This window comes from Salvelinus fontinalis, chromosome 8 (genome assembly GCF_029448725.1).
Source record: "Salvelinus fontinalis isolate EN_2023a chromosome 8, ASM2944872v1, whole genome shotgun sequence".
NCBI classification, from domain to species: domain Eukaryota; kingdom Metazoa; phylum Chordata; class Actinopteri; order Salmoniformes; family Salmonidae; genus Salvelinus; species Salvelinus fontinalis.
Genome location: NC_074672.1, coordinates 4093787 through 4237965, shown reverse-complemented (window position 1 = coordinate 4237965; position 144179 = coordinate 4093787). Strand labels below are relative to the sequence as shown.

Below are 144179 nucleotides of genomic sequence, written 5' to 3'. Positions count from 1 at the left end.
TCAGTCTTGCCTTCATCGCTCTTCAGTGAGATGAGGAGGTGGTACTGGGGGGTTGCTTTCTCTCGGTCTCATTCATCCAAGGCATGCCTCTCCAGAGGAACATTGAGGGGGGAGAGAGGGATAGATGGGAAGGAGACAAAAATTGACATGGTCTTATCAGTAAGGAATAGCAGTATAAATACATGTATTCTGGTTGTAAATGGGGTACTTGTCGAGGCAAATCATGCATTACTAAACCCTCTAAAAAGACATTGAAGAGCAGTTGAAGAAGTGAGGGGAGAATACTCACGTGTACATGGAGAGGAAACAATAGGTGGACTTGACTCCGTATGTCTCCTAGTTGAACATCTCACTGGAATCGCAGCCATTAGACAAACATCAGCCATTAGACTAACGGAGAGATTCAAGGGAATGGTGGTTAGTGTGTGTATCACTAGAGTGGTGTACTACTCAGGCTTTTATAAAGCTAGCTAGCTTCAGTTAGCTTCACATTCCAGGTCAGGCTTCATCCGTACTACGACGGTGGATAATGGTCGCCGCCTGCCGCTAACTCTGGCAGGCTTGTAACTGTGTGTGCATGTCGCACATGGCTAGTCGAATTCAAATCAACATCTAATTGTATTGGTCACATACACATGGTTAGCAGATGTTAATGCGAGTGCAGCGATATGCTTGTGCTTCTGGTTCTGACAGTGCAGTAATATCTAACAATTCCCCAACAACCACCTAATACACACAAATCTAAAAGGGGTGAATGAGAATATGTGGATGAGTGGATGAGCGATGGCTGAGCGGCATAGGCAAGGTGCAATAGATGGTATAAAATACAGTATACGCATATGATATGAGTAATGTAAGATATGTAAACATATTAAATTGGCATTAATTAAAGTGCCATTGTTTAAAGTGACTAGTGATCCATATGTTAAAGTAGCCAGTGATTGGGTCTCCATGTAGGCAGCAGCCTCTATGAGTTAGTGATTGCTGTTTAGCAGTCTGATGGCCTTGAGATACAAGCTGTTCTTCAGTCTCTCGTCCCCAGCTTTGAAGCACCTGTACCTTCTGGATGGTAGCGGTGTGAACAGGCAGTGGCACGGGTGGTTGTTGTCTTTGATGATCTTTTTAGCCTTCCTGTGACATCGCTGTGTATAGACTTTTCTATTGTGTTATTGACTGTACGTTTGTATCCCATGTGTAACTGTGTTGTTTGTGTCGCACTGCTCTGCTTTATCTTGGCCAGGTTGCAGTTGTAAATGAGAACTTGTTCTCAACTGGCCTACCTGGTTAAATAAAGGTGAAATAAATAAATATATATAGGTGTCATGGAGGGCATGTAGTTTGACCTCGGTGATGCGTTATTTAGTGCAGAAGATCTGGATTCTCACGTGAGCGTTGCTCCACACTTCTGTATGCCTGAACCACTCATCAACCGCAGGAGCGTCGGTCTGGCCCAGGGTCCAGGAACCAGGACAGGCTGAAAACTCAGAACACACTGGAAGGTGGTCAACCCAGTGGAGGAGTGACGTAGCGAGTTCTGGGCGTACGCCGCCCATGGAAGGAATTGAGCCCAATCTCCCTGCCGGTCCTGACAGTGACGCCTCAGGAACCTCCCCAACTCCTGGATCATCCTCTTCACCTGCCTGTTAGACTGAGGATTATATCCGGAAGTGAGGCTGACCGTGACCCCGAGCTTCTCCATAAAGGCTCTCCATACCCGTGATGTGAATTGGGGGCCATGGTCAGAGACGATGTCCTCCGGAAGGCCATAATGCCAGAAGACCTGCTGGAATTGTGCTTCAGTGACCTGGAGAGCAGTAGGGATACCAGAAAGAGCGATTAAACAGGATTTTGTAAATCTATCCACAACCACCAAAATGGTGGTGAAACCGTCAGAGGGGAGATCAGTAACAAAGTCAATGGATAGATGAGACCAGGGACGCTGAGGCATGGGAAGGAGTTTCCCTGCTGGAGCGTTACAGGGGGGGGATTTGGTTTGGGCACATAGGGAACAAGAGTTGACATAGCGAGTGACATCCTGCGCCAAGGTGGGCCACCAGTACTTCTCAGAGATGGATTGGGTAGTGCGAGAAATACCTGTCCAGGTAATGGTGTCCAGATGTGCTTGCACATCATGATGACATGCAGGTGCGCGTAATGATTGCTACCAGGTGTGCGTAATGAAGGAGCCTGGTTAGTATGCCGGCGACATCAAACGCCAGAGTGGAGGAGCGGGAGTAGACGTGACAACTACTGCTAGAGTACTGTAGCCTTATTGATCTACTGTACTTCAACAACAGATGTACTCACATTGGATGGGTTGATTAGGACACAAACTTTCTCTCAAACAGCCTAATACATACTCTTGGAGTAGGTTTACCCCATTGATGTACTTGCTAATGTAAAGATGTTTTTTCATGTAAGACACTCATGCAATCTGCCATCTGGGAATATGTTATGTTCCTAATCCTGATATATACCCATTGGTTTTTAAAGGGGCAGTATGCAGTTCAAAAAACAACACTGTTTTGGTAAAAAGCTGAATAATTGGGGGTAGAGAAATGTAACCACTCTCAAATTCATTGCTAGAGTTATGGATACAAAATGACAATTTTATCCATATGGGACCGACCGCCTCGATTCAGTCTTATGTTGAAAAATTTGAAATTGTGTTTTTTACATTGGATAAAAGTAGAGACTCAGAGCTACAAAATGTTATCATACACTGCAGTTGAGGAACAATGAGGCCACTTTTGAGGAAATGGCCCTTGAATGTTTTTTGTACACCTACTGGAGAGCTCTTGTTTATCTATACCTATTCAGCATCATTCACACCATCTTAAGCCTTTGCCCCACCCATCTCTTTAAGGATTCACATGTGAGGCCATGTGCTAAACAGAGTGAGTAAGGTAGTGCAGTAAACATCCAAAGATTTCAAGAATAAAAGTGGTGAAAATAGTAGCCTACAATGAGGAAAAACTCCACGTACAAATACACTTGATCTAGTCCTTGGCCTAAATCCAAATCGGACTTTGGTGCAGGTCATGTTGTTCTCCACATTACCGTCTCTGGTAAACACACTATATCAAATAAAATATGTTTATTTGTCACATGCACAGGATACCGAAGGTGTAAACGGTACAGTGAAATGTTTACTTGTATATTTACATAGTAGCAATATCAAAAATAGAAAGTGTCCAGATAAAAAATATTGTATAAATATTTCATAATTATTAGATGATGCTTACCCAGACACACTTGTATAAATCGGTGGGTCATGTGAAAGAAATGCGATGACCACCCCCCAGCCACATCTATCTAAGTGGATGGGTCACTATTGTCTGAACATGTACACATGTTCATGAAATACAATAGATGGCCGTAATCAGGCCCAGACACACTGGCTAACTTGATGGGTCATCAATCATCTGGCGAAGTAGAGACATGAACCATAATCCCAACACATAGCTACAATACAAATAGAATAGAAAAATAGAATGTTAGCTAGCTAGCTAACAGTGTGCTTTAACTCACAATGAAAAAAAGCTTTCTGACAATATTTGAAACGTATATTATCTGAAAATGTAGCTAGACTCTTACCAGTATACATGGATGAACGCTTTATGGCAGCGTGTCCATTTTCCTGATTATAGCTAGCTACAGCTTGTTTGGCCCGTTGTGTCAAGTCACTCCAGTTTACACTGACCATGTGCAGAAAGTAGTCAATCAGAACTTTTTGCCACAGATTTTTGTCCATAGCGCCTGCTAAATTCAGGGGAGCAATGTTGTTGAGAGCAGTAGCAACACTTTTGCAGTTCTCCATGGCTAATGTTATATTTGACAGAAAAGCTGCCGTAGCAAGGATAATCTACCCATACTGAGCAGCTCATGTTATAGACAGACGCGTGCTAAATGGCAGATCAACTCATCTCTCGGCATGTCCAGCCCATCCATTATCTTAGCTAATCATGGCCAGCGGGAAGGTTCCTGTCTTTTTACCGTGGCTAAACCAGCTAGGCTCGTAATTAAACAAATTGTATTCGTATTTACAGATGTCATACAAGTTTGTTATTAAAAGGCACATGAAAAAAACAACTTTTTGATAAAACATTTTAAAATGATGTTCAAATGCCTCTCCTGTGAAGTAGTGATATGCGACATGTGCCTAGCTTCTTGAAACGAGTCACATATTCAGAGGCTAAACAGTGTTTGTTAAAAAATTACAGTTGAGTTGAACAAATAAATATGTGGGGATCTGATGGTAAGTTATATATAAGTTATATTCTTCAAGAATCAATGGGTGTTTTATTTAAATAATTTAAAAGTAAAACATTTTATGAAGCAATCACAGATGGACCCTTTCAATCAGAGCCGCCGGAAACATGTGGCAAGACCGCATTTGCCCAATACTTCTCATTCAATGAAAGCAAGCAGCACCAACCGGGCCAGTTCTCAGTGCAGTTTTGCTTTCCAGTTCAACATTTACATTTTTTTTTGTATTTGAGCAATATGACTGGCTGTTTATTCAAGCACCACTACACCCCCACGAGTGACTTCTCGAGTTGATACGTTCACACAGCACATGCAAGCTGTCCTGAGCAAAAATAAGTGCCCATCAATCTGCTCATTGAGCTTTTTATTTTTATTTTGGGGAAAGTAATTTACAAAAGTAAACCTTCAATAGTGAACATACTAGCAATGTGCTGGCTACTGTTCATAGTCTACAAAAAGAAAGCCACAACAATACACTGTAGCATTTGTCTTGTCTAGCATACCGTAGCCAGGTCAAATTCTCTTAAAGGGGCAGCGTCCTATTTTGAGATGTAAAAAAAAATAATCTCTAAATGACATAATTTAGAAACAAAAATAAATGCAATTAATAAAATGCAATTCTAAAGAATAGAGTAATGACTTACATTGCTAAATTATATTAAACAGCTTCATAATATCCAAAGGTGGCAGCAGGTTAGAGCATTGGGCCAGTAACCGAAAGGTTACTTGTTTGAATCCACTAGCCAACAAGGTGAAAACTCTGTTGATGTACTCTTGAGCAAGGCACTAACTCTAATTACTCCAGGGTTGCCGTTAATAATGGCAGACACGGGCTGTGACCCCACTCTCCGTTGGTGTCTCAGGGAGAGTTGTGATATGCAAAAAACACATTTACAATTCACACATGCGTATTAATGCACACTTGTACATGTGTGAAGTAGGACAAATATAAGCACCCACCAAATGATTTGTATTTATTCATTATAAATGTAGCCTATTAATAGCTGCATATAGAGAGAAAGCATGCCAACTTATAGGCCTTGCATGACCCCAATGCATTAAAAACTACACCAAGTTCTTGCCAGTAGAAATTCTGTCCAACTGGTCCAGTTATGACAGTAAGAAAAAAAAATTGCGTTGGACCCTGTCTTAGCCTACGAATAGGACCCAAAGTTTTACCCGACCAGGTGACGAAATCAGGAAAAACTCCAGGCCCCAGAAAGACATGTACAACTTTTGCCAGACCACTTTTGAACCTGTGGTGCCACCTCTGCTTTAAGTACTAGAACTTATAAATGTCTCTAGCATAACTGTCTTACCCTATCATAACTCAAAATAAAAGGTTGCATTACTCCCTTCTTTATAACAGAAACATGAAAAATGTATAGCTTCAAAATAAGTTAAAACGCTGTCCACTACCTTGTCCATTTCCCAATGTGTGAACATCTGTTAGTGAAGTACAGTAGATCAATAAAGCTGCAGTACTCTAGCAGTAGTCAAGCTGCTGATGATGAAAAGCCTTTGTTGGTGCATAGGTCAAATTAGCTCTTACATTTCCTGTCATTTTCAGTTTCAGACAAGAGCTAATATTTTACTTAAAACACATTTTTTTGGTATTATTATAATACATAAGGAAAGAATGTGTGGCAGCAGTGGGCTGAAAGACTTTTTGCTATATTTAAAATTCTGAAATCTATGTCTGACAATAATAACTAAGTTTCTGCTTGATTTAGGTCAATACAATGGCATCCATGACACTTGCTTTAACCGTGCTTGTTGCAGTATTCTGTGGTGAGTTGAAAGTGATCCATGAAAACATTCTACATATTATTCTAGATTGGTTGTAGTAGAATAGCATTGCTATTGGGAATCGGGCAACTGATATCAGAGCAATCAGTACACTTTCGACTGCATCTTTAACATGAATGTGCTATATAAATGTTATACTTTAAGATCGTACCTCTCTTAAAAACCTCATAACTAATTACCTTTGTTAAAGAATTATTTCTGTTCATTCCATGTTGGCAGCATCACACAAAACAATTCAGTTCAGGATTACCAGAGACACAAATGTCTCACCTTTTAACAATGTCTCTCTTTATGACCTGTGTTGTTCTCTACTTGAATATGTACTGTATTTCCTCAGGGGCAGGGACTCGATAAATCTAGCCCATAAAGATTTCATAGAACAAAAGCTAATCATATTTTTCACAAATACAGAAAATAACATTCACATTGTTTCTCCAACTCAGCTACTGTGGCACTGAAGTGTCACAAATGTACTACCATCGATCCAGACCATCCAACCTGCACCCAGACTGACATAACCGAGGTGGAGTGTGGTGTCAGTTTCACCCACTGTGGAAGAATTGTTTTCCACAAACCAGCCTGTAAGTGAACAAATTATTAGGACGCAAGAAAACAAATTGTTTTTTGATGGAATTCTTCTTTCGTTCTTTCTTTCTTGTTATTCTTCCACCTTTGTCGCAATATATCAGTGCACAACTGATCAAATAAATTATACTTTGCTGAAATCAAAGTATATCAACACCGCTACCCAGACACCAAAAACAACACAGATTGGCCAATAGTTGGGGCTGTAATAAACATTCAAAGTCTAAGGCTCAGCCCCGCCGCCTCATTTGACTGATAGTGCATTCGGAAAGAACTCAGACCCCTTGACGTTTTCCATATTTTGTTACATTACAGCTTTATTCTAAAATTGATTAAATAAACACTTTTCTTCATTAATCTACACACAATACCCCATAATGACTAAGCAAAAACAGGTTTAAAAAACAGAAAATAAAAAGACCTTATTTACATAAGTATTCAGACCCTTTGCTATGAGACTCGAAACAGGTGCATCCCGTTTCCATTGATCAGACTTGAGATGTTTCTACAACTTGATTGAAGTCCACCTGTGATAAATTCAATTGATTGGACATGATTTGGAAAGGCACACACCTGTCTATATAAGGTTAAACAGTTGACCGTGCATCTCAGAGCAAAAACCAAGAAATGACATCGAAGGAATTGTCCGTAGACCTCAGAGACAGGATTGTGTCGAAGCACAGATCTGGGGAAGGGTACCAATACATTTCTGCAGCATTGAAGGTCCCCAAGAACAGTGGCCTCCATCATTCTTAAATGGAAGAACTTTGGAACCACCAAGACTCTTCTTACAGCTGGCCGCCTGGCCAAACTGAGCAATTGGGGGAGAAGGGCCTTGGTCAGGGAGGTGACCAAGAACCCAATGGCTACTCTGATAGAGCTCCAGACTTCCTCTGTGGAGATGGAAGAACCTTAAAGAAGGACAAACATCTCTGCAGCACTCCAAAATTCAGGCCTTTAGGGTAGAGTGGCCAGACGGAAGCCACTCCTGAGTAAAAGACACATGACAGCCCGCTTGGAGTTTGCCAAAAGGCACATAAAGGATTCTCAGACCATGAGAAACAAGATTCTCTGGTCTGATGAATCCAATATTGAACTCTTTGGCCTGAATGCAAAGCGTCACGTCTGGAGGAAACCTGGCACCATCCCTATGGCGAAGCATGGTGGTGGTAGCATCACGCTGTGGGGATGCTATTCTGCGGCAAGGACTGGGAGACTAGTCAGGATTGAGGCAAAGATGAACGGAGCAAAGTACAGAGATTCTTGATGAAATCCTGCTCCAGAGTGCTCAGGACCTCAGAGTGGGGCAGAGGATCACCTTCTAACAGGACAACGACCCTAAGCACACAGCCAAGACAATGCAGGAGTGGCTTCGGGACAAGTCTCAGAATGTCCTTGAGTGGCCCAGCCAGAGCCCAGACTTGAACCCGATCGAACATCTCTGGAGAGACCTGAAAATAGTTGTGCAGCAACACGCTCCCCATCCAACCTGACAGAGGTTGAGAGGATCTGCAAGAAGAATGGGAGAAACTCCCCAAATACAGCTGTACCAACCTTATAGCGTCATACCCAAGAAGACTTGATGCTGTAATCGCTGCCAAAGGTGCTTCGCCAAAGAACTGAGTAAAGGATCTGAATACTTATGTATTTGTGATATATATATTTTTATACATTCGAACAAAATTCTAAAAACCTGTTTTTGCTTTGTTATTATGGGGAACTGTGTGTAGATTGATGAGGGGAAAAAAACGATTTCATAAATTTTAGAATCAGGTTGTAACAACATAATGTGGAAAATGTCAAAGGGTAATGAGTGATTTCTGAATGCACTGTATAACACTTTTTACATTAACAACGAGATTTTAACACACGTTTGCTGTGTAGGAAGGTATATGCCTTCTGAAGCAAGTCTTGATATCTTTAAAAAAGAAACATGGAAACAGCAAGCAATTCAGTTGTGAACCTCAAAACTGTTAGCTTTTTAGCATTCAAATAAATGCTATCTAAGGGTCAGCCCCGCCGCCCCGTTACACATACAACAACAAAACTTAATATATGAGTGTTTTAGCTTAAGGAACACATCTGCATCATATACCTATGTTTTCCATTGTTTTCGATTTTCCTTCATATTAGATTTTTTTAATCAAATCTCCCAAAAAATGGTATTCTCATGAACAGTACATCTGATTGACTTGAAACTCAGAAAGTATGTCCATCATGTCAGCCTCTACTAAGTCAAAATGTGGAAGAGAAAATGGTATCCCTGTAAAAAATATATATTGCATCCTCAATCAAACTGCAATAGCTTCTCTTCACTTTATCAACTTCAAACTGACGTGTAGTGTTTTGAATTGTTACGAGTACACAAGGGAGGAGGATGTATGATGCGTCCATGCAGCTGTTTATTTCAGCCGGCTCATAAGCCAGCACCCCGTTCGTAGCTATATTTCATCTTGCTTTAGTAATTCTAGCACATTACACTGCATCTATCGGTAGTCAAAATACTACATGATGCCACAAATGTAAAAATCGAAACACAACTGGAGCCAGTTTGGAGTCAGGAAGTAACTGTACATTTATGTACATAGCTCTGCTAACTGTGGGGAATAATAATTATCTTATTTGAAGTTTTTTTTCTCAATTGTTTATCAATTACTTAAAGGGGCAATCTGCAGTTGCTACATCCATTTTTGGACTTACACATTAATGATATGTACCCATTTAATCTCGAAGAATATCATTTATAAATGCCTCATGAGCTTAGTTTAACTGTTGTACCCCATCAAAACTAAAAATATAAGCTTATTTTTACTCCAATGATTGTAAACAAAGCAAATGTAAACAAACACTATAAAGCCTCAAAACATGGTTAATAATTTGAACATCATGGATGGTCAGTCCTTGCATCCATAACTCTGTCTATGAATTTGAGAGTGGTTAGATTTCTCCGGCCCCATCTCTCAGCTTTTTACTGAAACAGGAGAGTAGAGAACGCTTTGTTATTGTTTCAACTGCTGATTTCTGCTTTAACCAACTACTGTCTTTCCTATCAACAACTTCCCCCCTATTATTTAGTATTTTTGATTGTGTATGTATTTGCTATGACATTGTACAGAACGCTTGGGAATTTGTATATTTCTCCGCTAGGGCCCCCATTAACGTGTGTGCCTTCAATTTCAGATGGTGAGGTGAGAAAATGTGCTACTGAAAAAGAATGTAATGTCAAGTCGCAAAAGAGTGTGGTGACGGAATGCTGCACAACAGATCTCTGCAACTGACCCACGCTGGGAGAACCTGACTCACACCTGCAAATGGAGTAATATCAGCAAGGAACACTTTTGTAATTGAATCAACATACTGAAAACAATTTTGTTTTCAATTGATAGCTAATAATTATTACGTTATCACATTTCGTACCTTCCCCTGTAGTCAAATGAAAATAAAATCCAATTTCTGAAATGCTGTTAGAATATTATTTTCATATCATAAGCTTGGTGGACTGATTATTATAGGAATGTCTGGTAGGGCCTGTTGTCAACGTTGAAGATGAGTGAAAATAATTGTAGACAATTTTCATACACCTCCTGACATCATTTCCCAAGCCTTCACCCAAAAGGACCAATGCAAAGAAAAGCCCTCCTTTCATGTGTGTTTTCACTAGCGCCCCATTGTGTACATTTTATAATGGTGCAGAACTGTAATTTTCTTATTTGCTATATTTAGGAGCGGCAGAAGAAAATTCCCACACAGCTCCTGACATCATTACCCTTCAACCAAAAGGATCAAAGCAACAACAAAAAAATATATAAGGGCCATTTTTAACCAGCACCCCATTGCACAACCACCCACCCACTCCAGAATCAGAAACAGGGTATATATTTTATAATCATATGTGATGCCTTTACGTTGAAACCCACTATTCCAACCCATCATTTTTTTTATTGTCACATACACCAGATAGGTGCAGTGAAATGTGTTGTTTTACAGGCTTAGCCATAGTAGTACAGTGCCACTGTAGTAAATTAGGGTTAAGTGCCTTGCTCACGGGCACATCAACAGACTTTTCACGTTGTCGGCTCAGGTTTTCAAACCAGTAACTTTTCAGTTACTGGCCCAACACTCTAACCGCTAGGCTACCTGCCACCCTTAGTAGGGCCCTATAAAATGTATTATGCAGAAAACGGGGGCGGAATCACAGAATCCAGACATTAAAATAGAATTAAACAATATAAACTTGTATTGAACATGTATTAAATGTATTGAAGTTAAGTTTCTCGTAATTCATAATAATGCATCAAGGAGAAATATTTCTTGCAAAGTAATGATATGGAAATGCCAGTTAGCCAGTTAGCCAGTTAGCATGCCGAAATAGTCATTTCTTTCTCAAAAAATCTTCCCAATTAAATGTTGAGCTATATCCCTCCCCCAGGGCTAATTTAGGGCCCTTCAAAATCTGAAGGGCCCTAAACTAAACTCCATTTAAACTAAACAAACTCCATTTAGTTTTTTCAGGTTTCTGGTTTTTCCCACTTTATTAAAGTTTCACCCTCAAAATCACACATTTTTATTAAAAAAAACAACTAAATGGGATGTTCTTAGTCCAAATCAAAGCCTAAAACACACAAGGAGACCACTTTTGAGGTCTGGGAAAAATATAAATATTTTCATGATTTGGAGGGTGTAGTTGCCCTTTAATTCAAGTGCGCACCAATTAAGAGACCGTTGTGTTTAGCTAGCTGTGTTTCTGTACTGCACATGTGATGGCAGAGTTTTCTAAACAAATGCCCAATCGATTGATACAAATCATCATGATATAACTCTGCCAGGTAGGCCTACTTTGCAGTCATTAGCACACCATCACAATGTTGTGTCAAAGTGCACAAATATTCAGTGGCGATTTTAACATGTACATCTTGGTAGGGCAAAGTCTTTTTTTTTTTTTTAGATGCATGCCATTGAAGACACTACACAACACTACACATTTATTAATGCACAATAACGGTGACATAAGCTGACCATGGAGTTAATCATGACCACAGCTACACCTGGTCATCAGGAAGCCGCCTCCGGCAGCCTAGCTGATATGGCTGACTTGCTTAAAGGTCCCGAACAGTAAAAATGATGATTTTCATGAAATTGGATGATATTTGGATGAAACCATTATTTCTCTCACCCATCTACACACATAATGACAAGGTGAAAACTTGTTTTTAGAAATATTTGCCAATGTATTGAAAATGAAATAAAGAAATATCTATTTTGCATAGGTCTACCCCGGGGTTTGGTGATAGAGGGGAGGTATGTGCCGCGACGTTGGCTCCCTCTGCTGGGAATACTTGGGCTGGGCACCCCGACTGCTCCAAGTAGAGGTAATTAGGGGAGAGTGCCAACCAGCCGTGCAGGCCACATAAAGGGATCACCGTGGCACACCGCGAGGAGGAACAGAGAGACAGACACGGCCAAACCTATGTTATTTTGTTGCCTAGTAAAGTTGTGTTTTCTGACTAGAACCTCCCTGTCTCTGTGTTAATATCTGCGTGCTCAACCCAACACCCAATGGTTTACCACACACCTTTGGCAGTGATTGCAGCTGTGAGTCTTTCTGAGTAAGTATCTAAGAGCTTTCCACACCTGGATTGTGCAACATTTGTCTATTTATTCTTTTTAAAATTCTTCAAAGTCTGCAAAATGGTTGCTGGTCATTATAGGCAACCATTTTCAGGTCTTGCCATAGATTTTCAAGTATATTTAAGTCAAAACTGTATCTCGACCACTCTGGAACATTCACTGTCTTCTTTGTAAGCAACTCCAGTCTAGATTTTACCTTGTGTTTCAGGCTATTGTCCTGCTGAAAGGTGAGTTAATCTTCTAGTCTCTGGTGGAAAGCAGACTGAACCAGGACTGAAAAACTCCCGTCCTTAAAGAAAAACTAACAGGTCTGTGAGAGACGGAATTCTTACTGGTTGGTAGGTGATCAAATACTTATGTCATGCAATAAAATGCAAATGAATGACTTAAAAATCATACAATGTGATTTTCAGGATTTTTGTTTTAGATTCCGTCTCTCACAGTTGAAGTGTACCTATGATAAGAATTACAGACCTCTACATGCTTTAAGTAGGAAAACCTGCAAAATCGGCAGTCAAATACTTGTTCTCCCCACTGTATATATACAAATGTGGACACCCTTCAAATTGATGGGTTCGGCTATTTCAGCCACACCCATTGCTGACAGGTGTATACACTTGAGCACACAGCAATGTAATCTCCATAGACAAATGTTGGCAGTAGACTGGCCTTACTGAAGAACGTGGCACGTTCATGCGATACCACCTTTTCAACAAGTCAGTTGATAAAATGTCGGCCCTGCTGAGCTGCCCCAGTCTAGGAGCAACAACGGCTCAGCCGCAAAGTGGTAGGCCACACAAGCTCACAGGATGGAAGCGCGTCGCACGTAAAAAATCGTCTGTCCGCGGCTGCAACACTCACTACCGAGTTCCAAGCTGCCTCTGAAAGCAATGTCAGCACAAGAACTGTTCGTGAGGGAGCGTCATGAAATGGGTTTCCATTGCCAAGCAGCTGCACACAAGTCTACGATCGCAATGCCAAGCGTCGGCTGGACTGGTGTAAAGCTCATCGCCATTGGACTCTGGAGCAGGGGAAATGTTTGGTGGAGGAGGAATAATGATCTGGGGCTGTTTTTCATGGTTCAGGCTAGGCCCCTTAGTTCCAGTGAAGAGAAATCTTAATGCTACAGCATACAATGACATTCTAGACGATTCTGTGTTTCCAACTTTGTGGCAACAGTTTGGGGAACACCCTTTCCTGTTTCAGCATGACAATGGCCCCGTGCACAAAGTGAGATCCATACAGAAAAGGTTTGTCGAGATCGGTGTATAGGAACTTGACTGGCCTGCACGGAGCCCTAATGTGATTTAGAATTACTCCTACTCTGAGACGCTTGATCCACCCTGAATTTTTGATACTTTCAATACAGATTGTATTGGAAAAACTCACAAAGAAATAAACTATATAATACTCAAATAAGGCTTACAAAGCACATGTTGGTGGTAAGAGCAGAGGCTGGTGCAAAGAGTAACACACAGAAAGACACACACTACAGCCTCGATTGCCAAAAGCATTTTGCACATACATGACAGAGGGGGGTTGTGGTAATGGCTATAGAACAACACTAAACAAGCAGGCTAGAGTACACAATACCAACAGCTCACTCTAGTAGTCATGAACAGAACCCACAGAGGGAAATGATCCCCATCATTACTGATAATGGAAGCCTGGTGCCAAAGTGCCCCATCACACCTGTCGGCCCATAAACACATTAACCCCCCCCCCCCCAACATGGGTAATGACCTCGCTCCTCACCCCCTTTGTGGCAGACAGGCGGGGTGTCCTCAGTTCTCACCTCCACTTCCCTTCCATCCCACTGGCTGCCTTTCATCCCTCTCTCCAACCCCCCACAAATGGACAAGAAAAACATCAACAGCATTCAGCCTCTCCCTCCATTTTCCCTCTCCCCTCTCCATCTGTTACTTTGGCCTGTGACTAGATTTAATTACTATTTATTTATCTATTTGCTTTTTATTTGACTTTTGTCATCGGCATCTGCGTTTACTGTTACATTCAGAGTTGGCACATTCAGGGTGAACACAGATGGCAAAAATCTGATTTGATTAAAAGCCAATAAAGATGTAAAACTGAATTCATTTTAGTCATAACGGGGATATATGCACTTAGCAGACGCTTTTATCCAGTGACTGACTTGAGTGAATATACTTTGTCATGCAGGAATAAAACACACAACGTACCAACTGAACCACATTCGTTTGGCTTTTACCTATATTTGTGCTTAATTTGAGCCAGATCCTGCCAGCACCTTTTTGTTTCGGACAATTTTTCCACAGATATTTGGCCAGATCCGGTATCTATCATTGCATGATTTTTTCCCCCTTCACTTTTTGCAATTTAAAAATTACAATAAAAGTGATCGAAGTTCAAGCACTGATTTGAGCACGTTAGATGATGAGGAAATTTATACTGGGGAAAAAAACATATCAATCCAACCTGTAACGTGTTGGTCCTATGTTTAATGAGTTGAAATAAAAGATCACAGAAATTATCCATAGGCACAAAAAGCTTATTTCTCTCACATGTTGTGCACAAATGTGTTTACATTCCTGTCGGTGAGCGTTTCTCCTTTGCCAAGATATGCCACACCTGTCAGGTGGATGGGTTATCAAGAAGCTGATGAAACAGCAGTATCATTACACAGGTGTACCTTGTGCTGGGGGCAATAAAAGGCCACTCTAAAATGTGCAGTTTTGACACCAACACAATGCCACAGATGTCTCAAGTTGAGGGAGCATGCAAATCACATGCTGACTGCAGGAATGTCCACCAGAGCTGTTGCCAGAGAATTGAATGTTCTTCTCTCTACCATAAGTTGCCTCCGACATCCTTTTAGAGAATTTGGCAGTATGTCCAACTGCAGACCATGTGTAACCACGCTAGCCCAGGACCTTCACATCCGGCTTCTTCACCTGCTGGATTGTATGAGACCAGCCACCCAGACAGCGGATGAAACTAAGGAGTATTTCTTTCTGTAATAAAGCCCTTTTGTAAAAAAAAAATCATTCTGATTGGCTGAGCCTGGCTCCCCAATGGGTGGGCCTATACCCTCCCAGGCCCACCAATGGCTGCGTCCCTGCCCAGTTATGTGAAATCCATAGATTAGGGCCTAATTCATTTATTTCAATTGACTGATATCCTTATATAAACTGTAACTCATTAAAATCGTTAATTGTTGCATGTTGCGTTTATATTTTTGTCAGTATATATTCAACGAATCATGGATAAATCAGCATGGATGAATGTTGACAAGAAGTCACATTGTTGTAAAATTGAGGATCATATTGAAAATAGATTTCGGTCCAAAATTGCCATGGAATGCAAAACTGTTATGATGACAGTTCAACACCTCCTGTCTAACCAGAACTCACTGAACTTAACTCTGAGGAATGTGCTGTGATTCTGAAAAATCAGCATGTCGAACTGCATCTATGGAAATGTATGGACTGTAATTCTGAGCATAACTGATATTACTTCCATTGTTATTACAGCCATTAATAACCTAGAATTAATTAACCATTAATTGAACTAGCAAATAAATGCTTTCAATTTAGTTCTGATGAAGACAATCGGGTCAAACCGTTCAGCTGAAACATTCATTAGTGTGCGGGTATTGATTATTTCACAAATTTCAATTCTTACACCATGCTTCTTTTTAGAATTCTAGATCATTCTAGACATCCTTGTTTATGTAAAGACCAAACTGGCAGCCCAGGACCAAACTGCGTCTGTTCAAGTCTTCCACCTGCATACGACCCCTGGCCTCCTACTGGGAGAGGGTGACAGGGAGTCCCAGAGAGGAAGACTAAAGCAATCAAATGACCACAGGGAACCCGCCATTAGCCCCCCCCCCCCCCCCCCCCCCCCCCCCCCCCCCCCCCCCCCCCCCCCCCAATATAGGCGTGTGTGATGGGAGGGGGTGTGTTGACAGTGATGGGCAGTGTATTATAGATCATTTTTATTATAGTTGTCATTGTTTTTATTTAACTTGGTCCCCACACCCCCCAATGGTCATGCTACTCCTCCTATGGTCATTCCCTCCCCATCAACAGCCTGTACTCTGCCTCCACCCCAATGGACATTTATTTATTAAACACCGCTACAGTTATGATGTGTATATAATGCTATTTATACATTTATTTTTATTTGATTTTTTTCATTATTTTATTTTGCTTAGTCCTGCATGTTGGAGCTTGGAGCCTAAGCTATTCGCTGTACCCTGCAATTACACCTGCACCTCTATCCATGTGACTATTAAACACTCTGAATCTGAAAACAGTGTTATACTTATTTTCCACCATAATTTGCAAATAAATTCATTAAAAAATCTAGAATGTGATCTTCTGCATTTTTTTTATCATTTTGTCTGTCATAGTTGAAGTGTACATATGATGAACATTACAGGCCTCATCTTTTTAAGTAGGAGAACTTGCACAATTGGTGGCTGACTAAATACTTTTTTGCCCCACTGTATATACACTATATACACCAAAATACAGTTGAAGTAGGAAGTTACATTCACTTAGGTTGGTTGTCCATGACACAAGTCATTTTTCCAACAATTGTTTACAGACAGATTATTTCACTTATAATTCACTGTATCACAATTCCAGTGGGTAAGAAGTTTACATACACTAAGTTGACTGTACCTTTAAACCGCTTGGGATATTCCAGAAAATGATGTCATGGCTTTAGAAGCTTCTGATAGGTTAATTGACATCATTTGAGTCAATTGGAGGTGTACATGTGGATGTATTACAAGGCCTACCTTCAAACTCAGTGCATCGTTGCTTGACATCATGGGAAAATCAAAAGAAATCAGCCAATACCTCAGAAAAAGATTTTAGACCTCCACAAGTCTAGTTCATCTTTGGGAGCCATTTCCAAACACCTGAAGGTACCATGTTCATCTGTACAAACAATAGAATGCAAGTATAAACACCATGGGACCACGTAGCTGTCATACCGCTCAGGAAGGAGACACGTTCTGTCTCCTAGAGATGAATGTACTTTGGTGTTAAAAGTGCAAATCAATCCCAGAACAACAGCAAAGGACCTTGTGAAGATGCTGGAGGAAACAGGTTCAAAAGTATCTATATCCACAGTAAAACGAGTCCTTTATCGACATAACCTGAAAGGCCTCTCAGCAAGGAAGAAGCCACTGCTCCAAAACCGCCATTAAAAAAAGCCAGACTACGGTTTGCAACTGCACATGGGGACAAAGATCATACTTTTTGGAGAAATGTCCTCTGGTCTGATGAAACAAAAATAGAACTGTTTGGCCATAATGACCATTGTTATGTTTGGAGAAAAAAGGGGGAGGCTTGCAAGCCAAAGATCAACGTCCCAACCGTGAAGCACAGGGGTGGCAGCATCATGTTGTGGGGGTGCTCTGCTGTAGGAGGGACTGGTGCACTTCACAAAATAGATGGCATCATGAAGATGGAAAATTATATGGATATATTGAAGCAACGTTTCAAGACATCAGTCAGGAAGTTAAAGCTTGGTCGCAAATGGGTCTTCCAAATGGACAATGACCCCAAGCATTTTTCATGGTTCGGGCTAGGCCCCTTGGTTTCAGTGAGGGGAAATCTTAACACTACAGCATACAATGACATTCTTGACGATTCTGTGTTTCCAACTTTGTGGCAACAGGTTGGGGAACACCCTTTCCTGTTTCAGCATGACAATGCCCCCTTGCAGAAAGCAAGGTCCCTACAGTAATGGTTTGTGGAGATAATTGAATCGCCCAACATCAGTGCCCGATCTTACTAATGCTCTTGTGGCTGAATGGAAGCAAATCTGCAAAGCAATGTTCTAAACAACTAGTGGAAAACCTTCCCAGAAGAGGAGTCTGTCATAGCAGCAAAGGGGGGACCAACTCCATATTAATGCCCATGATTTTGGAATGACACATTTGACAAGCAGGTGTCCACATTCTTTTGGTCATGTAGTGTATATATACAGTGCCTTCTGAAAGTATTCAGACCCCTTGACTTTTTCCACATTTTGTTAGGCCTTTTTTCCCCTCATCAAACTATACACAATACCCCATAGTGACAAAGCAAAAACTGTTTTTTAGAATTAAAAAAAAAACACAAAACAAAAATATGACATTTACACAAGTATTCAGACCCTTTACTCAGTACTTTGTTGAAGCACTGTTGGCAGCAATTACAGCATTGAGTCTTCTTGGGTATGATGCTACAAGCTTGGCACACCTGTATTTGGGGAGTTTCTCCCATTCAGAGACTTGTACCAAAGCTACTCCTGTGTTTTCTTTTCTAGGCTGTGTGCTTAGGTTAATAGTTGTCCTATTGGAAGGTGAACCTTCGCCCCAGTCTGAGGTCCTGAGGGCTGTTGAGCAGGTTTTCATCAAGGATCTCTCTGTACTTTTCTCCATTTATCTTTGCCTTGATACTGACTAGTCTCCCAGTCCCTGCTGCTGAAAAACACATCCACAGCATGATACTGCCACCACCATGCTTCACCGTAGGGATGGTGCCAGGTTTCCTCCAGACGTGACGCTTGGCATTCAGGCCAAAGAGTTCAATCTTGGTTTCATCAGACCAGATAATCTTGTTTCTCATGGTCTGTGAGTCTTTAGGTTCCTTTTGACAAACTCCAAGCGGGCTGTCATGTGCCTTTTATTGAGGAGTGGCTTCCGTCTGGGCACTCTACCATAAAGGCCTGATTGGTGGAGTGCAGCAGAGATGGTTCTCCATCTGGAAGGTTCTCCCATCTCCACAGAGGAACTGTAGAGCTCTGCCAGAGTGACCATCGAGTTCTTGGTCACCTCCTTGACCAAGGCCCTTCTCCCCCGATTGCTCAGTTTGGCCGGGCGGCCAGCTCTAGGAAAGTCTTGGTGGTTCCAAACTTTTTCCATTTAAGAATGATGGAGGTCATGCTGTTCTTGGGGACCTTCAATGCGGCAGAAATGTTTTGGTACACTTCCCCAGATCTGTGCCTTGACACAATCCTGTCTCGGAGCTCTACGAACAATTCCTTCAACCTCATGGCTTGGTTTTTGCTCTGACACGCAGTCAACTGTGGGACCTTATATAGACAGATCTGTACATTTACATTTAAGTCATTTAGCAGACGCTCTTATCCAGAGCGACTTACAAATTGTACCTTTCGAAATCATGTCCAATCAATTGAATTTACCACAGGTGGACTCCAATCTAGTTGAAGAAACATCTCAAGGATGATCAATGGAAACAGGATGCACCTAAGCTCAATTTCGAGTCTCAAAGCAAAGGGTCTGAATACTTATGTAAATAAGGTATTACTGTTTTACTAAATTTGCTAAAAATCGTGACTTGAATTCTAAATAAATCACTGACAGTGTCACTAGCAAAGCACCTCCACACCCTCATACCTCCATGTTTCACGATGGGAACCACACGTGCAGGGATCATCCGTCTCACAAAGACACAGCGTTTGGAACCAAAAATCGCAAATTTGGACTCATCAGACCAAAGGACAGATTTCCACCTGTCTAATGTCCATTTTTCGTGTTTCTTGGCCCTAGCAAGTCTATTCTTATTGGTGTCCTTTAGTAGTGGTTTCTTTGCAGCAATTCGACCATGAAGGCCTGATTTCACGCAGTCTCCTCTGAACAGTTGATGTTGAGATGTCTGTTACTTGAATTCTGAAGCATTTATTTGGGCTGCAATCTGAGGTGCAGTTAACTAATGAACTTATCCTCTGCAGCAGAGGTAACTCTGGGTCTTCCTTTCCTGTGGCGGTCCTCATGAGAGCCAGTTTCATCATAGCGCTTGATGGTTTTTGTGACTGCACATGAAGAAACTTTCAAAGTTCTTGACATTTTCCGGATTGACTGACATTCATGTTGTTTCTCTTTACTTATTTGAGATGTTCTTGCCATAATATGGACTTGGTCTTTTACCAAATAGGGCTATCTACTGTATACCACCCCTACCTTGTCACAACACAACTGATTGGCTCAAACGCATTAAGAAGGAAGTTAATTCCAAGGCACACCTGTTAATTGAAATGCATTCCAGGTGGTTGAGAGAATGCGCCAGGAGTGTGCAAAGCTGTCATCAAGGCAAAGGGTGGCTACTTTGAAGAATATAAATTATATTTTGATTTGTTGAACACTTTTTTGCTTACTACTTGTTTCATAGTTTTGATGTCTTCACTATCATTCTACAATTTCGAAAATAGTAAAAATAAAGAAAAACCCTTGAATGAGTAGGTGTCTAAACTTTTGACTGGTACTGTGTGTGTGTATATATATAACTGGCCTTATTTCTTGATGTAACTCATTGGACGCTGCTCTGTGCTGTTTTTGTATTAGTCAGCTGTCTGTTTAGAGAATGAGAACAGAGAGGGGGCCTGCAGCCTGCAGGTTGGTCCTAGGGAGAGTTAAAAAGAAGGGAGTGTGAAAACTGCCCATTTGGCCCGATGTGTGAAGCCTCACTCACCTATATAACACATCGGCCCTGAGCCAGAGGGACATTTAAAGAAGAGAAAGAGAGAGCGACAAGACAGACAGAGGGGAAATTAAGAAGAAATACCATAGCCAAAAACTCAAAGAGAATACTACAAGGACAAGATCGAAACATCAAGGACAAATTGCACTGGAGAACAAACAAACTGATTGGCAGTAAATGGACAGAGAGAAAGAGCTAAATAGAGTGAGTTACTGAGCAAGGGAGAGGAAAAGGAGAGGTATAGCGAGAACGAAGAGATGCTGAGTGTGGAGATGTACCCCAGTTTGGCCCTTGGGCACCAAAGAGTGGGAGACTGCTGCTATAGAGGCGAGTGTGTGCTTGTGTGCGTCTGTCTGTCTGTGTCAATGTGTATTTGAGAGAAAGCATCAGTGTGTATGCATGTCATGTGGTGCTTTACAATTTATGGTTAATCCTTTGAAATACTGTCATAATTACCCAGTCCAATTCAGATCATGGTTAAAGTTGACCTTGTCAATCATTACCATTGTTTATTGATAAGATCAGCTCAAATGAATTAGTATGAATATCAGAGTATTAATAGTATGTGGTAATGCTTATCTCAATGCCAAAATGGGCATTGATCAACACCAAATTCAGGAATGGAATTGCTTATTTACTTATCGGGGTGTCATTTCTCATGAAGATGCTACAAATTGAAATGGGGATACCCTGGCTTATTAAAGGAAAATTTCACCCAAAAATGTTCTTTTGGTTGGTATTTGTTTCATTAGCCCAATGTTGATATAGCCCCAAAATATTTTGCATGTCAGCAATCAAGTTTTAAAGACATAAAACTTTCAAATCCAGAAATAGGGCCAGTATGATGCATTTTGCATCATACCGGTGGTATTTCTGGTTTTGGGTGGAAATTTCCTTTAATTTACATGTTAGGTTGCACAGCACTCCCATGCTTACTTGAACCCTAACTGAAGCTAATTAATTATAATTATATGCCCCCCTACCAGAGAGGGAACCTCCTGCCCACATGCCCCTCTACCCCTCCTCCTATGACATGGCTGCCGGGGCCATGCCCTCTCACCCTCTGGCCCCACCCCCCACCCCCAGCGAGCCAACCTGTAAAGGCCAGCAGGACAGCGTCAAGATGGAGCTGGAGAACGCTTCACTGTGGAAACATTTCTGCTCCGTGGGCACAGAGATGATCATCACCAAGAAGGGCAGGTGAGTGCTGTCCATCTGTGACCCATGTTGACATTTTTTTCAATAAAGTTTGATTTAAATGTATCTCCACTGCTAAAAGGTCAAAGGTTAATAAAGGAAATTCATTTACTGGGAAATGCCTTGTCATAGGTGTTAATGGTTGAAAATTATTATATTTATCAATCTCTCTCCCACTTCTTTTTCTCTCTCTCTCTCTCACCCTTCTGTTTATTTTTCTCTATATCCTTTCCTTATATTCCTCTCTATTTCTTTCTTCCCCCCTTTGTCTCCTTCTCCCACGCAACCTCTCTCTCCCTTTCTTCCCTTTTCTTCTTTCTCTCTCCATCTTTTCCTCTCTTCCTATGTAATGTGTAAATTGTATCAAATAATTCAGCCTAGCTGCCATTGATACTTGGTAATGCTTCTAAAATTGTGTAATAAAACCATTATCTTTCCCTCTCTTTCTCCCCCTCCTTATTTATCTGTCTCCCTTCATCCACTCTTTCCTCCCTCCAAGGCGGATGTTCCCCCAGCTGAGGGTAAAGCTGTCAGGCCTGAACCCGGCGCTGCGCTACATCCTGCTGCTGGATGTGGTGGCCATGGACACCTCTCGCTACCGCTTTCAGGGCGACACCTGGCAGGTGGTGGGTGGCGCTGAGGCCCGCTTACCCGACCGGGTGTTTATTCACCCAGACTCACCAGCCACGGGTGCCCACTGGCAGAGCAGGAGCATCTCCTTCCACCACGCCAAGCTCACCAACAACACGCTGGACACACAGGGATATGTGAGTATAGTGGGAGAAAGAAAGTATGTGTGTGTTTATAGGTGTGAATCTAGGCCTATCTATTTCTTAAAAACAAAAATGGTCATGTCATACCCAACTTTCTATAATAACAATAATGACTTTCTTCCTTCCTCGCTCTCTTCTTTCTCGTAGATCATCCTCCACTCCCTCCACCGTTACCAGCCACGGGTACACGTGATCGAGGCCAGGGACGTGCTGAGGTGGGGGGGAGGGCAACACTCCTTCATCTTCCCAGAGACCCAGTTTCTCACCGTCACCGCCTACCAGAACAATAAAGTAAGGAGGATAGGGAAGGAAGGTGTGTGTGTGTGTGTGTGTGTGTGTGAGAGAACTAGTGACAGTATATATGCATAAAAGATCAAATGGGTCAAATATAATATAGTTTCTCAGCGAATGTTTTTATACACTTCTAATATACAATACTTTCTATTCTTCTTATGATGGTTACTGACTGTGTGACTGATTGGCAGATCACTGAACTGAAGATCCAATCCAATCCCTTCGCGAAGGGCTTTAGAGAGGATGGCATGAATAGCAAAAGGTATAGCACACACACACACATGCACGCACACACACATTTTTTCAGATACACTCACCCATCTATATATATATATATTTTCTTCCAGACAGAGGGACGTGAGGCAAAAGCGGAAGCTAAATGAACCTCTAGATATTGGTGAGTTTAATATTACTCAAATTTCTCTCAACTTGTTGATTCCTCTTTCATCCTACAATCATTCATTGCAATGGAGATGCTTTTCTGACCATTTTCTGTGTCCTCCTCAATGATTTGATTTATGCATATGCTTTGTTTATTGTTTTTAACATGGTCAACTAAAATCCTATTTTACTCGTTTTTCTGTCCCTCTATTCATCCCTCTATTTTCTATCTACTTCCTCTATCCTCTCTCTCAGTGAGCTGTGACCCGTGCGACTCCACTGAGCTCCTGTCTCAGTACTCCTCTTCCTCCTCCGACCTCCAGAGCCTGGCCCTGGTATCTCTCCCCTCCCTTCCCGCTCTCCCTGAGTCTGTGTGTGGGTATGGCTCCAACGAAACCCCTTTCCAGGAGAGCCCTGTTCCAGAGCAGCAGCAGGCTCTAGACCTGGTGGGCCAAACCTTCATTGCCTCCCAGATGACTGACATCACAGCTAACATCACGGCCGATATGACCAAGGGGCCACAAGATGCATCAGGCAACAAAGTCACCGATGGAATGATGGACAGGTGAGTTTCGGGTTTATAAACATTTAAGTTCAAAATGGGTGCATGTTGATTGTCTAAAGTAAGGATCTGCGGCCAAGGTTAGCTCTTTGGGGCGGCAGGTAGCCTAGTGGTTAGAGCGTTGGGCCAGTAGCAAAGGTTGCTGGATCAAATCCCCGAGCTGACAAGGTAAAAATCTGTCATTCTGCTCCTGAAAAAGGCAGTTAACCCACTGTTCCCCGGTAGGCCATCATTGTAAATCATCATTTATTCTTAACTGACTTGCCTAGTTAAATAAAGGTTACATTTAAAAATATATATGCTTCATCTGCACTGATATGAAAATCCTGGCTATATAAAAGCAATGTGGAGATCGAGGATGCCTACCTGGACTTTGCTGGATTTCACCTGCCACCTCCTTTAATGTCAGGGAGTGCAGATGGATACAAGGAGACAAATACACGTTAGAGTATTGAGATGTACCCCATCCATATCTTTAAATAACTTACAAGTCATTGGCACAACACCTTTGGTCAGCTGTCATGTGTCAGTTACATTCACAGCAGGTTACAATAATGAGAATTTTTTTTACCTTGCAGGTCCGTCACTATGAGTCTTTCCACTTACAATGGGACATATCCAGCCACTCCTCTTGCTTCTTCCTCTTTTGCCACTGCTCCTCATCCTCAGTCTTCGTCCTCCTACTGCTCAGATCCCTCCATCCCCCAACCCTCCCCCACCTCTACTTTTAATTATCCACCCATGGCCACCACTGACTATCCCTCTATTCTCTCCTCTTCTCCTACCCTTCCTTCCTCCACCACATCTCCCTCGCTTCAGCAAACTAGTTTCACCTACCCCACCTTGTCTATTTCCACTTCATCCTCCCCCAAGCCTCTGCTGTCCTCCACCTCTACTCACTCCACCCTTCCATCCAACCCACAGCAAGGCCTGCTCAGTCCTCATACACCCACAAATACCTCTTTTCCATCACTCCCTCCTCCCTCCTGTCAACCCATCCAGCAGAATGGGGTGACCACCCATTCCATGCTCCCTCCCCCGAACCAGGCACTACAAGCTGTCCCCATCTCCAACCAGGCCCCCCCTCTGTTGGTCTTTAACCCCACAGCATACCCCTACCCAAACCTACCTCTCTCCAACGTCATCCAAACCACCCCTCCGTCTCTCTTCAACCTCTCAAGTCACTCAACTTCTCAATCCCACCCCGTTCCCTCTCTCCCTTACTCTCTTTCTTCCCATCCCGCACCTCTATCTTATCCCTTTCCCTCTCTCCCTTCATCCCTCTCTTCTTGCTCTTCTTCAGTTCAAAATTGGACTCTTCCGAATGTTTCCTCCGGCTCCGTCCACTCCGCTGTGTCTATTCCCATCCCGACTCAGATCCAAGCTTCATCTGTCGGGTCGTCCTTTCTTCCTTCCTCCTTCACTCACCCCCCATCCTCCCTTCCTAATCCAGTTTACCAACCCTCTTCCTGTTCCGCCATTCCCTCTGTGTCCGTCGCCTCTTTCCAGCCTTCTGCCTCTTCTCACATCCCGCCTTTCTCCCTGACCAACCACTCCCTCCCTCCAACGACATGTCCCCAGAACCAGACCACCACGCCCTCCTCCTACCCCCCGATAGCGCCCACCGAGATTGGCACCTTCTCCCAGTTCAACTCTGGCGCACCCTATCTTCCAGAAATGGTACTTCACCATCCCTCACTCCTGCCTCCACTGGATCCCTCTCTTTCATCCTGTGTCTCCTCCTCCTCCACACCCCCCGCCCTCTATCCCCCCTTCTCTTCCTATCCTCTGCGCCTGTGTCAGGACCCCCGCTCGTCCTTCCCCATACCTCTCAGGCACATGTACAGGCAGCACCAGCATGGCCACACCCACCCTCAGGGGTCCTACCTGGATACGAGTGGGAGGGCTGTATTCTGAGATAGAAGGTAATGGTCGAGTTCCAGCCAAACTTGATGTGCAGGCGTTCCATTGCATCAACCAATGGTTGTGTGCCAAGTCATCGACTGTGTAGTTGGCCATCAGATTGCTATATCATATGATGTGGTTAGCTGATATGTTAAATACCTATCCAGGCATTGTACAGTAAGATCTGGAATGCGTCTGCAATGTTGTTCGGTCAGGAACTCAACCGGTGTCATTGGAAATGTAATGGCCGTGTTTGAGAGCATCAAAACCGCGTTGTATTTTGACTGACTGTCTGATCACAAATACTATTGAGTAGTTATGTATGCCGCAAGGTGCTTTGTAGATCAGTCCGTCTCGGCTCGCCTTTAAAGTCGGCTGCAATGTTTTCCTTTATGAAGATGACATGCATCAGAAAATGGTGTACTGTGTATGGAGAGGAAGAGAGTGGATCAACAGAGAAGAGCTACAGTGGTCAAAATAGTTCATTTGAAATGTGGCCTTTTGCTAAACTGTTTTGTGATAGCAAGTGTGTTCATTACAAATAAATAAAAATGTATAGATTTTATAACGCTTTTAAGGATCCAATGTGTAGTATTAGTTGAAGTTGTTGGGAAATAATTTGATTTCTTTTTTTACTTTGTCCGTGTGAAAGTTTGTTGACCGACTGTGCATCAAATTATGTTTTCAAGTTCCATGTTTTGTTTTTTCTAACTACAAAAAACTGTTGAATTGGACTTTATCTTGTAAATAGTTTTTTAATCTGTTCTTTTTCAAATCCATTCCAGTATTAAAACAATGAAGTGCGTTCTTGACCATGCTTTTGTGAATCGATTACAGTGAAATGATTAGTCATTTTGTATTTATTTAACCTTTAATTTCACAGGAAAGACATATTGAAACCTAGGTCTCTTTTACAAATGCACTCTATATATACACCATAAATATACACATTATACCAAAACTATACAGTACCAGTCAAAGTTTGGACACACCTACTCATTCAAGGTTTTTTTCTTTATGTTGACTATTTTCTACATTGTAGAATAATAGTGAAGACATCAAAACTATGGAATAACACATATGGAATCATGTAGTAACCAAAAATGTGTTGAACAAATCAAAATATATTTTGAATTTAGATTCTTCAAAGTAGCCACCCATTCTCTCAACCAGCTTCACCTGGAATGCTTCAACAGTGAAGAGGCGACTCCGGGATGCTGGCCTTCTAGGCAGAGTTCCTCTGTCCAGTGTCTGTGTTCTTTTGCACATCTTAATCTTTCATTTTTATTGGCCAGTCTGAGATATGGCTTTTTCTTTGCAACTCTGCCTAGAAGGCCAGCATCCCGGAGTAACCTCTTCACTGTTGACGTGATGTATTGTGGGTATTATTTAATGAAGCTGCCAGTTGAGGACTTTTGAGGTGTCTGTCTCAAACGAGATTGTGTTAAATGATCTACAACAAAGCTTTCTTAGTGTCCAACAAGCTTTCTCTACCCTTAACCTTGTTCTGAACACCCCCCAAACAAAGGTCATGTGGTTTAATAAGAAGAATGCCCCTCTCCCCACAGGTGTGATTACCACCTTTTGAGGGTTTAGAGCTTGAGGTAGTCACCCCATACAAGTACTTGGGAGTATGGCTAGACAGTGCACTGTCATTCTTTCAGCACATATCAAAGCTGCAGGCTAAAGTTAAATCTAGACTTGGTTTCCTCTATCGTAATCGCTCCTCTTTTACCCCAACTGCCAAACTAACCCTGATTCAGATGACCATCCTATCCATGCTAGATTACGGAGACATAATTTATAGATCGGCAGGTAAGGGTGCTCTCGAACAGCTAGATGTTCTTTATCATTCGGCCATCAGATCAGCCACCAATGCTCCTTATAGGACACATCACTGCACTCTACACTCCTCTGTAAACTGGTCATCTCTGTATATCCGTCGTAAGACCCACTGGTTGATGCTTATTTATAAAACCCTCTTAGGCCTACCTGAGATACCTACTGCAGCCCTCATCCTCTACCCGTTCTGCCAGTCACATTCTGTTAAAGGTCCCTAAAAAACACACATCCCTGGGTCGCTCATCTTTTCAGTTCGCTCCAGCTAGCGACTGGAACGAGCTGCAACAAACACTCAAACTGGACAGTTTTATCTCAATCTCTTCATTTAAAGACTCAATCATGGACACTTGCATGACAGTAGTGGCTGCTTTGCGTGATGTATTGTTGTCTCTACCTTCTTGCCCTTTGCGCTGTTGTCTGTGTCAATAATGTTTGCACCATGTTTTGTGCTATAGCGATACGTGGGAGATGATTTCCTTTACCTCTCGCTTTCAGTTATTTGAAATCTGAATAAAGGGAAAAAGGCCTTTCTTGAACATAGGGTGAGACATTCTTAATCATTTGCTTGAGAACCAGTTTGGATTTAAGTACAACTTTTGTAAAACTGAAGCCTTTAGTGAGAAGTCTAATGCTTTAATATTTAATCATTTCTGCCCTCCAAATTCATATTCATTATATAAATATGCCCGTTTAATTTTGTCTGGCTTGTCGTTCCAAATAAAATGGAATCTTTTTTTCTCATATCATTTAAAAAACAGTTCGCTAGGTGTAGGCAAGACCATAAGCAAATAGGTAAACTGGGATATGACTAAATATGACTTTTTTCTCACAAATAGACAGGTATTTTCCTTTCCATGGTAGCAAGATCTTATCTGTTTTTGCTAACTTTCTATCAAAATGTATCCTTCATATGAAGGATTGAAAAGGATTTTCCAGTAAATTGTCAACATGATTCATGATGATGACTGCTTATCTAGCTTCCTAGCTAAGATTCTGAAAGTATGATGTTGTCATGATCAGTACAATCAAAGCTAGATATAACGTGATTGTACATCATTTCATCTGTGGCCAATGACCATGAGCATTCTTGGATGGGCACTTATGTAATTCTATGGTAGCACCCATGGGGCTTGAGTTTTCGAGCTCTGCCCGTAGATTTTGCGGTGACGTAGTATCCCCATGAGTGACAGAACACTGAGCAAATCACAGCGCAAATAGAGAACATTACCAACCCCTACTCGTCGTATTTTCTGCTGGCATTGCCAGCACCACAGAAAGCACTGAGCTAGGATGAAAATTGGTGCCAGGTTGCACCAGTGGCGACCTGGCTTCATTAACTCATTATTTTTTTTTACATTGTTTGCAAACTGCCCTGGTGCGGGGGTACAGGTTAGTCGAGGTAATTTGTATATGTAGGTAGGGGTGAATTGCATAATTAAACAGCGAGTAGCAGCAGTGTACAAAACAAATGGAAGGGGGTGACGGGAGGCAGTCTTATGGCTTGGGGGAGAAGCTGTTAAGGAGCCTTTTGGTCCTAGACTTGGCACCCCAGTGACACTTGCCGTGCGGTAGCAGAGAAGACAGTCTATGACTTGGGTGGCTGGAGTCATTGACAATTTTTAGTGCCTTCCTCTGACACCGCCTGGTGTAGAGGTCCTGGATGGCAGGAAGCTTGGCCCCAGTGATGTATTGAGCCGTACGCACTACCCTCTAGTGCCTTGCGGTCGGAGGCCGAGCAGTTGTCATACCAGGCAGTGATGCAACCCTTTAGGATGCTTTCGATGGTGCAGCTGTAGAACCTTTTGAGGATCTGAGAACACATGGCAAATATTTTCAGTCTCCTGAGGGGGAATAGGTTTTGTCGTGCCCTCTTCACGACTGTCTTGGTGTGCTTGGACCATGTTAGTTTGTTGGTGATGTGGACGCCAAGGAACTTGAAGCTATCAACCTGCCCCACTACAGCCCCGTCGATGAGAATGGGGGTGTGCTCGGTCCTCCTTTTCCTGTAGTCCACAATCATCTCCTTTGTCTTGATCAAGTTGAGGGAGAAGTTGTTGTCCTTGCACCACAGGTCTCTGACCTCCTCCCTATAGGCTGTCTCGTCATTGTCGGTGATCAGGCCTACCACCGTTGTTTCACCGGTAAACTTAATGATGGTGTTGGAGTTGAGCAGCCATTACTGAACAGGGAGTACATTGAGGTATTTAAAACAGTATTATAATATCCCACAATAATAACAGAGTCTTGTATTGCTTGCAGGGTTGATCATTTATTATATATATTTTCAAAGAAGCATGGATCATCATTATTTGGTCCGTAAAGTTTAATGATCCATATCTGTTTTACGGTCCAATAAAATATTTATAATCATCCACTACCTTGTGGATCTGTTTGGACAATTTGCACATTCGGAACAAAATTACTGTCAATTAAGAACATCACCCCTTTTGAGTTTCTTTGCCCATGGGAGAAGTATATTTCACCCCCCCAGTCCATTTTCCACTCACCCTCATCTAAAATTGTTGAATGAGTTTCCTGTATATTATATTCCTTCTCTTTGAGCCAGGTAAATATTTTTCTTATTATCTGCTAAGCCATTACAATTATAAATGGCTATACTTATTTCACCATAATGAGATACAAGTTTCAAATCTATTCATCATGGTGAGTGTCCATATAGCTGTACCATATTTGCATTTTTTTTTTAAACCAGGTAGGCTAGGTGAGAACAAGCTCTCATTTACAACTGCGACCTGGCCAAGATAAAGCAAATCAGTTCGACACATAAAACAACACAGAGTTACACATGGAATAAACAAACATACAGTCAATACTACAGTAGAAAAAAAAGTCTATATACATTGTGTGCAAGTGAGGTAAGATAAGGGAGGTAAGGCAATAAATAAGCCATGGTGGCGAAGTAATTACAATATAGCAATTAAACACTGGAATGGTAGATGTGCAGAAGATGAATGTGCAAGTAGAGATACTGGGGTGCAAAGGAGCAAGATAAATAAATACAGTATGGGGATGAGGTAGTTGGGTGGGCTATTTACAGATGGGCTATGTACAGGTGCAGTGATCTGTGAGCTGCTCTGACAGCTAGTGCTTAAAGCTAGTGAGGGGGATATGTGTCTCCAGCTTCAGTGATTTTTGCAGTTCGTTCCAGTCATTGGCAGCAGAGCTCTGGAAGGAAAGGCGGCAAAATGAAGAATTGGCTTAAGCGGTGACCAGTGAGATATACCTGCTGGAGCGCGTGCTACGGTTGGTTGCTGCTATGGTGACCAGTGAGCTGAGATAAGGCGGGGCTTTACCTAGCAAAGACTTGTAGATGACCTGGAGCCAGTGGGTTTGGCGATGAGTATGAAGCGAGGTCCAAAACAGATGGCACTGCGATAGACTGCATCCAATTTGTTGAGTAGAGTGCTGGAGGCTATTTTTTAAATGACATCGCCGAAGTCGAGGATTGGTAGGATAGTCAGTTTTACGAGGGTATATTTGGCAGCATGAGTGAAGGATGCTTTGTTGCGAAATAGGAAGCTGATTCTAGATTTAATTTTGGATTGGAGATCTTATGGCTGGGATCCCGTTAAAGGGATCGATATGACAACAGCCAGTGAAAGTGCAGGGCGCCAAATTCAAAACAACAGAAATCTCACAATTAAAATTCCTCAGACATACAAATATTTTACACCATTTTAAAGATAAACTTGTTGTTAATCCCACCACAGTGTCCGATTTCAAAAAGGCTTTACGACGAAAGCACAACATATCATTATGTTAGGTCAGCACCTATTCACAGAAAAACACAGCCATTTTTCCAGCCAAAGAGAGTCAGAAAAAAACAGAAATAGAGATCAAATGAATCACTAACCTTTGATGATCTTCATCAGATGACACTCATAGGACTTCATGTTACACAATACATGTATGTTTTGTTCGAAAAAGTTCAAATTTATATCCAAAAATCTCAGTTTACATTGGCGCGTTATGTTCAGTAATGTTTTGCCTCCAAAACATCTGATGATTTTCAATTTACAGAAATACTCATAATAAACGTTGATAAAATATAAAAGTATTACACATGGAACTTTAGATAAACCTCTCCTTAATGCAACCGCTGTTTCAGATTTTAAAAAAACATTTACGGAAAAAGCACACCATGCTATAATCTGAGTACAGGGCTCAGAGCCCAAACAAGCCATAAAGATATCCGCCATGTTGTGGAGTCAACAGATCTCAGAATAGCATTATAAATATTCCCTTACCTTTGATGATCTTCATCAGAATGCTCTCCCAGGAATCCCAGTTCCTCAATAAATGTTTGATTTGTTCCATAAAGTCCATCATTTATGTCCAAATACCTCCTTTTTTTGCGGGCAAGTCCATGCGAAAGTTCAGACAAAGTCATATTACAGTTCGTAGAAACATGTCAAACAAAGTATAGAATCAATCTTTAGGATGTTTTTAACATAAATCTTCAATAATGTTTCAACCGGAGAATTACTTTGTCTGTAGAAATGCGATGGAACGCAGGTCTAACTATCACGTGAACGTGCGTGGTCAGCTCATGGCACTCTGCCAGAGCCCTGACTCAAAGAGCCCTCATTAACCCCTACTTCACAGTAGAAGCATCAAACAAGGTTCTAAAGACTGTTGACATCTAGTGGAAGCCTTGGGAAGTGCAATATGACCAATATCACACATAGGCGATGAGTTGAAAAACTACAAACCTCAGATTTCCCACTTCCGGGTTGGATTTTTTCTCAGGTTTTTGCCTGCCATATGAGTTCTGTTATACTCACAGACATCATTCAAACAGTTTTAGAAACTTCAGAGTGTTTTCTATCCAAATCTACTAATATGCATATATTAGCAACTGGGCCTGAGTAGCAGGCAGTTTACTCTGGGCACCTTATTCATCCAAGCTACTCAATACTGCCCCCAGCCATAAGAAGTTATTGTGAGTCTGAAAGGAGAGTTTACAGTCTAACCAGACACCTAGGTATTAGTAGTTGTCTACATATTCCAAGTCAGAACCATCCAGATTAGTGATGCTGGATAGGCGTGCAGGTGCGGGCAGCGATCGGTTGAAGAGCATGCATTTAGTTTTACTTGCATTTAAGAGCAGTTGGAGGCCACGGAAGGAGAGTTGTGTGGCATTGAAGCTCGTCTGGAGGTTAGTTAACACAGTGTATAAAGAGGGGCCAGAAGTATACAGAATGATGTCGTCTGCGTAGAGGTGGATCAGAGAATCACCAGCAGCAGGAGCGACATCATTGATGTATAGAGAGAAGAGAGTCGGCCCGAGAATTGAACCCTGTAGCACCCCCATAGAGACTGCCAGAGGTCCAGACAACAGGCCCTCCTATTTTATACACTGAACTCTATCAGATAAGTAGTTGGTGAACCAGGCGAGGCAATCATTTGAGAAACCAAGGCTGTTGAGTCTGCCGATAAGAATGTGGTGATTGACAGAGTCAAAAGCCTTGGCCAGGTCGATGAATACGGCTGCACAGTATTGTCTCATCGATGGCGGTTATGATATCGTTTAGGACCTTGAGCGTGGCTGAGGTGCACCCATGACCAGCTCTGAAACCAGATTGCATAGCGGAGAAGGTACGGTGGGATTCGAAATGTTCGGTAATCTGTTTATTAGCTGGGCTTTCGAACACCTCAAAAAAGCAGGGTAGGATAGATATAGGTCTGTAGCAGTTTGGGTCTAGAGTGTCTCCCCCTTTGAAGAGGGGGATGGCTGCCGCTGCTTTCCAATCTTTGGGAATCTCAGACGATACGAAAGAGGTTGAACAGGCTAGTAATAGGGGTTGCAACATTTTCGGCAGATAATTTTAGAAAGATAGGGTCCAGATTGTCTAGCCCGGTTGATTTGTAGGGGTCCAGATTTTGCAGCTCTTTCAGAACATCAGCTATCTGGATTTGGGTGAAGGAGAAATGGGGGAGGCTTGGGCGATTTGCTGTGGGGGGTGCAGGGCTGTTGACCGGGGTAGGAGTAGCCAGGTGGAAAGCATGGCCAGCCGTAGAAAAATGCTTGTTGAAATTCTCAATTATAGTGAATTTATCAGTGGTGACAGTGTTTCCTAGCCTCAGTGCAGTGGACAGCTGGGAGGAGGTGCTCTTTTCTCCATGGACTTTACAGTGCCCAATAACTTTTTTGAGTTTGTGCTGCAGGATGCAAATTTGTGCTTGAAAAAGCCTTAGCTTTCCTAACTCCCTGTGTATATTGGTTCCTAACTTCCCTGAAAGAATTGCATGTCACGGGGGCTATTTGATGCAAATGCAGAACGCCACAGGATGTTTTTGTGCTGGTCAACGGCAGTCAGGTCTGGAGAGAACCAAGGGCTATATCTGTTCCTGTTTCTACATTTTTTGAATGGGGCATGCTTATTTAACATGGTGAGGAAGGCACTTTTAAAGAATAACCAGTCATCCTCTACTGACGGGATGAGGTCAATATCCTTCCAGGATACCCGGGCCAGGTTGATTAGAAAGGCCTGCATGCTGAAGGGTTTTAGGGAGCGTTTGACAGTGATGAGGGGTGGTCGTTTGACTGCAGACCCATTACGTATGCAGGCAATGAGGCAGTGATCGCTGAGATCTTGGTTGAAAACAGCAGAGGTGTATTTGGAGGGCAAGTTGGTTAGGATGATAACTATGAGGGTGCCCGTGTTTACAGCTTTGGGGTTGTACCTGGTAGGTTTATTGATAATTTGTGTGAGATTGAGGGCATCAAGCTTAGATTGTAGGAAGGCCGGGGTGTTAAGCATGTCCCAGTTTAGGTCACCTAGCAGCACGAACCATGGAATGAGTAGGTGTGTCTAAACGTTGACTGGTACTGTATATTATGAGGACATTTTGTGACGGTTTTCTTTCGTTTAGGAATTCGGTAAGGGTTTTTCGGTTGTTCGGGCACAACATTTTTTCTTGAGGCTGAAGTCGGTAGCCAAAGTCTGCTTCCCTTAGTTGGAAATTGGTCAACAGTAGGGATTCTTCAGTAAAGTTTTGTCATTCAAGGAGAGACGACTCGTTTTCATGCACATTTTTTCATTTAGAAATACTGCACCAAACATCTTAGTTAGATGTAAAATTGCATGACTAAGATCTCTGTAAAAACGTCAAAATCAATGACATATTTCTTGAGTTATCTTAGATTAATTCGGACTATTTTGAGGAAGCATATACTGGCTACAGCTTCTCGAAATGGACAGTACTATTTCCACTTTTTTGAAGCGAATGTCTTTTAAGGGAGTATGCCAGCACCCTAGTTCGGTTCGCCTAGCCGACTTCGGCTAGCCGCGAACTGAAGTATGTTGAGGCCTTCAACTGCTTGTCTGTGTCCTGTAATAGCGACTGTTACAATAGACTAGGAAGTTTGTTGCACAACATGTTGATTACGTTGTTTGTACAACATGTCAAAGTTTTTAGGCTACAGCAGACAAAGACGTGTTTTTATCGCTGTGGGGAGCAAAACAACATGTTGAAGTTTTTAGGCTGCACCAGAAAAAGATGTGTCATCATCGCTGTGGGGAGGAAAAAGAGGTCCAGATGGAGTTGGATTGTAGGGACGGCAACCTTTCCTTGGACACGATAGCTATCATAACCTTCTTCGAGAGTGAGACCCGCGCCACTTGTCTCCCTCGTCGCCCCTGGTAGTGAGCCATCGACCTGCTTGCAGGCTCTCCGGAAAGTACTGGTGGCCCACCTTGGCGCAGGAACTCACTCGCTATGTCCTGCTCCGTATGTGCCCAAACTAAATCTCTCCAGCACGCTCCAGCAGGGAAACTCCTTCTCCTTCCCGTGCCTCAGCAGCCTTGGTCTCATCTGTCCATTGATTTCGTCACTGATCTCCCCTCTTCTGAGAGTTTCACTACTATTATGATTGTTGTGGACAGATTCTCTAAATTTTACCGTTTTATCCCTCTCTCTGGTCTCCCTACCGCTCTCCAGGTCGCTGAGGCACTGTTCCAGTTGGTCTTCCGGTACTATGGCCTTCCGGAGGACATCTCTAGGAGACAGAATCTCCTTCCTGAGCGGTATGACAGCTGCGTGGTCCCATGGTGTTTATACTTGTGTACTATTTTCCGTATAGATGAACGTGGTACCTTAATGGGTTTGGAAATTGCTCCCAAGGATGAACCAGACTTGTGGAGGTCTACAATTCCTTTTCTGAGGTCTTGGCTGATTTCTTTTGATTTTACCATGATGTCAAGCAAAGATGCACTGATTTTGAAGGTAGGCCTTGAAATACATCCACAGGTACACTTCCTATTGACTGAAATGATGTCAATTAGCCTATCAGAAGCTTCTAAAGCCATGACATAATTTCCCGGAATTTCCCAAGCTGTTTAAAGGCACAATCAACTTAGTGTATGTAAACTTCTGACCCACTGGAATTGTGATACAGTGAATTATAATTTAAATAATCTGTCTAAACACACAAGTGTGATGATAATGATAGTTTGTCGACACTTATGGTTTGTCAGGACTTGTGGCTAGATGGCGTGGGCCTACATCTCTATCTAGTTGTCGCGTCAGGGACTACAGTTGTTGAACTGTACCATTTTAGCTAAGCCTAACCCTAACCCTTTTCCTAACACTAACTTCATTCTCCTAACCTGTTACATTAGTTCTCCTAACCTGCTGCGTTAGTTCTCCTAACCTGCCGCGTTAGTTCACCTAACCTGCCACGTTAGTTCACCTAACCTGCTGCGTTAGTTCCCCTAACCTGCTACGTTAGTTCCCCTAACCTGCTACGTTAGTTCTCCTAACCTGCTACGTTAGTTCCCCTAACCTGCTGCGTTAGTTCCCCTAACCTGCTACGTTAGTTTTCCTAACCTGCTGCGTTAGTTCCCCTAACCTGCTACGTTAGTTCCCCTAACCTGCTACGTTAGTTCTCCTAACCTGCTACGTTAGTTCCCCTAACCTGCTGTGTTAGTTCTCCTAACCTGCTGCGTTAGTTCTCCTAACCTACTGCATTAGTTCTCCTAACCTGCTGCGTTAGTTCTCCTAACCTTCTATGTAAACAAACCATCAGGTTCAACAAACCATCAGTATCACCACACCGGATACTGTTCCACAAGTTCCTCATTAGTCGACGCATCCCACAGTCAGATGCTATGGTACCATTTATGTTACGTACGTCTGTCCACGAAAGATTATGTATAGGCTGGTAGTGGTTATGAAAAACGGTTTAGAAATGCATGAACGGGGGCCTCCCCTGTGCCGGGTGGCACTGCTAGCTGACTCTGTCGCAGCCGGCCGCGACCGGGAGGTCCGTGGGGCGACGCACAATTGGCATAGCGTCGTCCGGGTTAGGGAGGGTTTGGCCGGTAGGGATATCCTTGTCTCATCGCGCTCCAGTGACTCCTGTGGCGGGCCAGGCGCAGTGCGCGCCCACCAAGGGGGCCAGGTACACAGTGTTTCCTCCGACACATTGGTGCGGCTGGCTTCCGGGTTGGAGGCGCGCTGTGTTAAGAAGCAGTGCGGCTTGGTTGGGTTGTGCTTCGGAGGACACATGGCTTTCGACCTTCGTCTCTCCCGAGCCCGTACGGGAGTTGTAGCGATGAGACAATTTAGTAATTACTAGCGATTGGATACCACGAAAATTGGGGAGAAAATGGGATAAAATGTAAAAATATATATATATATATATAAAAATGCATGAACGCAGCAACATTCTACATTTATCAACTGGATTGGGTTTCGGAATTATGTATCACGTTGTCAATATAATTTGTCGACAGTATCATTATTGTTGATTACAGCCAACTGTCAGTTCAAACAAAGTGCATGGTTATTAACGGTTTGAATGAATCAAATCTGGTCTAGAGATTAAGTGGGTTTGTAGAAAGGGAATTGGAGAAATTGCTATCATCTGACTTACTTTACTAAGCAAATTTGTATAGTTAAAAAATATATTGGGCTGCAGCCTAACCAGGTTCTGGTTTATCTGACAAATAAGCAACCTATTTGAAAACAATGCAACAGCCTACCTGTGTTGATTCAATCATGTGCGTATAGACTATGCAATGGCTGGAAATCTTGAGAAATGAGGTAAAGTTTTAAATAAAATAAAATTGAAAAAATGTAAAAACTTGACATAATTTGCTTATCCTTTATTGAGAAATCAGTAAAAGTAGATGGCCTTTTTAAAATGATTGAATAAGAGTTTCAGTTTACTTCCTGAATTGACTGTCTTTAATGCAAATTTAGCCCACACCATCCCCGCTTCCCCATCCTCCCTACCCCTAGCTTCCCTGTCTGAGCCCCTGCCGCAGCCTCCTGAGGAGCTCCAGTCTCAGGAGGTCTCTCTCCTTGCGGATGCCCTGCAGCACGGTACGGTTCTCCTGGGCACGGCGCACCAGGTAGGGCAGGGTGCTGTCCACCGAGCCATATGGCACCGACTTGTACACTAAGTAACCCTGCTGGGCTAGGGGGAGGATATAGGGTAAAAAAAAAAGGGGGAGAGGTGGAGAAAAAGAGACACAGAAGCAAAGGACAGAGAAAGACAGAGGGAAAGGACAAGGAGATAAAGAGAGGGCGTTGAGGGGACAGAGGGAGGACAGGAGAGAGAGAGAGAGAGACAAAGGCAGGAGAGAGGGACAGAGAAAGGACAAGGAAGTAAAGAGGGAGAGGTTAGAGAGGATGGGTGGGGGAGAGGAGACAGAGAGAGGAGAGGAAGAGGGAAGTATAGAGAGAGGCAGAGAAACAAGGAAAGATGGATATGGGAAGAAAAAAGTAAATAGTATGCACAACACTATCTTAAATCTATGTAGCTAAGCAAGGAAAGGCAGAATAGGGACTTGAGTTTCCTTGACGATACACTTGAATAGAAGTTGGATTTGAAGGGAGAAAGGAACCTTACCGAGAGTGAGAGACACATGGTCACACATCCCCAACAGTTGACCAAAACACACAGATCCACCATCTTTGTCTATTCCCAGCTCTCCCATCCTTAGGACAGATGTCACAATACCAATTCAATGTCATGTAATGGATGTGCTGCATTCGAGGCTTTACATAACTTTTACCTCTGGGGGTGCTCTTGAGCCAAAAGAGGTTCCCCGAAATGGACAGGAATATTTCTACATTTGAGGTGAAACGTGTGTGAATCTTACCGTTGAACTGCACGCCTGACGGACTCCTCGTTGTGCGTGGCGACTATGATCCGGTAGCGCTGAGGGTCCCGGGAGATGAGTTCCAGCAGGACGTCCAACGATCCGTTATAACTGCAGGAGCACGACGACATTATGGAGATACACAATGGCATGTTGTGACATAGCATTACCATATCAATGATATTTATAAATGAACATATCGTAACAAAACCATTAATGGTTAAAAACATTCCCGATAATCAATCTTTTTCTCGCAAAATGTGCACTTGTTCACTCCTGTTTCATGGATTTCAAATGAAACAACTGTTATAAGAGATATGGTGGAAACTCCCTCTAGTCCGGGCTAACACCAATCCAGTGCTTAATTTGATGATTGAGTCCAGGTGAGTCCAATGAGTGCAGATGCGCGTGACGGGGAAAGGCAGGTGTGCATACTGATGGTGGCAGGAGTGCGCAATGCTGGGGAGCCTGCGCCAAGGAGGGAGAGCGTTGACAGTACCCCACCCTCTAGAAGCGCCACCCGGCGTCCCACCTGGGCGAGCCTGACGGGACGGCCGAGGCACGGGTGCTGAGCAAGCCGGCTGGGCGTAAACTCCCGACGAACCGACAAAGGCATGGGAGCCTGGTGAGCCAGCTGAGGCATAGGAGCCTGACAATCCGGCCGAGGCGAGAAACGCCTGTCGATCCCGCTGCTGCGTGGGAGCCCGATGATCCGGCTGAGGCATTGCAGCCTGACGAACCGTCTGGGCGTAAAAACCTGACGATCTGGCTGAGGTCCAACGTGGGATGGGCGCTTTCCGAGCCAACCGGGGCAAGAACCTATCGAGCCAGCTAGGGTTTGACAGCCCGACGCAGGAGTGGCTTTGGGATAAGTCTCTGAATGTCCTTGAGTGGCCCAGCCAGAGCATTTACTCTCCCCATCCAACCTTACAGAGCTTGAGAGGATCTGCAGAGAAGAATGGGAGAAACTCCCCAAATACAGGTGTGCCAAGCTTGTAGCGTCATACCCAAGAAGACACAAGGCTGTAATCGCTGCCAAAAGTGCTTCAACAAAGTATTGAGTAAAGGGTCTGAATAGTTATGGAAATTATGTAATTTGCAAAAACAAATTGTCCAGGCTAACACCAATCCAGTGCTTAATTTGAGCCAGATCCTGCCAGGAATTTGACGTCAGTCTGATTTGACTTTGTTTGTCCCGGCACCCATTTGCCTTGATCCGGTAGCTCTCAAGGCATGATTTATAAATTGTTTCACTGTTCGCACTGTAGACATTCTAATAAAATTCTAATCAAGTTACCTCCTCGTTATTTCTCCCGCCCCAGAGAAAGACCATAATGTAAAAGCAAGGTGACAATTCTGTGTAATCATCCTATCCTGCCACACTGATTCCAGACCTGCTCTCTTATTTGTATATAGAGGTTATGGGGAGGGCCGGTGGGCTAAGTAACTTATCTTGACACAGGTCTTGGTAGTGGTGGTCAGCTGGTGAAGAGGTCCCTACGTAATCACGTCACGTAGCCTAGGCTAGTCGTCTCCCTACTGGATTTGAATTGTAGGAAAGCCAGATTAAAAATGGATAAGACAAGGCAATCGAACTTGATGACATCTTTCAAGTCCAGAAATTCAGAGAAATGTGTTGAATCGAACCCAAAACGAGCCAGAGATCAGTCAGTGCCAGAGGAGAGGAGTGAGGGGCAAACTGCTCCTGATGGCGATGCCTTGGCTAGCAAAGATGCTAATCCCTCCAGTTCAGCATCACCACCGGAACCTCCACTAGCTAGTAGGCCTACTAGCGAGTCAGACTCAGTGGGAGAGGGAGGTGGGGACTTGGGGGGGATGGGGGCAGTGCATCCACTGACAAAGTGCTCGGAGTAGATGCAATTTGCAGTTCAAGAACAAGCAAACGTCCAGTACCAGTCAAAAGTTTGGACACACCTAATGATTCAAGGGTTTTTCTGTATTTGTACTATTTCCTACATTGTAGAAAAATAGTGATGACAACAAAACTATGAAATAACACATATGGAATCATGTAGTAACCAAAAAAGTGTTAAACAAATCAAAATATATTTTATCTTTGAGATTCTTCATAGTAGCTACCCTTTGCCTTGATGACAGCTTTGCACACTCTTGGCATTCTCTCAACCAGCTTCATGAGGTAGTCACCTGGAAAGCATTTCAATTAACAGGTGTGCCTTGTTAAAAGTTCATTTGTGGCATTTCTTTCCTTTGAGACATTCAGTTTTGTTGTGACAAGGTAGGGGTGATATACAGAAGATAGCCCTATTTGGTAAAAGACCAAGTCCATATTATGGCAAGAACATCTCAAATAAGCAAAGAGAAATGACAGTCCATCATTACTTTAAGAAATGAAGGTTAGTCAAGCTGGAAAATGTCAAGAACTTTGAAAGTTTCTTCAAGTGCAGTCGCAAAAACCATCAAGCACTATGATGAAACTGTCTCTCATGAGGACCGCCACAGGAAAGGAAGACCCAGAGTTACCTCTACTGCAGAGGATAAGTTCATTATAGTTAACTACACCTCAGATTGCAGCCCAAATAAATGCTTCACAGAGTTCAAGTAACAGACACATCTCAACATCAACTGTTCAAAGGAGACTACGTGAATCAGGCCTTCATGGTCGAATTTCTGCAAAGAAACCACTACTAAAGGACACCAATAATAAGGAGAGACTTGCTTGGGCCAAGAAACACGAGCAATGGACATTAGACGGGTGGAAATCTGTCCAAATTTGAGATTTTTGGTACCAACCGCCATGTCTTTGTGAGACATAGGTGAATGGATGATCTCTGCATGTGTGGTTCCCACCGTGAAGCATGGAGGAAGAGGTGTTATGGTGTGGGGGTGCTTTGCTGGTGACACTGTCAGTGATATATTTAGAATTCAAGGCACACTTAACCAGCATGGCTACCACAGCATTCTGCAGCGATACGACATCTCATCTGGTTTGCACTTAGTGGGACAATAACCCAACACACCTCCAGGCTGTGTAAGGGCTATTTGACCAAGAATGACAGTGATGGAGTGGTGCATCAGATGACCTGGCCTCCACAATCACCCAACCTCAACCAAATTGAGATGGTTTGGGATGAGTTGGACCGTAGGTTGAAGGAAAAGCAGCCAACAAGTGCTCAGCATGTGTGGGAACTTCAAGACTGTTGGAAAAGCATTCCAGGTGAAGCTGGTTGAGAGAATGCCAAGAGTGTGCAAAGCTGTCATCAAGGCAAAGGGCAGCTACTTTGATTTGTTTTACATATTTTTGGTTACTACATGATTCCATATGTTTTATTTCCTAATTTTGATGTCTTCACTATTATTCTACAATTTAGAAAATTGTAAAAATAAAGAAAAACCCTTGAATGAGTAGGTGTGTCCAAACGTTTGACTGGTACTGTATATCCCCTGACTTGTCATATATAGTTAATAGTTGGGCTGCACAACATACAAAAAGGTAGGGAGCTTGAAACGACTGGAGGGATTAAACTAGCAAAAGAGTGGGTGGGATATACAATAAATTAACATCCTATACCTCAGACGTAAAAAAAACAAAAAAACAAAGAGCCCTCAGAAAAAAGTTTTTGAATATGCCCGAACCAAGGCGCTTTTGGTGGTAGCAAGCCTTGTAGATAAGGGTAAAGAGGACACCCACTCTGAAAAGATAGACACTACAGCCCGAGTCTTCAGAACAACCTTAGAAAGAGGCTAAAAGTTATAGCCACAGGACCGCTCATGGCTTAGATGAAGAAATTGACTGACAGGAGTTAAATGGACTTGACATGGGGAGAGTCATTGTTGGGAGGTTTTGAAAACCAAGGTAGGATTTTATTTTTTCTTTACAAACTTGTTTGGTACTGTGAAGGTAATCTGAACATGTGCTTCATATTATCACATATACAGGAAGCCTATATATTCGCATATGTGTGTTCTGCTGCAGCCTACATTGATATATTTTATTTCAAGTTATATTCTGATATTGTGATATTTGTTCTACTGCTACATTGATGTCTTGAAAATTATATGAAATTTGGGTCTTGTAAGCCCCACAGCTGAGTATGTGTGTGGGGTGTGTTCTGCAGTGTCGTCTAAAAATGTTGCTCGATGTTGATATCTTGAAAATTAGGATATAAGAAATTTGGACATGTCTAAGCCCCGCAGCTATGCGCAAGTACGTGGGCATCCTGCAGTGACATCTAAAATGCTTTGAATTAATCAGCACCTGTCCGTTTCACCACAATAGACAGCTACTTGGATGTTTTCTCTGTCTGCTACGCTGCAACATTGTGTTTGACACTTTTCTTCTCAATGTGGTCCCGGAACCTCAGAGCCCTCCAGATACCCACCCCTCTCACGCTCACTACATGTTCCGGGACCTCCCGATTTACAAATTAAGCACCGCACCGCACCAATGGTTTAATGCATGGGGAGGAGTGTACACAGGTGCAGACTTGAGGAGAAATAATTGATTATTTGGACATTGGTTATTTGAATGTCGGGAGAGTGGTGCTTGGTGCACCACTCCGTCATATAACATCTTTCGTCACCCCAAAAACCGACATGCACAAGAGCGTTACCTGTCATTGGTGTGCTCCCAGGATTCGTGAACAGGTTCTGACCACCCCTCACTATTGGCCAGTTTCCTTTCTTTGTCCATGTACGCCCCTCTCACAAGCTTCACACCCAGACAAAAGGACTCGCTGATGGACAGGCGGACGGCCTCGAGCAGGAGAGACCGCGATTCCTGAAGGGACAGGAAGACAGAGGGGGGAGAAACAGAGAGAAAGTAATGAAGGGTGAAACAGAGAGAGAGGGGGGGGGGGGGGGGGGTGAGAGGAAGAGAGAGGACATATTAGCAGGTATTGTATTAACCACAAGCACAATTACATTTTATAGGAAAAACATATGGTGAAACGTGAGTAAAACTGTTGTGAAATTGCTGAGTAGTAGGCTATGACTAGGTTTGTCATTAAGCTCCTACGTTACTCCTGATTTTGCAATACATTTACAATCTATAGAAATATAAGGACACTGTAAGAGGGCTTGTCCTCATCAAGGGTCATAAAAACTACATTTCACACTTGGGAGTCACCAGGAAATAGGGCCCTGTACATACAGTTGAGGTCGGAAGTTTACATACACTTAGGTTGGAGTCATTAAAAATCGTTTTTCGACCACTCCACAAATTTCTTGTTAACAAACTATAGTTTTGGCAAGTCGGTTAGGACATCTACTGTGTCCATGACACAAGTCTTTTGTACAACAATTGTTTACAGACAGAAAATTTCACTTATAATTCACTGTATCACAATTCCAGTGGGTCAGAAGTTTACATACACTAAGTTGACTGTGCCTTTAAACAGCTTGGAAAATTCCAGAAAATTATGTCATGGCTTCAGAAGGTTCTAATAGGCTAATTGACACCATTTGAGTCAATTGGAGGTGTACCTGTGGATGTATTTCAAGGCCTACCGTCAAACTCAGTGCCTCATGGGAAAATCAAAAGAAATCCAAATCCAACAATTGTAGACCTCAACAAGCCTGGTTCATCCTTGGGAGCAATTTCCAAACGCCTGAAGGTACCACGTTCATCTGTACAAACAACAGTACGCAAGTATAAACACCATGGGACCACGCAGCAGTCATACCGCTCAGGAAGGAGACGCGTTCTGTCTCCTAGAGATGAACGTACTTTGGTGTGAAAAGTGCAAATCAATCCCAGAACAACAGCACATGACCTTGTGAAGATGCTGGAGGAAACAGGTACGAACATATCTATATCCACTGTAAAATGAGTCCTATATCGACATAACCTGAAAGACCGCTCAGCAAGGAAGAAGCCACTGCTCCAAAACCGCCATAAAAAAGCCAGACTACGGTTTGCAACTGCACATGGGGACAAAGATCGTACTTTTGGGAGAAATGTCCTCTGGTCTGATGAAACAAAAATAGAACTGTTTGGCCATAATGACCATCGTCATGTTTGGAGGAAAAGGGGGATGCTTGCAAGCCCGAAGAACACCATCCCAATCGTGAAGCACGGGGTGGCAGCATCATGTTGTGGGGTGCTTTGCTGCAGGAGGGACTGGTGCACTTAACAAAATAGATGGCATCATGAGGATGGAAAATTATGTGGATGGAAAATTATGTGGATATTTTGAAGCAACATCTCAAGCCATCAGTCAGGAAGTTAACGCTTGGTCGCAAATGGGTCTTCCAAATGGACAATGACCCCCAAGCATACTTCTAAAGTTGTGGCAAAATGGCTTAAAGACAACAAAGTCAAGGTATTGGAGTCCCATAGAACATTTGTGGGCAGAACTGAAAAAGCGTGTGCGAGCAAGGAGGCCTACAAACCTGAGTCAGTTATACCAGCTCTGTCAGGAGGAATGGGCCAGAATTCACCCAACTTATTGTGGGAAGCTTGTGGAAATGTTTGACCCAAGTTAAACAATTTAAAGGCAATGCTACCAAATGCTAATTGAGTGTATGTAAACTTCTTACCCACTGGGAATGTGATGAAAGAAATAAAAGCTGATATAATTCATTCTCTGTACTATTATTCTGACATTTCACATTCTTAAAATAAAGTGGTGATCCAAACTCACCTAAGAAAGGGAATTTTTACAGGGATTAAATGTCAGGAATTGTGAAAAACGGAGTTTAAAAGTATTTGGCTAAGGTGTATGTAAACTTCCGACTTCAACTGTCAACAGAGCATTCGGAAAGTATTCAGACACTTTTCCACGTTTTGTTACGTTAGTTTTATTCCCAATTTTTTTTTTTTATCCTCATCAATCTACCATAATGAAAAAACAAAAGCAGGTTTTAAGAACCCCCCCCCAAAAAAGAACATGTGGATAAGTTTACACAAGTATTCAGACACTTTATTCAGTACTTTGTTGAAGAACCTTTGGCAGTGATTACAGCATCGAGTCTTTTTGGGTATGACACTACAAGCCTGGCACAACTATATTTGGGGAGTTTCTCCCATTCTTCTCTGCAGATCCTCTCAAGCTCTGTCAGGTTGGAGGGGAGTGTCGCTGCACAGCTATTTTCAGGTCTCTCCAGAGATGTTCAATTGGGTTCAAGTCCGGGCTCTGGCTGGGCCCCTCAAGGACATTCAGAGACTTGTCCCAAAGCCACTCCTGCGTTGTCTTGGCTGTGTGCATAGGGTCATTGTCCTGTTGGAATGTGAACCTTCAGCCCAGTCCGACCTCCTGGGCACTCTGGAGCAGGTTTTCATCAAGGATCTCTCTGTACTTTGCTCCATTCATCTTTCCCTCCATCCTGACTAGTCTCCCAGTCCCTGCCGCTGAAAAGAATCCCCACAGCGTGATGCTGCCACCACCATGCTTCACCATAGGGATGGTATTGGCCAGGTGATGAGCGGTGCCTGGTTTCCTCCAGAGTTGATGCTTGACATTCAGGTCAAAGAGTTCAATCTTGGTTTCATCAGACCAGAGAGTCTTGTTTCTCATGGTCTGAGAATCCTTTAGGTGCATTTTGGCAAACTCTAAGTGGGCTGTCATGTGCCTTTTACTGAGGAGTGGCTTCCGTCTATCTACTCTACCATAAAAGCCTGATTGGTGGAGTGCTGCAAAGATGGTTGTCCTTCTGTAAGGTTCTTAAACAGAGGAACTCTGGAGCTTTGTCAGAGTGACCATCGGGTTCTTGGTCACCTCACCGACCAAGGCCTTTCTCCCCGATTGCTCAGTTTGGCCGTACGGCCAGCTCTAGGAAGAGTCTTGGTGGTTACAAAGCTTCTTACATTTAAGAATGATGGAGGCCACTGTGTTCTTGGTGAGCTTCAATGCTGCAGAAATGTTTTGGTACCCTTCCCTAGACCGGTGCCTCGACATAATCCTGTCTTGGAGCTCTACGGACAATTCCTTTGATCTCATGGCTTGTTTTTTGTTCTGACATGCACTGCCAACTGTTGGACCTTATATAGACAGGTGTGTGCCTTTTCAAATCATGTCCAATCAATTGAATTTACCACAGGTGGACTACAGTCAAGTTGTAGAAACATCTCAAAGTTGATCAATGGAAACAGGATGCAGCTGTGCTCAATTTTGAGTCTCATAGCAAAGGGTCTGAAAACGCATGTAAATAAGGTATTTATGTGTTGTTTTTTTATACATTTGCAAAAATGTCAAAAAACCTGTTTGCTTTGTCATTACGGGGTATTGTGTGTAGATTCAAATTCTACTTATTCCATTTTAGAATAAGGCTGTAATCGAACAAAATCTGGAAAAAGTGAAGGGGTCTGAATACTTTCCGAATGCACTGTAAGTTCTAGAACTGATGTAAAACACATTTGACAACGGTTGAGACAATGAATAGATATTTCTGATGAATTTGTCTGCGCTATTTTTTTTACACAACCATTCATTGTGGGGGAGGGGGGGGAGAGATACAGACACAGACAGACAGACAGACAGACAGACAGACAGACAGACAGACGAATAGGAATCAAAATGGAGCTGAAAACTAGACTACCTTAAGGTAACACTGGTAGGTGTTCCAGATCCAGGCGCCATCTTGGTTGAACTTCTTCATCATGGCCATGGTGACGAGCGAGAGGGCAGGGTTCATGTATGTATACTCTGCGTCGACCAGAACTCGTACTTTGTTGGCACTGGTCTGAGAATGAAACACATACAGTAATGGCACTTTGGTTACACTTTACCTAAAGTCATTCTTATGTCTATAGTGTGTAGGCCTGGGCTTTCTAACCCTGTTCCTGGAGAGCTACCATCATGTAGGTTTTCAATCCAACCTCAGTTGTAATTAACCTGATTCAGTTGTTCAACCAGCTAATTATTAGAATCAGGTATGCTAGATTAGGGTTGGAGTGAAAACCTACAGGACGGTAGCTCTCCAGGAACAGGGTTGGAAGCAGATAGTATGTTAGTACATGTGAATACAATGTTGTAACTACAGCTATTAATGAGTAGTTACATACATGTAACTGCCCAAATGAAGGAAACACCAACATAAAGTGTCTTAATAGGGTGTTGGGCCCCCATGAGCCAGAGAAGCTTCAATGCAACGTGGTATAGATTCTACAAGTGTCTGGAACTCTATTGGAGGGATGCGACACCATTCTTCCATGAGAAATTCTATAATTTGGTGTTTTGTTGATGGTGGTGGAAAACACTGTCTCAGGCTCCGCTCCAGAATAAGTGTTCAAATTGGGTTGAGATCTGATAACTGAGAGGGCCATGGCATATGGTTTACATTATTTTCATGCTTATCAAACATTCAGTGGCCCCATCTACTCAAGTGTTTTCATTTTTTTTGGCAGTTACAGTTGAAGTCGGAAGTTTACATAGACCTTAGCCAAATACATTTAATCTCAGTTTTTCACAATTCCTGTCATTTAATCCTAGTAAAAATTCCCTGTTTTAGGTCAGTTAGGATCACCACTCTATTTTAAGAAAGTGAAATGTCAGAATAATAGTGGAGAGAAGGATTTATTTCAGCTTTGATTTCTTTCATCACATTCCCAGTGGGTCAGAAGTTTACATAGACTCAATTAGTATTTGGTAGCATTGCCTTTAAATTGTTTACCTTGGGTCAAACGTTTTGGGTAGCCTTCCATAAGCTTCCCACAACAAGTTGGGTGTTTGTAGGCCTCCTTGCTCGCACACGCTTTTTCAGTTCTGCCCACACATTTTCTATGGAATTGAGGTCAGGGCTTTGTGATGGCCACTCCAATACCTTGACTTTGTTGTCCTTTGGCCATTTTGCCACAACTTTGGAAGTATGCTTGGGGTCATTGTCCATTTGGAAGACCCATTTGCGACCAAGCTTTAACTTCCTGACTGATGTCTTGAAATGTTGCTTCAATATATCCAAATAATTTTCCTTCTCATGATGTGAAGTGCACCAGTCCCTCCTGCAGCAAAGCACCCCCACAACACAATGCTGCCACCCCTTTGCTTCACTTTGGGATGGTGTTCTTCGGCTTGCAAGCATCCCCCTTTTTCCTGCAAACATGGCAATGGTCACTATGGCCAAACAGTTATATTTCTGTTTCATCAGACCAGAAGACATTTCTCCAAAAAGTACGATCTTTATCCCTGTGTGCAGTTGCAAACCGTAGTCTGCCTTTTTTATGGCGGTTTTGGAGCAGTGGCTTCTTCCTTGCTGAGTTGCCTTTCAGGTTATGTCGATATAGGACTCGTTTTACTGCGGATATAGAGACTTTTGTACCTGTTTCCTCCAGCATCTTCACAAGGTCCTTTGCTGTTGTTCTGGGATTGATTTGCACTTTTCACATCAAAGTACATTCATCTCTAGGAGAAGGAACGCGTCTCCTTCCTGAGCAGTATGACGGCTTTGTGGTCCAATGGTGTTTATACTTGCGTACTATTGTTTGTACAGATGAACGTGGTACCTTCAGGCGTTTGGAAATTGCTCCCAAGGATGAACCAGACTTGTGGAGGTCTACAATTTTTTTTCTGAGGTCTTGGCTGATTTCTTTTGATTTTTCCATGATGTCAAGCAAAGAGGCACTGAGTTTGAAGGTAGGCGTTGAAATACATTGTAACGTCCTGACCAGTGTTCTTATGTGTTTTGCTTGTTTAGTGTTGGTCAGGACGTGAGCTGGGTGGGAATTCTATGTTGTGTGTCTAGTTTGTCTGTTTCTGTGTCCAGCCTAATATGGTTCTCAATCAGAGGCAGCTGTCAATCGTTGTCCCTGATTGAGAATCATATATAGGTGGCTTGTTTTGTGTTGGGGATTGTGGGTGGTTGTTTCCTGTCTCTGTGTTTGTGTTCTGCACCAGATAGGACTGTCTCGGTTTTCACGTTTGTTGTTTTGTATTGTTGTAAGTGTTCACAGTTCGTTAAATTAAACATGTTGAACACTAACTGCGCTGCATTTTGGTCCTCTCCTTCATCCCAGGAAGAAAGCCGTTACATACATACACAGGTACACTTCCAATTGACTCAAATTATGTCAATAAGCCTATCAGAAGCTTATAAAGCCATGACATCATTTTATGGAATTTCCCAAGCTGTTTAAAGGCACAGTCAACTTAGTGTATGTACACTTCTGACCCACTGGAATTGTGATACAGTGAATTCTAAGTGAAATAATCTGTCTGCAAACGATTGTTGGAAAAATGACTTTTGTCATGCACAAAGTAGATGTCCTAAATGACTTTCCAAAACTATAGTTTGTCAACAAGTAATTTGTGGAGTGGTTGAAAAACGAGTTTTAATGACTCCAACCTAAGTGTATGTTAAGCTTCCGACTTCAACTGTATCTGTAGGTACAAGGGCTATTTCAGGTAAAGTTTTACCGACTCTTTTACATCTAACTTCATGACAGGAATATCATTGCATGTGGAAAACAAGATATATTACGGGGCACATGGAGCATTGAAGCAAGAAATATAATTTAATGTGGAAAAGAAGATACACGACAGGACACATGGGCCATCTAAGTATAAATTGTATAAATAAATGTATGTGGACAATACCAGTGGAGGCTGCTATATTTGCATAAGCAAATAACAGGTGCCAATATTTCAGAATTTATGAAAATAAAATGTTTTCTCTCCATACCTCGCCCACTTTGTTGAGCCTCTGAAGGCCGCACAGGAAATGTGTGTTCTCGCTCTCCTGTAAACCGGGGAAGCTGATTGGCTGTGAGAAACAGAACCAGACAGTGGATCAGTCATCACTCTAGACTAGGTATTCCCAAACTAGGGGGATACACACAATGCAGTCGGGGGTACGCCAAATAAAAATGTGATACACATCATAAAAATACATTTATAAATCTACTTTTTTTCATATTTTCAAACAGTCCATTTAGTAAGGCCCACGTCCATAGAGACACATACCAGCTCCACTGGTAGTACTGCTACTACCAGCAGTACTACACCTGCACCTGTCGACGACACAAGTTGTTCTGCTTCCATAAGCACATCCAATGCTAGCATCAGTAATTCTACATTTGTTGTTAGCCCAACTAGCATGAACACTGACAGTTATGAATCTGTTGTAGCCGAAGAGCTACTGCCCCTGTACCCGGGAAAGCACCGAATAACAGACAGGGACGTTGGACCATCGAAGAGGCACAAATATGATGAGAACTACATTCATTTGGGGTTCACTTGTACTGGGAGTAGTACCTTTCCTCAGCCACAGTGTGTTAAATTTGCAAAAGTACTATCTCACAACTCAATGAAACCTTCACTCTTGCGCAGACATTTAGAAACAAAACATGCCAATTTGAAAAATAAGCCACAGGAGTGTTAGGAGTGAGAATTAAGACGACTTTTGATGCTGGGGAAAAGGCCCAAAAAACTATACAGACAATGCCTTCATCAAACAACACAGTTTCACGACGCATCAGTGACATGGCTGGAGATGTATTGAAACAATTACTGCTTCGCATACAAGCCAGTGAATTATATGCGTTACAGCTGGATGAGTCAACAGACGTGGCAGGCCTGGCACAGTTCCTGGTATATATATCCGTTACGTTTATGGGGGGTCAATTAAGGAAGACATCCTCTTCTGCAAACCACTGGAAACCAGGACAACAGGAGAGGATATTTTTAAAGTACTGGACAGTTTTGTGACATCAAATGGACTTTGGTGATCAAGATGTGTTGGTATCTGTACTGATGGCGCAAAAGCCATGACAGGGAGACATAGTGGAGTGGTAACGCGTGCAAGCAGTTGCTCCCGATGCCACTTGGGTACACTGCAGCATCCACAGAGAGGCTCTTACTGCCAAGGGAATGCCTGACAGCTTGAAAGACGTTTTGGACACTACAGTGAAAATGGTTAACTTTCTTAAAACAAGGCCCCTTAACTCTCATGCATTTTCTGCACTATGCAATTATATGGGCAGTGACCATGTAACGCTTTTACAACATACAGAAGTGCGCTGGTTATCAAGGGGCAAAGCATTGACACATTTTTTAAATTGAGAGACAAGCTTATAGTTTTCTTTACTGACCAAAATATTCACTTGTCTGACCGCTTGCATGATGACGAGCTTCTCACACGACTGGCCTATCTGGGTGATGTTTTTTCTCGCCTGAATGATCTGATTCTAGGATTACAGAGACTCTCCGCAACTATATTCAATGTGCGGGACAAAATTGAGGCTATGATTAAGAAGTTGGAGCTCTTCTCTGTCTGCATTAACAAGGACAACACACAGGTCTTTCCATCTTTGTATGATTTTTTGTGTGCAAATGAACTCAAGCTTACGGACAATGTCAAATGTGATATAGCAAAGCACCTGAGTGAGTTGGGTGCGCAATTACGCAGGTACTTTCCCGAAACGGATGACACAAACAACTGGATTCGTTATCCCTTTCATGCCCTGCCTCCAGTCCACTGAACAAGAGAGCCTTATCGAAATTGCAACAAGCGGTTCTGTGAAAATCTAATCAGAAGCCACTACCAGATTTCTGGATCGGGCTGCACTCAGAGTATCCTACCTTGAGAATCTGTGGTATTACTTAAAGATTGCTGTACACCAGCGGAACCCATCCAACTTGAAGGAGCTGGAGCAGTTTTGCCTTGAAGAATGGGCAAAAATCCCAGTGGCTAGGAGTGCCAAGCTGATAGAGACATACCCCAAGAGACTTCCAGCTGTAATTGCTGCAAAAGTGGCTCTACAAAGTATTGACCTTAAGGGGGTGAATAGTTATAAAAGCTAAAGTTTTCTGTTTTTTTGTCTTATTTCTTGTTTGTTTCACAAGAAAAAATATTTTGCTTCTTCAAAGTGGTTGGCATGTTGTGTAAATCAAATGATACAACCCCCCCAAAATACATTTTAATTCCAGGTTGTAAGGCAACAAAATAGGAAAAATGCCAAGGGGGGTGAATACTTCCGCAAGCCACTGTACTTATGTGAGAGTGGATTCTCGGCCCTCACTAGCATGAAAACTAAATACAGGCACAAGACTGTGTGCGGAAAATGATTGAAGACTGAGACTCTCTCCAATACAACCCAACATTGCAGAGTTATGTGCAACCTTTCAAACACACCCTTCTCATTAACCTGTGGTGAGTTATTCACCAAATTAGGTTTTATATGTAAGATGGTTAAATAAAGAGCAAAATTGTTGATTATTATTATATTATTATTTGTGCCCTGGTCCTAAAAGAGCTCTTTGTCACTTCCCGCGAGCCTGGTTGTGACAAAAACTCACACTCATTCTTATGTTTAATAAATGTATTGCATAGTGTGTGTGTGGCAGGCTTACAATGATGGCAAAAAAACAACATTTGAGAGTGCGCTGACCCTGGTGTTTGAAGGGGTACAGGACTATGAAAAGTTTGGGAACCACTGCTCTAGACTTATAAATAGAGAGGCATCTGAACATCTCACAAAATGGCTCACCCACCTCTCCGTCCATGGCTCTGACTAGGAGGTCTAGGTCATACTGTTGTTCTGAGAGCAGGGTTGTTAGCTTCACCTAAGTACAAAGGGAAGTGTGTCAACAGAGATCTGGGCCCGCATTTATCAAGTGCCTCAGAGTCGGATTGCTGATTCAGGATCGGTTTTGCCTCTTAGATCATATTGAATTACATTATTATGGACAGGGAGGACCTGATCCTAGATCAGTGTCCACGTAACCGGCCCTTTATTGGAAGATATTGTTAATAAATAATAGAGAGATAGTTATACACAAGAGCTAGAGTGGTCACAGACCTGTTTGTGCGCTTACAATTTCAGTCCTTGTCAAGGTAAACATTGTGTGTCATAACAATGAGTCACAAGAAGTTGGTATGACAGCACAAACAGACTGGCACTCAGGCTACACAGGAATGTAGTGTTTATTGCTTATAATATATATTTCATAAGGACAGGAAGACAGCAGGGTTGGGGTATATGGGGTATATTCCATTAAAAATTCAGTAAATTCAGGATGCAAACTGAAATTCCAATTCTCCTCAAGGATTTTCGATGATTAAAATGTGGAATTGGAATTTTACGTTACCTCCTGAATTCACTCTATTGAAATGGAATTGGCCGCAACCCTGCAGGACAGTACAATTCAAATCATTTAGTCTTCAAAGGTCTAATTAATACCATGATTACACGGTGTTTCAATAGAAAGGCAATCACTTACATGAACTATGCTCCTGGCAGAGTAAAAGGGTTTTAGTCAAGTAGGTCATACACTTACACACAGCTCTGGACTGAGCAAGGCAGTGATCTTCAGCTGCATCATGGGATCTTTGCTCCATGCATTGCTATGGGACATGTCGACACATTCCAACATGGACGCCAGGTTGTCGTTGTACCGTCGCTCCCTGTTGACAATTGATGTTTGACCACATGCATTCAGACTGAAACCTATTCCATATTTTTTTAAATTATTATTCTAATTTTGTTTTTCCCCTTTTCTCCCCAATTTCGTTATATCCAATTGGTAGTTACAGTCTTGTCTCAACGCTGCAACTCCCGTACGGACTCGAGAGAGGTGAAGGTGAAGAGAGGTGGAGGTGAAGAGCCATGCGCCCTCCGCAACACGACCCTGCCAAGCCGCACTGCTTCTTGACACACTGCTTGCTTAACCTGGAAGCCAACCGCACGAATGTGTCGGAGGAAACACTGTACAACTGGCGACCATGTGCATGCGCCCAGCCCGCCACAAGGAGTCGCTAGAGCGCGATGGGACAAGGACATCACGTCCAGCCAAACCGTCCCCTAATACGGACGATGCTGGGCCAATTGTGTGCCACCTCATGGGTCTCCCGGTCGTGGCTGGCTGCGACACAGCCCGGGATCGAACCCGGGTCTGTAGTGACGCCTCAAACACTGTGATGCAGTACCTTAGACCACTGCGCTACTCGGGAGGCCCTTCAATATTTCTGAATGAAAACAAACATTGAAAATAGTGAAATAGATCTTTATCATCAATTGATGTAAAGTGCTGTATGAAACCCATGTAATTGCACTATGTATGGTAGCCGAGCATTGCCAGCGTAAAACCCTTTTCACACCACTGAGCCAAACTGAACTGAGCCTGGTTACATATCTTTAATCTATTTTGTACATAATATTGCTGCTACCGTCTCTTATGACCAAAAATAACTTCTGATGTCCAGGCCAGAGATAACTTACCACAAACTTTTTATTTAACGAGTCCGACGAGCCCAACGTGAACGACATACTACTTTCCCGGGAACAGGCCCAAATCCCCGTCATTTGCGTGAAGAGACAACGGAGAAAAAGAGGACGAAGGTCAGGCTGCCTTCTGAGAATTCGTAGGCGATCGAATAAACCTTCCGTTCTTCTAGCTAACGTGCAATCATTGGAAAATAAAATCGACGACTGACAGGGAAGATTAAACTACCAACGGGACATTAACAACTGTAATATCTTATGCTTCACGGAGTCGTGGCTGAACGACGACATTATCAACATACAGCTGGCTGGTTATACGCTGTATCGGCAAGATAGAACAGCGGCCTCTGGTAAGACAAGGGGTGGCGGACTATGCATATATGTAAACAACAGCTGATGCACAATATCTAAGGAAGTCTCAAGGTTTTGCTCACCTGAGGCTGAGCATCTGTTCCTAGGCCGTCATTGTAAATAAAAATTTGTTCTAAACTGACTTGCTTAGTTAAATAAAGGTAAAAAACATTTTTTTTTATAAGTCTCATGATAAGCTGTAGACCACACTGTATACCTAGAGAGTTTTCATCTGTATTTTTCGTAGCTGTCTACATACCACCATAGACCGATGCTGGCACTAAGACCGCACTCAATGAGCTGTATTCCGCCAACTTTACCAAACACACAGAAACGCATTCAAAGCTCTCCTCCACCCTCCATTTGTCAAATCTGACCCTGATTATATCCTCCTGATTCCTGTTTACAAGCAAAAATTAAAGCAGGAAGCATCAGTGAATCGGTCAATAAAAAAGTGGTCAGATGAAGAAGATGTTAATCTACAGGACTGTTTTGCTAACACAGACTGGAATATGTTCCGGGATTCTTCCTATGGCATTGAGGAGTACACCACATCAGTCATTGGCTTCATCAATAAGTGCATAGATGACGTCGTCCCCACAGTGACCGTACGTACATACCCCAACCAGAAGCCATGGATTACAGACAACATCTGCACTGAGCTAAAGGCAAGTGCTGCCACTTTCAAGGAGCGGGACCCTAACCCAGAAGCTTATAAGTAATCCCGCTATGCCCTCCAACGAACCATCAAACAGGCAAAGCATCAATACAGGACTAAGATTGAATCGTACTACACCGGCTCCAACGCTCGTCGGATGTGGCAGGGCTTGCAAACCATTACAGACTACAAAGGGAAGCACAACCGCGAGCTGCCCAGTGACACGAGTCTACCAAACGAGCTAAATAACTTCTATGCTCGCTACGAGGCAAATAAAACTGAAACATGTATGAGAGCACCAGCTGTTCCGGACGACTGTGTGATCACGCTCTTCCGCAGCCGAAGTGAGTAAGACCTTTAAACAGGTCAACATTCGCAAGGCCGCAGGGCCAGACGATTTAACAGGACGTGTACTGCGAGCATGCGCTGACCAACTGTCAAATATCTTCACTGACATTTTCAACCTCTCCCTGTCTGTAATACCAACATGTTTTAAGCAGACCACCATAGTGCCTGTACCCAAGAACACTAAAAGGTAACCTGCCTCAATGACTACCGACCCTATTTGCATTTCGCCCTAACAGATCCACAGATGATGCCCTCTCTATTGCACTCCACACTGCCCTTTCTCACCTGGACAAAAGGAACACCTATGTGAGAATGCTATTCATTGACTACAGCTCAGCGTTCAACACCATAGTACCATCAAAGCTCATCAATAAGCTAAGGACCCTGGAACTAAACACCTCCCTCTGTAACTGGATCTTGGACTTCCTGACGGGCCGCCCCCAGGTGGTAAGGGTAGGTAACAACACATCCGCCACGCTGATCCTCAACACAGGGGACCCTAAGGGGTGGGTCCTCAGTCCTCTCCTGTACTCCCTGTTCACTCATGACTGCATGGCCAGGCACGACTCCAACACCATCATTAAGTTTGATGACACAACAGTGGTAGGCCTGATTACTGAAAACGATGAGACAGCCTACAGGGAGGAGGTCAGAGACTTGGCCGTGTGGTGCCAGGACAACAACCTCTCCCTCAACGTGATCAAGACAAAGGAGATGATTGTGGACTACAGGAAAAGAAGGACCGAGCACGCCCCTATTCTCATCGACGAGGCTGTAGTGGAGCAGGTTGAGAGCTGCTCCACTACAGCCACTACAGCAACTACAACCAAGTTCCTTGGTGTCCACATCACCAACAAACTAACATGGTCCTAGCACACCAAGATAGTCGTGAAGAGGGCTCGACAAAACCTATTCCCCCTCAGGAGACTGAAATTATTTGGCATGGGTCCTCAGATCCTCAAAATGTTCTACACCTGCACCATCGAGAGCATCCTGACTGGTTGCATCACTGCCTGTTACGGCAACTGTTCAACCTCGGACCGCAAGGCACTACAGAGGGTAATACCAAGTAAAAGTATAGTATAGGTCCAAGAGGCTTCTAAACAGCTTCTACCCCCAAGCCATAAGACTCCTGCACATCTAATCAAATGTTATTATCTATGCATAGTCACTTTAAAAACTCTACCTACATGTACATATTACCTCAATTACCTCAACTAACCGGTGACCCCGCACATTGACTGTACCGATGCCCCCTGTATATAGTCTCGCTATTGTTATTTTATTATTGCTCTTTATCTACTTGTAACTTTTATTTCTTATTCATATTTTTTTAACTGCATTGTTGGTTAGGGGATTGTAAGTAAGCATTTCACCTGTTGTATTCTGCACTTGTGACTAATACAATTTGATTTCATCCAGTATAGTTGAACTATCCAAGCCCAGAAGTGCAGTACAGTTTAGCTAGTGTGGAAAGGGGTTTAACATAGAAATATGTCTAACCCAGTGCTCTCTCCCAGGTCCTCTTCAATGGGCACAGCCAGCATGGGCCGGAGTCCCAGGGAGCTCATCTTCTCCATGGAATGGGTGATCTCGCCCTCACTCTCCCCGGCCACAAACTGAGCATATACAGAGGGCCGCAGCAGCAGGGCAAACCCCCTTTTGCCGAGCAGAGTCCGCGCTACAGACATGAGCTGAGAGTGGGAGGAAGAGACAGAAAGAAAAACAGAAAGAAAGAAGGGGAGAATGAGTGAGTCAAAATTATAGGAAAGGGGAGAGCGAGTGAGTGAGTCAGGTACAAATAAAGAGATCGTTTTGGCTAGAGGTAAAGAGAGGGGGATATAAAATTAAAAAGGAGTATGAGAGGCAGAGAAAGAGTGGGCTCTGATTGACAGGGAGGGGAAACCGAGACGGGCAAACACACTTGACTTTTATACATTGACAGACAGCGAGTGCAACAGTGTAAGCATTTGACTGTCTGCACTCACTCACTCACTGATTGAGTTCCAAATGGCACTCTATTCAATATACACTGCTCAAAAAAATAAAGGGAACACTTAAACAACACAATGTAACTCCAAGTCAATCACACTTCTGTGAAATCAAACTGTCCACTTAGGAAGCAACACCGGTTGACAATAAATTTCACATGCTGTTGTGCAAATGGAACAGACAAAAGGTGGAAATTATAGGCAATTAGCAAGACACCCCCCAAAACAGGAGTGATTCTGCAGGTGGTGACCACAGACCACTTCTCAGTTCCTATGTTTCCTGGCTGATGTTTTGGTCACTTTTGAATGCTGGCGGTGTTCTCACTCTAGTGGTAGCATGAGACGGAGTCTACAACCCACACAAGTGGCTCAGGTAGTGCAGTTCATCCAGGATGGCACATCAATGCGAACTGTGGCAAAAAGGTTTGCTGTGTCTGTCAGCGTAGTGTCCAGAGCATGCAGGCGCTACCAGGAGACAGGCCAGTACATCAGGAGACGTGGAGGAGGCCGTAGGAGGGCAACAACCCAGCAGCAGGACCGCTACCTCCGCCTTAGTGCAAGGAGGTGCACTGCCAGAGCCCTGCAAAATGACCTTGCTAATTGCCTATAATTTCCACCTTTTGTCTATTCCATTTGCACAACAGCATGTGAAATTTATAGTCAATCAGTGTTGCTTCCTAAGTGGACAGTTTGATTTCACAGAAGTGTGATTGACTTGGAGTTACATTGTGTTGTTTAAGTGTTCCCTTTATTTTTTTGAGCAGTGTATAATGCACAACATTTGACCAGAGCCCTATGAGCCGGTGTCAAAAGTAGTGACAGCCCTGTGAGCGCATGTCAAAAGTAGTGACACTCACTCATTCACCACTCACTCATTCACCACTCACTCATTCACCACTCACTCATTCACCACTCACTCATTGCCCTCAATTCCTCGCTCTCTCACCCCTTCCCTGGTTCATACTGCTCATGTAGTGTATATCTATTCCCTCCCTCCCTCCCAGTATCTCACCTTCCCACAGTTGTTGACCAGCACTGGGACAGAGCAGAGTTGGAACACCCCTAATGCTCGGAGAAGCTCCCCAAAGCTCTTTACCCTGAAGGCGCTGGGGTCCTCAAAGGTCAACGCAGCGTGGAGGGCATCCGCTGCAAACCCCTGTGACGGTGCCACTGCCAACCGCTCCCCTGTCCTTGGGGCCGCGGTACCCGCAGTACACAACAGCCTCAGCGACAGGAAGTGATGCAATGATGGGCGAAGCAGTGGAGACGTCATCATCGCGGTTGGAGGGCGTCTGGATGGACCCGACGTCTGTATAGATGTGTGTATTTGTATGTGTGTATGTGAATAATGTGCCTGTTAATATGTGTGTGTGTGTGTGCGCGTGTCTGTGGTGTGTTTACTTTCCTTGCTTGCTTAGTTGTGTAGACTCACTTTGCCTTGACCGCTTGTTTATGTATGTGTGACACTGTCAGACTGCTGAACAAGGGAAGATACCCTCAGCTGAGAACCTGCTGAAAGAGAAGAATGAGGGGTAGAGAAAATGTAAACACATACAGAGAAAGAGAAATACAGTACAAGTTAACATTGACCATCAATACAGTTCAGCAATTCACAATTTTTATCCGATAGAGGCTGATAATGAGTATCCCTCCATACACGCATTACATTTACTTTCCACTTAAATTAAAACTTTGACAATTGTACATTATTATAAATCCATGCCTATTAAGTTAACTGTTACTTTCCCCAAATGAGAGTAAACTAAGCCACAAATATGAATTGCTCTGATAGAGATTAGTGGTGGGCACCAATATCGATAATGTTTGATATCGACATGAGCAAGGCATAATGAATAGTTTTATGTAAAAAGCAGTAATGAAGTCCAGTCTGGTGATACAGAAAATATTGTCACCACATATGGTTTGTTTACATAGCAGTTTAGGATAATTAACGTGGCAGGTTAGGTGAATAAACATGGCAGGTTAGGAGAATGAGGTTAAGGTAAGGAAACGGGTTTGGTGCATTATTTTTCAATGAAAAATGTGCATGAAAATGAGTCGTCTCTCGTTGAATGACAACAAAGCCTTTATTGAAGAATCGCTACTGTTGACCAATCACCGACGAAGGGGCGTAGACTTTGGCTCCGAATTTCGGCTTGCCTCCAGAAAAAAAATGATGAGTACCTGAACAGTCGAAAAAACCCTCACTGAAGTCCAAAACTAACAAAAACGTCACAAATTGTCGTCATAATATATGCACAAACTCTACTGAACTGTTTCGGCTAGGAAGCATGAGGACGCCTTTAGGATTAGCTACAATGTCAACAGCTGTTGTCCTCGACGCGACCACTAGATAGAGCGGTAGCCCTACTCCATCTAGCCACAACGGTAGAAACGTAAACAAACCACCTGTGGCAACAAATCATCAGTATCATGACACCTTCATGCACAAAACCCTCTCACAGACCTTCTCACAGGCTCTCAACTTATTATACTTAATTGCCTGCTGATAGATCATCAAAGGATGTCTCTCTGTTTCTCTCCAAATGTGAAGTAGAGCCATTTTTTACATTCAGCAATACTAGGTCAAGGGAAATATTGTATTCTTTCTAAAGAAATATATCTACATATATTTCAGGATGTTGTGTTTCCCTGGAAATAATCAGAATGAATGTAAACATAAAAGTTTTGAAAACATAGCTTGTCTAAAAAAAGTGATCTCTTGGCACAACTTACCCCGGATATAGGGTAAGTTGAGTATGAGGACAGGGTAAGTTGAGCTGCCTTGGGGTAAGTGGGTGTTGGTGCTAGTAGGTAAAAGTTTGATTAATGGAATGGGGTGTGGTATATTGTATATCTTAAATGTATGTCTACATTGATATATACAGGTAACCAAAATAATGGAAACACCAACATAAAGTGTCTTTGGACCACCACGAGCCACCAAAGCAGCTTCAATGTCCATTGGCATAGATTCTACAAATGTCTGGAACACTATTGGAGGGTGGCACCATTCTTCAGAGAGAAATTCCATCATTTGGTGTTTTGTTGATTGTGGTGGAAAACACTGTCAAATCAAATCAAATTGTATTTGTCACATGCACAGAATACAACCGTACTGTGAAATGCTTACTTACAGGCCCTTAAAACTTCTTAAAGCATTGTTGGTTAAGAAAAAATACATGTCAAGAAAAAAATTGAAGATAAAAGTAACAATTAATTAAACAGCAGCGGTAAAATAACAATGGCGAGGCTATATACAGGGGGTACCGGTACAGAGTCAATGTGCGGGGGCACCGGTTAGTCGAGGTAATTGAGGTAATATGTACATGTAGGTAGAGTTAAAGTGACTATGCGTAGATAATAAACAGAGAGTAGCAGCAGCGTAAAAGAGGGTTCTGGGTAGCCTTTTGATTAGCTGTTCAGGAGTCTTATGGCTTGGGAGTAAAAGCAGAAGCCTCTTGGACCTAGACTTGGCGCTCCAGTACCACTTGCCTTGCGGAAGCAGAGAGAACAGTCTATGACTAGGCTGGCTGGAGTCTTTAAAAAAAAAAAAAAAATGCATTCTTTTTTTTTACTTTTAATTTTATCCCATTTTCTCCCCAATTTTCGTGGTATCCAATCGCTAGTAATTACTATCTTGTCTCATCGCTACAACTCCCGTACGGGCTTGGGAGAGACGAAGGTCGAAAGCCATGCGTCCTCCGAAGCACAACCCAACCAAGCCGCACTGCTTCTTAACACAGCGCGCCTCCAACCCGGAAGCCAGCCGCACCAATGTGTCGGAGGAAACACCGTGTACCTGGCCCCCTTGGTTAGCGCGCACTGCGCCCGGCCCGCCACAGGAGTCGCTGGAGCGCGATGAGACAAGGATATCCCTACCGGCCAAACCCTCCCTAACCCGGACGATGCTATGCCAATTGTGCGTCGCCCCACGGACCTCCCGGTCGCGGCCGGCTGCGACAGAGCCTGGGCGCGAACCCAGAGACTCTGGTGGCGCAGCTAGCACTGCGATGCAGTGCCCTAGACCACTGTGCCAACCAGGAGGCCCTCCTGGCTGGAGTCTTTGACAATTTTGAGGGCCTTCCTCTGACACCGCCTTGTATAGAGGTCCTGAAAGGCAGGAAGCTTGGCCCCAGTGATGTACTGGGCCATCGCACTACCCTCTGTAGCACCTTGCGGTCGGAGGCCGAGCAGTTGCCATACCAGGCAGTGATGCAACCAGTCAGGATGCTCTCGTTGGTGCAGCTGTAGAACCTTTTGAAGATCTTTTCAGTCTCCTGGGGGAATAGGCATTGTCGTGCCCTATTCACGACTGTCTTATTGTGTTTGGACCATGTTAGTTTGTTGGTGATGTGGTCACCAAGGAACTTGATGCTCTCAACCTGCTCCACTACAGCCTTGTCGATGAGAATGGGGGCGTGCTCGGTTCTCCTTATCCTGTAGTCCACAATCATCTCCTTTGTCTTGATCACGTTGAGGGAGAGGTTGTTGTCCTCGCACCACACGGCCAGGTCTCTGACCTCCTCCCTGTAGGCTGTCACATCGTTGTTGGTGATCAGGCCTACTACTGTTGTGTCATCAGCAAACTTAATGATGGTGTTGGAGTCGTACCTGGCCGTGCAGTCATGGGTGAACAGGGAGTACAGGAGGGGACTGAACAGGGAGTACAGGAGGGAACTGAGCAGGGAGTACAGGAGGGGACTGAACAGGGAGTACAGGAGGGGACTGAGCACACACCCCTGAGGGGCCCCGTGTTGAGGATCAGCGAGGCGGATGTGTTGTTACCTACCCTTACCACCTGGGGGCGTCCCGTCTGGAAGTCCAGGATCTAGTTGCAGAAGGAGGTGTTTAGTCCCAGTGTCCTTAGCTTAGTGATGAGCATTGAGGGCACTACGGTGTTGAACGCTGAGCTGTAGTCAATGAATAGCATTCTCACATAGGTGCTCCTTTTGTCCAGGTGGGAAAGGGCAGTGTCTGTGGATCTGTTAGAGCAGTTTTCAAATTGGAGTGGGCCTAGGGTTTCTGGGATAATGTGGTTGATGTGAGCCATGACCTGTCTTTCCAAGCACTTCATGGCTACAGACGTGAGGGCAAGGGTTGGTAATCATTTAGGCAGGTTCCTTAGTGTTCTTGGGCACAGGGACTATGGTGGTCTGCTTGAAACATGTTGGTATTACAGACTCCGTCAGGGACAAGTTGAAAATGTCAGTGAAGACACCTGCCAGTTCGTCAGCGCATGCTCGGAGTACAAGTCCTGGAAATCCGTCTGGCCTTGCGGCCTGTGAATGTTGACCTGTTTAAAGGTCTTACTCACATCGGCTACGGAGAGCGTGATCACACAGTCGTCCGGAACAGCTGATGCGCTCATGCATTTTTCAGTGTTACTTGCCTCGAAGCGAGCATAGAAGTAATTTAGCTCGTCTGGTAGGCTTGTGTCACTGGGCAGCTCGCAGCTGTTGCTTCCCTTTGTAGTCTGTAATAGTTTGCAAGTCCTGCCATATCCGACGAGCATCGGAGCTGGTGTAGTACGATTCAATCTTAGTCCTGTATTGATGCTTTGTCTAGCAGGATTTCTTATAAGCTGGGTTAAAGGGGTTAAAGTCCCGCTCCTTGAAAGCGGCAGCTCTACCCTTTAGCTCAGTGCGGATGTTGCCTGTAATCCATGGCTTCTGGCTGGGGTATGTACGTACGGTCACTGTGGGGATGACGTCATCGATGCACTTACTGATGAAGTCAGTGACTGAAGTGGTGTACTCCTCAATGCCATAGGAAGAATCCCGAACATAATCCAGTCTGTGCTAGCAAAACAGTCCTGTAACTTAGCATTTGCTTCGTCTGACCACTTTCTTATTGACCGAGTCACTGCTTCGGTTTTTATTTGTAAACAGTGTGGAAGGACCACCAGGGAGCAGGCGACTGATTGTAGCCCAGGCCAGCATGTGAGTACAGGGGATCAGATGCAGTTAATCACACCTGGCGGCACTAATCACCTATTCTCTTCCTCCTACATAAGATACGGGAGAACCAGTAGTAGGGGGAGCTCGTGGGAAAATGACGTGTTGATTCTCCAAACGGAGGACTTACTTGATAGACGAGAGACGAAAGGAACGGACTACCTCTTGGCAATGGCAAACACTGATTCTCTCCACCAGCAGAAATGAACTCTCCACAAACGTATGGTTAAGACGGCGACACACTCTTGATGTATGTTATAGTTAAAAGTGACCTTGTTTTCCTTATTCCTTTAAAGAAGATGTGTGTTATCCTTTTGAGATCATCCTTGGTTGTGGGAGAAGAAAAGATACCTCCATAGAGAACTTTGTTCTATGTTCTGCTCCCGACTCGTTTATTCCACTTTTCCGCAACAGACAAAAAATACTTGGTCCGCTCACAGCAGGAATCAGGAGGATAGAATTATGGTCAGATTTGCCAAATGGGGGGCGAGGGAGAGCTTTGTACAAGTCTCTGTGTGTCGAGTAAAGGTGGTCTAGAGTTTTTTCCCACTCTGGTTGCACATTTAACATGAGGTAAAAAGTTTCCCTGCATTAAAGTCCCCGAGACTGCCTCTGGATGAGCGTTTTTCTGTTTGCTTATGGCGGAATACCGCTCATTGAGTGCAGTCTTAGTGCCACATCGGTATATGGTGGTATGCAGAGAGCTACGAAAAATACAGATGAAAACTCTCTTGGTAGATATTGTGGTCTACAGCTTTTCATGACCTTAGGTGAGCAAAACCTTGAGACTTCCTTAGATATTGTGCACCAGCTGATGTTTACAAAATACATAGACCACAGACCATTATCTTACCAGAGGCCGCTTGTTCTATCCTGCCGAAAGGGCTTAAAACCTGCCATCTGTATGTTATTCATGTCGTCGTTCAGCCACGACTCGGTGAAACATAAGATATTAAAGTTTTTAATGTCCCGTTGGTAGGATATATGTGCTAGTAGCTCTTCTATTTTATTATCCAATGATTGTACTTTGGCTAATAGGACTGATCACCATCGGCAGATTATCCACTCGTCGTCGGATCCTTATAAGGCACCCCAATCTTCGTCTCTTTCTCCTGCGAATGACGGGGAGGGACTTGTCGGGCATCTGAAGTAAATCCTTCCCGTCTGACTCGTTGGAGAAAAAGTATTCCTCCAGTACGGGGTGAGTAATCGCTGTCCTTTTCAGTCATAAGACACAGTGACAGAAACAAACACAATTGGTTAGATCGTAAAACGGCAGCTATCACCTCGCGCCGCTCCAGAATCTTGCATAAATGTTCAATTGGGTTGAGATCTGGAGACCGAGACGGCTATTGCATATGGTTTACATCGTTTTCATGCTCATCAAACCATTCAGTGACTACTCGTGCCCTGTGGATGGAGGCATTGTCATCCGCTCCCATCAGGATAGAGATGATTCACCATAGGTTGAATGTGATCACTCAGAATGGCTTTGTATTTACTGCCGTTTACCTTGCCCTCTAAGGGGTTGAGTGGACCTAAACGATGACAGGAAAATCCACCCCATACCATAACAGCCGCCAGAGCCCTCATTTACTCAAGTGTTGCCATTATTTTGTCAGTTACTTGTAGATTCCTCTGTTCAACATCACTTACCCTTCCATTTCTCGACCAATTGTCTGGGACATGGATGTTGTTTCGATATGCCAATTCGTAGGCAAGTTCTCTGCATTTGAGGCTACTAAGACCGTGAAACTGGTCTGCGAAATTCGTGACATGTTTAGCAAGCTCAGACTCCATGTCATCAGATAAGACCAGTATGCCTCTGCTACTCTATCATAGCCTCTCTTTCACACAGGTACTTGTTCTTTACATTTTGTTGCCAATTGTACCTCTTCAGTGTCAGTCTATTTTTTCAACTCTTGCTTCTGCTCAAATGGATTTCTTACCTTCTCTCACTTCCTTGGCTGCTCTGTCAAGAACCTCAAGCGGGGCTTGACCCCTGCTTGATTTACATTTGTATACATGGGGCATGATGATGTCTGCTCTTTAACAAAAATGCAGTTTTGAATTCATATGCATGACACATTGAAAAAATACTATGCATATTATGCATAAAACTGACAATGTAAACAAAGCAAACATTTTGACTATATAGCCCACAAAGCTGCAAATATTCACTTTCATGCTAGGTTTAGGGCACTTAATTCCATGGAGTGTCTGCAGGAACTCCCCTCAGACACTAGGCCCTCCATGGAATGAGTTTGACACCCCTGTTTTAGGGCGTCATATTGTAGCTTATAGAGACCCCAAATGATGAATAAAATAATCTTCTACTTTGATTTAGATACAAACATCATGAAACCTATAGCAAATTATTTGGACTTTGTGAAATCAGTTTTTTGGACCTAGGTTGCTTACCACTTTTTCCATGTGGTTTCCTCCTTCGCAGACTTCATGAAATGATGACCTCTTCCTAAATATTTGGTTTCATGATTCATTTTGTGTATGGTTTCACAGAAACAAGGGGCGGCTCAACTAAACCTTTGGATCAACTTACCCTACTTTCCCCTACTCTGTGTGCCTCCATTCTCTCCCTGCTTAAACCGTCCTCTGTTGCAAATTCCCATGAACTCTATTTAAGTGATGCTGACTTACAAAGAAGTACTACTCAATGTATGACATGTTTGTGGTTTTTGTTGCATTATTTTGCTGATTCAGAGCAGTAAGATTGCACTTGAACATCAGGCGAGTATTGTCTAGCTAAGATAAAACCTGATGTCCATATACTGTACATAGAAGTGAGTGTTGAACTGCAGAAATACAAGTTTATCGTTGTGGAGTAAACAACACGACACCATGTCCAGATGAAGGTGAAACTGTTTTTTAAAATTGTTAACAGTGTAACCTAGATTCCTGCACTGTTTCTGTAGGGTAGACTGGGGACAGTTGTAACGCATTTTGGAGTTGTTTATTAAAATTGGATTTATTCTAAAACTGTTTGATGTAGAGAGTTCTACATTTCACAAAGGTAACTTACATTTATTTGCCTGCTAACTATTAGTATAGTTTAGACACCTGTGCTAAATGTGGAATTTTTACAATTCTGTCTTAATCCAAAAAAGTCCTGATGTTACAACTAACCGCAATAGCAGGGTTAATAGTAATGTTATATGGGACAGTTGTAACACTTTAACGTAACACAAGTGGTCATTCAGCAATGTTATGATTTGAAACTTATATTTGGATGAAAATACACTAAATTGACAAAAAAACATTTGATCTTTTAGGCATGTCACTCAGTAGAAATATGCATATTTTGTATAACAGTAGTACTCAAACAAAATGTAAGAATGACAATTGTCTGAGGTATTATCTTAGTTGCACTGCCACAGTTGATTTAAAGAAGTGAAATTTGATATGTGAATGTCTATATACTATAAAATTAGTTTTTTTGTTATTTAAAATGCAAATCAATATAAAAGATATATATATAGGTGCCCATCGCTAATAAAGACCAAGACAGAAAAAGCAAAGGAAACCTTACCGTATGTCCAGAGTACACGGTCTGTCACCAGTCGATTGACAAATGTCATCTAGAGGGAGGTTCTATGGGGGTGGACACAAACGTGTTGTACCATTTATTGGGTAACTAGCTAGTTAATGAGTGGCTAACTTGAGTAAACATCAGATTCACCTCGGAGAGCACAAATAATTGGTGTCAAGTCCAAGTTGGATCCAAAATGTAATTGTCAAGCCCTTTCAAATCAGTGTCAAGCCCATGTTGGATCCCAGTCATTGGCAAAACCTTACAAATCAATGGTTGTAGTAATGTCAAGCCCGCGTTGGATCCAAAGTATCATCGGCAATACCGTACAGATCAATGGTTGTAGTAGTTCCATCTGACAGACGAGTGAAAGATTTCAGAGCTTTTAATTCATCAAAACAAAACGGCACTAGTTTCTCTGCTGATGAGTAACCCCAATGAAATTGACATGCAAAAATCAACCCACATTTTTTTTCTACTCACTGGTTTTCTATGAAGATAAATGCTTTTCACAAAGTGCATTGTTACTCCAGTTATTAACCAACAATGTAGCTCAAAGTTGCAATCTGTGATTGCTACATCAATTTTTGTACTTTTAAATTAATTATATTGTACACCCATTGATAAAATTGACAAGGTATAATTGACTCGACAACCAATATAAAAATCATTGACCTCGATTAACTTAAAAACAGGAAATCATTCAAAATGTCAGACCATTTGTGTAGCTATACCACTTGTGGCAATATTTTGTTTTATTCATATTGTATAAGCCAGGTATTTTCTCCTCTCTGCTCATTTTGGACCAAAAATTGGAAATAAACTCCGTCTTCTTTTTCCCCAGACCCCAACTTCTCTTCTGTTCCCCCCTTTTCCCAGACCAAGAGAATGGAAACCACCCAAAATAAAGGTGGCGTTCCTGCCTGTCAACATCGCAGACCCCTGCTGGAACTCACAATGCTTGGGTAGGTGTTTAACTTATCAGCTACCACTTCATATGACATAGCAATTTGATGCCCGACTACAGTAGTCGGGAAGGAACTTGACTCGACCAATAGATCATAGAGGATGCTGGGAAAACCACAGATGTTAGAATGACCCAGAAATGGCAGAGAGAAAGGGACAGGTGTTAAACAGATAGTTGTTTAGAGGAGTTGGAGGTAAAAGACTTTGCCCCAAGGTAGACCAAGCTAACTGTCCCAGAGGAAAATATTAACTCCAGACTGCCTTGAATAGTTGTGTGTTATGTTCGCCTCAAAGTTTGCTATGTTCCTTGACAGATGGTACTGGACGACATGTTTCCCCATGACGGTGTGCACCATCATTCAACAGCCTTTGACGTGGTTGCACCTGTTCAGGAGCGAAAGTAGATTTAATTTCCCGGTACAGAACATTTCTTATTTTGCGCGTGCACCAATTTTTGGGGGGAGGGAACCTCAACATGGAGTTTCCACATGTAATTCTATTAATTTAAATAGGATATCAGGGCCTAATAGTAAAGATGTGTCGTTTAACTTTTAAAATGGACTGGCATTAAACATAACCAGTCATGTTATCAGCTGATTGACAATCACTTCAAAAGGCTTGCTCACATTCGTCCACTAAAATAATTCCTGCATCCATACTGCGCTGCTTTCAAGGAGCAGGACTCTAACTCAGAAGCTTATAAGAAATCCCGCTATGCCCTCCGACGAACCATCAAACAGGCAAAGTGTCAATACAGGACTAAGATTGAAAGACCACACCGGCTCCGACGCTCGTTGGATGTGGCAGGGCTTGCAAACTATTACAGACTACAAAAGGGAAGCACAGCTGCAAACTGCCCAGGGACACAAGCCTACCAGACAAGCTAAATTACTTCTGTTTGCTTCAAGGCAAGTAACACTGAAACACGCATGAGAGCATCAGCTGTTCCGGGCGACTGATCACTCTCCATAGTCGATGTAAGACCTTTAAAACAGGTCAACATTCACAAGGCCGCAGGGCCAGACGGATTACCAGGACGTATTCTCCGAGCATGCGCTGACCAACTGGCAAGACTCTTCACCGACATTTCCAACCTCTCCTTGTCTGAATCTGTAATACCAACATGTTTCAAGCAGACCACCATAATCCCTGTGGTGCGTAAATGACCGACCCGTAGCACTCACGTCTGTAGCCATGAAGTGCTTTGAAAGGCCCGTCATGACCCACAGCACCATTAACCCTAGGCCCACTCTCCAATTTGCATACCACCCCAACAGATGATGCACTCTCTATTCGAGTTCCAGAGGATGTTGGGGCAAACCGTGCCTAGTCTAAAGTCATTGAATACCTTATTCAGAGGATTGTTTTTTATTAATACATGCCAAACTTCAGAAAATGTGGGAACATGTTGAAAACCAACTGAACAGACAAATAGAATGGGGAAATTAATGTGTGCAGAAAAGATTAAAGCAGATCAAGCAGCAATCACTGAAAATGTGTGTACACACACACTAGATGCTGTAGTCGTTACCATTTTTCAGTCAAACAGTCAAAGCATGTATTCATTCAATAATGTTTATTTCGCTGGTTACCACTGACAAAAACGTCACTTGACACATCTGCCCCGACTACACTGCCAAAAGAAAACCTGTCACACTGCAAATGCAGTAATCTTGTCAATACACAATTATTAAAAACTCAATTAGTCGAAAAAGCAGTCACACTCGACAAAAAGAGTAGTCAATAGTGATATTACACTACAAAGTATTCATACATACGGAAGCTGACAGTTTTCAAGCAGGGAAAGCGGATTAATGTGGTACAAAGGGAGAATAGTGTAGTAGAGGAGCAATGTCAAGTGATGTAACCCAAGATGATGTTTGGAATGAAGACTGGCTGGCTCTGTTACACCAGGTTCCTTTGGCTCAGTAGTCTCTCCTATCCTGGTTCTGGTAGCCCCCTTTGTAGCCCCCCCTGTAGCCTCCCTGGTAGCCCCCGCCTCCCTGGTAACCCCCGCCTCCCTGGTAGCCCCCGCCTCCCTGGTAGCCCCCGCCTCCCTGGTAGCCCCCGCCTCCCTGGTAGCCCCCGCCTCCCTGGTAGCCTCCCCTGTTCTGGCCCTGGTAGCCACCACCACCTCCTCTGTTTCCGTCTGTGGAGAGGACCAGAGATGGACAAAAAAAATAACAAGTCAGAGATTAAATTAGGAAAATGTGACCAGAACAGTGACACTACAATGTCCAGACAAAATGAGCTGACTAGACATATCACAATATACGTGGGCTAATACTAACAAGTTGTGCGAAGAACAGAAGTGAAAGACTGCGAGAGAGAATGGTGTGTGCGCGCGTGGGGGGGGTAGAGTAGCCAAAAGGCTCAGGCATGGAGAGGGAGGATGAGAGGGGACTGCGGGTCACAGACTGTGGCTTTAACAAACAAACTAAAGTAGAATTCTGATATTTATAGGATAAAGGAGGCATAAATCCATAAGCACCTCGGTTGTAACCGCCCCTCTGTTGGTAACCGCCTCCATCTGAAACCAACCAGAAACGGTAAACATCAGCCAGGCATGTCCAGTATAACCTTCAAATGACTTTTTTTTGCATTTCTGCTTATGCAGTGGTTAGTTGTTTTTATTTCCATGCAGATTTAAAGGTACTTTTTTACTGGATTCAAATACATGTTCATTCTGTTTCAGAGTTTTAGCGATCAAGCGATCCACAAAGAAATTTTTTTTTCCCCAAAAGAAAAATAAAGTTAATTTAATAGGTTTGAAATACCGGTTTCTTTAGACCTACCTAAATATACCCAATGCATTTTTATATATATATTTTTTTGTAAAAAAAAAAAAATATATATATATATATATTTTTTTTTTTACAATGGTATATATTAAATGGAGTTAGTACTTAAAGTAGATTTTTACATTTGGATTCTATAGGCATGAAATCCCATTGGTTCTAGACTACAGTTAATAGTGCCCAAGGCTCGGACATTGCGGAACGGGAGAAAAAGGGGAGAGCAGCTTACTGAAGGTGGCTTTTAGAATAAACAGAAGAAAAATTGATAAGAGAAAATAAAGGTGGTATAAAATGGTTGATAAGCACCTCGGTTGTAACCGCCCCTCTGTTGGTAACCGCCGCCATCTGAAACCAACCAGAAACTGTAAGCACGAGCAAATCCACAATTCAATGTGGCCAATATAATTCACAACTTACTTATGCACTTCTATAACTACAGTTATAATGTCTATACATTTGTGTTCTTTAGGTGTTTGTCACTAGACATTGCATGCGGGCTTAGGTAAAAAATATAATATAATCTCATCATAGCAAGAAGCTGTTATTTGGTTCAAATACATGTTCTTTCAGTTTCATAGTTTTAGCTAGAGCAATCCAAAGCTGAAATGTATTAAACACAAAAAAACTATGACACAGTATGTACACAGTACAGTAATAAATACATTGTGTTCTTAGAAATTCTAACTTATAGTATCCCAATGTTTCTGAAGAATTGCCTAAAGACAACCAACGCATATTACTGTGATGGTATACATTACATAAAATTATTACACGTTACAATGTAGACGTTAAAAAGATAGTTGTTGCCGCCACCTGGGGTCAAATCCAGATGTCTTATCATTCATAGACAGAGGGGAGAGCTGCTCACTGATAGTGACTTTAAAAATAGCAGGACACCCCCCCCCCCCCCAAAAAAAGACTTCCATTAGAAAATAGAGGTATAAATTGGGTCATAAGCACCTCTGTTGTAACCTCCCTGCTTCTGTTGGTAGCCGCCTCTCTGACCATCTGAAAACACACAACAGTTTAGACAGACACAAAGCTGTGACACGTCTTGGGCATACACACACACACAAAGGGGATAAAAAAAAACATTTGACTACATACATATACTATTTGTTTCTCACTCACATAAACACTGAAATATGACAAATACAGTCGCTCTCATAATATTCCGACAATCATGCATTTCAATCAGTTATTTCAAACACCTCGGTTGTAACCGCCTTGCTTCTGTTGGTAACTGCCTCTCTGGTCTGAAACCGTACAGTGAAAACAGTTTAGAAAACACAGCTGTGGCATGCAATGAGCGTGGGAGTAGACAAACACATTTTTTTTTTTTTAAATCATACAAAATATAAAGTGCCGTCAAAGTATTCAGACCCCTTGACTTTTCCCAGATTGTTACATTACAGCCTTATTTTAATGACAATGCAAAAACTGAAATATCATATTTACATAAGTATTCAGACCCTTTACTCAGTACTTTGATGAAGCATCTTTGGCAGTGATTACAACCTCGAGTCTTCTTGGGTATGACGCTACAAGCTTGGCACACCTGTATTTGGGGAGTTTCTCCCATTCTTCTCTGCAGATCTTCTCAAGCTCTTTCAGGTACGATGGGGAGGGTTGCCGCTAAGCTATTTTCGGGTCTCTCCAGAGATGGTCGATCGGGTTCAGGTCCGGGCTCAGTCCACTCAAGGACATAGACTTGTCCCGAAGCCACTCCTGCGTTTTCTTGGCTGTGTGCTTCGCCACAGTCTGAGGCCCTGAGCACCCTGGAGCTGGTTTCCATCAAGGATCTTCCCAGTCGCTCCCGCTGAAAAACATCCCCACAGCATGATGCTTCCACCACCATGCTTCACCGTAGGGATGGGGCTAGGTTTCCTCTAGACGGGATGCTTGGCATTAAGGCCACAGAGTTCAATCTTGGTTTCATCAGACCAGAGAATCTCGTTTCTAATGCTCTGAGAGTCTTTAGGTGCCTTTTGGCAAACTCCAAGCGGGCTGTCATGTGCCTTTTACAGAGGAGTGGCTTCCGTCTGGCCAGTGTACCATAAAATGCCCAATTGGTTGAGTGCTGCAGAGATGGTTGTCCTTCTGGAAGGTTCTCCCATCTCCACAGAGGAAATATAGAGCTCTATCGGTGACCGTCGGGTTCTTGGTCACCTCCCTGACCAAGGCCTTTCTCCCCTGATTGCCCAGTTTGGCCGGGCAGCCGGCTCTAGGAAGAGTCTTGGTGGTTCCAAACGTCTTCCATTTACGAATGATGGAGGCCACTGTGTTCTTCAATGCTGCAGAAATGTTTTAGTACCCTTCTCCAGATCTGTGACTTGACACAATCCTGTCTTGGAGCTCTATGGACAATTCCTTCGACCTCAACCATGGGACCTTAGACAGGTGTGTGCCTTTCCAAATATTTATCGTTGTTTATTGAACCTATATTTAACCAGGCAAGTCATTTAAGAACAAATTCTTATTTACAAAGACGGCCTACCCGGCCAAACCTGGACGACGCCGGACCAATTGTGCACCGCCCTATGGGACTCCCAATCACGGCCGGATGTGATACAGCCTGGATCATGTCCAATCTATTGAATTTCCCATAGGATGACTCCAATCAAGATGTAGAAACATCTCAAGGATGATCAATGGAAACAGGACACTGAATTTCACGTCCCATAGCAAAGGGTCTGAATACTTACATGACGGCTTACCCCGGCCAAACAGATATGGTATCTGTTTATTTTTTATACATATGCAAACATTTCTATAAAAAAAATGTTTTTCGCTTGCTCATTATGGGGTAGTGTGTAGATTGACGAGGGTAAAAAATATTGAATCCATTTTAGAATAAGGCTGTAACGTAACAAAAATGTGGGAAAAGGGAAGGGGTCTGAATACTTTCCGAATGCGCCGTACATATGTATCGTGTGAGAAATAAAATATGTCTATTGCCTCCAGGCGCACATGCACACCAATATCTTTTTCACACTATCGTGCCAGCCATACTTGTATTGGGCTAGCTTAACATTTTATTTTCACATTCTCTCAAGCACGGTTCCAGGATTTATAGTGGATGTGTATCCAGGCCATCGCAATACAGCTTGGCTGGGCCCAGTACTGTGAAATAGGCAATACACTCAAACGTCTTAACACATTCAATAAATCATGCATCATAATTAACTTTCAATATTGGGGGGGGGGGGGGGGGGGATAACTTAAACATTCAGGACAGCGGCTTCCTGCGATGCATCTACTGTAAGAAACATGCAGGTTGGCTAAGGATAATATTGTGGTCAGTGGTACGGAGAAACACTTACCTCTGTTGTAACCACCCTGCTTCTGCTGGTAGCCACCTTTCTGATCTGTAAGACACACACACATACAGGGCCCAACAAATCACTTACAGTCGGTGTTACTTGTGGTATGAGGTGCCTTATGTGTCGTGTCCCAAGGCACCAAGAGGATTCAGTAAGTGGCATAGTGGCAATTTTCATCTCACTTAACTGGGCATATTTAAACAAAATACTGATACATAATCAGTTTGCTAGTATTTGTGATCGTTGGGACTATGTAGGAGTAAGGCATATAAGTCTACTCCATGCGTCCAAATTAACAAAATCAGGGCTCTCCCTAGGATTTTGTGACAAGGCTGTGCTGGTGTAGGCCTGATGGGTAGAGGGGAGGTCCGAAGTTGGAGCATTTAGCATTCTTTAAAAACCTGTAACTGCCATTTCCTGAAACAGTCCAAAATTATATAAAAACATGAAGCCAACACAGAAGTCCTGTTTGATCCTAAATGAAATTGAGCTCGTCGCAATTATTTTAGGTACAATTTAGGGGTAACGATCATTCTTATTAAATATGTGGATAGTCGTAAACCGTCTTAATTTTGTTTGGGAACAAAACTCAGAAAAATGCATTTGCTGGATACTTACTGTAGGCTCATTGTAATATGAAACAACTAGGCCTATAGTAGCTTTTTTCAGATCTCCATCCCTGACAACCAGTCAAGTTTGGTCTGACTACCAGGCTACCATTCATTCAACATGCCTTGTCGTCATTGGTGAACTGACCAGTTCTAGTTGAGGTAGTTTTTCATACCAGTGTACTTTGGCCTCAAAATGTGTGTATGATAGGCAAAATGCGTGCAGGTTGGCAGGTCTGCATGCATTCTATGGGGCAGCCCCACTAACCTCTGTTGAAGTAGCCACCATACACGCCCTGCTTGAGGTCAAAGATGCGCTCATTGTTCTCCACCAGGCCGCCCAGCTTCTCGGCCAGCTGCAGGGCCATGTTCTGCAGGGAGGTGGGCTCTGTGCGGTGCATCACCACAGTCTGGGTGGGCTGGTCCAGGGACGCCTGTGTGAGGGGAGACATGACACACACGGACAGACAGATACACAGGAGAAAGCCATTCAGACACAGACATGAACATATTACACCTTCATATTTATACATCATATCATGTAGCTTAATTAAATCTATGGGGCTGTACGTCTACACACGGCAACGCACAGCCCTTTGAGATCACCGACGCCGTGGGTTTTACCATGAGCTCCTCGTTGATGATCATCTTGCTGATGATGCTGTGCACTGTGGGCAGCTCCAGCTCAAACATCTCATTCAGCGTCTCCATACTGACACACAAAGAGGGGGGGGGGGGGGGGGGGGATCTCTGAATTGTATTTATCCATTCTTTAACCAGGTTAGACAATTATATGAGGAGGCACAGTAGATGTAGCCTGGTCCCAGACCATTTTTTCGCCAGAATTTCTGGGGACCCAACCCCAAATCTAATGACGCAACCTTCAAATGAAAATACGGTACATTCCAAAAAAAGATGCACGCATTAGATACAAATGAATACCACACAGGCTACTAAAACAGAGACATGGACAAAACCAAAGACAACCAAATGCCTTTACTGAAAGGAAACGTGATTTCTACCTAACGCCAATCAAATGTGAATGCCGAATTTGGCAAAAACCAAAATGTGAAGTTCGCCTGACTTAAATAGTGAACAAGATGGGATTTTGGAAGGCTGGCTACTTTCGAAACAAGTCTAGAGTAATCTCCATGGTCATTGCTGTTGGCTATACAACGCAAACAGTCAGGGACCAGGCTACAGTAGTTAAGAATCTCCACTAAATGTGCTTTTTAGTCCAAGACAAACTGGGAAACCACCTCCAACAGTCTTAAAAGTCATTACCTGATGGAGTCATAAACGCTGCTGTAGGTGAACAGGTAGGTCCTCAGAGACTCCTCCTGGATCTTCCTGCAACCACAAACCATCAGGAAACGTTACAGGAATGCTACCTCCGAAGGACGCACTGTGTTGCCGAAACGTTAGTTCAGTCATGAAATAACCAATTATAGTAATAGTGAAAAAAACCAACTTAATTTTTATAAAGAAAGCTACTAAAAGGTAGTGTTTTATTAGCCATTTGAGGATCTTGATTGAATTCATTTTATTAAACCATTCCAGGCCGAGATTGGATGATACTGACTACTGATCAAACCAGGGACAGTTGAACAAGAGGGGTGTTGACGCAGACCTTAATTAGTGTCAATTTTCGAAAAAAACTCACCGGACGAGCATCTCTCGTACACACTGTGTCTCGGGGAACAGATCCCACACCTTGCTGTTCATCTTCTCGTTGATGATGAACGAGTGGCAGGTGCGCCAGTCGCCCATCTTCATGGACTTGCTGGCCGCCACCACGTGCTCGCGCATGCTCTCTGGGGGTCCTGGAGGATGCACGGAGGGGGACGGATTCGTTTAGTGTTTGTATGGCCATTTGTTGTGTCTGTACAGCTAATAGAGACAAGTACCAATACAATCTTAACTTAAGCCGTGTTTATCTCAATGTCAAATCATTTCTGGGTAACCAAGTACCTTACTAGGACCCTGTTTCTATTAAAATGATCAAAAAGGGCGAAGGAGAAAAAAAAGCTTCGAAAAATAGCAATTTCTCAAGCGAGAAATTGGTCAGAGAGAGTGGTCTGAGTGGGGAGGGGAACACCTAAACCTCTCTGCCAATAACCAGTTTTCAAACTGTTTCTTATTGCGCAGAAATAAATATAGCTGAGTAGCAGGTGAGATCCTCCTTTTTTCATCTGCGCCACAGGTGAAATCCCGCCCAAACTCTGTAGGCCATGGGCTCTCCAATCATGTTCCTGCAGCTTAAAAATGGGGAAAGCCAAGTGAAATCTGTTCGGGAACGTCGATAGCAACATGTTTTCCCGACAAAACATTTGCTAAAGTGTCGTTAGTGAGTTGGGTACTACCAACGCATGTCCAGAGTGCATAAGAGGAGATTACCGTGACTCAACGGTCATGTGAATATTTGACTGCCTGTGGCGGTAATACGGTCACCACAACATCTCTAAATAATCACTGTGTTGACATCTCAGGATTACTGGATATTTGAGGCCAATCAAAATAAAACAACCTTTTTTTGCCCATCTTAAGTCTTGTCTCTTTTTTTTAGGCATGAGTAACTTGTGCCCACCCACCCTTTGGTCCTAAACTAGGCAGAGTTAATTATGGCACGCAACGGAAAACTTTATAAAACCAAAATTAGTTTCTTTTTGAAAAGTTCCAGGTAGTCCGTGTCTGCTTTCTTCCATTTGGGGCCTAATGAACACAACCCTGCTTTGTCACCAGTCTGCTGTACGCACCGAGAAGGGGCTGCCTCTCGCCCACCCTCAGCTGGTGGTGAAACTGCTTGCTGATCATCCTGCGGCGGGCGTCAAACTCGTGGGCCGCCATGTAGGGGATCTCCAGCAGCATGGCAGACACCAGGTACACGCACTCCAGCAGCTCCAGGTTAATGTGCATGTGGAAGGGCACCTGGAACAAGATGGATAACAATGTCATGTCGAAAACCAACCCTCAGTCAGTGTAGTGCATCAGTGTAATACTGTACAATAGTCAAAACAGGCTCCAGTGCATCATCCTAAACAAACGGGAACATCTTTATTTAATCTTTCCAGACAAATGCTTTACAGCTCGGAACCTACGCGGTCGGGTTTTGCCTAGCCCACATGTTTAGCATAGCATAGCCTACCTGTCTGACTAGCCGAGATTGGTCAACCTGTCGTCTCTTCTCAATCATTTCCTGCTCGGCTGGGTTTATCCTTGCCTAGCATACCTGTGTTGTCTTTTGCTTGATTGGGTTTAGCGTAGCCTTCCTGTCAACTGTTCTGCTGGGTTTAGCCTTCCTGTCAACTGTTCTGCTGGGTTTAGCCTTCCTGTCAGCTGTTCTGCTGGGTTTAGCCTTCCTGTCAGCTGTTCTGCTGGGTTTAGCCTTCCTGTCAGCTGTTCTGCTGGGTTTAGCCTTCCTGTCAGCTGTTCTGCTGGGTTTAGCCTTCCTGTCAGCTGTTCTGCTGGGTTTAGCCTTCCTGTCAGCTGTTCTGCTGGGTTTAGCCTGCCTGTCAACTGTTCTGCTGGGTTTAGCCTGCCTGTCAACTGTTCTGCTGGGTTTAGCCTTCCTATCAGCTGTTCTGCTGGGTTTAGCCTGCCTGTCAACTGTTCTGCTGGGTTTAGCCTGCCTGTCAACTGTTCTGCTGGGTTTAGCCTGCCTGTCAGCTGTTCTGCTGGGTTTAGCCTTCCTGTCAGCTGTTCTGCTGGGTTTAGCCTTCCTGTCAGCTGTTCTGCTGGGTTTAGCCTTCCTGTCAGCTGTTCTGCTGGGTTTAGCCTTCCTGTCAGCTGTTCTGCTGGGTTTAGCCTTCCTGTCAACTGTTCTGCTGGGTTTAGCCTTCCTGTCAACTGTTCTGCTGGGTTTAGCCTTCCTGTCAGCTGTTCTGCTGGGTTTAGCCTTCCTGTCAACTGTTCTGCTGGGTTTAGCCTTCCTGTCAACTGTTCTGCTGGGTTTAGCCTTCCTGTCAGCTGTTCTGCTGGGTTTAGCCTTCCTGTCAGCTGTTCTGCTGGGTTTAGCCTAACCTACCGCTCGTCTCTTCTGCTCTGTATTTGACTAGCCTAGGCTACCTGTAGTGTATTTTCAATCCTCTACTGTTCTGCTTGCTGGCTTCAACCTATCCTAGCCTTAGTCTATCAGTAGTTTCTTCCGCTGAGTTAAGCTTAGCCAAGCCATAGCTTACCTGTCGCCTCTTCTCGATCTTCTCCTGTTCTGCATTCCTCTCCTGCATGTTCCTCATGAGCAGGCCCTGGCCCAGCAGTTCCTTGGCGCGGCCACTCGACTGGATGTCCAGCAGGGCATTGTGGGCGTCCTTGATCATGCCCTGGCGGAAGGCACAGATCCCCAGCTGCACCATGGTCCTGTTGTACAGGATCTGGAGGGGGAAACATGGTCACACACAGAGTTCTATCAGTCTGTGTACACAGTTTATGTGCAGGGCCCCAGAGTGCAATAATTGAGTCGAATTTTGAGACTGACTTGGTTGTGCAAGTTCAATGTTTTCTTGGTCACATCGGTACGAGCTGCAAATTCTAGTTGATCACTTCAAGGCTTTCTGTTTTTGGGGTGGCTACAATGCTTTCTGTTTTTGGGGTGGCTACAATGCTTTCTGTTTTTGGGGTGGCTAAAAGCTTGATTTGGTCAAGCAGGCTTATCCTGATCCCTGCAATAAAAGTGTCTGCCCTGCCCCTGTTTCGCTGGCAGGAGCGACTCACCCCCTCCCCCCTGAGCACTTTGAGTAGACCGAGAAAGAAAATGTGTTCTGATTGCGCAACATTTCAAAATTCAATCGCGAGAAAGAACGGTTTTGAAAGGACCTACTGTTGCGACAGTTGAGGAAAGGAAGGTCTCAGCTTTATGTAGGCATTACATGTGTTTGTTTATTTTCTCAACTCTAAATAGTGTTTTAGCACCGTTTCTAGAACAAATAAACTGGTATGGATCTTTGAGATTCGGATCGGGCAAAGCGCGTATCGGCCATTTCTGATGATTGCATAGGCCTATATAGACATCATTGGGTAGTACATGGCAAAGTTTAGGATATTAAATGTACTGTTAGTTGTAATTAATCTAACAAGCAGTTTATTATATTTAGTGATCTAGATAATGAGTTTAATTTCCACTTCCTTAGATGGTGAATAAGCCCCAAATAAAGCAAAGTGTGTGTGATATTACTACCCCACTTCTTTGGTTTTAGAAGTGGGGGGGGGGGACATAATATAATTTTATAAAAACATTTATCCAGTCGGATAAACACTCCAGTCTACACGACCGCTCGGACACATCCGCATGGTCCGAAAGTGCATCGCTGCCTCGTTTTGTAGCACATTCCAATGATAAAACTTACTTTAAAAAAAATACTAATATCCGAAAATATGTAAGTAAATTAATCTCTACAAAAAAAAAGAAATCACAAATTCTGGAGCACAATTAGGAGTGTAAATATAGCAAGACTAATTGTCAACCCAAAATTCATGACAATCACTAGTTTAGGTTGCACATGAAAATATATTGAATTATGCATTCCTGGTTTGGACATGTTAGAATAAAACGTTTCTTGATTCATACAATCTTAGTAGCACTGTGAATTACGTTATATGACTTTGTAAGATGATTGCAAAGGTTTTCTATTGTGTGACACCACAGCAAACTGTTGTGACCAAATCATGGGCTGCTGCCACCAGAGCCACCAGGGGAAAGAGTAAGTCTGGTGCCCTGTAGCGTGCCGGATGATCAGTGGTGGAAAAAGTACCCATTCTTGAGTAAAATAAAAGATACCTTACATTTTTTTAAGTGAGTCACCCAGTAAAAGTATTTGGTTTTAAATATGCTTAAGTCTCAAAAGTAAATGCAAACGCTAAAATACACTTAATCATTTCAAATTCCTTATATTAAGCCAACCAGACGGCATCATTTCATTTTTTATTTACGAGTAGCCAGGGGCACGCTCCAACACTCAGACATCATTTACAAACTAAAGCATGTGTTAAGTGAGTCTGCCAGATGAGAGGCAGTAGGGATGACCAGGGAGGTTCTCTTGATAAGTGTGTGAATTAGACAGTTTTCCTGTCCTGCTAAGAATTCAAAATGTGTGTCAGTAAAAATGTATCGAGTAAAAAGTACATTTTCTTTAGGAATGCAGTGAGGTAAAAATAAAAAAGTGGTCAAAAATATAAATAGTAAAGTACAGATACCCCCCCAAAAAACCTAAAGTAGTATTTTACACCCCTGCGGATGTTGCCCAGCAGGGTGCCCCTGCTTGTATGAACAGTTTGACATCCCGGGTGCTGTGTCCCACATTCACGTGTTCATACCTGTACGGGTGGGTCGGCGTGCTGAATATTATCCTGCAGGTGGCTCATGAGCATCAGGTCACGGGCCTGGTACCAACGCGAGTGCAGCGCGTGGTGGTAAATGTGGCACAGGATGGCGCACGTGCGGATGCGGTCCGTGCGGTCCTTGGCGTAGATGAACTTGCACAGGCGGTCCATGATGAAGGCGCTGTCCTCACCCTCGCTCTCCTCCGCATCCTGCTCAGACTAGGGGGGAGATAAAGGTGGAGAGGGAGAGAGTGATAACTCCATGGGAGGTGAGTACAAGGTTGGGTTATGACATTAGCTCATGGATAATAATTATTTTGTGACCAACTAACACTCCGTAGTCACGAAAAGCATTCCATTGACTATTTAGGGGGCCCTCAAGAGGTCAGCCGATTAATTATGGCCGATTTCAAGTTCATACCAAAATCGGTAATCTGCCTTTTTGGACGCCAATTACATTGCAATCCACGAGGATACTGTGTGGCAGGCTGACCACCTGTTACACGAGTGCAGCATCAAAAGGAATTTGAGGCTGCAAGGAGCCAAGGTAAGCTGCTAGCTAGCATTAAACTTATAAAAAAACATCTTTACATAATCACTAGTTAAGTACACATGGTTGATGATATTACTAGGTTAACTAGCTTGTCCTGCGTTGCATATAATCAATGGGGTGCCTGTTAATTTGTCATCGAATCACAGCCTACTTCAACTTCGCCAAACGGTGATGATTTAACAAAAGCGCATTTGCAAAAAAAGTACAATCGTTGCACAAAATGTACCTAACCATAAACATCAAGTCACTTAAGTATATTTATTAAAACCTGCATAATAAGTTAAGATATTCATGTTAGCAGGCAATATTAACTAGGGAAATTGTGTCACTTCTCTTGTGTTCAGTGCAAGCAGAGTCAGAGTATATGCAGTAGTTAGGGCCGCCTGGCTCGTTGCGATGTCTGTGAGTATAACAGAACTCATCAAGCAGGCAAAAACCTGAGAAAAAATCCAACCAGGAAGTGAGAAATCTGAGGTTGGTCGATTTTCAACTCAGCTCCTATTGAAGATACAGTGGGATATTGGTAATGTTGCACTTCCTAAGTATTCCACTAGATGTCAACAGTCGTTAGAACCTTGTCTGATGCCTCTACTGTTTAGTGGGGCCGAAGGAATTTGAATTTGGCGCCCTGCACTTTCACTGGCTGTTGAAGAGGTGGGACGCTACCGTCTCACGTACCCTAGAGAGATTAACTGGGAATATTGGAAGACTCGTGTTAAAAAGAACCAGCAGCTTTCATATGATCTGAGCAAGGAACTTAGATTTTAGCTTTTTTACGTGGCTCATACTTTCACTCTCTTCAACACGTTGTTTTTGCATTATTTAAACCAAATTTAACATGTTTCATTATTTATTTGAGATAAAATTAATTGTATTTATGTATTATATGAAGTTCAAGTGTTCATTGAGTATTGTTGTAATTTTCATTACAAATGTATATATATATAAACAAAAATATATATATAAAATATATATATATATAAAATAATAAATCACCTTTTTTTTGTCCTCCAATAATTGGAATCGGCGTTAAAAAATCATTTTCGGTCGACCTCTACCCTCAATAGTCTACTGATAAGTTCTGAACAAATTCCTAGTATGTATCTGCCATATTGCTTATACCTCTCCTATCCAGAAATTTCAAACGAGAAAGAGATGAAGTAATTTTAAACAATTGAGATGCAGCCTTGGGGTCCATAGAAATAGAATTACTAAAACAGACATTACCATTAGAGTACTAGGATGTGTGGACCGGCTGCCATATTTAATGTACCCATGACAAGGATGTCATTCTGTGTCTATGTTGGGGTCTCTGTCCGTTTCCTTACCTTGGTCTCTCCCTGGAGGCCCAGTGCGCGGCGGTGAGCCTTGTAGTCAAACTTATAGTAGGTGTGCATGATGCGGCGTAGGTAGACGCGGCACACCTCCTCCGTGCTGCCCTTGGTCTCCAGGTAGCCCAGCAGGCGGTCGATGATGCCGCATACACGCCCCTCATCCTTCAGGTTGTCCACATACTCTGTGGGAGATGGAGTGAGTGATTGAATGATCATGTACGATCGCAAGGGAGTGTGAAAGATCAGCTCAAACTGCAGTGGTAAGGAAACACACTAATTATGGGTATGGGGTTTTTATAGGTAAAAAAAAAGTGACCCCAATCATTTGTGGTGTACAGGTTTTCATAGGAATTTTATTGCCGTCTACTCTATCAATAATTTTACTTCATACGTGTCTATAGTGATTGAGTATCAATTTAGTTTGTCCTTGACAAACGCACAAGTGACCTCTATAATGTGAAAAGGGGGGGTGTGGATCCAAAATGGGCCTCACCTTGAGAGTGGGGGTCAGTGTTCTGCATGATCTTGGTGAATTCCTCATCCATCCTCTCCACCAAGGTCAGAATGCAGCCGCGCACCCTGAATGGCTGAGGAAGTTAGAAAAACGGACTTTAGTTGGACAATCCACTTCAAAACTGTAGCCTATCACATGAAGTGTATTGTCAGTCGTGCCATGCCTGCCTATTCTTGCCAAAAGGACCAACATGGAAATAAATAAAAGCTTGTTATATTTGAAAGGTTTTTCTAATGTACATACTGCTTGTTCTTGATTGTTTACATATTTATTTATGTTTAAATTATATTAGAGCTTTAATTTCCTGTGAGGGAACTTCTTGTTTGGAGTAGTTCAAATAAATGTAACCAACCAATCAATAATTCTCTAAGAAATTCAATCAACCTAAGAGTTTGAGAATTACCTGAGCGTCGGCTATGGCCAGGTTCTCACTGTCCTCTGCAATGTTCTCGCCGATAAATATGTTGTTGTTGTTGAAGAGGATGTCCAGCAGCTCGTCAATGCAGTCCAGACACGTCTTCCACATGTCCGCCTGGGGGAGGGGTTGTGCGGAACAGGTAGAGGAGATGAGAAGATTAGCGGGAATTGGGGTCACGCTCAGGGACAAATACAGGAGAATCCGGGCTGTACATGGGAGTTTATGGCCGTCAGCACCATTTTGCCAGAACAAATTCCTTGTTAATGTACTTCGTGAATACAGTGGCTTGTAATGCAACAAAATAGGAAAAATGCCATGGGGGTTAAATACTTTTGCAAGGCACTGTGAATTGCGATTCTGAGAAGACATTTCTAAAAATGGGCTAAGTACAACTTGAACTTGTCCGATAAGTTCAAGTTCTACCCCTTTAACCCCAACTACTATTGCGGGAATATTAAAAAGGGACAGAATAGCCATTATTGCAGGATTCTCAGAAAATGTAGTTTTTTCTATCTCTCCAAATGAGGAATCCTTTCATAGAGGTGGCTGAATTAGGAGGCTCAACCCCATAAGACATGACGAAAAGTCTTTCTGTCCCGTTAGCATAGCCATACATCCGTGGAGGAGGCAGGTGGGTGGTACTAAAAACAGGAAGGTTTTGGCATTTGGCAATAAGTCATTTAACAAACGATCGTTTAACGGCAGTGCATCTGACCTTCATGAAGGCGGCCAGGTTGGGGTTGTAGTCGTACAGGGAGGCGATGATGTTGAACTTGATCTTGACCAGGATGCCCTCGCCCAGGTTGTTCTCGTTGGAGATGTTGGCCAGAGCGTGGAGGAGTTCAATCTGGGCCGCTCTGAACAGAGCAGAAGGTAGACGTGGTGGTACACAGAACAGGGGGTGTAGGAACAGCGTTGGGTTAGTTTTGAGTCTTTTCAGGCGTTGGTGTCATATCTGTTATGGCTTTTAGTCCATTTTTTTTGTCTGGTCGCAAAAGAAACCCCCAAACCCTACGGGATGTCCCCTTGTAGACAAAGTGCTATATCAGTGAAAGGCTAAAAAAACAGTGTCTAGCCTTAGGAAGAACCGATACCATATTGTGTCCATCAGCCTGGAATTTAGATCTACGAAGGGCCAACGAGAAGTGACTAGGGGCTAATTTTGGGACAGAGCATATGTAAATGTGGTCAAATGAGTTGTACCTGTCTGTTCCCTTCTTTCCACGGGCCTGCAGGATCTCATTGAGTTTCTTCACCACAACTGTTGTGTTGATCTCTGTTCCCTTGGCAAACATCTGAAGCTTCTCCTGCCGGGAGAAGCAATTAGCACACAACACACATCCTCTGGCAGGTTTGGGTCTGTATAAAAAAAAAAGTGTCTCAGAGTAGGAGTGCTAATCTAGGATCAGGTCCCCTCTGTCTATTCATTACAATCTACAGACCTGATCCTAGATTAACAGCACTTCTACTCAGAAGCATTATGCCTCTGGGCCCAAGTCTAGGGTCATGTTCATTTGGGCACGCAACAGAAAATGCTTTCGAACATTTCGCAATGGAAAATGAAAATTAGCGTTTGTAAAGTCCAAGTGGTCGCTCTCCGTTTCAATCAGTTTTCTTACATTTGGTGCCTAATGAATACAAACCATATATACAGTGAGGATACTCTTTGTATTGTCATGCCACGACTTGATCACCCACCTTGACAAGGGGCACGCCTCCCTTCACCTTCTCCCATTCGCCTTCACCCTCCTCTTGGGCCTCTTCCTCTGCCTCTTCCTCCAGGCGCTCCTTCCGCCGGTGTCTCTTCTTCCTATCCTCCTTTTTCTTCTCGCTGGTGTGTCGCTCTGCCTCACTACCGGGCCTGGCGAGACAGAATGGGGTGTTGTAAATACATTAGTCAGACAGTGTCTAAAACCTTTTAGAGACAAGCGTCTCTAGAGCAGCGGTAGGCAACTAGATCCCGTTGTCGGCTGATTTCTTCCCAGAACAGAAATCACGGGCCTGAATATGGCCCGCATACCACCCGTTGCTGACCCCTACTCCAGAGCATAGTTTTACATAGAGGGAGAGCTACTGAATGAAAGCAAGAGGCAGGATGTTTAGAATTAGAGCAATGTTCAGTTACACAGGCAGTGGATTGAGTCTAACGCGTGAGGTACAAAGGATGTTGTCGTGAAAAGAACAGGGAAAGGGACTGACTTCTTCAGGAAGATTTGGGCCATGGAGGCATTCTTGCCCTCTTCGTCCTCACTACCACTGCCACTTTCCGCGGTGTCCGAGTCCCAGTCCTCGTCATCCTCATCACTGCTGCTGGAAGCCTCCTTGTCCTGTTGAAGACAATGTACACGGTCATTACACACACACAAGTTAGATGAAATGGTGGACAATAACAAAGATTGACTGTCGGCGGGAGAGGGCTTGGTAGGGAGAATGCTAGTGCTTTATGTTTCGGCAGCCCCTCAGCCAAAACAGAGAAATGTCACATTTCTGGCTTACCACACTCAATTTTGGGGAATTTTCAAGTGAGTGTGCTTGCCAATAACTGCGCACTGCAATAGAGCCACTGCGGGCATCGTCCTCTTACCGCCGCTGCCTTCAGGAACTTGCTGGGGTCCGGCGGAGGCGCTGCCACCTCGGCAGCCGGTTTCTTCTTCAGGAAGCTCTTGGCAACTCCCGGCACTTCGTCGCTATCTGACGACGACCCTACAGACACCAAGTTGGTTAGAAAGAAAACTGCAGCTAAAACAGTGGCTAGTCCATAGAATTCATGTATCAATGGTGCACTGCGATTGTAAAGTTGGGGATTTGATCCCTAGTCAAATCATACCACTCTAAAAATGGGCCCAATGGCTCTCTGCTTGTCAATCAGCATTAAGGAAATGATTTGGGGTAAAGTAGTCCGCATGCTTCTCAGCCAAAACAGTTCGGAAGCGTGCATATATTATGACAACATTTTGTGACGTTTGTTTTGGATACCGGTAAGGGTTTAAGTTATTTGGTCACACATTTTCCCTTGAGGCAAGGTGAAGTCGGTAGCCCAAGTTTACGCCCCTTCGTCAGTGATTGGTCAACAGTAGGGAGTCTTCAGTAAAGACTTTGTCATTCAATGAGAGACGACTCGTTTTAATGCACATTATTTTCATTGAGAAATACTGCAACAAACATCTTAGTTGGATGTAAAATTGTGCGACTAAGATCTCCTCAGCAAAAACGTCAAAATGAAATGAGATTTCTTGAGGAAATGTATACTGGCTACAACTTCTCTAAATGGACACAGTACTATGTCAGCTTTTTTCTCGTTTCTCAAGAGAATGTCTTAAGGGAGTATGTAAGCACACTTATTCAGGTCGCCTAGCCGACTCCGGTTAAGGGAGTATGTAAGCACACTTATTCAGGTCGCCTAGCCGACTCCGGTTAAGGGAGTATGTAAGCACACTTATTCAAGTCGCCTAGCCGACTCCGGTTAAGGGAGTATGTAAGCACACTTATTCAAGTCACCTAGCCGACTCCGGTTAAGGGAGTATGTAAGCACACTTATTCAAGTCACCTAGCCGACTCCGGTTAAGGGAGTATGTAAGCACACTTATTCAAGTCACCTAGCCGACTCCGGTTAAGGGAGTATGTAAGCACACTTATTCAAGTCACCTAGCCGACTCCGGTTAAGGGAGTATGTAAGCACACTTATTCAAGTCACCTAGCCGACTCCGGTTAAGGGAGTATGTAAGCACACTTATTCAAGTCGCCTAGCCGACTCCGGTTAAGGGAGTATGTAAGCACACTTATTCAGGTCGCCTAGCCGACTCCGGTTAAGGGAGTATGTAAGCACACTTATTCAGGTCGCCTAGCCGACTCCGGTTAAGGGAGTATGTAAGCACACTTATTCAGGTCGCCTAGCCGACTCCGGTCAAGGGAGTATGTAAGCACACTTATTCAGGTCGCCTAGCCGACTCCGGTTAAGGGAGTATGTAAGCACACTTATTCAAGTCGCCTAGCCGACTCCGGTCAAGGGAGTATGTAAGCACACTTATTCAGGTCGCCTAGCCGACTCCGGTCAAGGGAGTATGTAAGCACACTTATTCAGGTCGCCTAGCCGACTCCGGTTAAGGGAGTATGTAAGCACACTTATTCAGGTCGCCTAGCCGACTCCGGTTAAGGGAGTATGTAAGCACACTTATTCAAGTCGCCTAGCCGACTCCGGCTAGCTGAAAAGAAGCATGGCGACGCCTTGCAATAGAGTTGTGCTCTGTCCAGGGGGTGTACTAGTACATCAAGCTGCCTCATTATACCGAAACAGGAGGTAGTCTCATGCCCTATGGTCGATTCTGGCTTTAACAAAAGCAGACTTGAGTCTTCCATTACTGGCATTTACTGTAGGCATAGCTCGAGGTGTATTGAAAAGGTGTGGTGGGAAACTCACCTGAGTCAGCCTCATATTTCTCCTCCTCCTCCTCCTCCTCATCCGCTGACGCCATTGGGTTCTGAATGAGAGGGAGAAAAGTATTTGTGACTAGGCCCTGTGTCCCCAGGCATTTGCTGACTTCTGCAACCGTAAAAGCTGTGGGTTCATGCATGTTAACCTTTCTAGGACACACGTTCCGCTAGCGGAACTGTATCAAATCAGCTGTACGCAACAACGATGAAAAAAATTCTGAAAAACTGATATAATTCGGAAACACAATCCAGTTTATAAATGTACTAGAATGTTGTTGCATTAATGACTCAAGACATAACCGCTTTTCATTCATTTGAAACATTTTCAAAAAACACAACTGATATTATGGGGTATTGTGTATAGTCCAGTGACAAAATCTCAATTTAATACAATTTTACTTCAGGCTGTAATACAAAATGGAAGAGATCAAGTGGTGTGAATAGTTTCTGAAGGGACTGAATGCTCAAAAAGAAATGGTGCCATAATGAATATCTAGATTCTTCAACGTAGCTTCATATGTGCGTTCCTTATTGGTAAGTGTTACATGCCCTGTTTGTATTTAAACAGCTTCTTAAGAATCTACCATCCTGTGTTGTAGTGAAAAGCCTCACCTCCTTATAGCTGGTGATTTCCGTCTCGTAATCCCTGTTGTACTTGCGGATCTTCTGCCGCAGGGTGCTGAGGGCTTTGGCGTTGTTCTTGTTCATCTTCTTCTTGCCTTCTTTGTCCTCCCAAAGCTGTAGGGAAACGAGAAACATCATGTCTTTAGGGATAGTGTTAAGAGTGTGTCTCCATAAATCACAGCGTTCCGGTCATTACTTAATGATCGATAACATATGTGCATATTTTTTTCATTTTTCATAGTTTGGATAACCTCACATCAATAGATCAAGACCCTGGGACTAAAAGGTTCTCTCTGAAATATTTGTCAAATGTGTTAGTAACATAATTGATCTTTAGTTGGTTTTTCATACAAATACAACATTTGAACTTGACACCATAAGGGTCGATGTGCGAACCAATTACAAGCCAGAACAAATACAGATGGACCCCCCCGTGGGTCTACATTTGGTTTGTTCCTACTAGCACTACACAATGGATTCAAATAATCAAATCTTGAGTTGGTTATTTGAATCAGCTGTGCAGTGCTAGAGCAAAAGCCAAAATGCGCATCCGTGGTGGGCCACATGAACAAGTTTGGGAAACCGTGATCTAGGCTAGTCCGCAATAATGGCTGGCAAGCAACAACAACAAAAAGTTACGAGTCATGAAGGCAGTCAAATTCCACGTGACCGTTTAGTCGCGGTAATTAGGCTTCTCCAAGCTCTGGCGGAAACGGGTACAAAAGTATCTATATCCACAGTAAAACGAGTCCCATATTGACATAACCTGAAAGGCAACTCAGCAAGGAAGAAGCCACAGCTCCAAAACCGCCAGAAAAAAGCCAGACTACAGTTTGCAACTGCACATGGGGAGAAAGATCCTACTTTTTGGAGAAATGTCCTCTGGTCTAATGAAACAAAAATAGAACTGTTTGGCCATAATGACTGAGCTACCGAGTTATGTTTGGAGGAAAAAGGGGGAGGCTTGTAAGCCAAAGAACACCATCCCAACCGTGAAGCACGGGGTTGGCAGCAACATGCGGGGATGCTTTGCTGCAGGAGGGACTGTTGCACTTCTCAAAATAGATGGCACCATGAGGAAAGAAAATTGTGTAGATATATTGAAGCAACATCAAGACATCAGTAAAAAAGTTACTGACCTAAAACAGGGAATTTTTACCAGGATTAAATGTCAGGAATTGTGAAACACTGAGTTTAAATGTATATGTAAACTTCAGACTATTTCAACTGTATTTGCTTGACAATCACCGGCTGACAACTTTGTGACCGCCACAGCCCTAGTTGCACCCCTCCCCCCAAAAAACAGATTTACAAAATGTCTCAGGATTTTGATACTCTGCACTTTAGGTACCATTAAGGCGAGACCCTTACATGGGTTATGAAAGAAATCCACTACCAAACAATTCTGAGATCTGAAAACTGATGTTCAATATCTCAGAAATATACTTTTCGCTAGAACCTGATAGTCCCAAGCTGTCACAGGCTGACATTCGAGCAGTTTCACATGCAGAAGAAGTGTGAACTGCGGAGGTTTACCTGATTCAAATAGTCTTCCAGGTCAGCCAGAAGACGGATGTAGAAGGGGGGCACCCCTTCCTTGTCCACTATAGTCTTGCTTTTGAGGAACGCTCGACATAGCTGCTCAAACTCCTCCAGACACTTGGACATGTCTCGGATCTTCATGGCGTTGCGGATCGTCTTGATCAGGTTCGTCAGCTCCTCAAACCTGGGATATAAGAATTGGTTAGATGGCATACTAACACATACTGTCTGAGGCAGTCCAGTCAAGAGACACTAGTCTGGTCCCAGATACAGTACCAGTCAAAAGTTACGACACACCTACTCATTCAAGGGTTTTTATTTTTTTACTATATTATAGAACAATACTAAATACACCAGATAATGGGACTAAGCGCAAACCAGATGGGATATCGCTGCAGAATGCTGTGGTAGCCATGCTAATTAAGTGTGCCTTGAATTCTAAATAAATCAAAGGTCTTGAAATCTTCCGCATTGACTGACCTTCATGTCTTAAAGTAATGATAGACTGTCGTTTCTCTTTGCTTAGTTGAGCTGTTCTTGCCATAAGATGTACTCGGGATTATACCAAATAGGGCAATCTTCTGTATACCACCCCTACCATGTCACGACACAACTGACTGGCACAAACACGTTAAGAAATGCCACAAATTAACTTTTAACAAGGCACACCAGTTAATTGAAATGCATTCCAGGTGACTACCTCATGAAGCTGGTTGAGAGAATGCCAAGTGTGCGCAAAGCTGTCATCAAGGCAAAGGGTGGCTACTTTGAAGCATCTCAAATATAAAACATTTGGGTTCGTTCAATACTTTTTTCGTTACATGATTCCATGCGAGTTATTTCATTATTCTACAATGTAGAAAACGGTAAAAATAAAGCAAAACCCTGGAATGAGTAGGTGTCCAAACGTTTGACTGGTACTGTATGTTTATGCTGTACAGCCAAGTCCTATGGGTGGTAGCCTGGTCCCAGATCAGTTATGCCAGGGTTGCACATTTGGGGAATATTCAGAGGTGGAAACTTTCCGTGGGAATTAACGGGAATATGCAAAATAATATTAATACCATTTAAATGTAGATGTTTTTTTGCATTGGATATATTTACCATATCACATGGAGACAGAAACCTTTTACCTTATAAGTAGACAATTGCAAATGATTAAATCCATCCATTAGGGAAAAAAATAATAAATTTAGTTATGAATTGAACTTTAATTAAATGAGTTGACTCTTCACATGGGAGGATTTCACTGAACAACAAAAGGGAATATTGAATGATGCATCGCATGTCTCAAAAACATTTAACATCTGTAAAATGATAGTCTAGAAACTAAAGATTTGGTTGTCTTCATCTCAGGCTTCCATGTCTTCTCCTCAATGTCCACCTCGAACATCAGACTGAGGGCTCATCGTCACGGTCACTTTCCAACCTTGTTGATGGCTCGTTGCCAGGCATAAAAAGCCTCAAATTTGCCCGGATGGCCACCGATTTTTCAACCCTTGTATTGGTCAGCCTGTTGCGTGCTTTGGTGTGTGTGTTCCCAAACAAGGACCAGTTGCGCTCTGAGGTGGCTAATGTTGGTGAAATTTGGAGGATGATGAGGCAACAGGGGAAAGAGCCTCAGATCCACAAAGTTCCTTCCAGATATGTTAGCACAACCACTATCCATATTGCATCTCCATCCTAAAGCCCTTGCTTCGACTGCCAAGAACCTCGCCCTCATCCAGGCCAAGGAGGCGAGACACAGTAGTGATGACACCATAGACCGTGTTGATCTCTGCACTAGACGGGACGCTCTTGCCAGCATACTTGGGGACCAACCTGTACACTGCGGCCATCAGGCAGAAGTCTTTGCTCTTTTTGATGCACGTCAGAACTGCAGTTTCCTCTGCTGGGAGCAACAGTGAAGTGTGCAGGGCAGTACAGATTTATTTTCTTACATCAGCAATCAGAGTCTGAACAGACAGACAGAACAGCATCGTCTCCCTCAATCTTTGCAATGGCTACTGCTATAGGTTTCAGGCTGCTTATCACTCTCTCCCAAAATACATCATCCAGGAGGATCCTCTTGATGGGGCTGTCCATATCGGCAGACTGTGATATGGCCATTTCTTGGAGACTCCTGCCCCTCCAGGAGACTGTCAAACATGATAATGACAACACCCACCCCAACAGTAGTTGCTGGGTAGCTTCAATGTGGTGCTCTTATTCTTCTCACTTTGCTTGGTGAGGTTGATTGCTGCTATAACTTGATGACCCTTCAAATACCTAACCATTTCCTTGGCTCTCTTGTAGAGTGTATCCATTGTTTTTGGTGCCATGATGATTCAATGCATGAGCAGCACAGCCAATGGGTGTGACGTGAAGGTAGGACTCCTCCACTTTAGACCAAGCAGCCTCCATGTTCGCAGCTTTGTCTGTCACCAGTGCAAATACCTTCTGTGGTCCAAGTTCATTGAGGACTGCCTTCATCTCATCTGCAATGTAGAGACCGGTGTGTCTGTTGTCCCTTGTGTCTGTGCCTGTGTAGAATACTGGTTGAGGGGTGGAGATGTAGTTAATTATTCCTTGCCCACGAACATTCAACCACCCATAACTGATGATTGCAATACAGTCTGCTTTCTCTATGATTTGCTTGACCACTTGAACTCTGCATCCAGCAAATGAGTAGATAAAGCGTCTGGTTGGAGGGGTGTATGCTGGGCGAAGAACATTCACAAATCTCTTCTAATACACATGGCCTGTGAGCATCAGAGGTGAACCAGTTGCATACACAGCTCGAGCAAGACATTCATCAGCATTTCTCTGACTACGTTCCTCCATTGAGTCAAAAAACCCATCTGATTCCAGTAGGACCATGAGCTGTTGGCTATCGATAAGGTGTCTTGATTCATAATTTTCACCTCGAATAGAAGTAGAGAGACTTTTGTCAGAAGTTGCTTGTTGTGAGCGCTAAGGGAACTTTATGCACTTGGCCAGATGATTCTGCATCTTTGTTACATTCTTCACATATGATTTGGCACAGTATTTGCAAATGTACACAGCTTTTCATTCTACATTAGCTGCAGTGAAATGTCTCCAAACATCAAATCAAATTTTATCTGATTGTGCCCGTGGCATTTTCCTGTAAAGATTAGAAAAATAATTAGCAAAATAATCCAAATACAATTCCATGTACAGAAAAATATTTACGGAGATAGATTAAATTACTTCTTTGTAAGATAAACGTTTTAAAATTAAACATGTATGGAAACAGGAGAATTAACACTCCTCAGTTAACCGGCTCAAGCAAGCTAAAACCCACATGGTAGCAAAAACTAACTAGCAGAAATGGTTAACAAGTAAGAAATTATTTAAACACTTTGCTGTAGGCTTCCATTTACTAGTTCACAAAAACAATCATGTATGTCATATAAAATATATTCACCCCACCCAGTATTGTAATCAAAACTTACCAGAAAGCATGTGGTCCTTGGCTCAGACAGTGTAGCAGTGTGGGCTCAATAGCATCTCATTTGTGTGCAAGATCTTGAGAATCAGCTGTACATATGATGGAAGATTACACTGCACATCCCAATATTTTTTTTGCACCCCAGTATCTCTACTTGAACATCATCATCTGCACATCTATCACTCCAGTGTTAATGCTAAATTGTAATTATTCCACATCTATGGCCTATTTATGCCTTACCTCCCTAATCTTACTACATCTGCACACACTGTACATAGATTCTTCCTACTGTGTTATTGATTGCACGTTTGTTTATTCCATGTGTAACTCTGTGCTGTTGTTTTTGCCGCACTGCTTTGCTTTATCTTGGCCAGGTCGCAGTTGTAAATGAGAACTTGTTCTCAACTGGTCTACATGGTTAAATAAGGTGAAATAAATACAATGGAAGAATGCACTGTGCATGCAGAGGGTTGCAGTTCCATTGAATTGGGGATAGTTTAAAAAAATTGCGCCACAAGACCAAGAAATGCCTTGTATATCCCACAAAAAAAGGATCACTGTTAGAAGCTAACTTTTTTGATGAATTGAAACAAAATTCCCAGGCTAAACTTCCCATGGAAAATTTCCAAGAAAGTTTCCGACCCTTTGCAACCCTAGTTATGCCTATGCTGTATTGCCAACTCCTATGATGGTTGATAGCCAAAGGGCATAATAACTACCATAAGAGCTGGCTGTACAGCACAACTAGATCAGGGACAAGGCTAAGATGGTTCTTTGGAACATGAAGTAGAGTAAATGCCCGACCTCTTGTCCTTGGCACTGCGCACCACTCTCTTGGTGTCCTCCTCATCGTCACTAAGTAGCAATGACCTACAGGGACCAAATGTGGAAAAGTGAGAGAGCTGTAGAAACAAACGTTAGCGTGACTGAGGTTTTGACGAGAGAAAGTAGTACTGACTGCTTGGTGAAAGTTGTTCCGGGCGCTTTAGGGGTGATCTCGTCCGCCGACGAGGAGGATTCAGACTCGCTGTCGGACCCGGTGGCAAAGAAACGTGACATTGCTGAAGGCCACCGTCAACCTGTGGAAGTGGAATCATGATATCTTACAACGAGGTTCAAACATCTGGTGTGAAGGGGCAACATGAAATTACAGATAACATTTTCGTTTTTGCTCTATTCTAGAATCCACTTCCCTGACCACATACTGTATTTATCTGTAAAAACTCCATGTCAGATGTAGGCCTACATGCAACTGGAAAGCTAACACGAACCAGTTGAACCAGAAAAATAAGTGGAAATCCCCCACATCATCATTATTGAAATGATGCAGCTGGCTAGCTAGATTGCTGGCCAGTAGATGTTCAAGTTTGTCTCATGGCACAAGACTAATAGCTAGTTAGCAATTTAGCTAACACTGGCTCCTTCAGAGTGTTATAGTGTCATTTAAATGCATCATAATGCTCAGTCTAGACACTCAGTTGTATAGTATTTACATTAATATTCCCCATGTAATTGGGAGTTGGCCTCTGCCGAGTCCCCAACAACCAGAGGTTCCATTTCCCCTGAAAACCGGAATAAGAGCCTGTGACGCGACTTCTGGACGTAAACAAGGCGACACTCCATATTAAAACGCCTCCTCCACATTTACTGGATTGGTTGAACAGTGCAGAAGAGAACCTCTCGACATTTAGTTTCGGGTGTTTCTTTTACGCCTGCTACATTAGGTTAATGGGGAGCTAACATGGCTGCCACACACAATGTTGTAGTGTCATGTAAATGCATCGATGCAGAAACCCCATTTGACAAGTCTAAATACATAGCTACAGATTGTCTTACAGATCAAGACAGGCGAGTGTCATCATGACATTCTGCACTTTGGAGTGGACCCACCCATCTCAATGAATGAGAGAACGATGAAGAGGCGAAGTGAGAGGTTTTAAGCCGCCCAAAATCTGTCCACAACAATAAGCCCACGAAGAGAATGGAGGTTAATGAGTGTCGAATTTGGCCAACAAGAAATTGAACTGCTAATTGGTTACGAGAGGCTTATTTGATTGAATAGAAGTTTAATAATTATTAGGTTGTTACGAATGCAATGATATAAGTTGACTCACTTGGCATATCGGCAACTTTGAAAAATGTAACTTTACATAGGAATAATGCTTGTCAGAGATTAGTGTTGCACGGTATACAAAACCTTCACTACTTTTCAGATACTAGAACACGAAAAATGGTTTGGTACTAGATTTGTGTCTTTCTTTCGGTACTTCTGTCAAATGTGTCAGACGTCATATTCAAATTGGGAGGATTGAGTCTGTCCAGTAATTTGTCGGAATCTTTCTCTAGGGGGCAGTAGCTAGCCAGGCTACTTGTGCATGCAGCTGACAGTGCGAGCTGCGAGTCTCAGATAGAGTTTTGCATAAGGAGAATGTATGTATTCTTCTGATATTTAACATGGTGTTTTATTTTTTGGAAGAAATGTAATATACAGTGAACAAAAATATAAACGCAACATGTAAAGTGTTAGTCCCATGTTTCATGAGCTGAAATAAAATAGAAATGTCCATCAGAGCTTTTGCCAGAGAATTAAATGTTAATTTCTCTACCATAAGCCGCCTCAAACTTCATTTGAGTGAATTTGGCAGTACGTCCAACCAGTCTCACAATCGCAGACGACGTGTATGGCGTCGTGTGGTTTGCAGATGTCAACTTTGTGAACAGAGTGCCCCATGGTGGCTTTAAGGTTATGGTATGGGCAGGCATAAGCTACGGACAACAAACACAATTGCATTTTACTGATGGCAATGCCGTGATAAGATCATGAGGGCCATTTTAGTGCCATTCATCCGCCACAATCACCTCATGTTTCAACATGTTAATGCACGGCCCCATGTCACAAGGATCTGTACACAACTCCTGGAAGCTGAAAATATCCCAGTTCTTCCATGGCCTGCATTCTCACCAGACATGCCATCCATTGGGCATGTTTGGGGATGCTCTGGATCGGCATTTACGACAGCGTGGTCCAGTTCCTGCCAATATCCAGCAACTTCGCACAGCCATTGAAGAGTGGAACATCCCACAGGCAACAATAAACAACCTAATCAACTCTATGCAAAGGAGATGTGTCGCACTGCTTGAGGCAAATGCTGGTCACACTAGATTGTGACTGGTTCTGGTCCACGCCCCTACCCCTTTTAAGGTATCTGTGACCAACATATGCATGTCTGTATTCCCAGTCATGTAAAATCCATAGATTAGGGCCTATTAAATTTATTTTAATTATCCGATTTCCTTTTATTAATCGTAACTCAGTAAAATCTAAAATTGTTGCGTTGATATTTCTGTTCAGTATAGAATTAAGATCATCAAGGACAACAACCACCCGAGCAAATGCCTGTTCACCCCGCCACCATCCAGAAGGTAGGTCAGTACAGGCGCATCAAAGCTGGGACCGAGAGACTGAAAAACAGATTCTATCTCAAGGCCATCAGACTGTTAAACAGCCACCACTAACATTTAGTGGCCGCTGCCAACATACTGACTCAACTCCAGCCACCTTAATAATGGGAATTGATGGAAATTTATGTAAAAATGTATCACTAGCCACTTTAAACAATGCCACTTAATATAATGTTTACATACCCTACATTACTCATCTCATATGTATATACTGTACTCTATATCATCTATTGCATCTTGCCATCTTTATGTAATACATGTATCACTAGCCACTATGTTTATATACGCTACATTACTCATCTCATATGTATATACTGTACTCTATACCATCTACTGCATCTTGCCTATGCCGTTCTGTACCATCACTCATTCATATATCTTTATGTACATATTCTTTATCCCTTTACACTTGTGTGTATAAGGTAGTAGTTGTGGAATTGTTAGGTTAGATTACTCGTTGGTTATTACTGCATTGTCGGAACTAGAAGCACAAGCATTTCGCTACACTCGCATTAACATCTGCTAACCATGTGTATGTGACAAATAAAACTAGTTTTTTAAAAAAATGTGTTCTACCAGTTATCAACATTTTCAATGTTTAAAAAAATGAAGCCCAGTGGTTATTCTGTGACTTTAGCTAATACGCATATACTTTTTTGCCATGATATAATTTTGTATTGAGTACCGTTTTGGTATCGAGTATCATGATTCTAAACCTGGTATCTTAGTCAAAAATGTGGTATCATGACAACAGTAGAGAGAGGACTCACCGACATAACCCATTTTAGAATGGACACGGCAATTGGGGGCTTCCACCATTTTAAAAGTAGTCAACTGGTTGGGGATTCCTATGAGTCGGTATCAAAACAGCCGATGAAGAAAATTCACTACTTTTAAATTGAGATGGTCTTGATCACACGTATCTGCTTTCTCATTGGCTAGAATGGGATTTCCATTGTTAGAGCCATCACTCGAATATCTTGTCAATAGAGAATCTTTGGATTATATTTGAAATAGACAATATGGCGGTGTACATATTGTTAGATTACTTCATGGGGAAAAGCATTCGTTTTAATGGAGCATTTTCTAAATTCCAACGTATCATCTGCAACTGGACATTTTAGAAAAAATGTTTGGCCGAATCGGGAACTAAGATAGGAGAAAAATACTAGGTTTGTTGAAAAAAAATATCTGACGAAGTTTTGGATTGGCAAACTCCCAGCAGCAATGGATACCACATATTTGGTTAAAAATCACATTATCGGGTGTAAGAATCTGTAACTGGCTATAAATACATGGCTCTGGGCACGATCATCCATTATTGGCGGAGTAAGGCTGCCCATTAGTTAATTCAGAAACTAGTTAGCAAGTAAACTAACCATTGGTTTCACATATTCCTCGCACTGTGAAATGTTAACGTTAAAAGGGAATACCTAGCGAACAACATCAAAAAAACATTGAACGCTTCCTTTTCAAGGCGGCAACACCGACGACCCGCTAGCTAGTGTGCTGCTGACGCACTACTACTAGGCCCAGACATGCCTAGACAAAACGTTACCAGCAACTGTAAATTAAACACAGCTCCAACTAATCATTACAAGGGCCTCACCTATGTCCAGGAAAAATCTTCTGTTGTGTGTCTGATCACTTGGGAATGATTTCTACTCCACCTTTGCAATTTTACAGGTATAGCACTCGAGTGCAAAGCCACATTCACGCACTGCCTTCAGGAAAGAGGTAGCGTGGTTCAAGGGACGTGACGTCACTTCCTCTTCTTCTTCAGTGGGGTTTATCGGCGGTTGGCATCCAACGTTATGGTGCATTACCGCCACCAACTGTACTGGAGTGTGGGCCAGAGACAGAGAGAACTAAATGTTAACAAAATATTTTAGACTATCTGATCACGTTCTAATCAATAAACGAATTTACTGTTTTTTAATTATCTGTGTAAAAGGCCATAAAATCCTGATGCACAGTATCCAGACGTCTCTTAAACAAATCAGATGGATCAACACCCTCCCAATCTTTCTTTAGTCTCTCCAACACTTCTAAATCAAATCAAATGTTATTGGTCACATACACATGGTTAGCAGATGTTATTGCGAGTGTAGCGAAGTGGCCAATGATTTCAAGTCTGTATATAGGCAGCAGCCTCTCCGTGTTAGTGATGGCTGTTTAACAGTCTGATGGCCTTGAGATAGAAGCTGTTTTTCTGTCTCTCGGTCCCAGATTTGATGCACCTGTACTGACCTCGCCTTCTGGATGATAGCGGGGTGAACAGGCAGTGGCTCGGGTGGTTATTGTCCTTGAGGATCTTTTTGTCCTTCCTGTGACATCGAGTGCTGTAGGTGTACTGAGGGCAGGTAGTTTGCCCCCGGTGATGCGTTGGGCAGACCTCACGACCCTCTGGAGAGCCTTGCGGTTGTGGGCGGTGCAGTTGCCGTACCAGGGGGTGATACAGTCCGACGGGATGCTGCTCTCAATTGTGTGTCTGTAAAGGTTTGTGAGGGTTTTAGGTGACAAGCCAAATTTCTTCAGCATCCTGAGGTTGCGCCTTCTTCACCACACTGTCTGTGTGGGTGAACCATTTCATTTTGTCAGTGATGTGTACGCTGAGGAACTTAAAACTTTCCACGTTCTCCACCGCTGTCCTGTCGATGTGGATAGGGGGGTGCTCCCTCTGCTGTTTCCTGAAGTCCACAATCATCTCTTTTGTTGACGTTGAGTGAGAGGTCATTTTCGTGACACCACACTCCGAGTGCCCTCATCTCCTCCCTGTAGGCTGTCTCATCGTTGTTGGTAATCAAGCCTACTACTGTTGTGTCGTCTGTTGATTATTGAGTTGGAGGCATGCATGGCCACGCAGTTATGGGTGAACAGGGAGTACAGGAGGGGACTGAGAACGCACCATTATGGGGCCCCAGTGTTGAGGATCAGCGAAGTGGAGATGTTGTTTCCTACCTTCACCACCTGGGGGCGGCCCGCTAGGAAGTCCAGGACCCAACTGCACAGGACGGGGTCGAGACCCAAGGCCTCGAGCTTAATGATGAGCTTGGAGGGTACTATGGTGTTGAATGCTAAGCTATAGTCAATGAACAGCATTCTTACATAGGTATTCCTCTTGTCCAGATGGGACAGGGCAGTGTGCAGTGTGATGGCGATTGCATCGTCTGTGGACCTATTGGGGCGGTAAGCAAATTGGAGTGGGTCTAGGGTGACAGGTAAGGTGGAAGTGATATGATCCTTGACTAGCCTCTCAAAGCACTTCATGATGACAGAAGTGAGTGCTACGGGGCGATAGTTATTTAATTCAGTTACCTTCGCCTTCTTGGGTACAGGAACAATGGTGGCCATCTTGAAGCATGTGGGGTCAGCAGACTGGGATAGGGAGAGATTGAAGAGATCAACTACTGGAGATGCGAGGAGCCATGGTGGATTCACAGGGATAGCTACCGTTGGACTAAACTCCCTTTCATACAGTCCCATCTCCTTCGCCTGGGTATTACCCACCCACCCAAAGCTTGTGTTCTGTCTTCGCTCATGTTTCCAGTATGCCTATAAAATCCCTTTTGCAGGATGAGACACCCCATGTCTCTGTAGGTTGACCCAATAATTAGATGCCAGCTGCTGTCTCCTAATCTGCAATGGCATATCCCCCATCTCCACCTGTAGTGCAGCCACTGGGGATATCCGAAACGCCCCACTACATATTCTGAGTCCTTGCCCTTGCCCTTGCCCTTGTATTTTATTTTATTTATTTTTATTTCACCTTTATTTAACCAGGTAGGCAAGTTGAGAACAAGTTCTCATTTACAATTGCGACCTGGCCAAGATAAAGCAAAGCAGTTCGACACATACAACAACACAGAGTTACACATGGAGTAAAACAAACATACAGTCAATAATACAGTAGAAAATAAGTCTATATACAATGTGAGCAAATGAGGTGAGATAAGGGAGGTAAAGACAAAAAAAGGCCATGGTGGCGAAGTAAATACAATATAGCAAGTAAAACACTGGAATAGTAGATTTGCAGTGGAAGAATGTGCAAAGTAGAAATAGAAATAATAGGATGCAAAGGACTAAAATAAATAAATACTGTAGGGGCAGAGGTAGTTGTTTGGGCTAAATTATAGATGGGCTATGTACAGGTGCAGTAATCTGTGAGCTGCTCTGACAGCTGGTGCTTAAAGCTAGTGAGGGAGATAAGTGTTTCCAGATTCAGTGATTTTTGTAGTTCGTTCCAGTCATTGGCAGCAGAGAACTGGAAGGAGAGGCGGCCAAAGGAGGAATTGGCTTTGGGGGTGACCAGAGAGATATACCTGCTGGAGCGCGTGCTACAGGTGGGTGCTGCTATGGTGACCAGCGAGCTGAGATAAAGGGGGACTTTACCTAGCAAGGTCTTGTAGATGACCTGGAGCCAGTGGGTTTGGCGACAAGTATGAAGCGAGGGCCAGCCAACGAGAGCGTACAGGTCGCAGTGGTGGGTAGTATATGGGGATCTGGTGACAAAACGGATGGCACTGTGATGGACTGCATCCAATTTATTGAGTAGGGTATTGGAGGCTATTTTGTAAATGACATCGCCGAAGTCGAGGATTGGTAGGATGGTCAGTTTACGAGGGTATGTTTGGCAGCATGAGTGAAGGATGCTTTGTTGCGAAATAGGACGCCAATTCTAGATTTAACTTTGGATTGGAGATGTTTGATGTGAGTCTGGAAGGAGAGTTTACAGTCTAACCAGACACCTAGGTACTTGTAGTTGTCTACATATTCTAAGTCAGAACCATCCAGAGTAGTGATGCTGGACGGGCGGGCAGGTGCAGGCAGCGATCGGTTGAAGAGAATGCATTTAGTTTTACTTGTATTTAAGAGCAGTTGGAGGCCACGGAAGGAGAGTTGTATGGCATTGAAGCTCATCTGGAGGTTAGTTAACACAGTGTCCAATGAAGGGCCAGAGGTATACAGAATGGTGTCGTCTGCGTAGAGGTGGATCAAAGAATCACCAGCAGCGAGAGCGACATCATTGATGTATACAGAGAAAAGAGTCAGCCCGAGAATTGAACCCTGTTGCACCCCCATAGAGACTGCCAGAGGTCCGGACAACAGGCCCTCCGATTTGACATACTGTTGGTGAACCAAGCGAGGCAATCATTTGAGAAACCAAGGCTGTTGAGTATGCCAATAAGAATGTTGTGATTGGCAGAGTCGAAAGCCTTAGCCAGGTTGATGAATACGGCTGCACAGTAATGTCTCTTATCGATGGCGGTTATGATATCATTTAGGACCTTGAGCGTGGCTGACGTGCACCCATGACCACCCATCACTCTGAAACCAGATTGCATAGCGAAGAAGGTACGGTGAGATTCGAAATGGTCGGTAATCTGTTTGTTAACTTGGCTTTCGAAGACTTTAGAAAGGCAGGGTAGAATAGAGATAGGTCTGTAACAGTTTTGTTATCTTGGCTTTCGAAGACTTTAGAAAAGCAGGGTAGAATAGAGATAGGTCTGTAACAGTTCGGGTCTAGAGTGTCTTCCCCTTTGAAGAGGGAGATGACCGCGTCCGCTTTCCAATCTTTAGGGATCTCAGGCTAAACGAAAGAGAGGTTGAACAGGCTAGTAATAGGGGTTGCAACAATTGCGGCGGATCATTTTAGAAAGAGAGGGTCCAGATTGTCTAGCCCAGCTGATTTGTAGTGGTCCAGATTTTGCAGCTCTTTCAGAACATCAGCTATCTGGGTTTGGGTGAAGGAGAAATGGGGGAGGCTTGGGCAAGTTGCTGTGGGTGGTGTAGAGCTGTTTACCGGGGTAGGGGTAGGCATGGCCAGCTGTGGAAAAATGCTCCTTGAAATTCTCGATTATCGTAGATTTATCAGTGGTGACAGTGTTTCCTAGCCTCAGTGCAGGAGGAGGTGCTCTTATTCTCCATGGACTTTACAGTGTCCCAGAGCTTTTTGGAGTTTGTGCTACAGGATGCAAATTTCTGTTTGAAAAGCTAGCCTTTGCTTTTCTAAATGCCTGTGTATATCGGTTCCGAACTTCACTGAAAAGTTGCATATCGTGGGGGCTATTCGATGCTAATGCAGTACGCCACAGGATGTTTTGTGCTGGTCAAGGGCAGTCAGGTCTGGAGAGAACCAAGGGCTATATCTGTTCCTGGTTCTACATTTTTTGAATTGGGCATGCTTGTCTAAGATGGTGAGGAAAGCACTTTTAACGAATAACCAGGCATCCTCTACTGACGGAATGAGGTCAATATCCTTCCAGGATACCCGGGCCAGGTCGATTAGAAAGGCCTGCTCGCTGAAGTGTTTTAGGGAGCGTTTGACCGTGCACCCATTACGGACGCAGGCAATGAGGCAGTGATCGCTGAGATCCTGGTTGAAGACAGCAGAGGTGTATTTAGAGGGCAGGTTGGTCAGGATGATATCTATGAGGGTGCCCGTGTTTACAAATGTAGGGTTATTCCTGGTAGGTTCCTTGATCATTTGTGTGAGGTTGAAGGCATCTAGCTTAGATTGTAGGACGGCCGGGGTGTTAAGCATATCCCAGTTTAGGTCACCTAACAGTACAATCTGAAGATAAATGGGGGGCAATTCATTCACATATGGTGTCCAGGGCACAGCTGGGAGCTGAGGGGGGTCTATACCAGGCGTCAACAGTGAGATACTTATTTCTGGAAAGGTGGATTTTTAAAAGTTGAAGCTCGAATTGTTTGGGCACAGACCTGGATAGTATGACAACGCTCTGCAAGCTATATCTGCAGTAGATTGCAACTCCACCCGCTTTGGCAGTTCTTTCTTGGCGGAAAATGTAGTTGGGGATGGAAATTTCCAAAGATTTGGTGGCCATCCTAAGCCAGGATTCAGACACGGCTAGGACATCAGGGTTGGCGGAATGTGCTAAAGCAGCGAATAAAACAAACTTAGGGAGGAGGCTTCTGATATTAACGTGCATGAAACCACGGCTTTTACGGTTACAGAAGTCAACAAAAGATAGCGCCTGGGGAATAGGAGTTGAACTGGGGGCTACAGGGCCTGGCTTAAAATGTAAACCTCTACATCACCAGAGGAACAGAGGAGGAGTAGGATAAGGGTACGGCTAAAGGCTATAAAAACTGGTTATCTAGTGCATGGGGACAGAATAAAAGGAGCAGGTTTCTGGGCATGGTAGAATAGATTCAGGGCATAATGTACAGACAATGGTATGGTAGGATGTGAGTACAGTGGAGGTGGAGGTAAACCTAGGCATTGAGTGATGATGAGAGAGGTTGCATCTCTGGAGGCACCAGTTAAGCCAGGTGAGGTCTCCGCATGTGTGTGGGGTAGGACAAAAAAAGTTATCTAAGGCATTTTGAGCGGGACTGAGGGCTCTACAGTGAAATAAAACATTAAGAACTAGCCAAGACAGCAGTAGACAAGGCATATTGACATTAGAGAGAGGCATAAAGCAAACACAGGTGTTGATCAGGAGAGCTAATATAACAACGGGTAAATGGCAATGAATGGACAGAGCGGGTTAGTTAGGACAGGACCTGAGTTCAAGGCTGGGGCCGACAGGTAAACAAAACGAGGTACCGTGTTATTGAAACAGTCCAGGGGGCATCAGCTGTGTAGCTGAGTGATCATAGGGTCAAAAGAGCAGCAATAGGTGAGTCAGGGTGCCGTTTGGTAGTCACTACTACGCTAGGCGAGCAGGGGACACAGCGTTCAGAAAAGCTAGCGGGCCGGGGCTAGTAAATGGTTCTTCGGCAACATCGTAACAGAATAGCCTGTTGACATGGTCTTCTCACACCAGCATAGTCGTGAAGCAGGCGTCTCTTCAAAATCTGGAGGTTGAAAAGATTTGGCAAGGCCCCTCAGATCCTCAAAAAAGTTCTACAGCTGCACCATTGAGAGCATTTTGACTGGCTGCATCACCGCAAGGTATGACAACTGCACCACCCTCAATTGCAAGGCACTACAGAGAGTGGTGCGGATGGCAGAGTACATCACTGGGGCTGAGCTCCCCGCCATCCAGGACCTCTATACCAGGCAGTGTCAGAGGAAGGCCCGGAGAATTTACAGAAGACCTCAGCCACCCAAGCCATAGACTATTCACTCTACTACCGCACGGCAAGCGGTACCAGAGCGCCAAGTCTGGGACCAAAAGGCACCTGATCAGCTTCTACCCCAAGACACAAGACTGCTAAACAGTTAATCAAATGGCTACCCGGACTATTGCATTGACCCTTTTTTCCACTGACTCTCTTGCACTGACTCTACCCACACACTCACACGCACTTACACTCCAACACACACACAAACATAGACACACACACACACACTAAATACGCACACACATACAAAACATACACACACATGCAGTGCATTCGGAAAGTATTCAGACCCCTTCCCTTTTCCAAATGTTGTTACGTTACAGCCTTATTAAAAAAACAAATAAATAATTTTTTTCCCTCATCAATCTACACACAATACACCATAATGACAAAGTGAAAATAGGTATTAAGACATTTTTGTAATTTTAGTAAAAATAAAAAACTGAAATACGTTATTTACATAAGTATTCAGACCCTTTGCTATGAGACTCGAAATTGAGCTCAGGTGCATCCTGTTTCCGTTGATCATCCCTGACATGTTTCTACAACTTGATTGGAGTTCACCTGTGGTAAATTCTATTAATTGAACATGATTTGGAAAGGCACACACCTGTTTATATAAGGTCCCACTGTTGACAGTGCATGTCAGAGCAAAAACCAAGCCATGAGGTCGAAGGAATTGTCCGTAGAGCTCCAAGACAGGATTGTGTCGAGTCACAGATCTGGGGAAGGGTACCAAAAATTATCTGCAGCGTTGAAGGTCCACAAGAACACAGTGGCCTCCATCATTCTCAAATGGAAGAACCACCAAGACTCTTCCTAGAGCTGGCCGCCCGGCCCAACTGAGCAATCGGGGGAGAAGGACCTTGGTCAAGGAGGTGACCAAGAACCCGAAGGTCACTCTAACAGAGTTCCCCTGTGGAGATGGGAGAACCTTCCAGAAGGACAACCATCTCTGCAGCACTCCACCAATCAAGTTTTTATGGTAGAGTGGCCAGACAGAAGTCACTCCTCAGTAAAAGGCACATGACAGCCCGCTTGGAGTTTGCCAAAAGGCACCCAAAGGACTCTCAGACCATGAGAAACAAGATGTTCTGGTCTGATGAAACCAAGATTGAACTCTTTGGCCTGAATGCCAAGCGTCACGTCTGGAGGAAACCTGGCACCATCCCTACGATGAAGCATGGTGGTGACATCATCATGCTGTGGGGATGTCTTTCAGCGACAGAGACTAGTCAGGATTGAGGGAAAGATGAACGGAGCAAAGTACAGAGAGATCCTTGATGAAAACCAGCTCCAGAGCACTCAGGACCTCAGACTGGGGTGAAGGTTCACCTTCCAGCATGACAACGACACTAAGCACACAGCCAAGACAACACAGGAGTGGCTTTGGGACAAGTCTCTGAATTTCCTTGAGTGGCCAGAGCCTGGACTTGAAACCGATCGAACATCTCTGGAGAGAACTTTAAATAGTTGTGCAGTGACGCGCCCCATCCAACCTGACAGAGCCTGAGAGGATCTTGAGAAGAATGGGAGAATCTCCCCAAATAAAGGTGTGCCAAGATTGTAGTGTCATGCCCAAGAAGAATCGATGCTGTAATTGCTGCCAACGGTGCTTAAACAAAGTGCTGAGTAAATGGTCTGAATACTTATGTAAATGTGCTTTTTTTATTTTTTTATTATTTATTTTTAAACATTTTCTAAAAACCTGTTTTTGCTTTGTCATTATGGGGTATTGTGTCTAGGTTGATGAGGGGGGAAAAAAACAATTTAATGAATTTTAGAATAAGTCTGTAACCTTCAAAATGTGGAAAAAGAGAAGGGCTCTGAATACTTCCGAATGCACTGTACACACACTTTCACACTCTTCGTATACACCACCGTTCAAAAGTTTGGGGTCAGTTAGAAATGTCCTTGTTTTTGAAAGAAAAGCCCAAAAATTTCGTCCATTAAAATAACATCAAATTGATCAGAAATACATTGTAGACATTGTTAATGTTGTAAATGACTATTGTAGCTGGAAACGGCTGATTTTTAATGGAATATCTACATAGGCGTACAGAGGCCCATTATCAGCAACCATCACTCCTGTGTTCCAATGGCACGTTGTGTTAGCTAATCCAAGTGTATCATTTTAAAACCCTTTTGCAATTTATCATTAGAAAACCCTTTTGCAATTATGTTAGCACAGCTGAAAACTGTAGTGCTAATTAAAGAAGCAATAAAACTGGCCTTCATTAGACTATTTGAGTATCTGGAGCATCAGCATTTGTGGGTTCGATTACAGGCTCAAAATGGCCAGAAACAAAGACCTTTCTTCTGAAACTAGTCAGTCTATTCTTGTTATGAGAAATGAAGGCTATTCCATGTGATAAATTGCCAAGAAACTGAAGATCTCGTTGAACGCTGTGTACTACTCCCTTCACAGAACAGCGCAAACTGGCTCCAACCAGAATGAAAAGAGGAGTGGGAGGCCCCAGTGCACAACTGAGCAAGAGGACAAGTACATTAGAGTGTCTAGTTTGAGAAACAGACGCCTCACAAGTCCTCAACTGGCAGCTTAATTAAATAGTACCCGCAAAACACCAGTCTCAACGTCAACAGTGAATAGGCGACTCCGGGATGCTGGCCTTCTAGGCAGAGTTCCTCTGTCCAATGTCTGTGTTCTTTTGCCCATCTTCATCTTTTATTTTTATTGGCCAGTCGGAGGTATGGCTTTTTCTTTACAACTCTGCCACCTCTACCAAGGTTCCGTTCACGTGGTCCTCTGCCACTGACCGGTCGTTCCGGGACCTCAAACACCGCTTCACCACTGCTCCTATCTTGGTTCATCCTGACCCTTGCCGTCAGTTTGTGGTGGAGGCCGATGCTTTAGATGTCGGAGTGGCCTTTTCTGCCTGCCCTGACCCCGAGCCTGCCTGCCGTCCTGTACCTTTGCACCACCTATCTGGATTACTGACCCCTGCCTACCTTGACCTGTCTTTTGCCTGCTCCTCTTGGATGAATAAACTGTTCTTAATTCGACGTTGTCTGCATCTGTGTCTTACCTGAAATGTAATACTTGTTTCTATGATAATATTTACCGACATCCAACAGTACATTCCAAATAAATAGGAAGTAGTCATTGAGTCGAGCGGGATGTTCAATGATGTAAGGTCAGTTTTCAGAGTCACAATGAAATGTAATAAGGAATGAAGCAAAGCAACATATTGTTAGGTAAAATAATTTATTCCAAGGCTCCAGTACAAACATTACATCAGCCAGGTGTTACAGACCAAGGAATAATGTTGCATGTTGTGTAAAAACATGACGATGGAAACCATTTTACCTTAAAAAAAAGCTGTAAAATGGTAGGAAGAGGGAATGGAGGCAGAACTTCCATTGTTTTGAATCTTCTCTCTGAAGCAAGAGCCCAAAGAAAGGCTTGCGTTTATTTTGTCCGTGTGGAGGTACCAAACAAGTGGCATCGCAGAGGGTCGAGTAGAGATGACTTTTGGGAGGTACCAGAAACAACATGGCACTACCCGTGGTGAGGGAGGGGGGTGTAGGGAGGGTTAGGAGAGGGACTCTGATGAGTGTCCATGCTTAATAAGCATGGTTGGCCACGAACAGTGATTCTCCAGCAGCGGCGCTGTCTCCGGAAGAAACATACTTGCCTTGGCAGGCCAGGCTGTTGGCCTGCGGGAGGAAATAAGCACAACATAAACTCGTTTTCAGCGGATATTTTTCAAAGTGTGGAATATACTGTACATTGTGACTTCCTATACATCCATACCATAAACATTCCGCTGGGCACACACTGGTTGAATCAACGTTGTTTCCACGTCCTTTCAATGAAATTGAATCAACGTGAAATAGATGTTGATTTGACCTCTGTGCCCAGTGGGATGTGGCCTCTATACAGCTATAAATAATCACATATGAAAACTAAGCAAAATATATGAAAATAAATGGATAAATATATTTGGTTGTTCGTACCAGAGCTCTCTTGATGAACTCCTCCTGGGCAGCTTTGCCATTACCGGGTTTGCCACCCCATGCCTTAAGGGCGGATGCCTGGAGAGCACGGCCATAGGAGAAAGTAATGGCCCATGGCCTGTGCAGGGGGCACTGGTTCATGACGTTCAGGTTGATGGAGGCTTCCTCCTCAGACTGGCCACCGGACAGGAAGGTGATGCCTGTGGGTGAAGCGGATAAGGAGAGGGGTTATTTTATTGTAAAAAAAACGACTGAAAAAAGATACATCAACAAATTGTGTCTACATTTGTATGTGAAATATATAATAACACGCTGTATAGAATAATGTAACTAAACATTATATAACATTATAACATTATATTCACCCACTCACAGTATATGAAAGTGCCATAGTCATAGAGGGTGAGTTTGTGAACATGTGTGATTACATTGAGTGTGAGTGGGTGAAGCTGGATGTTTAGAAATGTATAAGTGCATCGCGCTGTACTGTATATTGGGCTGTAGTCAGTGTGTTGTCGGCCGCTCACCAGGGACTGCTGGGGGCACGGTACGGCGCAGGGCGGTAATGGTGGCCATGGCGATGTCCTGGTGGGTGTACTTGTGTGAGCAAGAATGTCCAGCAGTGACCATGTTGGGCTTCAGGAGGGTACCCTCCAGGTAGACGTGGTGGTCGGACAGAGCCTTGTACATTGCGGCCAGGACCTTCTCAGTCACATACTGGGTGCGCTTCAGGTCATGGTCACCGTCGGGGAGGATCTCAGGCTCAACAATGGGGACAATGCCGTGCTAGCAGAGGGCAGAGGTAATGACTACTGAAAGACACTTTTAGCCAACAGAGCATGTTATTGATCATGACAGTTAACAGGCAGACTTTAGTGGTGGCTCTTCTATCTTTCCTCTCTATCCCTCTACAGCTGTATATTCAATAAAAACAAACGGAGAAAAACTGTGTTTTAAGATTGTGATTTGTAATATGTGTGTGTTGTTTTACTAGGATTATGGGACCTACATCAGTGAGCAGTCCTGGCTAAACCGATGTCCCTGAACTATGGTTGTGAAGAGATCAGAAATGACTGTTATTTACTTGTCTGATATTTAACTGACACACACAGTATCAGTCAAAAGTTTGGACACATCTACTCATTTAAGGGTTTTTCTTTACTTTTACTATTTTCTACATTGTAGAATAATAGTGAAGACATCAAAACTATGAAATAACACATAGTAGTAGTAACCAAGTAGTAACCAAACCAAAAAAAAGTGTTGAACAAATCAAAAAAGTGTTAATAAACAAATCCAAATATATTTTAGTTTTTAGATTCCTCAAAGTAGCCAGCCTTTGCCTTGATGACAGCTTTGCACACTCTTGGCATTCTCTCAACCAGCTTCATGAGGTAGTCACCTGGAATGCATTTCAATTAACAGGTGTGCCTTGATAAAAGTGAATTTGGGGAATTTATTTTCTTCTTAATGCATTTGAGCCAATCAGTTGTGTTGTGACAAGGTATGGGTGGTATACAGAAGATGGCCCTATTTGGAAAAATACAAAGTCCTTATTATGGCAAGAACAGCTCAACTAAGCAAAGGGAAATGACAGTCCATCATTACTTTAAGACAGGAAGGTTATTTCATAGTTTTGAGATGTCTTCACTATTATTGTACAATGTAGAAAATAGTACAAATAAAGAAAAACGCTGGAATGAGTAGGTGTGTCCAAACTTTTGACTCTATTAATTTATCTTAATATCTCACTGATATCTCTACCCACTGAGTAAGTAAGCCCAGACACATACCAGACAATCTGCTGTACCTTACTCATGACAAAACATACTGTAGCGTTCATATCTTTCAAAAAACTAAAGAGAGTTGCTTGGTTCTGGTACTAACTTTATACACTTCTAATAACACTTTTAGGTATGTATTTCTAATATTTGTAATAATTTCTGAAGAATTTATAAGCATTTAATGCATTTATAATGGCATCTTTCATGAAAGTTAATATAGTGTAACCCACATGTATACAGAGAGTCAATGATTCAAAGGTAACTTATGGCCCATAGGAGAATTGAATACACAAACTTGCAATTGTTGACACTGTGTTTTTTAACTACTTAAGCTAATGATTTAACAAGACCACTGAGGGCTCGGGATATTTTCGATGTGATTCTTACCATCTGGCAGATGCTGGCATAACGGGCCAGGACATTGCAATTCTCAATGATCGCAAGGCGAGAGGGGGTGGTGGAGGTGATTTTCAGCACACAACGCCACTTGGCGAAGTCGCAACCGTCCTTCTTATACTGGGCGCAACGCTCATACAGGCCATCCAAACCTGAAGGAGAAAAGGATGGAGGTAGGGACAGAAGAAAGAGATGAGTGTGGGAGGGTATTTTGTAAAGGTTTTGTATGTGTGTATTGTATCTAGGTTGCAATACTATTCAGGCATTTTGTGACTTGATAAACAAATGGGATTGATTGTATGTTGCATTGATTGCGTGTATGTTGTTGTACTGTATGCATTTTGATTAATTGTGAATCCCATTCTATTTTTCCTCTTTACCCTGGGTGGTGGTCTCTCCGTTGGTTCCGGCGAGAGGGACGACACCTTTGTCAACCTTGATGCCTACAACCCAGCCTCTGGACTTGACGTGCTGGGGGAAGGTCTTGCCGGCATCGGTTTTCTGGTACAGGGTCTCATGGAAGAAGATGACGCCACCAATGCAAGGACCGGCGCGCTCGTCAGCGGTGAAGAGCAGCTGACGGTACAGTCTCCTGTTCTCCTCGGTGTTCTCAGTGTTGATGCTCTGGAAGCGCTTGGCAACGCTGCCTGTTGGGTGGAAAGTGAGAGAGGGAGTGAGGATTAGATTCACAGAAAGAAATAGAGCAAACATTATGCTATATACATTTTTCAACACGGAAGTCAACACATTGCACATAGAAACACCTTTCTGTTGGATAAAAATAGTAAAATATTTAAGAAACAAACCAAAAATATTGGCCAGTTATTGAACATGTGTATGTCCTAATGTGTCTTCTGTTGAATTAAAAGTTATTATGGCCTTTTAGGTTAAGAATCAGTAAAAGCATGACTGATTGGACTTAATAATTTGTGTGGCTCTGTTGAGAAGGCTTGGAAGCTGTTACATGTTCAGAGCAGAGGGGAGGCCATTTAATTTCTTAGCTGCTTTAAATGAGAAGGCCGATTGTGCAAAAGTAGAGTAGAGAAGGACTTTATGGTTGACGTGTCAAATGCCTTCCGTAGGTCGAGGGAGACCGCCCCTACTAGGCTTCCTGTATCCAGCTTGGCCTTGATCGTCTCTAGGAGATAGACATATGAGTGGTTCACCTTAAACCCAAACTGAATGGGTGAAGGGAGACAGTCCTTGTGTTCAGGTGTGCTGTGAGCTGTTCCAGTACAACTTTTTCAGCAACCTTATAGATGACAGGGAGGATACTGATAGGCCTGTAGTTGCTCACTTCCTGCTGGTCTCCAGATTTATGTACAGGGGTCACGATGGCAGTCTTCCCTGCCTTCGGGAATTAACTTTCTTGCACTGAAAAGTTGATTATCTGGGTAAATGATCTTTAGTGGCTAGGCTGCCTCTATCATTTTTTTAATATGGTATCAAGACCATACACATCCTTTGCTTTAGAGTTTGAAAGTGAGAAGAGGACTTTCGTGACCTTTTCCTCTTTGGTGGACTCCAAAGAATAAATGGTCCAATAAGACCTCTCCTGTCTCAGCCTCCAGTATTTATGCTGCAGTAGTTTATGTGTCGGGGGGCTAGGGTCAGTCTATTATATCTGGAATATTTCTCCTGTCTTATCCAGTGTCCTGTGTGAATTTAAGTATGCTCTTTTTTTCTCTCGGAGGACCTGAGCCCTAGGACTATGCCTCAGGACTACCTGGCCTGATGACACCTTGCTGTCCCCAGTCCACCTGGCCGTGCTGCTGCTCCAGTTTTAACTGTTCTGCCTGCGGCTATGGAACCCTGACCTGTTCACCAGACGTGCTACCTGTCCCAGACCTGCTGTTTTCAACTCTCTAGAGACAGCAGGAGTGGTAGAGATACTCTAAATGATTGGCTATGAAAAGCCAACTGACATTTACTCCTGAGGTGCTGACCTGTTGCACCCTCGACAACCACTGTGATTATTCTTATTTGACCCTGCTGGTCATCTATGAACATTTGAACATCTTGGCCATGTTCTGTTATAATCTCCACACAGTACAGCCAGAAGAGGACTGGCCACCCCTCATAGCCTGGTTCCTCTCTATGGGGTTGTGTTTTGGGGGATGCACGGCTCTTAACCTTCGCTTCTCCCGAGTCCGTACGGGAGTTGCAGCGATGGGACAAGACTGTAACTACCAATTTGATATCATGAAATTGCAGAGAAAAAGGGGGTAAAAAATCCTATATATATATATAAACACAATTTATTGAACACTAGTCACTTTAATAATGTTTACATACTGCTTTACTCATCTCATATGTATATACTGTATTCTATTCTACTGTATTTTAGTCAATGCCACTCCGACATTGCTTGTCCTAATATTTATTTATTTTTAAATTCCATTATTTGACTTTTAGATTTGTGCGTATTGTTGTGAATTGTTAGATACCACTGCACTGTTGGAGCTAGGAACACAAGCATTTCACTATTCCCGAAAATATCTGCAAAAAAAAGAAAATGTGTATCTGACCTATTGTCACACCCTGAACAGTTTCACCTGTCCTTGTGATTGTCTCCACCCCCTCCAGGTGTCACTTGTTTTCCCCTGTGTATTTATCCTTGTGTTTCCTGTCTCTCTGTCCCAGCGGTTTTCCCGTTCTCCTGCTTTTTGCATTCTGCTTTTTCTAGTCCTCCAGGTTTTGACCCTTGCCTGTTTCTGGACTTTGTACCTGCCTGCCTGACCATTCTGCCTGCCTTGACCATGAGCCTGTCTGCCACTCTGTACCTCCTGGACTCTGATCTAGTTTTGACCTTTTTACCTGTCCACGACCATTCTCTTGCCTACCCCTTTGGGTTAATAAACATTGTAAGACTCCAACCATCTGCCTCCTGTGTTTGCATTTGGGTCTCGCCTTGTGCCTTGATACCAATCAAATTGTATGTTTTATTTGATCCTCAAGTTACTCCAGGTCTCTGTTTTGGATGTTTTTTTTAAACATTTTTTACTTTTTGGTTCTAATGGGATGTTTTGGAGAAGTTATAAGGTGAAAAAACAAAGCTCTGTTGCTCTGATTGCGAGTATGTCTTTGCATGTGTGACTTTTCATTCCATAGTGGGCCTGTGTGTGCAACCAACATTTTTGCCACGCTTTGCATACCGGTAGACTCATCAGCGGCGAGGATTCCCTTGCCCTGGGCGACGATCTTGTGAGCAATGTCACTAAGCTCCTTCTTCTGGTCAGGAGTGAGGAAGGGGAATGCGTGAGGCATCTTGACTAAAGGAAGGGGAAAGGCAGGAGACACTGGTTAACATGAGGTGTTCTGAGGAGTGAGAGAGGGCTTGAGATACACAAAAGTAGCAGATATTTGGTTGCCCCCCCCCCCCAACTCGCGGGCATTTGACAATTTTATAACAAATGTCTTGCAACTCTACACATTTTTCCATGGGGTGGAGAGACATCTTTGCAGTTTTAAAGCCAATTTTCTGCAATTATACACATTTTGCCAAAACCTTTTTGACATGTTAATATGATATCTGAGTGAGAGTGACCAGCAAAATCAATGGCGGTCCCTTGGATATCAGGGCCCCTGGGTATGTGTCCTGCATGCCCGGTCGATATTCGCCCATGTTTACTTCAAGTTTAGATAGCTGGCTAGATTAATTTACCAATAATATTTATTTTTGCTGACATGGCTAATTGAGTGACTGCCAGTGACTGACATAACATGAGAAAAACTGCTGATGCACAATTTTTTTTGATACTGCACCTTGTGTATTCCACTATTATAACTCTTAACAGTAAGTTGAGACCCCGACTGAGTTCCCAAAAGTAGCAAATAAAGCATATAAACAAAGGTAGACTTAAACAAAGGTGAATGTGAAACATTCTTAAACAAATGTGAAAAGAGTGTAGCCAACTTTCCCCGTAAAAATGCAGTAGGTGGAAACGTTCAAAGAAAAGGAAGGTAAGAGATGTGTAAAGGAAGTGGCAAGTATTTGCGTCTGTCCATTTGGGTCGTCGCTAGTTACCACAGCCAAAAAGTTAGAAGGCTACTCGACCAATCAGATGAGGGAGTGTGATGATGCATATTCCGGTTTGCGTGATGATGGCATATCTTGAGTTCAAGTTTGATGACCAAATAACCATGGTGCGAATTACAGGGGAGCCAGGGTGGGCTCAGCCCCCCTAGCTCAGCTGTATGAGATATTAGCTCCCCTAAATACAACAAAAGTCAATCTTCGGGGTGGTCTCTAAATAATGCTAATTTAACCATTCTCGTATTTGTATCAAATGCAGTGGTAAGTATGACAATAAAATATTCCAATGAAACAAACACCCCCACCTCTTTGTTATGGTTTAAACCATGTATTTCTATGTAGCAGCACTCTCTCCAGTAGTATTGAATTTCCGCCATGGCTGAGCTCCTTTACGCATCGATTTTCTTTTGTACTTCCACATTTTCGCCATTTGTTTACCATGTGTTCTTGATAAACGAAATAGCCTTAATTCCAACGCATTAGATTTATCCGTTTATTTATCATTGTTTGCTTTTGTCAGTCAGCCGTTTTTCAGGTGCTTTGCATTAGGTGCTACTGGTGTTTGTGCCATCCGTGGCCAGAAGGAGTAGACCATTTATTTCGCTTTATTATTTGCTATAAATATTTGTTTTCTTTCCTGGATCAGCTGATGATGGTCGACAATATCACGAGACAACTAGCCTACAGTTAGACACCATTGCGCATCCAATCCATCCAACAAGTATACCTTAAAGACCGTAGGCCTATACTTGACATTTTCGGTTAGAAGCACTTGATTTCGCAATTTCTTAGGACTACATTATTTTGGATTTTTGTGCCCATGAGAACTGTTTTCACAACGAAACATAATAGATGTTACATAGGCATAGTTACACTTACAGTGCATTTTCAGAGATTTCCAAGATCTATGATTCGTACAGGGTTTAAGTTCAATGTTCAAATGTAATTGTTAAATGCTTTATGACAAATAACATTGTCGTACGTTTCATTAATGTAAGGAAAGAAAGGTATGGTTTTATTTGACACAATCTGTGAAAACGGCAAGCATTAATTCATGAATTACGGACAACTCATGAACGAGGTTGTAAAACATGTTTTTATTCAACTCATGTATTATTTTGAATGTAGGCTACCTATTCTGCATGTGTTCCTATGTTTAAAATTGCCTTGGTTGAGAGGGTAGGCTACCGGCAGTGGCGTAGACCTAGTGGAGGGTAAACGCAAGTAAACTTTTTTCACCGTGACCGGCAATTAGATTTTACCCACCTTTTTTTAACACTAGGCCTACACAGACTACCGGTAGTCCTATTTTAAAGTTAATGGTAATACACATTGTAGCCTAGTCTAGTAAGTTGATCATGTGTGTTAGGGTGACCATCCTGTTTTTCCCGGGACAGTTTCATCCCCATTTCAGGCTACAAAAAGGTCAATTTGTCAGCAAGACGCATCACTGAATGTAGGTCTACTCAATGGCAATCACTGAATGTCATTAGGCACACTTTTTGGTGTTTTGTAACAGATGTCTATTTCCATTCATTAAATGTCGTGAGTAGGCCTATACATGCAGTTTGAATGCTAGAATTATTTTGAAATGGACCAAACATGCACAGGTAGCCTACTTTTTTAAGTGATTTGTTTGTTGACAATCAGATGAAAATATCATGACTGCCACATTAAAATGTAATACATTTTGACCATTTAAATGACGTCTTTATTATTAAGCCCATAAAAAAGTGTGTGCACTCAACACAGAGACCCCCGAATATCATGCTGTAACTCACACTCCGCAAAGAACTAAATACATTTGGGAACAAGAATTGGCAATGTCACTAAAATTCATTACATTGAGGTTGGCCAAAAGTTTTGGGCTAAGGGGTAAGTTGTTTTTTCTTTTTTGGATAAGTAGTAGCTAATTCTTGCTTATTTTGTCCTGTTTTCACTGCAAGTGTATATCAAACCGTATTCCTATCATGTAATACTGTGCATAAAAGTACAATGTATGTAAAGAAACAAAAATGTAAAACAAAGTTATTTTTGTCCTCCGAATTGGATGGGCCAATAAAATAAATACAGTACAATTTTACCTTTATTTAACAAGGCAAGTCAGTTGAGAACAAATTGCTATTTTCAATGACGGCCTAGGAAGAGTGGGTTAACTGCCTTGTTCAGGGGCAGAACGACAGATTATGATATCGTTTAGGACCTTGAGCGTGGCTGAGGTGCACACATGACCAGCTCGGAAACCAGGTTGCATAGCAGAGAAGGTACGGTGGGATTCGAAATTGGCTTTCGAAGATTTTAGAAAGGCAGGGCAGGATGGATATAGGTCTATAACAGTTTGGGTCTAGAGTGTCTCCCCCTTTTAAAGAGGGGGATGACCGCGTCAGCTTTCCAATCTTTGGGGATCTCAGACGATACAAAAGAGAGGTCGAATAGGCTATTAATAGGTGTTGCAACAGTCCAGATTGTCTAGCCCAGCTGATTTGTAGGGATCCAGATTTTGCAGTTCTTTCAGAACATCAGCTGTCTGGATTTGGGTGAAGGAGAAGCGGGATGGGGGGGGGGGGGCAAGTTTCTGCAGGGGGTGCTGAGATGTTGGCCTGGGTAGAGGTAGCCAGGTGGAAAGCGTAGCCAGCCGTGGAAAAATAATTATTGAAATGATCGATTATCATAGGTTTATCGGTGGTGACAGTGTTTCCTATCCTCAGTGCAGTGGGCAGCTGGGAGGAGGTGCTCTTATTCTCCATGGACTTTACAGTGTCCCAAAACATTTTGGAATTAGTGCTACAGGATGTACATTTCTGTTTGAAAAAGCTGGCCTTAGCTTTCCTAACTGACGGAGTATATTGGTTCCTGACTTCCCTGAAAAGTTGCATATTGCGGGGCATGTGAATGACCTTTTTGATTTTCTAGTCTCTCTAAACCCTGACCTTTCCCTTGGGTGCTCCATCTCCTCTCCCCTCCACACTACTCCCTCCTTATCCAAACCCCGTCTCGTTACAGTACCACTCAATCCAAAAAGGTTCAACCAAATATAAACGTTGAAACATATGTAAGTGGGCATGTAAAAAGGACTGTGTGTGCAGGCCCCTCCAGTTGCTAACTCAGTGTGTTGCTTTCAAAACTAAGACCAATAAACTTTTATTTGATTTGATAGAGCTATATAGAGAATTCATTCTGTTGCAGTATTTGTAGTACAGTTAATAAGTACAGTATAGGCTAAGTTAAAAGTGTAGAGCGTGAGTAAAAGCTATAAGTGAGTCAAGTTGTCTCCACTTTTTGGTCTAAGGAGGCTAGCGTAAAGCAATGAAGCAATGATACCTAATGAAGCAAAGCAACATTATGGTATACTAATTTGAGTGAGCATTTAAAGAGATGAATCCCGTATGAATGTTTTGAGCATAGAGATGCGTCTAATGCTTGTATAATAATTGTATTAGCATTGATGCATCCTTGATTGTATGATAACGACAATGCTTCTGAAAATTCTACTCGGGCATTGGCTCTTGCAGTCTCATAGAAGCTTTTTTAATGCCAGCAGACAATGTTTGCAGTGCTCTTTCAATTAGATATCACACTCACACTGCATGAGCAATATATTAAAATATAAAGTACAATCAGCCAGAGCCTCAATAACATTTGATATCCTTTTTTCTTATTAAGATATGATTTGATTCCCTTACCTTGGAGGGTTGCAGGAGAGCTGGGAGAAGAGAGAGAGAGAAGATCTGACTGAAGTCTGCGACAACCTCCCGGCCTGCCTGGGCCACTATTTATCCTCCCAGTGTGACCTCTCATATTTCAGGCGCCTGGCTAAAATAAGAAACAGCCCGCAACCAGAGAAGGGCGATGACTGACAAAAAACGTGTCGAAGTAACGCGGCTAAGGGTCCCATGTTATCGAGGAAAGGGCAAAGAGTGATTTGATGGGTGACAGGAATGAGATAGTGAGCGGGAGAGAAGAATGGGGAGGTGAACAGGTAAGAGTTGGTGCACATAGTAATAGAAAATTATATGATATATGCCCGTTAGTAGACACTTTTATCCAAAGCAACTTAACAGTAGTGCATGCACACATTTCAATATGGTTCTTCCCAGTGGGAATCAAACCCATGATCGTTAAGTTGCAAGAGCCATGCTCATTAAATTGCAAGAACCATGCTCTACCAACTAGCCACACAGGACCATATAGGAGTAAAAAGAGGGGAATACGAAGCAAAATCTATGGAAGAGAGGGGGAAAGAGCCGAGATGCTCTCTAACACTTCGGTAACACTAAGCTGACAGTTCAATTGTGTTATAACTTGTTATAAGGATGTATGCGCCTCTATGTCTTATGGTAAAAGCTTCATATTTTATATCTGTCTGTGTAACAAATGCTCAACTGAGATGATTGTGAAACATTATAAAGGGCTCAGGGGTCTGCATCTGGGTCTTACCTTCATACCTGAAAGCATTCAATGAGATTGACACACAGATATGCTTCAAGTAGTGTACACGTAGGTCTATTGCGTTCATCTCCATCGGTTTTCTCTCTCAATTCAATTCAAAGGGGAAACATATGTTTACATTGCCAAAGCAAGTGAAATAGATAATAAACAAAGGTGAAATAAAGGAACAGTAAAGACATTTCAAATGTCACAGTAGGTCTATCTATATACAGTGTTGTAACGATGTGCAAATAGTTAAACTACAAAAAGGACAATAAATAAATATGGGTTGTATTTACAATGATGCTTGTTCTACTCTGGTTGCCCTTTTCTTATGGCAACAGGTCACAAATCTTGCTGCTATGATTGTACAATGTGGTTTCACCCAATAGATATGGGAGTTTGTCAAAATCTGATTTGTTTTCTAATTCTTTGTGGGTCTGTGTAATCTGAGGGAAATATGTGTCTCTAATTTGGTCATACATTTGGCAGGAGGTTAGGAAGTGCAGCTCAGTTTCCACCTTGCTTTGTGGGCAGTGTGAACACAGTGTGAACACTCTCTTCTCTTGAGACCATGTCTGCCTACGGCGGCCTTTCTCAATAGCAAGGCCATGCTCCCTGAGTCTGTACATAGTCAAAGCTTTCCATAATTTTGGGTCAGTCACAGTGGTCAGAGAGAGAGAGAGACAACTATGTCGCTCTCTCTCGCTCTCAATTCAAAGGGGCTTTATTGGCATGAGAAATATATGTTAACATTGCCAAAGGAAGTGAAATAAACAATCACAAATTAACAGTTAACTTTAAACACGCAAAAGTCTCAAAACACAAAGATGTCTGACATGTTAAATGATTAACTATGTACAAACACAAAAAGAAGTGTATTGGTCTGTAGCCTATAAATTAAGATAAAATTGCTCACAGACAAATGCAACTATTAGCTCCTCCTTAGGGCCCGCTCAGCAAGCTAGCGTGTGTGCAAGAGCATATGCTGTCTGTATAAAAAGTAGAAGTACAAATGGCAAGGGAAATTAAATAAACAGATACATATATGTGTAGGTTTTATTTACTTTGGTGTTTGTTTTCTTATCACAAAAGGTCCCACATTTTGCTGCGATAATTGCACACTGTGGTATTTCACCTAATAAACCACAGGTTGTGAGGTGTCACGTTCTGACCTTAGTTCTTTTGTATTTTCTTTGTTTTAGTATGGTCAGGGCGTGAGTTGGGTGGGTTATCTATGTTTGTGTTTCTATGTTGGGTTTTTTGTTTGGCCTGATATGGTTCTCAATCAGAGGCAGGTGTTAGTCATTGTTTCTGATTGGGAACCATATTTAGGTAGCCTGTTTTCTGTTGTGTTTTGTGGGTGGTTGTCTTCCGTGTCTGTGTGTTCCACACGGAACTGTTTCGGTTTTCAGTAGTTCACTTTATTGTTTTGTATCTCAGTGTTCAGTTTGTTCTATTAAAGATTCATCATGAACACTTACCACGCTGCGCTTTGGTCCTCCTCTCTTTCTCCCAACGAAGATCGTTACATGAGGATTGGCAACAATACCTCTTCCACACTCTTCCACACTAACCCTTTGTTGGGTTGGCAGTGGTTTGTGAAGTTACGGTGTAAATATAACGAGATGTGCAGTAATTAGGTAAAACTCCATTTTGGCTCTTGCTCAAGACACTGTGTTCAATAAGGGAGTTTAAAAGCCTAGAATGTATAATACTACAAAGTACCTTCCCCAGGTTACTGTTCACACAGACGCCTCTGTAATTGTGGGGTTCAAATGTATCTCCAATCTTAAAGATGGGGGTTATGAGTCTCATGGAAATAACCTACATTCAATGTTGGAATGAATCATTTTAACATAGCCAAAGGGAATTTTTCAGAACCTTGTTTAATCATATTGTTTAAGATTCCATCAGGACTACAAGTTTTTTTGGCTATGTTTCCATCCAATTGGTGACAGATTTTCATGCAAATATTCTAAAATCCACATAAAGAAAACATGTGCATTTTCTCACTAGTGGTGTGTTTCCACCAAACAAAAATCACTGCGTGATGATGTAGTGCACACAAAATGTACTTTTTCATTTAAAAATAAAAATTCAATGTGTTTTTATTGCATTTTCAACTCTACCAATAGTTTTGTCACAAAAACTGTTGCGTTAAATAGCAAATGTGCCTACTCTGGTCTTGGCATGTGCGCTCTAGTCAACAGCTTTCAGATACAGGGCGGGTAGGCTGGTCTACATGAGATTATTATGGATAAGAGCGAGTATATTTTATTTGTCAAATGGCAGTCTACCATCGATCATGATGTCACCAGAATCAGACCCTCGATATGTATTGGAAAGGAACATCAAGATCAACGTGCACTTTCACCACCCTGTGAAGTTCATCATAAATGTATTTAATCTGTAGCCTAATAAAATGCAAGGTTTCCCAAGTCATAGTGGGAGGACCACACACCACATCATCGAATGACTAAGTTTACTTCGATAGAATGGTTATTTGATCAATATTTGAGCATAAAGGCATTTCCACTGCCATTTCTCAAATAATTAATTTTACAGACACACAAAGATCCCACCTTGTCTAGCGTATTTATTTTTAGCGATATTTGGAAAGATAACCAGCAAATGTTCTGTTTCCATCAGGCCTGTCATGAGATTTTTATCCTACATGTAATCAGGGTTGGGTAGGTTACTTTCTAAATGTAATCCTTTACAGTTACTAGTTAACGGTCCAAAATTGTAATCAGTAACGTAACTTTTGGATTATCCAAACTCAGTAACGTAATCTGATTACATTCAGTTACTTTTAGATTACTTTCCCCTTAAGAGGCATTAGAAGAGGAGAAAAATGTATGTTACCAATTGAACGACATCTATTGCAGGATAAATCCATGTTAAAGTTTACAAAGCTGGCCATATGGATGTTACATTTTACTTTATGGATTGGTTATGTAGGCTTCTTCTAGCACATCACTTTCTACTATATATAATAATGTGATTAAATTATATATTTACATTAAAAACTGAAGTCTATCAGAATTCCAGTCTTTCCAATGAATGTTATATTCCTTGATTTTCAAGAATAGGACTTGGAAATATGGAAGTATAGATTAGCCAAATTGTTTTACCTGAGCTCGACCCCAAAACTAAGGACTTATTAGCCAGCCCTACTCTGTTGTTTATGATTTTGATTTTGTTGTCATGGAGGACTGATTGGGCTCATTGAGTCGAGTTGAAAAATAAATGATGCCCTCATGGAATGGCATGCTTTTAGCACTACTGAAAAGTGCTATTTACATGTGAAAAATTAATGCCATATGCTGCATTTGCTATAGGCCTATTGTTTAACTTTTTGTTGGTGACACTTTGATATCTTATATGCAGCTATTTAAAGGGAAAATTCACAGATGAAACAATAAAAAAAACGGCCTCTGTTTTGGTCAAAAGCAGAGAGATGGGCCTGGAGAAATGTAACCAATCTCAGATTAATAGACAGGGCTACGGATGCAAGGACTGACCATCCATGATATCAAAATGATTGTTTTAACCATCTTATGAGGCAAAACAGTGTTTGTTTACAGTGTTTACAAACATGGAGAAAAACAAGCTTATATTTTGGTTCCTCATGGGGCATTTATAAGTTATATTTTTCAAGAATCAATGTTTTTTTTCACTGGCTGTTCACTGGTTTCAAAAGCGTTGATTGATAGGCAGCTTAAACTTCTTGAATTCAACCATTACACATTTAGATTTCTGAACAGCCATCCACAACAACCACAAGGTGCAAATAGCTAAATGAGAGAGCAGCAGTGTGATTCACATCAATGCGCTATGTAGATATCAATAATAAGTGATACCCGTATCGCTGTAGACTACACCACTGCTGTCATCCTTACCTCCAAGCGTTTATTCGAGGTGGATAATCTTTGGATGCCGACAGCAGTCGCACCATTGGAAGACTTGGACTGTAGCCTGTAAAAGCCTATTCCTGCTCTTTTCCCGCCATCCATCAAACACATTTGGTGTGTCATCATAGTGGTCAACTTGTGGTCAAACACGCTGAGGTGGAACAAACTAAAACTTGTGCCTTTTTTCAATGCTGATTTGAATGTCATTGAGAAAACAGAGAAGTGTCAAAGATTGTTTTTCACAAACATCCATTCTGAATTTAAAAGTAATCCTCGAAATCATCATCTAGTTTTTCAAAAGTATCGGTAGTCCAAGCTATGTCTTCCAATGGTGCGACTGCTGTCGGCATCCAAAGATTTTCCAATTTGAAAAAACGCTACCGGATTACAGTTACCGTTTTTTGTAATCCGTTACTCCCCAACCCTGCATGTACTTTACTCTCATAAAAAGGTTGGATGGAAACCTAGTTAAAGATGGTGACATCTGGTGGATCTTTTATAATCAATTCAAATTTGTCATCAATATGGTCTCTTGTCTTGTGCCTACTGATGAGATTGCAAATAGTTTCATCCATATAACTCTATTTTGGATTGCCAATGCTTCTGGTTTTTGTTTGTTGATTGAGTTCCAATGGTCCCAGAAATAATTTGAATTCATGGATTCCCAAGTACAGTTGATTTCGGGTATGTTCAATATTTTTATTTATTTGGTGTTCTTATAATGTTTAGGTGTCTCAATATTCAAAGGGTAAAAATTGTTGTTTGGATATTTATGTTTTTGATTTGAAAATGTACAACCTACTTTTGTTTTTTGGTGACTTTAATTGGGATTTTGTTGCTGTTCTTTTAAATATATAATTAATGTTTTCAACAGTTAAATGTACTCCTTCAATATTGTGAGGGTATGATTTTCCCCAAAAAAGTGTCCAATAGTATTTTAATTAATTGACTTTGATTATTTTTTGGAATTCCTCTGTGCTGTTTTGGGCCCATCTGTATGATTTAGGGATGTTGTACAGCTCACGACTGGTCTACCGACGTAATCCGGCCGAGGGGGTTTTCAACAGGCTCCTCCGTCGCGACGTCCCCTGAATGCCCATCTGCTTGCCGCGGCCCGCTTGCTGTCTAGAGCATATCGGACTGATAGCTGAAGAGGTCCATCAGCCAATTTTCTTGGGCTACAATTCCTATTTTGCCAATTGGCCTGGACCCCTTTACTACACGGAGCCCTGCCGATCCATCACGACTGGTCTGCCGACGTAACCGCCCGAGGGGGCTACAACCGACTTTTCCGTTGCGACATCCCTCTAAGGCCCTCCTGCTAGCCACGGCCCGCTAGCTGTCTGAATCGCCGCGTCTCCAGCCCGCCTAGCTACTCAATAGACCCCATGATCACTCGGCTATGCATGCCTCTCCCTAATGTCAATATGCCTTGTCCATTGCTGTTTTGGTTAGTGATTATTGTCTTATTCACTGTAGAGCCTCTAGCCCTGCTCATTATACCTTATCCAACCTTTCTAGGGCTGCTCAATATGCCTTAGCTAACCCTTTTGTTCCACCTCCCACACATGCGGTGAACTCACCTGGTTTAAATGGTGTCTCAAGAGACAATACCTCTCTCATCATCACTCAATGCCTAGGTTTACCTCCACTGTATTCACATCCTACCCTACCCTTGTCTGTACATTATGCCTTGAATCTATTCTTCCTTGCCCAGAAACCTTCTCATTTTACTCTCTGTTCCAAACGCACTAGACGACCAGTTCTCATAGCTTTTAGCTATACCCTTATCCTACTCCTCCTCTGTTCCTCTGTTGATGTAGAGGTTAATCCAGGCCCTGCAGTGCCTAGTTCCACTCCCATTCCCCAGGCGCTCTCATTTGTTGACTTCTGTAACCGTAAAAGCCTTGGTTTCATGCATGTTAACATTAGAAGCTTCCTCCCTAAGTTGGTTTTATTCACTGCTTTAGCACACTCTGCCAACCCGGATGTCCTAGCCGTGTCTGAATCCTGGCTTAGGAAGGCCACTAAAAACCCTGAAATTTCCATCCCTAACTACTGCAGAGATAGCCTGCAGAGTTCTGTCATACTATCTAGGTCTGTGCCCAAACAATTTGAGCTTCTACTTTTAAAAATCCACCTTTCCAGAAACAGGTCTCTCACCGTTGTCACTTTCTATAGACCACCTTCTGCTCCCAGCTGTGCCCTGGACACCATATGCGAATTGATTGCCCCCCATCTATTGTCAGAGCTCGTACTGTTAGGTGACCTAAACTGGGACATGCTTCACACCCCGGCCGTCCTACAATCTAAGCTAGATGCCCTCAATCTCACACAAATGATCAATAAACCTACCAGGTACAACCCCAAAGCCATAAACACGGGCACCCTCATAGATATCATCCTGACCAAACTGCCCTCCAAATACACCTCTGCTGTCTTCAACTAGGATCTCAGCGTTCACTGCCTCATTGCCTGCGTCCGTAACGGGTCTGCGGTCAAACGACTACCCCTCATCACTGTCAAACGCTCCCTAAAACACTTCAGCTAGCAGGCCTTTCTAATTGACCTGGCCCTGGTATCCTGGAAGGATATTGACCTCATTTCGTCAGTAGAGGATGCCTGGTTATTCTTCAAAAGTGCTTTCCTCACCATCTTAAATAAGCATGCCCTGTTAAAAAAAATGTAGAACCAGGAACAGATATAGCCCTTGGTTCACTCCAGACCTGACTGCCCTTGACCAGCACAAAAACATCCTGTGGCGTATTGCATTAGCATCGAATAGCCCCCATGATATGCAACTTTCCAGGGAAGTTCGGGAAAGTAAAGGCTAGCTTTTTAATAAAACAGAAATTTGCTTCCTGTAGCACAAACTTCAAAAAGTTCTGGGACACTGTAAAGTCCATGGAGAATAAGAGCACCTCCTCCCAGCTGCCCACTGCACTGAGACTAGGTAACTCTGTCACCACTGATAAATCCACTATAATTGAGAATTTCAATAAGCATTTTTCTACGGCTGGCCATGCTTTCCACCTGGTTACCCCGGTCAACAGCCCTACACCCCCCAGATTGCCGATGTTCTGAAAGAGCCGCAAAATCTGGACCCCTACAAATCAGCTGGGATAGACAATCTGGACCCTCTCTTTCTAAAATTATCCGCCGCAATTGTTGCAACCCCTATTACTAGCCTGTTCAATCTCTCTTTCGCATCGTCTGAGATCCCCAAAGATTGGAAAGCTGCCGTGGTCATCCCCCTCTTCAAATGGGGAGACACTCTAGACCCAAAATGTTACAGACCTATATCTATCCTACCCTGCCTTTCTAAGGTCTTCGAAAGCCAAGTTAACCTCTCTGATATCAGTGGGACGGTAGTGTCCCACCTCGACAACAGCCAGTGAAATTGCAGGGCGCCAAATTCAAAACAACAGAAATCTCATCATGAAAATTCCTCAAACAGACAAGTATTACACACCATTTTAAAGATCAACTTCTTGTAAATCCAAACACAGTGTCCGATTTCAAAAAGGCTTTACGGCGAAAGCACACCACGCGATTATGTTAGGTCAGCGCCTAGTCACAGAAAACCATACAGCCATTTTCCAGCCAAGGAGAGGGCTCACAAAAGTCAGAAATAGCGATTAAATTAATCACTAACCTTTGATCTTCATCAGATGGCACTCACAGGACTTCATGTTACACAATAGATTTGTTTTTTGTTCGATAAAGTTCATCTTTATGTCCAAAAACCTCAGTTGAAATTGGCGCGTTATGTACAGTAATCATTATCTCAAACAAACATCCGGTGAAATTTCAGAGAGCCACATCAAATTACAGAAATACTCATCATAAACATTGACGAAAAATACAAGTTTTATACATAGGATTAAAGATAAACTTCTCCTTAATGCAACCGCTGTGTCAGATTTCAAAAAGGCTTTACGGCGAAAGCACACCACACGATTATGTTAGGTCAGCGCCTAGCCACAGAAACCATACAGCCATTTTCCAACCAAGGAGCGGTGTCACAAAAGTCAGAAATAGCTTTAAAATTAATCACTTACCTTTGATGATCTTCATCTGGTGGCACTCCCAGGTCTCCATGTTAGACAATAAATGTTTGTTTTGTTCGATAATGTCCCTCTTTATACGCAAAAACCTCCGTTTTGTTGGTGTGTTTAGTTCAGTAATCCAAAGGCACAATGCACACTCTCAACATCCAGACGAAAAGTCAAAAAAGTACAATAAAAGTTCGTAGGAACATGTCAAATTATGTTTAAAATCAATCCTCAGGTTGTTTTTGTCATAAATAATAAATAATATTTCTACCGGACAAAAGCTTCGTCAATAGAAATGGAGAAACAAGAAAGGTGCGTTCCCAATCACACCCTCGACTCAGGGCCGGAAATTTCCGCTGTTCTCTCATTGAAAGTGCTGTATCTCCCTCATTTTTCAGAGTAAAAGCCTGAAACAATGCCTAAAGACTGGCCACATGTAGAGGAAGCCACAGAGATTGCGAACTGGGTCCTAAGTCTTTGTATGGTGGATAGGCTTTAAATGGAAAAACAGCCTTTCAAAATAATAGTACTTCCTGGATGGATTTCCTCAGGTTTCCGCCTGCCATATCAGTTCTGTTATACTCATAGACATTATTTTAACAGTTCTGGAAACTTCAGTGTTTTTTATCCAAATCTACTAATTATATGCATATCCTAGCTTCTGGGCCTGAGTAACAGGCAGTTTAATTTGGGCACGCTTTTCATCCAAAATTCAGAATGCTGCCCCCTACCCTAGTAAAGTTAACAAACAGATCACCGACCATTTCGAATCCCACCGTACCTTCTCTGCTATGCAATCTGGCTTCCGAGCTGGTCATGGGTGCACCTCAGCCACGCTCAAGGTCCTAAACGATATCATAACCGCCATCGATAAGAGACAATACAATGCAGCTGTATTCATCGACCTGGCCAAGGCTTTCGACTCTGTCCATCACCACATTCTTATCAGCAGACTCAACAGCCTTGGTTTCTCAAATGACTGCCTTGTCTGGTTCACCAACTACTTCTCATACAGAACTGTGTCAAATCGGAGGGCCTGTTGTCCGGACCTCTGGCAGTCTCTATTGAGGTGCCACAGGGTTCAATTCTCGGGCCGACTCTTTTCTCGGTATACATCAATGATGTCGCTCTTGCTGCTGGTAATTCTCTGATCCACCTCTATGCAGACGACGCCATTCTGTATACTTCTGGCCCTTCTTTGGACACATTTGAGGAATAAGATTGTTTATATGCTTTTCAGACAACAATACTGTTTGGAAGCGTTTGTTGCATCACACGTTCTGTTGCTACTATTCCAATCACATATTTGCGCTGGTACACTGCAGGGACCACTCTACAATGATAACACATATGTGACTCGTATCAGGAAACTAGGCGTATGTCGCACGTCACTACTTCACAGGAGAGCCATTTGAACATAAACTTTTTTTATTTCATCAAAATTATTTTTTGGGCAGAAAGGCCTTCTGGAACATATGAACGTTCATGTGGCTTAATAACAAACTTGTATACCATCTGTAAATACGAGTAAACATGTTAAATTACAAGCCTAGTCGGTTTAACCACAGAAAAAGCCAACAACCTTCCCGCTAGCCATGATTGGCTGAAATAATGAGTGGGCTGGACATGCTGAGAGATGAGTTCGGATTGGTCTGCCATGTAGCTAGATTCTGTCTAATTGAGCTGGTAAGTATGTGTAGGTAATAATGTATAACACAGCTTTTTAAAAATATATTACGTAGTAGAACTGCATAAGTGTTACTCTCCCCTTTCTGGAGGACCGAGTTTTGAAATCAGTGGAATTAGAGTATGATTTTTATTTAACCTTTATTTAACTAAGCAAGTCATGATAGCTAAGGAGATTGAGAAAAAACACCTGTCTCCGGATTACATCTTCAAACTAAGGTCAACCATGGCATCCGTGACAGAGAGTGAGAAGCGTCCATCCGTTTATACAGGTAAGATTGTCTAGCTAGCTGTCATTCCACACCCGTTGAATATGGCCGGTGTCAGTAAACATTGGCAAAAAAGCGTAAATAGTTTAACATTTTTTATTTAGTTTTATTTTTTATTGAATATCTGAAACATAAAATATATTAGCAGTTTAATTCCAAAACCAACGGCATAAAGAAATAATGACATGGGTATAAAACCCGACGCGCACCAGTACACATATGCACAAGCACTTACAAACAAACAATACCGGACAAGGACATGTGGGGAACAGACGGTTAAATACACAACATGTAATTGATGGGATGGAAACCAGGTGTGTAAAGAAGGGAAGACATGACAAAATAAATGGAAAATGAAAAGTGGATCGGCGATGGCTAGAAGACCGGTGACGTCGACCGCTGAACGTCGCCCGAACAAGGAGAGAGAGCGACTTCGGAGGAAGTTGTGACAGTGTTGCTGTTATAAACACAGTAAAACCCGAAGAATTACCTCAATAACTTCAGTAGAATATGTGTGGAATTAATTGCGTTTGTAGGTCAAAAGAAATAACTTACATGGAAAAATACTAATTTATCAATGACTGTCAATGATTTATTGTGTACAAAATGAAATATGCACATAAATGAACCAATACGCCAATGTGCAAATGTATTTTATTTTATTTTATTTTAACATGCTAATGTTATTGCATAACCACTGAAAATGTAATGTTGATAGGACATTCCTTACTTGAGATATTTCAGTTTCTATTTATTAATCTGAAACCACCTTTGTCATAACACACTACTTATGGTTGTTGGAAATAACATTCATATTTTACATGACAACATGTTGAGCCTCGAAAATAGAATTAGAATTTATAACAAGGTGAAAAACACACATTTATCTACGCAAGATGTTATATTTTGACATTTTGTTTTTGGAATTGCAGTATGTACAGTTGAAGTTTGAAGTTTACATACACCTTAGCCAAATACATTTAAACTCAGTTTTTCACAATTCCTGACATTTAATCAGAGTAAAAATATCCTATCTTCAGTCAGTTAGGATCACCACTTTATTTTAAGAATGTGAAACGTCAGAGTAATAGTTGAGAGAATGATTTATTTAAAGCTTTTATTTCTTTCATCTCATTCCCAGTGGGTCAGAAGTTTACATTCACTCAATTAGTATTTGGTAGCATTGCCTTTAAAATGTTTAACTTAGGTCAAACGCTTTGGATAGCCTTCCACAAGCTTCCCACAATAAGTTCCTCCTGACAGAGCTGGTGTAACTGAGTCAGGTTTTGTTGTCCATTTGGAAGACACATTTGTGACCAAGCTTTAACTTCCTGACTGATGTCTTGAGATGTTGCTTCAATATATCCACATAATTTTCCCACCTCATGATGCTATCTATTTTGTGAAGTGCACCAGTCCCTCCTGCAACAAAGCAACCCCACAACAGGATGCTGCCACCCCCATGCTTAACGGTTGGGATGGTGTCTTCGGCTTGCAAGCCTCCCCCTTTTTCCGCCAAACATAACGATGGTCATTATGGCCAAACAGTTTCTATTTTTGTTTATCAGACCAGAAAAAATTTCTCCAAAAAGTACGATCTTTATCACCATGTGCAGTTGCAAACTGTAGTCTGGCTTTTTTATGGCGGTTTTGGAGCAGTGGCTTCTTCCTTGCTGAGCGGCATTTCAGGTTATGTCGATATAGGACTCGTTTTACTGTGGATATAGATACTTTTGTACCTGTTTCATCCAGCATCTTCACAAGGTCCTTTGCTGTTGTTCTGGGATTGATTTGCACCTTTAACGCCAAAGCACGTTCATCTCTAGGAGACAGAACGCGTCTCCTTCCTGAGCGGTATGACGGCTGCATCGTCCCATGGTGTTTATACTTGCATACTATTGTTTGGACAGATGAACGTGGTACCTTCAGGCATTTGGAAATTGCTCCCAAGGATGAACCAGACTTGTGGAGGTCTACAATTTATTTTCTGAGGTCTTGGCTGATTTCTTTTGGTTTTCCCATGATGGCAAGCAAAGAGGCACTGAGTTTGACGGTCGGCCTTGAAATACATCCACAGGTACACCTCCAATTGACAAAAATTACGTCAATTAGCCTATCAGAAGCTTCTAAAGCCATGACATAATTTTTTGGAATTTTCCAAGCTGTTTAATGGCACAGTCAACTTAGTGTATGTAAACTGCTGACCCACTGGAATTGTGTTACAGTAATACAGTGAATTATAAGTGAAATAATCTGTAAACAATTGTTGGAAAAATTACTTGTGTCATGGACAAAGTAGATGTCCTAACTGACTTGCCAAAACTATAGTTCGTTATCAAGAAATTTGTGGAGTGGTTGAAAAACGATTTTTAATGACTCCAACCTAAGTGTATGTAAAGATCCGACTTCAACTGTATTTAGTTTGTTCGAGGATTTAGACTGAGCTAGCAACTTTTCACAGACTGGACAAACAAAAAATGGTTGCATAGCAACCAGATACCAAAAGTGTTCTGTGGAGAGAATACTGTAAGTGAAAGAGTTCCAATATTTGCATTGTGTCACGGTGTCACGATCGTCTTGAGGATAATGAGTGGACCAAGGCGCAGCGTGTGAAAAATACATCTTCTTTTATTTGGAAGACAAAACGAACGAAAACAAAACAACAATCAGACGAACGTGGAGCTATAAAAGACTAAGTGCACACATGCAACATAGAACATAGACAATTACCCACAATCACCTAAAGCCTATGGCTGCCTTAAATATGGCTCCCAATCAGAGACAACAATAAACAGCTGTCTCTGATTGAGAACCAAACCAGGCAACCATAGACTTTCCTAAACCTGTACACTGAACACAACCCAATACACTCTACAAAACCCCCTAAACAATACACACACCCTAAACTAGACAAAACACACAAACATCCCCCATGTCACACCCTGACCTAACTAAACTAATAAAGAAAATCAATATAACAAAGGCCAGGGTGTGACACACGGCTGTTGAAGGAGGAGGACCAAGGTGCAGCGTGGTGAGCATACATTTTCTTTTATTAATAAAAATTACACTGAACAAAACACTAAACACTACAAAAACAAACTGTGAAGCTAAAGGCTATGTGCCCTAAACAAAGTCAACTTCCCACAAAGACAGGTGGAAAAGAGGAGGGGGAGATAGAGAGAAAGAGAAAGAGGAAGAAGGCAGTTAACCACCAACAACTGCTCCCCAGGTGCCGATGATGTGGATGCCCTCCCCACACCTCTCTGATTCAGAGGGGTTGGGTTAAATGAGGAAGACACATTTCTGTTGAATGCATTCAGTTGTGGAAATTACTAGGTATCCCATTACTAGGTCCTGTCATGGTCCCCAGACGTCCTTAGGACGTCCCGTTTGCTGGGTATTCACATAAGCATCATGTTCCTTGAAACCACTCTTTTCGATAAAACGTACCAGATTGATGCTTTTCTGCTGATACCAGTCTGTCTGTTTTCCTCCATCTGAAATGCTGAATTAACTGCTCAAATCTCACAGCCAGTCTGCTTTATTTTGCATGCTAATAATAACTTTCATGTAAACTCAGCCAAAAAAATAAATGTCCCTTTTTCAGGACTCTTTCAAAGATAATTTGTAAAAATCAAAATAACTTCACAGATCTTCATTGTAAAGGGTTTAAACACTGTTTCCCATGCTTGTTCAATGAACTATATACAATTAATGAACATGCACCTGTGGAACGGTCGTTAAGACACTAACAGCTTATAGACAGAAGGAAATTAAGGTCACAGTTATAAAAACTTAGGACACTAAAGAGGCCTTTCTACTGACTCTGAAAAACACCAAAAGAAAGATGCCCAGGGTCCCTGCTCATCTGCGTGAACGTGCCTTAGGCATGCTGCAAGGAGGCATGAGGACTGCAGATGTGGCCAGGGCAATAAATTGCAATGTCCGTACTGTGAGACACCTAAGACAGCGCTACAGGGAGACAGGATGGACAGCTGATCGTCCTCGCAGTAGCAGACCATGTGTAACAACACCTGCACAAGATCGGTACATCAGAACATCACACCTGCGGGACAGGTACAGGATGACAACAACAACTGCCCAAGTTACATCAGGAACGCACAATCCCTCCATCAGTGCTCAGACTATTGTCCGCAAGACGCTGAGAGAGGCTAGACTGAGGGCTTGTAGGCCTGTTGTAAGGCAGGTCCTCACCAGACATCACCAGCAACAACGCATTTAAACATTTATAAATATTTCAAAAATATATATAATGGCTAATTCATTAAATATATTATAAAGTGTTACCAGTTAAGTTTTTATAAAGTGTAACCAGCTAAGTTAATTTCATATAAAGTGTAAACAGCTAAACAGCTGTGAGTTCACAGAGTTCCACCAGTGTGAAGGTTCTGAAAGAGCAATCCAGGAAGTTAACTTCGGGGCACACAGGGACGTGACCACATGGCTAACCTGCTCTTAGAAATCCAAACCAGAAATGGCAACACTGTGTGATGATCCTTGACCTTTTCTTCACCGTTCTATGGCCTTTGAATGGCAGGACAGGGTCAAGTGGGTGGCTTGGCAACGTTTGAGCATATGTATGCAAACATTGGTCTTACCTTGAGTCTGTTTCACTTTCTGACCCTATCTATCTTTGTTAGTTTGTGAGTTTTTTTTACCAGTTTGGTTTTGCCATCTAATCTATTTAAGAAATCTCAAAGAGATCACTGTGAGAGTTAAAGTGGTCTGCACCTGCCAAATGCCAAATGCCAAATGTTGGCTAAATGCTGGGGCATGTCATAATGTGATATCAGACAACTCATGTCACACATCTTTGGGGTTGTTAAATGATGCACGTTGTGTCTGAAATAGCATTCTCGTCAACCTCACTTTTACCATGGAAACCTGCGGTCGTTTGCTGCGGTGTCACCAGCAATGACACACAGCCCATGTGTCGGAGACTGAGGCACTGCAATACAATGTCGACTCTCCAGAGGGTGGTGCGGTCTGCACAACGCATTCCCGGGGGCACCCTGCCTGCCCTCCAGGACACCTACAGCACCCGATGTCACAGGAAAGCCAAAAAGATCATCAAGGACATCAACCACCCGATGTGCTGTTCATCCCGCTATCATCCAGGAAGGTCCTAAAAATTGTCAAAGACTCCAGCCACCCTAGTCATAGACTGTTCTCTCTGCTACCGCACGGCAAGCAGTACTGGAGCGCAAAGTCTAGGTCCAAAAATCTTCTTAACAGCTTCTACCCACAAGCCATAAGACTCCTGAACAGCTAATCAAATGGCTACGCAGACTATTTGCATTGTCCCCCCACCCTCTTTTACGCTTCTGCTACTCTCTGTTTATTATCTATGCATAGTCACTTTACCCCTACCTCCATGTACATATTACCTCAACTAACCTGTGCCCCCTCACATTGATAACATCATACCAGTTATCCAACAGACTCCCATTCAGAGTGACACACAGAAGCATCCAGAGTCAATGCCCTGCTCAAGGGCACGTTGATAGATCTCCCACTAGGCCAAAAAACGTGATCCCGAACCTCAACCATGCGAGACCCCTCCCACAGTCCTCCCAAGAATAAAAATACAATTCTATCAATTCCATTCCCCACCCCCAAGAACCCCCCAATTCACCAACAACCAAGAGAATGAACTAAAGAGAAAAAAGAAAAAGACAAAGAAACAGTAAACAACAATGCAAAAAATGTAAAATGAATAAATAAACAAAAACAAAATAAAATAAAAACAAAGGACATCAAGGATAACTGGAATCACAACAGCAATGCCAACTGTATATGTTTGTGTGCATGTCTGGCACCATCACATGTATGTGTATGTTCTTGTATGAGTTTATTTGAATAAGAGTGTGTGCATATGCATGTGTACAAACACCTGCACACCATCAGCCTCAGGCAAACTGGCATTAGTTGTAAAAACACTGCCCCTCGGTGTCATTCAAACTTACTTTTCATTATGTTTTATTTTGACTTTTTAAAAACTTTTATCTTTGACCATCATTCTATCTCCCGCACAGCAACTCCACTCCCACTTGTCTCCATTTCCACATCCCAAACCTCAGCTTTCATCAGCCATCCCATCTATCTCTGCTGGCCACCCTCTTTGGGTTTCTATGCAACTATGCTGTGATGTTTAACATACAATTTCAATCTATCTAATTGAATAGAATCCACAGATTGCGAGTTGAAGATAAATACTTTTACTAAGAGTATTAGTATAAGAGGAATTGACTGACTGTCACACCCTGGCCTTAGTTATCTTTGTTTTCAGTATTATTTTAGTTAGGTCAGGGTGTGACATGGGGAAGTATGTGTTTTGGTTTGTCTAGGGGTTTGTAGGTTTAATGGGGTAATGTCTTGTCTAGGTGTTTGTATGTTGATGGCTGCCTGGATTGGTTCTCAATTAGAGACAGCTGTGGTTTATTGTCTCTAATTGGGAGCCATATTTAAGGCAGCCATGGGCATCATGTGTTTGTGGGTAATTGTCTATGTCTGTGTCTATGTGTAGTGTTTGTGTCAGCACTATTTCTCATTATAGCTTCACGGTCGTCAGTTTGTTATTTTGTTAGTTTGTGTATAGTGTTCGTTTTGTGTTTTTCTCTCTTCTAATAAAAGAAGATGTATTTTGCACACGCTGCGCCTTGGTCCTCTCTCTCACCCTTAGACGATCGTGACACTGACCCGGTCTCTCCAGATCTCCTAACAGTACTATTTCTAGGGTCAATTTTAGATCAATGATATGCATTTTCAGCCATTCCTGAACCTGAGACCAGAAACAGGCTACCTGAGGGAAATACCAAAATAAATGGTCTATTGTTTCAAAATCAAATCAAATTTTATTGGTCACATACACATGGTTAGCAGATGTGAATGCGAGTGTAGCGAAATGCTTGTGCTTCTAGTTCCGTCCATGCAGTAATATCTAACAAGTAATCTAACAATTTCACAACAACTAACTACAAGTGTAAAGGAATGAATAAGAACATGTACATATAAATAAAAGGACGAGCGATGGCCGAACGGCATAGGCAAGATGCAGTAGATGGTTTAGAGTACATTATATACATATGTGATTAATGTAGGGTATGTAAACATTATATAAAGTGGCATTGTTTAAAGTGACTAGTGATACATTTATTACCGCGCTGTCTGTGTGGGTGGACCATTTCAGTTTGTCCATGATGTGTACGCTGAGGAACTTAAAACTTTCCACCTTCTCCACTACTATCACGTCAATGTGGATAGGGGGGGTGCTCCCTCTGCTGTTTCCTGAAGTCCACGATCATCTCCATTGTTTTGTTGACGTTGAGTGTGAGGTTATTTTCCTGACACCACACTCCGAGGGCCCTCACTTCCTCCCTGTAGGCCGTCTCGTCGTTGTTGGTAATCAAGCCCACCACTGTAGTGTCGTCTGCAAACTTGATGATTGAGTTGGAGGCTTGCATGGCCACGCAGTCATGGGTGAACAGGGAGTACAGGAGAGGGCTGAGAACACACCCTTGTGGGGCGGCCCGTCAGAAAGTCCAGGACCCAGTTGCACAGGGCGGAGTCGAGACCCAGGGTCTCGAGCTTAATGACGAGTTTGGAGGGTACTATGGTATTAAATGCTGAGCTGTAGTCGATGAACAGCATTCTTACATAGGTATTCCTCTTGTACAGATGGGTTAGGGCAGTGTGCAGTGTGGTTGCGATTGCGTCGTCTGTGGACCTATTGGGGCGGTAAGCAAATTGGAGTGGATCTAGGGTGTCAGGTAGGGTGGAGGTGATATGATCCTTGACTAGTCTCTCAAAGCACTTCATGATGACGGAGGTGAGTGCTACGGGGCGGTAGTCGTTTAGCTCAGTTACCTTAGCATTCTTGGAAACAGGAACAATGGCAGCCCTCTTGAAGCAAGTGGGAACAGCAGACTGGGATAGGGATTGATTAAATATGTCCGTAAACACACGAGCCAGCTGGTCTGTGCATGCTCTGAGGACGCGGCTAGGGATGCCGTCTGCGCCGGCAGCCTTGCAAGGGTTAACACGTTAAATGTTTTACTCACGTTGGCTGCGGTGAAGGAGATTCCGCAGGTTTTGGTAGCGGGCCGTGTCAGTGGCACTGTATTGTCCTCAAAGCGAGCAAAGAAGTTGTTTGTCTGGGAGCAAGACATCGTGGTCCGCGACGGGGCTGGTTTTCTTTTTGTAGTCCGTGATTGACTGTAGACCCTGCCACATACCTCTCGTGTCTGAGCCGTTGAATTGGGACTCTACTTTGTCTCTATACTGACGCTTAGCTTGTTTGATTGCCTTGTGGAGGGAATAGCTACACTGTTTGAATTCGGTCATGTTTCCGGTCGCCTTATCCTGATTAAAAGCAGTGGTTTGCGCTTTCAGTTTTGCGCGAATGCTGCCATCAATCCACGGTTTCTGGTTGGGGAAGGTTTTAATTGTCGCCGTGGGTACAACATCACCGATGCACTTGCTAATAAACTCGCTCACCAAATCAGCATATACATCAATGTTGTTGTTTGACGCTATCCGGAACATATCCCAGTCCACGTGATCGAAGCAATCTGGAAGCGTGGAATCAGATTGGTCGGACCAGCGTTGAACAGACCTGAGCACAGGAGTTTCCTGTTTTAGTTTCTATCTATAGTCTGGGAGCAACAAAATGGAGTCGTGGTCAGATATGCCGAAAGGAGGGCGAGGGATGGCTTTGAATGCGTTGCGGAAGTTAGAGTAACAATGATTCAGAATTTCTCCAGCCGGGTCGCGCATTCGATATGCTGATAACATTTAGGGAGCCTTGTTTTCAGATTAGCCTTGTTAAAATCCCCAGCTACAATAAATCCAGCCTCAGGAATTGTGGTTTCCACAATTGTGATAATGCAGTCGGCATTTGATTGTAAGGCATTCTAGGTCAGGTGAACAAAAGGACTTGAGTTCCTGTATGTTGTTATGATCACACCACGACTCGTTAATCAAAAGGCATAAACCCCCGCCCTTCTTCTTACCAGAGAGATGTTTGTTTCTGTCGGCGCGATGCGTGAAGAAACCAGGTGGATGTACCGACTCTGATAACGTATCCCGAGTGAGCCATGTTTCCGTGAAACAGAGAATGTTACAATCTCTGATGTCTCTTTGGAAGGCAACCCATGCTCGGATTTCGTCTACCTTGTTGCCAAGAGACTGGACATTGGCTAGTAGTATATTCGGGAGCGGTGGGCGATGTGTCCGTCTATGGAGCCTGATCAGAAGACCACTCTGTCTGCCCTTTCTGCGGCGCCGTTGTTTTGGGTCGCCTGCTGGGATCCGATCCATTGTCCTGGGTGGTGGACCAAACAGAGGATACGCTTTGGGAAAGTCGTATTCCTGGTCGTAATGTTGGTAAGTTGACGTTGCTCCTATATCCAATAGTTCCTCCCAGCTGTATGTAAGAAGACTTAAGATTTCCTGGGGTAACAGTGTAAGAAATAATACATAAAAAAACTAAATACTGCATAGTTTCCTATGAACATGAAGCTAGGCGGCCATCTCTGTCGGTGCCGGATGTTTGTATTCTGTATCCTCACAACAAAATCTGCAGAGCTTCAATGATTCAACAGCTCCAAATATTCAACATTATTTTGGTGGCAAGAATTCTCTATAATAATTTTAGATGAAAAGCACGAAGTCTTGAATCTTGCAACTCATCTTGCAACTCATTTGATGTACCATGGAATCGGTACATCAAAAATCTCTTCCCAACTATTTTGCAATCTGTATGGCACAGTTGTAAAAATCCTGGTCCTCAAATGAAACTGGTATACTTTCCTATTTATGCTATTTTTATTCCTCCGCCAGTTTTGATCCTTTATATTGGGCAGACAGACCAGTTCCCTACCTCCTTCCGCTGCCACCCGCCTCCTCCATTTTTGGGGTAATGCTGTAATCAATTGGATGTACTCTTGGATTGAGCAGACCTTCCCGTACAATTCTGATAACTCTATGAAGGATAGAACTCTACCATTCCAATTTACAATATAATGTAAGAACAAATACCCTTTTCAAACATAAATAAATACAGGTATTTTATCAACCAGGACATTTGAGTTCAGCCATAATATTTGTTGTAATATTTGTTCTATCTTTTCAGGGGAAAATGTAGCCAGCTCTGCAATGCCTGTTTGAAAAAGAGAGATACTTTGATAAAAGTATAATTTTCAATTAATTGAAAATGAGACCTGGAAATCTGCACAAAGGCAAAATGGCCATTTTTAAACAATGGATGAACTTTTCTTAGTAATCTACTTGAGAACATTTAGGGTTCAAGTAAAACTTTTGAATAAATGAAGCTTTTAGAGAGAGGTTTAGTGATTTTATATTTAATAATCTCAACCCACCCAATTCATATTCATTATATAGATAGGCACACTTTATTTTGTCTGGTTTAGCGTCTTTAAACATTTATAAATATTTCAAAAAAATATATAATGGCTAATTCATTAAATATATTATAAAGTGTTACCAGTTAAGTTTTTATAAAGTGTAACCAGCTAAGTTAATTTCATATAAAGTGTAAACAGCTAAACAGCTGTGAGTTCACAGAGTTCCACCAGTGTGAAGGTTCTGAAAGAGCAATCCAGGAAGTTAACTTCGGGGCACACAGGGACGTGACCACATGGCTAACCTGCTCTTAGAAATCCAAACCAGAAATGGCAACACTGTGTGATGATCCTTGACCTTTTCTTCACCGTTCTATGGCCTTTGAATGGCAGGACAGGGTCAAGTGGGTGGCTTGGCAACGTTTGAGCATATGTATGCAAACATTGGTCTTACCTTGAGTCTGTTTCACTTTCTGACCCTATCTATCTTTGTTAGTTTGTGAGTTTTTTTTACCAGTTTGGTTTTGCCATCTAATCTATTTAAGAAATCTCAAAGAGATCACTGTGAGAGTTAAAGTGGTCTGCACCTGCCAAATGCCAAATGCCAAATGTTGGCTAAATGCTGGGGCATGTCATAATGTGATATCAGACAACTCATGTCACACATCTTTGGGGTTGTTAAATGATGCACGTTGTGTCTGAAATAGCATTCTCGTCAACCTCACTTTTACCATGGAAACCTGCGGTCGTTTGCTGCGGTGTCACCAGCAATGACACACAGCCCATGTGTCGGAGACTGAGGCACTGCAATACAATGTCGACTCTCCAGAGGGTGGTGCGGTCTGCACAACGCATTCCCGGGGGCACCCTGCCTGCCCTCCAGGACACCTACAGCACCCGATGTCACAGGAAAGCCAAAAAGATCATCAAGGACATCAACCACCCGATGTGCTGTTCATCCCGCTATCATCCAGGAAGGTCCTAAAAATTGTCAAAGACTCCAGCCACCCTAGTCATAGACTGTTCTCTCTGCTACCGCACGGCAAGCAGTACTGGAGCGCAAAGTCTAGGTCCAAAAATCTTCTTAACAGCTTCTACCCACAAGCCATAAGACTCCTGAACAGCTAATCAAATGGCTACGCAGACTATTTGCATTGTCCCCCCACCCTCTTTTACGCTTCTGCTACTCTCTGTTTATTATCTATGCATAGTCACTTTACCCCTACCTCCATGTACATATTACCTCAACTAACCTGTGCCCCCTCACATTGATAACATCATACCAGTTATCCAACAGACTCCCATTCAGAGTGACACACAGAAGCATCCAGAGTCAATGCCCTGCTCAAGGGCACGTTGATAGATCTCCCACTAGGCCAAAAAACGTGATCCCGAACCTCAACCATGCGAGACCCCTCCCACAGTCCTCCCAAGAATAAAAATACAATTCTATCAATTCCATTCCCCACCCCCAAGAACCCCCCAATTCACCAACAACCAAGAGAATGAACTAAAGAGAAAAAAGAAAAAGACAAAGAAACAGTAAACAACAATGCAAAAAATGTAAAATGAATAAATAAACAAAAACAAAATAAAATAAAAACAAAGGACATCAAGGATAACTGGAATCACAACAGCAATGCCAACTGTATATGTTTGTGTGCATGTCTGGCACCATCACATGTATGTGTATGTTCTTGTATGAGTTTATTTGAATAAGAGTGTGTGCATATGCATGTGTACAAACACCTGCACACCATCAGCCTCAGGCAAACTGGCATTAGTTGTAAAAACACTGCCCCTCGGTGTCATTCAAACTTACTTTTCATTATGTTTTATTTTGACTTTTTAAAAACTTTTATCTTTGACCATCATTCTATCTCCCGCACAGCAACTCCACTCCCACTTGTCTCCATTTCCACATCCCAAACCTCAGCTTTCATCAGCCATCCCATCTATCTCTGCTGGCCACCCTCTTTGGGTTTCTATGCAACTATGCTGTGATGTTTAACATACAATTTCAATCTATCTAATTGAATAGAATCCACAGATTGCGAGTTGAAGATAAATACTTTTACTAAGAGTATTAGTATAAGAGGAATTGACTGACTGTCACACCCTGGCCTTAGTTATCTTTGTTTTCAGTATTATTTTAGTTAGGTCAGGGTGTGACATGGGGAAGTATGTGTTTTGGTTTGTCTAGGGGTTTGTAGGTTTAATGGGGTAATGTCTTGTCTAGGTGTTTGTATGTTGATGGCTGCCTGGATTGGTTCTCAATTAGAGACAGCTGTGGTTTATTGTCTCTAATTGGGAGCCATATTTAAGGCAGCCATGGGCATCATGTGTTTGTGGGTAATTGTCTATGTCTGTGTCTATGTGTAGTGTTTGTGTCAGCACTATTTCTCATTATAGCTTCACGGTCGTCAGTTTGTTATTTTGTTAGTTTGTGTATAGTGTTCGTTTTGTGTTTTTCTCTCTTCTAATAAAAGAAGATGTATTTTGCACACGCTGCGCCTTGGTCCTCTCTCTCACCCTTAGACGATCGTGACACTGACCCGGTCTCTCCAGATCTCCTAACAGTACTATTTCTAGGGTCAATTTTAGATCAATGATATGCATTTTCAGCCATTCCTGAACCTGAGACCAGAAACAGGCTACCTGAGGGAAATACCAAAATAAATGGTCTATTGTTTCAAAATCAAATCAAATTTTATTGGTCACATACACATGGTTAGCAGATGTGAATGCGAGTGTAGCGAAATGCTTGTGCTTCTAGTTCCGTCCATGCAGTAATATCTAACAAGTAATCTAACAATTTCACAACAACTAACTACAAGTGTAAAGGAATGAATAAGAACATGTACATATAAATAAAAGGACGAGCGATGGCCGAACGGCATAGGCAAGATGCAGTAGATGGTATAGAGTACATTATATACATATGTGATTAATGTAGGGTATG

General features: G+C 42.9%; 4 protein-coding genes across 11 annotated transcripts; 1 reads left to right on the top strand and 3 right to left on the bottom strand.

Moving 5' to 3' along the window:
- Nucleotides 1-21028: 21028 nt before the first annotated feature.
- On the top strand, nucleotides 21029-26133 carry tbx6 (T-box transcription factor 6). Its single transcript, XM_055930769.1, has 8 exons — nucleotides 21029-21098; nucleotides 21758-21971; nucleotides 22468-22735; nucleotides 22889-23032; nucleotides 23227-23297; nucleotides 23383-23432; nucleotides 23672-23981; nucleotides 24557-26133. The coding sequence occupies exons 1-8, from the start codon at nucleotides 21029-21031 to the stop codon at nucleotides 25893-25895; spliced, it is 2466 nt and encodes an 821-aa protein (XP_055786744.1). The 3' UTR covers nucleotides 25896-26133.
- An 11710-nt stretch (nucleotides 26134-37843) lies between these two features.
- Nucleotides 37844-67928, bottom strand: prodh2 (proline dehydrogenase 2). Of its 4 annotated transcripts, none has more exons than XM_055930770.1 (11): nucleotides 67848-67927; nucleotides 59356-59855; nucleotides 57856-58046; nucleotides 54052-54178; nucleotides 53266-53337; nucleotides 50456-50536; nucleotides 47378-47521; nucleotides 43453-43619; nucleotides 38861-38971; nucleotides 38608-38696; nucleotides 37844-38172 (listed from the first exon to the last, which is right to left on the bottom strand). In XM_055930770.1, the coding sequence occupies exons 2-11, from the start codon at nucleotides 59617-59619 to the stop codon at nucleotides 37991-37993; spliced, it is 1428 nt and encodes a 475-aa protein (XP_055786745.1). In that variant the 5' UTR covers nucleotides 59620-59855; nucleotides 67848-67927; the 3' UTR covers nucleotides 37844-37990. The 4 variants fall into 4 exon arrangements, with proteins under 4 accessions (XP_055786745.1, XP_055786746.1, XP_055786747.1 ...); XM_055930771.1 differs by lacking the exon at nucleotides 67848-67927 and adding an exon at nucleotides 65367-67764; XM_055930772.1 differs by lacking the exon at nucleotides 67848-67927 and adding an exon at nucleotides 65367-67764 and having other exon boundaries at nucleotides 59356-59852.
- Nucleotides 67929-70374: 2446 nt separating this feature from the next.
- On the bottom strand, nucleotides 70375-99956 carry eif3c (eukaryotic translation initiation factor 3, subunit C). 5 transcript variants are annotated; one of them, XM_055930764.1, is made up of 27 exons: nucleotides 99796-99955; nucleotides 95683-95803; nucleotides 95529-95594; nucleotides 91268-91457; nucleotides 89720-89845; nucleotides 89094-89154; nucleotides 87261-87379; nucleotides 86876-87003; nucleotides 86375-86537; nucleotides 85880-85983; nucleotides 85392-85533; nucleotides 84662-84790; nucleotides 84238-84331; nucleotides 83739-83926; nucleotides 81852-82076; nucleotides 79721-79912; nucleotides 78299-78470; nucleotides 77206-77365; nucleotides 76827-76892; nucleotides 76167-76254; nucleotides 75811-75976; nucleotides 74935-74979; nucleotides 72823-72867; nucleotides 72572-72619; nucleotides 71918-71956; nucleotides 71305-71343; nucleotides 70375-70962 (listed from the first exon to the last, which is right to left on the bottom strand). In XM_055930764.1, exons 2-27 carry the CDS (start codon nucleotides 95781-95783, stop codon nucleotides 70739-70741), a joined length of 3120 nt encoding a protein of 1039 aa, XP_055786739.1. In that variant the 5' UTR covers nucleotides 95784-95803; nucleotides 99796-99955; the 3' UTR covers nucleotides 70375-70738. The 5 variants fall into 5 exon arrangements, with proteins under 5 accessions (XP_055786739.1, XP_055786740.1, XP_055786741.1 ...); XM_055930765.1 differs by having other exon boundaries at nucleotides 85880-85971; XM_055930766.1 differs by lacking the exon at nucleotides 72823-72867 and having other exon boundaries at nucleotides 99796-99956.
- A 9534-nt stretch (nucleotides 99957-109490) lies between these two features.
- On the bottom strand, nucleotides 109491-120290 carry LOC129860392 (fructose-bisphosphate aldolase A-like). The gene is made up of 7 exons (XM_055930761.1): nucleotides 120161-120290; nucleotides 115597-115713; nucleotides 112822-113088; nucleotides 112433-112593; nucleotides 110789-111047; nucleotides 110262-110461; nucleotides 109491-109961 (listed from the first exon to the last, which is right to left on the bottom strand). The coding sequence occupies exons 1-7, from the start codon at nucleotides 120273-120275 to the stop codon at nucleotides 109869-109871; spliced, it is 1212 nt and encodes a 403-aa protein (XP_055786736.1). The 5' UTR covers nucleotides 120276-120290; the 3' UTR covers nucleotides 109491-109868.
- Nucleotides 120291-144179: the final 23889 nt, after the last annotated feature.

Coding starts and splice junctions, on each gene's coding strand:
- eif3c (XM_055930764.1), bottom strand. CDS start 95,783: ATGTCACGTTTCTTTGCCACCGGGTCCGACAGCGAGTCTGAATCCTCC. Junction 82,077..83,738: donor GCCTCCAGGGAGAGACCAAG/GTAAGGAAACGG, acceptor TCTCCCCCCTAG/TCTGAGCAGGATGCGGAGGA. Junction 77,366..78,298: donor CGAGAGGCAGCCCCTTCTCG/GTGCGTACAGCA, acceptor TGCATCCTCCAG/GACCCCCAGAGAGCATGCGC.
- LOC129860392 (XM_055930761.1), bottom strand. CDS start 120,275: ATGAGAGGTCACACTGGGAGGATAAATAGTGGCCCAGGCAGGCCGGGA. Junction 113,089..115,596: donor CGCCGCTGATGAGTCTACCG/GTATGCAAAGCG, acceptor TCCACCCAACAG/GCAGCGTTGCCAAGCGCTTC. Junction 110,462..110,788: donor CGTGCCCCCAGCAGTCCCTG/GTGAGCGGCCGA, acceptor CTTCACCCACAG/GCATCACCTTCCTGTCCGGT.
- prodh2 (XM_055930770.1), bottom strand. CDS start 59,619: ATGATGACGTCTCCACTGCTTCGCCCATCATTGCATCACTTCCTGTCG. Junction 54,179..57,855: donor GACCTGGGAGAGAGCACTGG/GTTAGACATATT, acceptor AATTGTCAACAG/GGAGCGACGGTACAACGACA. Junction 38,972..43,452: donor TGGGAGCACACCAATGACAG/GTAACGCTCTTG, acceptor GTGCTCCTGCAG/TTATAACGGATCGTTGGACG.
- tbx6 (XM_055930769.1), top strand. CDS start 21,029: ATGCTGAGTGTGGAGATGTACCCCAGTTTGGCCCTTGGGCACCAAAGA. Junction 22,736..22,888: donor CGCTGGACACACAGGGATAT/GTGAGTATAGTG, acceptor TCTTTCTCGTAG/ATCATCCTCCACTCCCTCCA. Junction 23,033..23,226: donor CCGCCTACCAGAACAATAAA/GTAAGGAGGATA, acceptor ACTGATTGGCAG/ATCACTGAACTGAAGATCCA.